Here is a 144,179-nt window from a genome sequence, read left to right on the forward strand (position 1 = left end):
GTTGAGGAGTATAAGGAGCAGTAACTTCATGCTCAATTCCATTATCATCACAGAACTTCTAGAACTCTGTGGAGTTATACTCACCTCCACCATCCGTTTTGAGAATCTTTATCTTCTGACCACTCTTCTTCTCAGCCTTCACCTTGAACTTCTAGAATTCTGTGAACACCTCAGTCTTAAACTTGATAAGTGTTACCCACATCATTCTTGTGAACTCATCCACAAAAGACATAAAATACCTATTTCCTCCAAGTGAAGGTTCTGTAAATGGTCCACACACATCAGAGTGTACTACTCCCAGAGCATGCTTTGCTCTTGGAGCAACTTCTGATACAAATGGCAATATCGGTTGCTTGCCTTTCATGCATACCTCATATGACTTCTCAGGCTTCACAATCTTTGGAATGCCATGTACAAGCTTCTTAGAACTTAGATGCCCCAGGCTTCTATAGTTCAAGTGCCCCAACCTCTTATGCCACAACTTACTATCTCCTTATGAGTCTTCAGCACTCAGACATTCTGTTTCAGTTGTTTCTACATTCACCTTGAATGTTTTGTTTCTTCCCTTTTCAGATTGCATAATCACCTTCTGCTTGGAATCATACAACTTCAAGAGGTTGTTCTTCATAACAATTGAGAAACCTTTCTCAATGAGCTGACCCACACTCATCAGATTGCTTCTGATTCCATGAACATACCAAACATCTTTGATCAGAACATTCTTCCCATTCTTCACTTTGAATTTGACATTTCCCATACCTTCTGCATAAAGATACTTGTCATCAACACATATGATCTTTGTCCTCCTTTCAGAGTCAAAGTCTATCAGCCATTGTTTGTTTCCAGTCAAGTGATTTTAACACCCAGTGTCCATATACCACCGCTCTGAAGAACATCTTTCGTCAGATTCTGAAGCCATCAATAGCACATGTTCATCATCTGAACCTCCTCTGACTATATTTGCTTCTTCTGATCTCCTTCCTTTGTTTGTCAAACAGTCTCTAACAAAATAGCCAAACTGTTTGCAACAGTAACATTGAACTTTCTTCTTATCCTTTCCCTTCTGATATCTTTTCTCATTAGAAGTTGAGGCTTCCTTCTAGAATCTATCACCACGTCTATACTGCTTCTGGTCCTTCTTGACAAAAGAAGCCTTCAGAGCTTGCTCAACTTCTCTCTCAGAAGTTCTCTCAGTCAGACGCAACTCTTGTGCTTCTAAACTGCTTTGAAACTCTTCTGTTCTCATGGTTTCCAGATCTTTAGAATGTTCAATAGATACAACAAAATAATCAAATTGAGGAGTAAGTGACCTCAAAATCTTCTCTATGATTACTTGTTCAGAAAGAGTTTCTCCACAAGCCTTCATCTCATTAGTGATCAAAATCACTCTAGAGATATACTCAGAGACTTTCTCATTGTTCTTCATGTTGAGATTCTCATATTGCTTTCTCAGGGATTGAAGCTCCACCTTCTTCACTGATACGTCACCACCGTAACACCTGACCGGTATATCCCACGTCTCTTTTGATGTCATAGAATCAGCAATCTTCTCAAACACATTCACATCCAATCACTGATGGATGAAGAACAACACCTTTTGGTCTCTCTTCCTTGTTTCTCTTTGCGCATCTTTTTGTTCTTCCGTTGCATCTGCTGCCAAGATCTAGAACATCTTGAGCACCAAATAATACACGCATTTGAATCATCCATCTATTCCAGTTTTTACCATCAAGAACTGGAAGTTTGGTATTCAAGTTGCTTCCACTCATCTTTAAACTTGTGCATAAAAATAGATTTCACTCACACGCACACAGTGTTTCCCAACCCGCAAACAACCAAGAGAAAATGTGATTCAACACAACTTTGTTTCCCAGAAACAAAATCAATCACACAGTCACTCAAACTCACATTCACTCGTGTTTCCCTGTGTTTGGAACCAGAGCTCTAGATACCAATTGTTGGTGCACAAAGAATAAAGATGATGACAAAAGAATAACGGCGCAAAAGATTAATGAGAAAGAATAAAGTTGTTGTTAATAAATGATAGCTATTACAAGGCTATTTATACAAAAGAAAATTCTTGCCACGTAGGCCCTAATAGACTAAACTTAGTGAACAAGTTTAAGGTACAAACAGTACATAACTATAAAATACTAAAGTACCCTTACTACTAAACAACTAAGCTAATGGGACCCAGAAGATAACATCTTATGGTCAACAACATCTTCTGAGTAATCATCAGAAGATCAGCCCACATCAGAACTTCTGATGCTCATCTTATGATCAGAACTTTTGATGCTCATCTTCTGAATATTAAATTACTCTTCAATATGCCATGACTAAAATGAAAAGATCTTGCACCATAATCCAAAGGCGGATTTATTGAAAGATTTCGATAGTTGATAAATAAACTTGTATTCTTTAAGGGGTGTAGTTTATTGTCTTTCAAGAAGGTTTAAAGAAACACAAAAAAATTGAGGTTTGAATTGAATTTCAAGATTTAACGCTTTTTCGAACACCCAAGAACAAATAGCACAATAACAACAAAAATATAAAGAACACAAGATATTATTTTAATTCACTATTAATTAGGCTACCTTCAGTCCACCCTACCCAGATGATTTCCCCTTATCAACAAGGGCTTAATCCACTAATCAAATATCCTTTAATTACAACTTCAATGGCACACCAATCAAAAACTTCTCAAGAATCCTGACTAAACCTTTAGTCCCTTAAGAAAATTTAACCTACGTTGTTAAGTTACAAAGTTTTGTGTTTATAAAGTGCTTCTTAAAAAGCTTATACTCACAATTTCAATACAACAAGGTTTACAAAGAATGAAAGTTATGAATATTTCAAAATAATTACAACTTTATTCTCGACTTAGTATTTTTCTCTTGTTTCGACTAATTTCTTTTTTCCATGGCTTCAAACACTCCTTTATATAGATTAAAATAGATTCGTTGAAGGGTGAAGTTAGAATTTCATAATCCACAACTTGTATGAAGATGTTAAGTAGTACAATAGTAGAGTGGCGGCAGAAGCATAGTGGAAGGCGAGGAAGGGACGTATTGAAAAAGTTGGTACTGAAAAACAATCCTTTGTCCAATCTCCCGAGATAGTGGAAATTATGTTGATTTTTACTATTTTAATATTTTCACACTATCTCCCATCGTAGTAATCTTCTTGAATAAGAGGCTTCTGATAGAATATGGTGAAGTTTGATCAGAGTCTTATCTTTCTTCACATCTAACTACTTGAATCAGAGGCTTCTGATAGAATATGATGAAGCTTGACTAGAGTAAGTCTTCAGTGCTTTGAAAAACATCGAGTATTCAAATTCTTGAGATATTAGAGTCAATATAGATAAAGTTCTTTCAATTATTGGATTGATATTTGTAGAAGAAAATAGTTCTCTGTAAACACTTCTTTGTATTCTTCAATGGTTCATAGTGCGTTTGATTACCCAGAGTCTAGAGTTTCTTGTTGAGAGTCCAAAACTTCCCTTGTCCAGAGTCTACAACTTGCAAGCTCATAGCCCAGATTCTATGAATAAAATCTGCACACTTACACAAATCGTTAGAGTCCAAAATTATTCTCCATACAAGTGTACTTGTTATCATCTAGACTCCAAGGATTAGTTGACGAACTAAATTTCTTCCAACAATCTCCTCATTTTTTATGATGATAATACCATGTATTTTGATAAAAAAAACTTTAATAAACGCACAATAGTTAAAAACGCCAGAGATAAGATTGTAAGCCCCCCTGAGTATAAAATTTATTAAAATTTTCAACTTCAACAGAGTGGGGTTTGCAAGCTCTCCTGAGAATATTATCGAAAATTTTCATGACTAATTCAGAGTTAGGTTTACAAGCTCCCCCTGAGAGTAAGACTTAGAAAATTTTGATAGCCCAGAAAATCTTAATGATGATAAAAGTTTTTAGTTTAATCAAAATGAAAGTGACACACAGTAGTTTAAAACATCAAAGTTAGGTTTGCAAGCTCCCTCTGAGTTTAAACATATTAAAAATTTCAATTTCTTTAGACTGAGGTTTATAAACTCCCTTTGAGAACAAGAAAATCTTAATCAAAATAATAGTGCCATCAATCAAAATCTTCACACGGAATCTTTTTAAATCTCTTCAGAGCAATTATGGATATAACAATTAGATTCAAATTTGCATGTATGTAAAAGTTCCCACAAGATATGTCATACGTTTATGTTCTATTTAGGAATAGAACATCAAAATCATTACTCCTTTCTCTCCTTTTGTCATCAATAAAAAAGAATGTATATTAACCACATGAATTAAATGAAAAAGGATAGAATGATGGATCAAAATTTCCCACTCTTTCTTTGCCGATTCGCCATCGCCAACTTTTTCAAAGTTGTCACCATCCACACATTGATGGATCAAAAATAGCGTTTTGTAATCTTTCTTTTTTTCTTCCTTGTACACAGACTTTTGTGCACCCGCTGAACCTTTGACAAGGGGATTCACCCCATTCTTATCACTTCAAGAACTTTTTAGTAGCCAAACAATACCTTTATTTGCTTGCACCATTTGTCGTAATTCTTCGTATCAAAGGTTGGTAGGTTTGTAAGGACTCTATCAATGGAGATAGTGTTCATGTTGCATAGTGGATGCTTATAGATCAGAACTTGACTCTTGATGTCAAATGAGGGAGATGATTGAGGGTGTGAATGATAATTTGCATTAACTAAAGATCATGATGCCTCAAAGGCATTTATACAAGTGTTACAAAATGATTGAGACCTAAAACACATCCTTAAAATACAAGAAAAAACCAAAACTTGGGGCTGTAACCGGTTAACACAAATTGTTAATCGGTTACTGCAGACAAAACACCAAAATACACAAACAATTATAACCAGTTAACATGTTTCGTTATTCTGTTAACGCAACTCCAAAAACATTTTTTCCTTTTACGGAAGTGCTTTTCTGTCGAATGTAACCGGTTACGGCACATGAATTATTGATTTTCACTCAACAAAAAGTCACATAAATTGCAAGGGAGACTTTTGCTATAAAAAATTGCAATGAGCGTTTTTTCGAAAGATCTTTGTCTCTCGGATATTTATGCATTGCGATGAATTTTTGTGTGTTATAAAGGGTAGACTGTTGTAATATATTCATTCAGCCATATAGAAATACGAAGTTACAAAAATAGATAAATATAAACAGTTTTATCTAAATAACAACGATTAAAAAGAAACTGAGCTAGTAGTACACAATTTATAATACAGAAGTAGTCATTATGTTTGATAGTTGAATGGAACAGCTAGGGTTCTTGAAGCACAAGATCCCACTGCAAGATATGCATCACCATTGGGACAGGTTATTGAAAGCTTATAGTAATAATGCAGCTGTGATCATCTATTACTGCTTATGTTTTATTTTTCACAATCTCAATTTGAGAGAATACCAGAGACTTGGTTCACTATTGTGGTTGTGGCTGCCTTAGCCGGAGACTGATTTGTTCATCATGTATATCATATCCATAGCTGATAGTCATACTATTCTGTGAAGCATTGGATATTGTATATTCCATGCGTCTTGTTCCAATAACCTGGTAGCAAGTAGCAACCAATTCTTAAACTATCATCAATGACATATTCTTAAATTATTCAACATTGTAGTCTTTCTTGATATATGTTGTTTACCTTCTCTAGTTCTGCGTTTTCTTCACCAATTCGGTTTATCTTCTTAAGAAGTTCTTCATTTTCTTTACTACTAAGGCTTCCCTACAATGACATCAATGGAAATCGGTAAATGTTTCGTGGAAAACCTTTGAATCATCGAAAGGAACAAGTTAAGCATATTTCTTGAAACCTTTTTGTGTAATTCATTGATCTCATCACTAAATATTTGACCCTGCAGGTAAATAAATGACTGTTACGTTATTATATTATAATACTAAAAATCAGGATCACCAGAAGACTTTGATCAACTATCTTATATATCATTCATTTAGTTCATTACGAGGACGTCAGATTAAACACTCACACTTGAATTTCAAAAAACTAATACCTTTCTGGTGCGAATGCTTTTCAAACTCATCTCCAATTGACTTTCTAGATGCTGCAGCTCAGTAAATTCCAAACCAGATAGTTCTTGGCCCATCAATTGCCTGCATTTACCAAAAAGAGAGTGTGGAATTCTTTCTTTAATGCAAAAACAATTTTCTGAAGAAAATAACTAACAGGTGTTTAATATTTTACCTTTGGCTATCATTCAAGTGCTGCAATTGTTGCCTCAAGCTTGCTACTTCTCTTTGCCAAAACTAGTTAGTAGTAGGACAATTATGAGATGTATATTTACAAATATTTAAACAACAGTCAAATCAGTGATAAGCAATAAATGCGGAATGATAAAATACAAAGATTGATAATAGAGTTCGGTCAAATCTGTCTAAGTCTTTGGACTGCCGCAGACTGCCGCAGACCGTCCTTTTTAAAAGGAAAATTTTCGCAAAGTGATTGTAATCAACCACACAACCCCCTCACTGTCCACAGCCCAAATACACTTAAGAATTTATCTCTAACACTTGAAATCTCTCAAAGTTGGAATAAATGAATCTCTTCATCCATCATCTCCTATTTATATACCTACTATTTGCATGTTATTAAAATTTCTTCATGGCCAAGTTTTCATGGTGACCAAGTTTACTTGGGTAACTATGTTTTTTTTTCTTGGGGACTAAGTTTGTTTTACTGCAGTCTTTCACTTGAAGAATTATTTCAATAGATCTTCACACCTCAATCACACGTCTGCCTTCATCTAGTCTGTTACTATAGCAAGACAATTGGAGTTGAGCACAACCTCAGGTTTAAGATGGTTACTACTTTTGTCATCATATCTATTGCATTCCTACATCCTTCAATTTTCTATAATATTAGTACAAAGAGATAGAAGACTTTATTGATTCTCAATGAACTTTTCTTAGAAGAAACACTGTCTATTGGAGGGAAGAAGCTTCCCAAGGACGTTCCTCGAGTTTCCTTTGACAATGTCTCTTTTTATTCTGAAGAGAGTGTAGCCAAGTGAAAGTTTGTTTTTCATAGAAGGTTGGGCCTGAGAGAAAACTCCCTGCTGATGCACAATAGTGCAATGAAATTAGAGCTCCTTAGGGATGCTCAATTTGTGAAGACATGAATTGTCAAGGACATTACTTTGCGTTTTCTCCTGTTGTTATTAATGATTATCTTGGTCGTGAAAGACTGATTACTATCATCCGCCTTCCTTATTTGAAGACCAATGTTATATAGATGATTGGGAATGTGCACGAGGACTGACCTTCAAAAGGACTGCTGGTAGTTGCAAATATGAGTGTGAAGTATGCTATCTTGTACAAAATTAGATTGGTCAATTGGGCTCCATCATCTCCTGAATCGGGTATCACTCCTAGTCTTTTTGGTCTTTTGTATCAAATAGGTACTCGTGTAGTTTTTGATTTTGGAGAATATATCTTCGAATAGTTTCATTAGAAGAAATTTTTGAACTACCTAATCGATTAAATCATAAGGATAATCGATTAGATGAAGCAAAATTGATTATGATAGTGTCTTAATGATTGATAATAGATCTCTATTCAATAATTCCAAAACGGGCACAGATAGTCGATTATTTGTAGTACCTAACCGATTAGACTTAGGACCTAATCTATTAGTTTAGTTAATTGACCCATGGATCGTTTTCTTTTTGAGTAGTTTCTTCTCCTATATAAACGAGGCACATCTCCTCTTCATTTCACTCTGATATTTGAGATTTATCTAATTCTTTGCAATTTCTCTCTCTCTCTCTCTCTCAATATTTTCTTTTTCACCAAAGTTGCATTAATGCCTTGTGAGTGAAAAATGTTCTTAAGTAAAATGTTGTATTGGTGTCGTTCAAGAGTGCGATACTCTTGAACAATAAAATTTGTATTAATGCCTTGAGATTAATCAGTCATAAAATTTGTATTAATCTCTCTCAATATTTTCTTTTTCACCAAAGTTGTATTAATGCCTTGAGATTAATCAGTCATAAAATTTCTTTTTGGTTCTAGAACTTAGTCTGAAAAAGTTCTATTTTGTTATTGAGATCAGCCCTTAAAATCTCTAATTGGTTCGTTAGCTAAGCCTGTGAAAAAGTTTTCTTTTGGTTAGGGATAAACCATTGAAAAATATCACGATTCACTTAAATCAAAGGTTCGTGGGCATAATCTCTGTTGTGAAAAACGATGTCAAGAATAAAATATAATAGGGAATTAGGGAAGATAAGAAGAACACAAGAATTGATTATAACTGCTATTCTTTTACTTTCTCTTAGAAAATAAGATTATAAGTTTACAAGAATAACATATAACCTCTGTCACCCTAAATTATGATTTGCTGTGTTCAATGATGAGAGACTAGTATGCTATTTATAATAAAACCTAACATACTAACTAACGTGCTTTTCCACAAGGCCCATTACACAAGCCAACTTAATAAACAAGCTAACTTAACAAATTATGATTTAAACACTAAACCTAATTTAACATGCTAACAACCTTAGCATCTTCGACACAAGCATGTGAACCAGCTTGGACTTCATGCTTAGTCCTGTCAAACCAAGAAGCTACCCTTCGACCATACTAGCTTGTAATCATGTGTAATAGCCTTTATAGAGTGAGGATAAGGAAAAAAACAAAGTAAGATAATTTATCCTAGAATTTTAGTTTATCGTATTTTTATTATCTGTATAATTGTTGTACTTCAAGTCTATATTGGATTAAGGTTTCAATCAAATATTTTCATTTCTTTCTTATTCATGTTCTACTTTCTTTAATCGTTATTACAATTACCGTGTATGTTATATATGATTTTAATGATCTCATTCTAATTACAATGTTTGAGTAGACCGTTAGGGGTTTAGGATCATGAGGATTGTCTCATGATAAACATCGTGTAAATTCCTAAAAATATGTTACAAGAATGTAGTAAAGTTTGGTTTTGGAGTTTATGTTTTTCATGAATAATTCTTTGCGGAAGCAAAGGCGGGTGAGATGTCATCTACACGCTAAAAGGGCGTGGCATGACATTTGAAACTAGAAAGACCAAACTTTTGATACCATCGTATGCTTGCAGCGTTTCACAACCCTCTTGTGCTTGGAGTCACTTGTCCTACAAGTGACATCAGAGTCTAACTCCTGTTAAAGACTTATCATCCTAGGAGGAAAAATGACTTCAAACTATTCACTTAACAAACTCATATCCTTTAATGAAGAAGGGTATAGTTTATGGGAAGATAAAATGAAACTTTTCTTAGAAGGGGTGGATCGTGGAAGGCCGTGAAAGAAGGTCCATTTGTTTCTACACATGATGTCAATAGTGTTGTAGCAAACAAACCTAAAAAGGATTGGACCAAGGATGATAAATAAAATGTGCAGTGCGATTTGAAAGCAATGACTGTCATCACTATCACTCTCGGTCTTTATAAATTTTTGTGAATTTCTCACTGCCAGAGTGCAAAAGATATGTAGAACGTCCTCCAAATTACCCATAAAGGAATTAATGAGGTAAATAGGGCAATGTTGGGAGCACTAAACCCATTAGTATGAACTTTTTAGGATGAAACCCAAAAAGAATATAAGTCAGATGCAAACACGGTTTACACACATCGTGAACTTGAGAACTCTGAGAAACATATTTTTAAATGAGTAATTTGTTGTGAAAATTCTTAGATGCTTAAAGCGTAGCTGAAAACCTAAAGTCATAGTGATTTTCAAATTTAGATATGTAGCAACTATAGTCACACGCACCCTTTTTGGAAAATTGTCGGAACACGAGATGAAACTTAAAAGATATGCCATAGATGAGGAAGAAGAAAAGAAAAGCAATAGCCTAGCACTAAAAGTCGAGGAATCCAACTCCGACGGTGACATATCTTTGATAGTAAATAACTTCAAAAGATTTCTTAGGAATGAGAAAGATGAGGAAAAAGTCACCGTGATTTTCAAATTTAGATATGTAGCAAGTATGGTCACACACACTTTTTTGGAAAATTGCAGGAACACGAGATAAAACTTAAAAGATATGCCATAGATGAGGAAGAAGAAAAGAAAATCAATAGCCTAGCACTCAAAGCTGAGGAATCCAACTCCGACAGTGACATATCTCTGATAGTAAATAACTTCAAAATATTTCTAAGAAATGAGAAGCAACAAAAGATGAATAAGAAAAAGATGAGGTAAAAGTCCCATTTGTCCCCACATGCTACCTTTGTGGAAAAATATGGCACAAATGCCATGTTGTTCTTTAGCTAAAAATGCAAATTAGAAGAAATATAAGAAACCCCATAAAAAGGTCAAATACTCTTACATCACATGAGAAAATAACAAGATTAAATCTCCACATGAAGAAGAAGAAGCCAACATCTGTCTCATGACAAATTATCAAAATGATGAGGTAACCTCTTTTTTTTTCTTCTTATCTTGAGCTTTTTTCGCATTTGTAAGAAGCTAACAAAATAAACAAGCAAACTGAAATGTATTGTCTCTATATCCAAGGATCATGTTTCTTCTCTTGAATCTAAAAATAAAATCCTTGAGAAAGAAATAAAAATTCTTAGAGAAAGACAAAAGGATCTAGTTCCAAAATCTTCCACTTGAAACGAAAAGACTGAACCTGACAAGTGCAACGAATGTGATACTTTGAAAAATAAAATTTGCAATCTTAAAAAGACACTGGTCAAGTTCACCAAAGGAAGAGATAACTTAAATCTTCTCTTGGGAAATCAAAGAGATTCCTATAACAAAGTCGGTCTCGGCTAGGAACCGGAAAAAATAATAGTAAGAACTTTATCAATATTTGTGTTGCCAAATTCACCCCTCACTACAAAACCTTAAAATATAACTATTGTAAGAAAGAAGGACATATTTCCATGTTATGTTTTATCAATAAAATTCATGAAAGCAAGGAAGGACATACTTCTTCATATGTTTATAGAAAACATTGTGAGCCCACAATAAAAAGTTCACCTGCTTCATTAAATGCTTATATCTCTAGTATAAAGACTAAAGTAAACAAATAATCTAGAACCCAATATGATATGGGTACCTAAAGTTAAGACCTAAGTTTTATTGCATGAGTGGTTTACAGTATCAGACGCTAAATGATACCTTGATAGTAGTTGTTCAAAACAAATGATTAGTGACAAAACCTTATTCTCACCATTCCTTCCTATGAAAGAAGTTTTTGTATCTTATGGAGATAGTAATAAGGGAAATTTTTGGGTTTTGGAACAATTGGTAAGTCCCCCAGTCCAACAAATGGTGAAGTTATCTTAGTTAAAGGGCTAAAGAATGATTTACATAGTATAAGTCAATTATGTGATAAAAGTAACTATGTAATTTTGATTCTTCTTATTGTTGGGTTATGAAATCTAAATTAAATGAAACTTTGTTTACGAGTTCAAGAAGTAGAACTACATATACAATGAATTTAAATAAAATTCATTCAAATGATGCATGTCTCCTAAGTAACGAGGATGGATCTTGGCTATGGCATACGAGGATAGCTCACATCCATGTAGATCAATCAAACAAGATCTTCTGCAAGGATCTCGTAGACAATATGCCAGACTCACATTTCAAAAATAACAGATTATGCGACGCGTGCTAAAAAGGAAAGCAAGTAAATGTCTCTTTTAAAGCAAATAATATTGTTTCTGTAGATTCTATACAACTGCGTAACATGGATCTTTTTGTCTATCTAAAGTTACAATTCTTGGTGGAAATGTCCATGCCCTTGTAATTATGGACGATTATTCTCGCTACATATGGATATTATTCTTATCCTAAAAAAGAGATGCTTCAGCTGCCTTTCGAAAACTAGTCAAGGTTATCCATAATGAAAAAGGAATGCGTATTGCATCCATTAGAAGTGACCAATGGTGGAGAATTCCAAAATGAGAAATTCAAAAAAATTCAGTAACGAGAATGGTATTCAGCACACCTTCTCCATTCCACAAACTCCCCCAACAAAATGGAATAATGGAGGGGAAAATAGATCTCGAGAAAAGCATGCAAGGATGATGCTCAATGAGACCAACCTTCCTAAATATTTTTGAGCCGATGCAGTAAACACTACTTATTATGTCATGAATCATATCTTAATAAGAACAATTCTAAAGCGGACGCCCTATGAACTTTATAAAGGAAGAAAGCCAAATATCTCTCACTTACATGTTTTTGGATCCAAATGCTTTATCCTTAACAATGGGAATTATAACCACAAAAAATTTAATGCAAAAGTTGATGAAGGCATATTCTTAGGATATTCCACTTTGAGTAAATATTTTAGAGTATTTAACAAAAATACTATTACAACAAAAGAATTAGTTCACATTACCTTTGGTGAGTCTAACCCTAAACCATAAGAACTTGAAATGATTGATTGTGAATGTAATTTAGAAAAGACAAAACTAGAGGAAAATAATCAAGAAACATATCAAGGTCAAAGCCAAAATCAAGTCATATATGAAGAATGTGTTCATGTTCCAAACATAGATACTCCTTCAGATCTTAATATCTTCCAAAAGAATGGGGGATAACAAAAGACCATCCAATTCAAAATTTCATTGGAGATATCTCTAAGAGAGCCACCACTCCCTCTATAAGATATGTAACTTTGTGGTCTTTGTTTCATAAATTAAACAAAAAGGAATCGACGAAGCTATCCTTGATGGACATTGGTCTATTGCCATGCAAGAAGAGTTAAATCAATTTGAACAAAACAATGTTTGGGAACTCGTTCCCGAAACTTCAATATAATGATTGGTACCTGATGGGTCTTTCGCAACAAGCTAGACAAAGATAGAAATAGTTTAAAAAATAAATCTAGACTCGTTGTGAAAGGTTACAATCAATATGAAGGAATAAACTTTGATGAAACATATGTTCCTATGGCTGGATTAGAGGCTATAAGGATGTTATTAGCTTTTTCATGCATCATGAATTTCAAATTAATTCAATGGATTTAAAAGCGATTTTCTAAATGGTTACATCCAAGAGGAGGTATACGTTGATCAACCTTCTGACTTTATTAACTCAACCTTTCCTAATCATGTTTTTAAGCTCAAGAAAGCCTTGTATGGTCTGAAACAAGCTCCTAAAGCATGGTAGAAATGTCTAAGAAAATTATTGCTTGAAAAAAAATTCCAAAGAGGACAAGTTGATACTTTTTATCAAGAAAATCAAACCTGGAATTTTCTTAGTTCAAATATCTGTCGATGATATCTTATTTGATGCTGCTAACGAATCCTTATGCAAGGAATTTGCTGAAATGATTCAGAATGAAATCGAAATGTCAATGATGAGGGAGTTTTGATAATTCCCAGGACTTCAAATCCATCCAACTATGGAATGAGCTTTCATCAATCAATCTAAATATTGCAAAGAACTACTTAAGAGGTTTGACATGGAGAAGTCAAAAGTAATAACAACTCTAGTGTCAACATCAACACCCTCAGCAAGGACGAAAATGGGAAACTTGTTGAAGAAAGAAAATACCGAGTCATGATAGGCTCTTTTCTCTATCTCACCGTAGATCATCCTAATATCATGTATGTTGTATGTCTTTGTTCTTTCTTTCAAGCATCCCCGAAAGATTCACATATGAGTGCAGTAAAACGTATCAAAAGACATCTTAGTGGTAATCTACAAATGGGTCTATAGTACCCCAAGGGAGTAGATTCTGACTTAGTTCGGTACACCAATTAAGATTTTATTGGGTGCATATTGGATAGGAAAAGTATCAGGGGTACATGTCACTTACTTTGGAACTCGTTTGTCTCTTGGCAAAGTGAGAAACAAACAAGTGTCATGTTATCCACATCAGAGGTAGAATATGTTGCTGCATATAGATATTACTCTCAGATTACCTGGATGAAACATCAACTCAGTGATTACAATGTTTATCTTGGAGTTGTCCTGATAAGATGCAACAACACTAGCGCCATAAACCTCACTAAAATCCCGATTCTTCACTCTCTAACTAAACGTGTTGAAGTTAGAGACCACTTTATTAGGGATCATGTTAAAAAGGGGGAATGCATACTTGATTTTGTGGCCTCATCTAATTAAATTGCAGATAATTTTACAAAAAATTCTTCCTAAAGAAGGCTTCTTTTTCATAAGAATTGAACTAGGATCCCTAAAAAAACCATGCATGGGTTAGTATACTTATGTGCCTTTCTCCTTCCTATTCCTCCATTTGTCTATATGATGATTCATAATTTATGTGTTAAGTTTATTTTTTTCATTTTTACTTATGACTAAGGGAGAATTATACTTTCAACTCATGTGAGGGGGAGTTTAACCACTTTAAATTTATCTACTTATATTTTCTTTTACCACAACATCCCTGAGAGATGAATTGTCATTATAAAAAAAAGGGAGAATTTTGATCTATATATGCTTATAGGCATGAAGTTGATGATCCTTCTGACAATCTTCGTAAGTGTTTTGATGATGACAACATTAATGATTTCCGATGTTGGTGGTAATAACTTTTTAACTATCTCATGATGGTGATTAACTTGAAGACATGTCAAACCTCATCAAGTAAAAGAGTCAAAGTTCTAATGAAGTGCTTATATGATCATTGGATATGGAAAAGGAAATTTAAAGCCTCAGAGTTGTGAAATAGTGGAAGTGTGAAAGCTCGCTTGGTTGTGTCTATCTGAGTGACTAGATTCTTGTGAAAGTAAAAGAGTAACTCCTAAGATACTATGAAAACTCGTGCATACACTTAAAAGATCTTTTGAAATATATTTTTACCTATCAAAACACCTAAAAATGCTTTTAAGCCATAGTCAGGTGATTGGAAGACTGACAACTTCATTATAAGAATTTTTTTAACTAATCGATTAGGAGACTCTATATCTAAACTTTCCAAAATGGGCACAAACAACCAATTGTTTCTAGTACCTTATCCTATATAAAGGAGACATCTCTCCTCTTTATTTCACACATGAATTTGACATTTCGCTAATTCTTTGTAATTTATCTCTCTCTTTTCTATATCTCTCTCTCTAAATATTTTATTTTTCACCAAATTTGTCTTAGTTCCTTGTGAGTGAAAACTGTTTGTAAGGAAAAAATTATACCAGCGTCGTGCCATTATTGTTACTTTAAAGAGTGCAACACTCTTGAAAAATTGAGTTTGGTTCTTAAGATTAACTTTTCATAAAATCTTTGTTTGGTTTTTGAACTTAGGCTAGAAAAGTTATGCTTGGTTATTGAGATCAACATGTAAAATATATAATCGGTTCATTAGCTTAGCTCGTAGAAAATATTTATTTTGGTTAGGGGTAAGCCATTGTAAAATATCTTGATTCGCTTGTATCAAAGGTTTATGGGAATCACATAAAGAAGCTCAATATTATAGACAAATCACAAGAAGATCTCTTAGAACCGGTAGTAGACAAACATTCGGCTGAACTTGGATAAATAAATGGAGTCATTTCTCTAACCCTTTTATTTTATTTTATTTCATTATCTTATTAAGGAACCTGAAGATACTCATAGTACTCCTTCAATGGATGTCACCACTAAGAGCCCCCTTCTATAGTCACTATTAACATTATTCCACTTAATAGTATTCCTCCTAATATTGTTCAAGGTAAGCCCTTTGAATATGTTATCTTTAGTGATATTACTATTGCTAGTACTGAGAATTATACTATAATTGAGGAAAGAGAAGTTAGAGATGATACGTTAGATTAATCTAACAATTCTGATCAAACTATTGATACTTTTAATGACTGTGATCTTCCTCCTAACGACAATGTAATTGATAATCACTTGAATGTTATGATTCCCACCATAAAACTAGTCCTAGTGATCCCATGCATGATGCCCCCACTGAATTGATCCTAAAGAAGTTTGTGAAAATGTTGATAAATCTATCAATAAAGATGTCAATGAAGATAGAGGTCACAATGATGATAAAGATCACATGGAAGGTGTAAATGTTTAAGTTAGTCAAGCAGCTAGTGAAGATATTAGTAATGATGTTAACAACAATGAAGAAGCCAGAGAAGATGTTAGTAATGATTTAAATAACATTGAAGAATCTAGTTAAGATGTAGGTAAAGGTTTAAATGGAAATGAATAGGAAAGTCAAGAAGTCGTTGTAGATGACCTAAATAGTGTCAGTAAAGATGTCAATGACAATGAAAATGTCATTGAGGAAGTTGATGAGATTTTTAGTAAATATGTGAATAATAATGCTATTGAGATTGTGATTGATTACATTGCTCATGAAACCCTTGCTGCAATAAAATCCCTCGGGAAACCAAGAAGGTAACAAAAGATGAAGTTCTTTTGGCTTCTTTAGCTAACCCAAAAAATAAGAAGAAGGCCTTTGCTGCTAAGAAAAAGGTTGTAATTGAGAAGAAGAGAAAGAAAGCTAAGAAAAAGGAAGACTATTGTTAATAAGAAAAATGCCGTGGTTGAAAAGAAGAAGAAGAGTAATGATAAAAAAGAATAAAATTATTGAGAAGAAGAAAAAAGGTATTTAAAAGAGGTCTTGGTAGAACAAAGTTATGAAGAGAAATGAGATTGTTCCTAGCATTATGGAGAATGATGTTTAAGATCATGACAATGATATAATGTTTGACATTGAATATGAAGAAAACTAGGTTGGTTAGACTGCTAAGCAAGCTAAACTGTCTATTGAAGAGAATAAGCTTCCCTAGAACATTCTTTCACTTTCCCTTGATAATGTCTTCTTTTATTGTGAAAAGAGTGTAGCCAAGTGGAAGTTTATTTTTCATAGAAGGTTGACCCCTAAGAGGGAACTCTGTGTTAATGCATAAAAGTGCAATGAAAATATGGAGCTTCTTAAGGGTTCTCATTTGTTGAAGATTGTGGTGAATGTTGATCCTTATTATATTAAATTAGTGAAAGAGTTTGTTGTCAATCTTCCTAGTGGATTTAATGATGCTGAAAGTTGTGAATACAGGAAAGCCGGTGTTGGAGGACACTACTTTGCATTTTCTTATACTATTATGAATGTTTATATTGGCCACAAAAAGACTGATTAATTCTAATTACCTTCCTTCTTTGAAGACCATTGCTAAAGAGACCATGGAAATTTACATGAGGAGTGGCCTTCAAAAGGATTGTTGGTAGATGCAAATCTCAGTACAAAGCATGCCATCTTATACGAAAAAAAGATAGGTCTAGGCTCCATAATCTCATGGATCAAGAATCACTCCAAGCATTATCGGTCTTTTGTACCACATAGGTACTCGTGTAGTTTTTGATTTCGGACAATATGTGTTTGAATAATTTGTTAAACATGTTGAGTCCTATGTTGTCAAAATTCCAATTGGTTTCCTTCAATTTATGTGGTATATTGAGTTCTCAAAATAATGATGTTGTCTCAAGTGAGTACAAGTTTGGTGCTACCACTAGTGTGTTAAACTTGAATTACAATTTATTTGTTGGGAAACATAACATTGACATTACCATTCCTACTATTGTTGCTATTGATGAAACTGATTTGGGAATTGATAAAGATATGTTGGAAGTGGGTCTTTTCTCTAGATTTGTGTGAAGTCATATTCTCAAGGCATTAATTCATGAAGCAAAGAATTTGCAAGAGATTATTTCTATGCCTTTTAAAATGAAAAAAGTGTTTATGAAGGAATCATCAAGATGTTAATTCCTTAGTCTGTTGGAGGAGCTTCGTCGACCCATCTTTCTATTCTTGATTTGAGTGATATTGCACATGTAGATCAGACCGGAGCTTTGTCTAGTTGGAGAGAGGAAGATATTGATGATAATAAGGATGGAACTGCATATAAGGACTTTGCTACTTCATTTTTTTTATTTTCCTTGATATTTTGTTAGTTTTTTAGGATTTATTGGTTATGGTTAGGTTTGTTTGTTTGTTTGTTTGTTCTATTGTCTCTAGATTCTCTTTCCTTTGGATCTTTTGAAAAAAATAGGGGAGAAATGACACATTTCTATTTTGTTCTAGTGTATGTTGGATGTTTTTGTTGCTTGGATGAATTTTGTTATTAGTTAGATTAAATCTTCTGTGTTCTATGTGCTCTGCTCTAGAATATGTGCTTCAATCTTTGCATTGTTACTTTGCCTAAAAATAATCAAAGTGGAAGTTTTTTTATTACAGTTGGTTGACATATTTTTGTAGATAACTTGCCTATCAAGATGTCTTGACTTATGGGGAGACACCATGTCTATAGTTTTCACTGCCGCGCGTAACTTAGAAAATGATGTGATCATTTCAGCATTTATTAGAAAATTTAATTTTTATTCAATCAAAAGTGTTTTCAGCAAGATGTCTTGACTTTTGAAGGAAGATTTTATGTGTGCCATGATTGAGTTTCTTTGAGTACTTATTTTTTGTTTACTGTGTAATACTCTATTCTAGAGAGTTTTTCATATTTTAGGGAGAGATAATATTTGGTCTGTAATTGTGATTTTTGTTACAACATAAATAATTAGCTTTTTCAAACACTTGTAGAAGTGTTTGATTGAAAGTAAAGGGACCTTAGATTCATGAGGAGTCTGAGTTGAAATTCACAAATAATATTCACTGCTACAAAAGACATCTTTCGTAACAATCACTTACCACAATCACATAACCAATCGGGATAATATATGTTCATTAGGCGTCTTTTATTTTTAATTTTTAAATTACATATAACCACGACCACATCGCTGTGATACATTAAGAGTAACATGCTTCAAAACCCAACACCCGCAAGTTTTGTGTTTTTCGTTAATAAAAGGGTGTGTTCCCTTTATTTCTAATTTTAAATAAAAATTAAAAACTTGTCACCACGGTCCAAATTAGCAATTGTGGTGAAATATCAGGACATATCACCACAATAGATTTTAACAACCAGGGCCGGCGATAAGCAGGTGCAACAGGATCAGTTGCACAGGGCCCCCATATTTTAATGGGCCTAATAATTTTAAAAGAAGTGTAGCCTTACTAATTTGCATTATATATATAATAAATGATTCAATTAAACTACGCATGTCGTTAACTTTTTGACCGGATAGAACAAGGAAAGTCATAAAGTGAAATCAATTATTTCATTTTTAAATTAATTATTATGACAATGAATGAAGTATAGTCTGGGTAGAAAAGAAAACATTTTTTTGTATAAGTATCTATAAATTCTTGCTTTCAATATATTGCTACATAATTTTTAAAAAGATGAAAGAAGACTATCAAATAAACCTATTATTTTAAAAAATAAAGATTTATTTGTTAGTTTATAAATAAATAAATTATATAAAATCTAAAAATTGCAATTAACGGTGATTTTGTTAGGCTTTAATAATAGTATTAAAACTATAAATTTTCAATCAATAATAATAATATATTAACATGAGTCAAGAAATAATACTATAAAATTAAAAAATTATAACCCTGTTAAAAATAAAAATTTATTAAATTTTATTTAGTTGAATGTTAAATTCTTTTTTTAAATAATGTTATGAAAAAATAATACATTAAAAAAAAGAGATAATAATAATAATAAAATCTAATTTGAATTAATATATAATTATATTTTGATATATAATTTTAATTATTATAATTATATATATTTTTAATTAAATTTTTTTATATTAGAACAGGGCCTTTAAATTCATTGGACCGGCCCTGTTAATAACCGTTGTGAAATATTTTACCTATATAAGCTAACTTAGTTCACTTTAGAACAGACTGCGTTGTAAGTGTGAAACCCTAACTTCTCTTGCTTTATCCCAACCTCTCAAAACTCTATCCTAATTTTACAAAACTCCATTATTTCTTTTCAAATCTTTTCAAATAAAGGTAAATATGTAAATTATTTCTTTTCAAAACTCCATTATTTTATTGTTGTAAGAATAGGTGTGTAAACTTTTGAAGTTAATATTGATGTCTGTTTTTTTATTAAGTATGTTTGATACATTTGTTGTGTTTTTATTAAGGTTGATATTAGAGTTTGACCTAACCCACTCTTACAAAACCGGTTGGTAAGGTGAGGAGTGTCATTCTATTTAAACTATTTCAATGTTCTATCTCCAACGAATGTGGGACTTTAAGATCTTCCTAATGGTGGGCGGCCCATGGTTCGATCAATAGGCTTTGATACCTTATTAGAGTTTGACCTAACTCATTTTAACAAAACCGGTTGGTAAGGTGAGGAGTGTCACTCTATTTAAACTCTTTCAATGCTCTATCTCCAACCAATGTGGGACTTTAGGATCTTCCTAATAGTTGAGTTATGATTTTGTAAATAAATGATGTTGTTTGTTGATGAATGATTTTGTTTTGTTCATAAGTTTATGATTTAGTTTATATATTTTTGTTGTTGCAGTATGTTGATTTTTTGTTAGGTATGTTGATAAATATTGTTGTTGATGTATGTTTGATAAATGTATTGTGTTTATTTTAAGGTTAGTTTATGATTTTGTAGATAAATGATGTTGTTTGCTGATAAATGATTTTGTTTACTTCATAAATTTATGATTTTGTTTATATTTTTTTTGTTGAAGTATGTTTTTTTTATAGGCTATGAAATTCTCATTAACACAGAGTATAAGGGACACTCACCCAATTTACAAAAAGTATTCAACACCGAACCTCATAAAAAATCTAGAGGGTGTTGGTTCCAAAAGAAAAAATACCAAGGTACAATAGATTTGTGGTCCATCATGTTCCACTGCCAAGATATCAACTTAACCTTGTCAACGATGTCGGCGACACTAATCGGTTCAGCTTTGAATATAATTGCATTCCTTTTGCACCAAATTGCACCAAATTTTGTTGAAGTATGTTGATGTTTTAGTTAGTTATGTTGATAAATGTTGTTGTTGAGGTATGTTTGATAATTGTGTTGTGTTTATGTTAAGGTTAGTTTATGATTTTGTAGATAAATAATATTGTTTGTTAATAAATGATTTTGTTTTGTTCATAAGTTTATAATTTTGTATACATATTTTTTGTTGAAGTATGTTGATATTTTTGTTAGGTATGTTGATAAATGTTGTTGTTGAGGTAAGTTTGATATTTTTAAATTACAGTTATAACTTTTCAACCGTTGTGAAATGTTAAAAAAAATTGAAATTCTGGAAGTGAGTATCTAACCCTTGACCTCCACATTTTACTATGGTTGTTTTTTTAAAAATCATAATGATATGTAACACGTTATTGGGTTTTTACTACGGTTTCCATCCCGTGGTGGTAAAGCTAGCACATACTACCACACCTTACGTTACCACGGTTGATCAACCGTACTGGCATCCCATTACGAACCTTGGTAAAAGGGCCTTTCTGTAGTAGTGATCAGGAAAAAGGCACTAAATTAGGAGAGTTTAGATGAGACTGTCGTGTACTATTGACTACTTAAATTAGTAAATTTTCTTTTCTTTGAGATACAACCCTCCAAACGTAGGTTGCGTTGCCCCGAATAACATTACTAATTGAAGAGAATTTGACCATGTTTTTTTATGATAACATGTGTGGTTTCTTGTTGTTTGAAAGTAAATTCAAATCAGAAATTAATATGATGTTCTAGGTCTAGTTTCTCTCTCTTTTTGAAATAGTTGTTCCTTGAAGATAAACAACAAATTGACTTTAGGATAATAGTTTTGTTCCCTCATCCTTAACCTCTTATTCATTGATGGACTCTTGAACTTACTTTTGAAGTGACCGTCTTTTAGAAGTTCTAACACATTATAATTTTTGTTAGGTTATCAATTCTTTAGGGACTGAACATGATGAAGTATTTTTTATTAGGGCCTTTATTTATGAGCAACACATCTTGTGAGAGACACATATATTCATAAAAAAATTAAAATGACAGGTATGTGAATTCTCTTAATTTTAAAGTGCTCAATCTCCACTTTTAATCAATATGGGACTTTCCCACACTTGTTTTTCAACACTTTCAATTTACACTTATTTTTCACAATAATCCCCTTCAAATTTGAGTTTAACCATAATACTCCCTCTAAAGAGAAAGTTCTTTCATACTTGTACCGTCATTGATACTTTTTCAACAGGATATGCCTCCTATCCAACAACATGTGCGGAGGACTTTCGATACAAGTGAGTCGATTTTTCACTCGAACCAATGACATGTGATACCATTGTTAGGTCATCTATTCTTTGGGGATTCAACATGGAGAGAGAGTGATAGATAGATAGATAGATAGATAGATAGATAGATAGATAGATAGAGAGAGAGAGAGAGAGAGTGATAGATAGATAGATAGATAGATAGAGAGAGATAGAGAGAGAGAGAGAGAGAGAGAGAGAGAGAGAGAGAGAGAGAGAGAGAGAGAGAGAGAGAGAATCTCCACAAAAATCTTAGTTATAGGAGTCACCTTTCTTATAAATCATTTATCTTTGACTTTTTTGTTTTTGTTTTTTAGCACGATAAGCAATTGATCTTTTACATAGGGTTCAAAAATTTATGCATAATAATGTTGTATCTTCTGGGTCAATGGACGTAGATTTTTAAAAATTTGGTTTTGTTATCCAAGAAGGTATATTTACGAAACTTGTTGTCCATTTATCTTTTATTTTTAAATAAATTTATTGTATTTTAAATATAATTTAATTAAAAAAAATGTCTACCCTATTCATATAAAATGCAGCACTCACATAATTGTGCACCAAAGAGTAGTATATAAGGTTTTTTAAACGAAAAGTATAATCGAAATAAATATAAAAAAGTTAACCGCAAGAGATATAACAAACCCATTACAAATTATTAAAACCAAATATAACATAATGCAAACATTATAGCTTATCACTAGACAATATAGAGGATTCATATAGTATTCATAATAAAGATAAAGTTCACCTTTTCCTCATAGTTTGTATTACCTTAACGTTCAAAGTAGTATCTATTGCCCGATGGTGATCCTTAGTTAACTTATTATAACAATCGATAATTGATTCCATGCTACAAAAAATTCTGATGTTAGTACTTAGTACTATGATTATTCTGAATCTAAATTAACACCAATAGTGTAAGCAAATGTCTTCTATCCAATGGTTATTTCCTCAAGTTCTATAAAAGTAAATTCTTCTTAACACAATAAAAGTTGAAACATGATTGGATCTGGTGTACCTGGAGCTTGCAAAATGATAAAGCTTATGAGTAGCGGAGAACAAAATCAATCCAACTTGTGCATCACAAAGAATGGATAATTCTTGAGCTTTTTTCTTCAGCCCTTTTCTTCGTTTTGAGAAAGTCACTTGCCTGTTAGTCAAATTCTCAATCTTTCTGATCACAATCTTTCCTCTCCCCATCTTTATTCAATTAGGAGAGGGGATGCTGAAACTAAAAAGGGTGTGTACTAGGGTGGAAAAAGATGGTGTGTGGGAAAGTGGTTTTTGTAGAAGTCCAAGGCTGTTTATGTTGTGCTGATCGAGGAGTTTAAGGTTTTGGTGTGTGGGCCAATGGGCGTTGAGCAAGTACAGAAATCACAAAAAAGAATACATACAGTACATATGCTGTTTGTAGGAAAATGACAGCATGTCATATATATGATGGCGTGTCGATGAACGTATGGTATAATGGGACTGTAGAAACCCTAGGGGTGTTCGCGGGCCGGTTTGGTTCGGTTTTGAGAGAATCCGATATCCAAACCGATTAAAATTACATGGATTGGTTTGGATTGGATTTATAGATTTTTGCGATAAAGCCCAAACCGAACCGAACCAAAAAACAACGGGTTGGTTTGGATTGGATTGATCGGGTAGATAAATAATACAAAAATATTTGAAAAAAATAATTTATTTATGAAAATTAATTTTTCATGATAATATAAATAAATAGAAATAAATAGTATCAATAGTGTTCAATTATAAATATTAAACTAGCACTTTTTCCCTAATAGATTAAAAACATCTAACAAGAACAATATCTAACATAAAGACTTTTGAATCTATAATTAGTTACTTCAGTTAATATGATAATGAATGTGTTTCATAACTCTATGCTCAATTACCACAATACACTAATAATTTTCTAATAACTAATTAAAATAACATAACTTATCCACATACAACATTTCACTTTTTTCTTGTTGAAGTTGAATGTTTAGTAGTAATTTTTATGGTAATTAGTTATGATTGGTTTGGGTTGGATTTGCGGGTAGAAAATTGAAAATCCGATGCCCGAACCAATTGCCATTGGATTTCATTGGTTTGGTTCGGTTCTTGCCCGAACTGAAAAAATGTCCAACCCAAACACTATGGTTTGGTTTGGATTGCGGTTTGGTTCGGATTTATCCGAACCAATGAACACCCCTAAGAAACCCTACTTGATTAGGAATCAAGTCAAATAAATTATTAATCCTAACATTTCTTTTAGAATCTCCTCAACCATAGTACATGTATGTTTTTTTTTTTTTTAAAATTAAGTATATAGACAGAAATTTAAAAATTACTATAAGTTAAGCTTGGACAAAATACAACCACCCCACTTATTAGATATCAGCTTTGACAGGGTTTGGAGAATCTATCTTGCCACCCTTAAGTTTTATATATATATATATATATATATATATATATATATATATATATATATATATATATATATATATATATATATATATATATATATATATATATATATATATATATATATATATATATATATATATATATATATATATATATATATATATATATATATATATATATATATATCACCTTCTATTTTACATTATTCCTAAAATATTTTTGATATTATTTATTTAGAATTTTTATCTTTTTTGAAAAAAAATTATTATTGTCAAAATTATGAAAAAAAGAATATCTTTTTGGTTTCTCTTTTTGGCCGATACCAGATATTCTTTATTTTTTATAAAATTTTAGTATCTATTTACCAGAAATTTTAAAATTTTTGGTGCGATTTACTAGAGATTTTAAAATTTTCAGTAATTTTACATAATTCATTACCCCGTCCCAGAAATTTCATAAACTTCCCGTAGAAAATCATTATCAGAAATTCCAAATTTCCAATGTGTGCCGAAAATTTCTTTAAAACTTGAAATTTTCGGTATGGCAGATGAAGTTTTTCATATAGCGGATATTTCAAATTTCCGGTATTAACTTTAATTGCTGCTACATACCGAAAATTTTAAATATCCGATACCAGAAATTTTAAATTTCCAGTATGTAGCATCAGACACAATAAATTGGTAAATCCAACAAATTTTTGGTATTTATATGAAATTTACGGTACGGTACCGAAAATTTCAAAAAATCCGGTATTTTGCAGGGATAATTTGGTAAAAACACCCTACTTGGAAGGGTGGTATGTATAAAATGGGGGTAGCAAGATAAATTCTCAAAGATTTGGATTGCTTGGATTTATAGTTTAGATACGGACTTTGACAAAAGGTTTGGATTGGTTCGAGTTATGGATGAGACAAGAGTGAACAAATAAAAAATTTGAAATTGTCCTTCTATATTTTAGAAACATATCTCCAGAAGCATCTAAAATACACACAATGCTTCATAAAGTAGGTCATCCACCCCATTTTTGTTAAAATATAATCAGGAGATGCATCTCTGTAAAATTTTAAGGGTGGTTCCGTAGATGCATCTCCGAAATAACCCCTAAATGTATTTGGCAGATTTTCCCTAGGCAACAAGTGTCCTTAATAGATATTTTTTATTCAATGATGATTATATTAATAATATATTAACACCATGCTAATTATACTAATGCAATTCAAGGATGTTTGATATAAATTCAAACAATAATACAAATCTAAATGTCACCACAATACAACTGTTACCAAAATACAAATAAAAATAAACTACTAGGTATTTTGAACCCCTCTGTTTCTCCTATGTCATTGCTTGTACCCTAAGGCATTCACTGCCTCAAGTAAGATGGTTTATAAGGCGGCCATACCAGGACTTCCTTCTGAAATGCTCCTCTCTCAATGTCATCTCTTATAACCTACACAATACACTGACAATCCGACAACAAGTCCGGTGTGTGGTAATCTCTAGCTTGCTCGTCTTCCAATATCTCCTGATGAGCAAGTCTAGGAGCCGTAATCCCGCAACATATATATGGTGTCATGTAAGAATGTGACACTCAATAGAACCATTGGATATAGCCCGGTGCATAAGCCCATGGGTTACTTGATGGCACACTGTGTGCCTCATTTGGTACCAGATGACTATCGAAATAATCTAGTATGACATTAAGATCTCTACGACAAACTGTCAGAGGAGAAGATACGTAGGGATGTCTTAGAATTATTTGCTGATACCCGAACTATCACATGATCTACTCACGCATATGTGGATACATCAGGTGTGACTCACAAGCCAACCATCAAAAGTAGAAGGTTATGTCGTCCAAGAGATACATTTGATGGTGGCATTCATATGGGTAAAAAACATATGTAATATGCTACAATGCGGTGAATAAACACCATATACGACTTTATCGCATGATTCCTTATGTACAGGAAAAAGGCGCAAGCATGGGGCCAATCCTCATTGTACTCCTTCTCATGTTCCCACTCAGATATGCGAGGAAAGTGAGAGATAATCCATGTTTGAAAATGGTTCAGATAAAATATTCGTAATAAGTGTAACACAATCATTGTAAAAATATTAGTAACGGTAAAGGATGCAAATAAAATATCGTAAACAATGTGCAACTTCCAATAATTTATTTTGTCTTTTAAAGACATGCTTCACCTAGTTTGGAGTACATATAAATCAAATACGCGTCCCCTAGTTGTACTCGTGGATCTGCTCTAAATCGGTGAAGTATGTCACTTAGACTACATCGACGTAAGTTGCATTTTTATCCACAAAATATTCTTATGCCAACCAAGTTTAGGAAGTATGACCTTAATGTACATGTTGTCTGTGGATTCGAACTTGTTCATGACCATCTTCGACCTCCATTACCACAACCAAGTTGGATTTGTACAGGTCAGCCAAGCATGAAAATCGGGCATGAGCGTCTCTCATGGCATCAAGCTCCTATTGGGCCTCACTTGGGCCAGCTTCCAATAAGTTTACCATCAAATCAAATGCCTTAAATTTTCCGATCTAGGAATAACTTAGTAATCTTCTCCTAATCAGAAGATGTAGAAGGCATGAGACATCATCAAGGGTGATGGACATATCACCGTGAGGGATATGGAAATAGCTACAATCCATTGACCAAATTTCTCACAGAACCCATAAGACTTTAGCACTTTGATCAAGAAATTCCAACTCATTGTATCAAAAGCGTTTGAGATATCTACCTTGATTGCAAGGTTTCCAGCATGACATCTATCATTGTATCAAAAGCTTTTGAGATATCTACCTTGATTCCCGTTACTTATTCCACTAAATAAAGTTTCTTACTAGGAATCAGTCGATTACTGTACTCTTTTGGACCTAAGCCATAGACGGGTAGGCCGACCGTATAAATCCAAATTCTAATTTACCGTAAATGTCACATGGAGTCAATTAAACCGGGTGATAGGGGATTTAGAAATCTGCAATGGATTTCTCTAGATCTTGCAATTGTGTTTGAAAAACAGGTTCACCGTGTGCTAATGAAAAATCTGCATCAACTTCTTTGTACCTGATATAACTCATGGCACGAAAGAAATGTTGAAAAAACTCTAGTAAATTATTCTCATAGTTAACATACCTTCCCAAAAAGGAGTGCAAGCCTTCACGACGAGAGGTCGTCTTAAATCCAGCAAAGAAATTGCCTCTTATGTGATCTGCAGCCCACATATTGCATTTTGCATACATGTCTAAAACCCATGTGTTTTCTTGCAAACTGAACTCTGCCATCAACTTTTTCTTCCTTGTAGCCTTGTCTATAATACAAAAATGTTTGTTGTGTTGCTTCACCATTTTTATTCTTCAATATCTTGCTCTTTCTTGCTGCAAAGCCACGTAAACCTGCATACCAATTGTAAAACATAAATGCCACCTCCATATTTAGAAAATGATATTTCATCACATCTTTAATGCTCATATTTTTTAAATTGATTTTCCAAATGTCTTCCACGCCGTTAACAGCAAAATCAATATTGAAATCAACTCCGGATAATTCATCTTCTAAATCCTCCTAAATTTTGATGCTCACACTTTTATAAGACAAATCATTATTCTCCACTTCCTAAAAATTTATCAAATAGAAAATAATTTATCTTCTAGAGTTACAAAACATTGCAAATCATCAAGGAGAAAACAATATTCGTATTAATTATTTATTTATTAATTATTTATTTATTTATTAATTATTTATTTATTAATTATTTATTAATTTTTTATGAAATTTATATTTTATAATTTATAAATATAATATGTATTTGAATCAATATTTAATTATATCTATTTTTTGGATGTTTTTATAAGAAGAGTAAAGTAATTAAAAATATATATTAGATTTTTATTTAAATTGACAAAAACTTGTTTATCATTTTTAGTTCACCATGGTACACAATTTTATCCACAATGTTAACTTTCACCTTTAATTTATGTAGATATTGTTGAATTTGTTTTGATCAGTAGATTGTCCGTGTTTTAGAGTTTACTTCTTAGGATTTATCATGTTTTAGATTCTAAAATTTAAAAGGTTAAAATATATTATACGTTATAGATTTTAAAATCTGAAAGATATTTTAAGATTTTAAAAAAACTTCTGAAAAATTAAAAGAGGAACAAAAGAAAAACTAAAAATTATGCCGACCATTTATTTTCATCATGATGATTTAGATAATAGAGTTTTGTTGACAAATTTACAAGAAGACACAAAGACAGATTTCAAGAATGAAGGCCATCCATCCAATGATCTTAAAATCACATATATTAAAATTATTGAGTGCATAAATTTCAACGAAATCATCTTATTTTAACAGGACAAAAATAAGCTAACCATTTGTGAATGGATTATTTAGCTCAACTGACATTTATCACTATGGACCAAAATCATTGGAGTCATCGCTCATTCTTCCATACTGCAAGGATGGCAGACAAGAAAAAGATTATTAATGATAAATACTTAAATCCTAGTACCTAAGTCTTACTTACATATGATGATGATGATGATGATGATAATGTTCCACACAATTTTTTGAATAGGCTATCTTATTTTACAGTCACAAATGGTTTTTTTGCATATTAGTCTTCACACTCAAACTTTTGTTTTCTGTTATGCAATAGGAACCATTTGCACTTTCCAAATAATCTATCTTGCAAACTCACTATCATTTGATTACCCCTACTTTAAGAATGGTGATGTCAATTGGGAAGGAGATGCTTCTCCTTATAAAGGAACTATTCAAATCACTTCCAACACGCTTGATCAAAACAACAATTATAGTGTCGGTCGAGTCACGAGTTTTAAAGAGATGCATCTCTGGGATTTGAAATCTGGAAACCTTTCTGACTTCACCACCAATTTTTCCTTTGTTGTTTTTTCTAACACGCAGAATTATGGAGATGGAATGGTATTCTTCATGGCGGATCCAAATCTTCCACTTTTGAAGAATATCAAACAAGGTGGTGGTCTTGGCCTTGTGGATGGAGACCAAGTACTAGAATCTACTCAACATTCATTTGTGGCAGTGGAGTTCGACACTTTCAATAATCCGTCGTGGGACCCTGCAGGTGAAGGCACTCATGTTGGTTTGAATTTCAACTCTATGAGGTCTAATATTACTAAACCATGGTTGGCAAATATTCTTAAATGGAAAGTTTACAATTGCAGCATTGAGTACAATTCCAACACTTTTAATTTGAGTGTTTCATTCACCATGTATGATGATGATGATGATGAACCAGTTGAAGGGTACATATCACACAAGGTTGATTTGAGAGATTTATTACCAGAGAGGGTTATTGTTGGCTTCTCTGCTGCAACAGGGAGATTGTACGAGGTGCATACTCTTCGATCATGGTCATTTCATTCAAGTCTATTAAGTGATGAGACCAGATATCAGATAATGGCCCCAATTCCCAGTCCTATGATTTCTGAAAGAGATAACAAGATAGGATTGAAGGTAGGGCTTGGAATTGGTACCGGATTGGCTGTGAGTTTATCAGGGCTAGTTTGTACTCTATTATGGAAGAGGTGTAGAGGAAGAAAAAAAGAGTTTGGTTTTGATCTTGACATGGATGACGAATTCCAAAAGGGCTCTGGACCCAAGAGGTTTTCCTACAATAAACTAGTGAGTGCAACAAATAAATTTTCAGAGTCAGATAAGGTGGGGCAAGGTGGTTTTGGTGGTGTATACAAAGGTTACTTGAAAGGAATGAACTCCTACGTTGCTATCAAGAGGATATCAAGAGAGTCTAGACAGGGAATACTAGAATATGCGACTGAAGTGAAGGTCATAAGTCAACTGAGACACAGGAATCTAGTACAACTTCTAGGTTGGTGCCACAAGAAGAATGATTTTCTTCTTATATATGAGTTCATGTCAAATGGAAGCTTAGATTCTCATCTGTATGGTAAGAAAAGCTTCCTGACATGGACGGCGAGGTATAACATTGCATTGGGCTTGGCTTCAGCATTGCTTTATTTACAGGAAGAATGGGAGCAGTGTGTGCTTCACAGGGACATTAAATCAAGCAACATTATGTTGGATTCATGTTTCAATACTAAGCTTGGTGATTTTGGTTTAGCTAGGCTTGTGGATCATGAGAAAGGGTCACAAACCACACTTATTGCTGGGACAAGGGGTTATATTGCCCCTGAATATTTCACATCAGGAAAAGCTACTAAGGAATCTGATATCTACAGCTTTGGGATAGTGTTATTGGAAATCGTCACCGGAAGGAAAGCTATTGAAAGAGAAGAAAAGGAAGGTCAAATAAGTGTTGTTGAGTGGGTTTGGGAGCTTTATGGATTTGGAAAGTTCCTTGAAGCAGCTGACCCTAGGTTAGGTAGGGCATTTGATGAGCAGCAATTGGAACGTTTGGTGATAGTTGGCCTTTGGTGTGCTCATCCAGATTACGTATTTAGGCCTTCTATAAAACAAGTGATTCAGGTGCTCAAGTTTGAGTCTTCTCTGCCAATTCTCCCAGAAAAAATGCCTGTGCCAACCTATCTTCCTCCAACAATAAAAGCGCTTTTTTCTTCATTTTCGTCCACCTATTGGACAAATAGTTAGAAATAGACAAAGTGTAACAGTCATTGGAGCAAAAAATGTAACTACTATTTGCAACATATATGTTCAATTGCTTTTTTCTTGAGCAAATATGCATACAAATGACAAATGTATCTATTACCCAAAATCATGTTATATACCATTCTTATTTTTTTCTTTTAAAAACGATGATGACACTGCATAACAATATCAGCTTGCTCTAAATATTACACAAGCTCAGTTCTGTCTAAGAAAAAAACATCGTCAAAAGACATTCATACAAAATTCAAATGATGTACCGTCAATGTGAGATGACTAAATAATATTCCTCGGAGTGGTAGAACTTCTATATTATACATGGGATGCATGTGTGGATTTTGATAGAGATGATGTGAAAGGTTTTAAAAAACGCTCGCCATCGCGTTGCGGTCGTGTAAAGACTTTCGCAATTTCAGTCACTACAGGTGTTGTGATAATGATTGCGGTCACAGTGTGAATGAACCACTATTTGTTCTTTAATATAAAACGGCGATAACGGTATCGGCACCTACCAATACCGTTTTGTCGCGGCAGTTTTTGCGGTCGCGGACCATTTTTTAAAACCCTTATGAAGTTTGGTAACTTGTGCCTGAGTGCAACATTACAAAATGACATTGGATGTTTAAGGACTTTGTTTGACATTCTTAACCTTGGCCAAATGACAAAACTTGTTTATCTATTTGTAAAATGCTACATCCTGCATGAACCAATATTTTATATTTTGGTTGTGCATATCTTTTATTTTCTGAATGTTTCTGTTATCCAACTCAACATAGTTTGTTCCTACTCATTACAATATTACAACTTAAAATGTTGTACGTTAACTCTTATGAGCATTATTGTGATCCCTCATGCATAGTATCCGTCAACAACAGTTGTGGATGTACACTAGACATATACTATGTAACAATTAAAATACATAATCTACGTAGGAAAGAAAGTTAGATAAATGACAAAGCAAGAACAGTAAATAAATACGTACTACATGAAAGTGTTAGGCTTCAAACATGAAACTAAACAACTCTGACATAGCTAACTTAGACAAATGGTTCCTATATTCTGTTATGCAAGAGGGACAATTTTGCTTTTTCTGATAGTTCCTCTTGCACGCACTCACTTTGTGTCTTTTGATTATCCTATGTTTAGTCACGATTGTAAAGAGCCGCCAGAGCTTGATGGAGATGCCAATATTGAAGATTCTAACAATCTTATTCGGCTAACTGGATACCCTGATGACCCAGATAAGGCTTCTGGCGTCGGTCGAGTCACAATTCCCAAACTTATCAAACTTTATGACACAAGTGCAAATCAAGTATATGATTTTACTACCAAGTTTTCCTTTACTATATTTTCAAATCACAGTATTTATGGAGATGGTTTGGCATTCTTCCTTGCAAGTTCATATCTTCCAAAAGCAAATCATGTAGGTAATGGAGGGGGCTTTGGTCTTGTACCTACAAGCAAAGTTTCTTTAAACTCAACTGAGTATTCATTTGTGTCAGTGGAGTTCGACACGTACCAAAATTATTGGGACCCAGGGGTCAACCATGTGGGGGTGAATATCAATTCTGTGGTGTCCGATACATATATTAAATGGTCTGCAGATGTTTCAGAAAGGATAGTTTATAATTGTAGCATTGAATACAGTTCCAAAAATAATAATCTGAACGTGTCTATCACTGGATACAGATTGAATGAAGAGCGAGAGCTACAAACCTTTTCACACATCATTGATCTAAAAGAGCACTTACCAGAGTATGTTATTGTTGGCATATCAGCTTCAACAGGAACTGTAGATGAGGAGCATATGCTGCTGTCGTGGTCTTTTAGTACAAGCCAACCAGATTATGATTCTTATGAAGATGATCCTGAGAAAAAAATAAACTTAACCAAGGCTAAATTCTTGGAGGGATTGGGAGTAGGTTTTGGGTGTTTGAGTTTAATAGCAATGTTAATCATTTTATTGTGGAAGAAGAATAATGGAAAAGGAGAAGACCTTACTTCAGAAACCAAGTCTGATCTGGATATGGATGATGAATTCCAAACAGGTGCTGGACCTAAGAAGATGAGTTATTATGAGTTGATGAATGCAACAAACAACTTTGAAGAGACACAAAAACTTGGCCAAGGTGGTTTTGGTGGTGTTTACAAGGGTTATTTTAAAGATTCAAACTCATTTGCAGCTATAAAGAGGATATCAGCAGATTCAAGACAGGGTATAAAGCAATACTCAGCAGAAGTGAAGATCATCAGTCAATTGAGGCATAGAAATTTGGTGAAACTCAATGGTTGGTGCCACAAGAAGAACGAACTTATCCTAATATACGAATACATGCCTAATGGTAGTTTAGATTTTCATCTTTTTCGAGGAGGAAGCATTTTGTCGTGGAAGTTGAGGTATAACATAGCTCTTGGGTTGGCCTCAGCATTGCTTTATTTACAGGAAGAATGGGAAAAATGTGTGATTCATAGGGACATAAAATCAAGCAACATAATGTTGGACTCCAACTTCAACACTAAGCTTGGGGATTTCGGTCTAGCTAGACTTATGGATCATGAAAAAGGGTCAGAAACCACAGTTGTGGCTGGAACCAGGGGTTACCTAGCACCTGAATACTTGGACACAGGCAAAGCTAGAAAGGAATCTGACATATTCAGTTTTGGGGTTGTTTTATTGGAAATAGCCTGTGGAAAAAAAGCCATACACCACCAAGAACTAGAGGGCGAAGTTTCATTAGTTGAATGGGTTTGGGAGCTATATGGATTGAGAAATCTAACTGTAGCAGTAGATCCAAAGCTATGTGGGGTTTATGATGTGAAGCAATTAGAATGTTTGCTAGTAGTTGGACTTTGGTGTGCTAATCCAGATAACACATCAAGACCATCTATAAAGAAAGTGATTAAGGTACTAAACTTTGAAGCTCCATTACCTATTCTTCCACAAAATATGCCATTCCTAGCTTCTCTGTCTCCCACAACAAATGATCAATTTTTCTCAGTCCCTTCTTTCTTTAGATCTACAGGCTAGTTTGGGATCTTATGGTTTAAGTGAGCTGAATGTTATTACAATGTAGCTTATGAATAATCAACTAATAACAACTATTTTGAAAATTTTCAATCTGCTAATCGAAGTTTTGAATCACAATATTCTGAGCTATATAGTTAACTGGGAAATTGATACTGTATTTCATATTTACATTAAACAAAAGTTTATTCACATAAAATTCCGGAAAATACAAAACACATTACATGATTTCATTCTTTTTCTTTCATACAATCAGTACAGAAACACAAAAAGAAAACACATACTAAGCATTAGAATAAAGCAAAGAACGCCATTTTAACACAGATATTGTTGTGCGTTTAACCAGAGATATCAATGGTCTTGACATGAGGTTTCTTCACTTCTTCTTTAGAACTGGTTATAGTGAGAACACCATTCTCCATATTTGCGTCTTGAGGTTTCTTCACTTCTTCTTTAGGTACGGTTATAGTGAGAACACCATTCATCATATTTGCTTTGACATTGAGGTTTCTTCACTTCTTTAGAAACGGTTATAGTGAAAACACTATTCACCATATTTGCTTTGACTTGAGGTTTCTTTACTTCTCTTTAGGAACGTTAATAGTGAGAACACCATTCACCATATTTGCTTTGACTTGAGGTTTCTTAACTTCTTCTTTAAGAACGTTTATAGAGAGAACACCATTCACCATATTTGCTTTGACTTGAGGTTTTTTCACTTCTTCTTTAGGAACGGTAAAGGTGAGAACACCATTCACCATATTTGCTTCGACTTGAGGTTTCTTCGCTTCTTCTTCAGGAACGGTTATAGTGAGAACACCATTCACCATGAATATAGTGAGAACACCATTCACCATATTTGACTGGACTTGAGGTTTCTTCACCTCTTCTTTAGGAACGGTTATAGTGAGAACACCATTCACCATATTTGCTTCGATTTGAGGTTTCTTCACTTCTTCTTTAGGAACGGTTATATTGAGAACACCATTCACCATATTTGCTTCGACTTCAGGTTTCTTCACTTCTTCTTTAGGAACAAATATAGTGAGAACACCATTCACCATACTTGATTGGAGTTGAGGTTTCTTCACTTCTTCTTTAGGAACGGTTATATTGACAACACCATTCTCCATTTTAGCATTCTCTGGTAATCTAAACCTTCTCATGAATTTCCCACTGCTACGCTCCACCCAATGCCATTGATCATTCTTATCTTCTTCCTCAACTCTTCTCTCTCCACTTATTTGAAGAACGCTATGATCTTCAATTTCAACCTCCACTTCCTCCTTCGTCAGTCCTGGAAGATCCGCCTTGAACACGTGTGCATCTGGAGTCTCCTTCCAGTCCACATGAGTTCTCACGAATGCTGAATTTTCAAGAAACGAATTGGAAAGTGGAATGATTATAGTTATGAATGTTGTGATTTGCAATTCTTTGATGCTTTATGAGGTATTTAAACAAATAACAGTAGCAATTGACTGTTTGCTAAAAAACATTTGTCAAGATTTCTAATAACAAATTTTTGCATCCTTCACCCAAAAAATATCCCATTTTCTACCAAGCAATCAAAAGCCAGATTAAGCATTGACCTTCAAATAAATCAATAATCAGGAATCAAACATTTACCACCTAATAAATCACTAATCACTAATTAGGGATCCAAATCAAATAGCTGCTATACATATAATCAGAGATAGCGTATCAAAGGGGAAACAACGAATTCACAAACAAAAACACAAAGGAATGCGAAAAAAAGCGAAGTAACTGACTGGTTTTGGGTCCGGCTTGTTGCTTTGAAGTCGCCATGAAAAGGATCTTCTTGTCTTCTCCGATTGAAATTGAATTTGGTTTCAGCTTCTTCCACCACTTATGGTGTGTTTATTTCAAGTTATGAATTACATTTCTTTATCAAATAGTAGTCTAGAAATTGAGATATCATTGCAGAATTCAAACTCGTAACTCTGCATTTAATTTGTTTTTTAAAATTTTATTAAAAAAACAGAATTTTATTCTAAAACATTCATTAATTTTTTTTTATTTCTAAATTAAAATCCAAATCCTTCATGCAAAACACTCTTGTCCTGTAAATTAGCCTGTTTTTTATTTTGATTTTTGATTTTTTTTTTGTCTGAGTTCTATATTTCATTTTCTCGTTAAAGTTATTCCATAATGTTAAATTTCTATTGAAAAAAGATAATGTAGCAAAGAGAGTGCTGACGTGCAAATTATTTTATTATTTTATTATTTTGATCATTTTATGTATAGAGGTGCTATGTGCAATTTGATATCATGTTACTGTTTTATGATTTTGTTTCTGTCAATGAAATTTGCTTAGTATCTAACACACAAAAAAAAAAGAGTTTTAAATACATTAAAGAGAAAGATAAATTAAGATAAAACTAATTTTATTAATACAAAAGCTACATAGAATGAGAAACATCAGAAGTAGTTGAGTTTGTGTTTGAACTAAAATTTATTACATTCTTGCTCTGTCCTTCATCTGAACCATTTATGCTGAATGAGTTCAAAGGCCCCTCAAGATATGTTGGCACAGGCATACTTGATGCAAGAATAGGCACTGAAACTTCAAAATTAAGCACTTGAATAGCTTGTCTTATTGAAGGCCTATTATTAGGATCAGGGTGAGCACACCAAAGACCAACAATCATCAAGCACTTAATTTGTTCCTCATCAAAATCTCCACTTAGTCTTTCATCCACTGCTTCAAGAATACTCCCTCTTCCATATAGCCCCCAAACCCACTCCACAATATTTATTTCATTTTCTTGAGTCTTATTTTCTATAGGTTTTCTTCCACAAGCTATCTCTAAAGCAACAATTCCAAAACTATACACATCTGTTTCCTTACTAGCCCTTCCGATGGTAGCACATTCAGGAGCTATGTATCCCATTGTCCCTGCTAAGGCTGTTGTTTGTGCACCTTTTCCATGATCCACAAACCTTGCTAAACCAAAATCTCCAAGTTTTGTATTAAATTCTGAATCAAGCATTATGTTGCTTGCTTTTATGTCTCTATGTATAACACATTGTTCCCATTCTTCATGCAGATATAGCAATGCAGAAGCCAAGCCTCTAGCTATTGTATATCTAACAGCCCATTTCAAAAAGCTTTCTTTTTTGAATAGATGAATGTCTAAACTACCATTTGGCATGTACTCATATACAAGCAACAATTTCTTCCTTCGGTGACACCAACCAATCAGTTGCACTAGATTTCGATGCCTTAATTTGCTAATAATGTTTACTTCTGATGCAAACTCCTTTATCCCTTGATGAGAATCTTCTGACACCCTCTTAATAGCAACATAAGATTTTGTATCTTTAAGAAAACCTCTATAAACACCTCCAAATCCTCCTTGTCCTAGCTTGTGCTCATCTTTGAAATTATTAGCTGCATGTGCTAGTTCTGCATATGTAAACTTCCTGGGTCCTGTCCCTATTCCAAAATCCTCACCCATGTACTCTTCAAATTCACCATCTTCCTCTTCTTTTCCTTTCTTCCACTTCTTCCAAAAGAGAAAACCCAACACCCCAAACAAAACAAATCCACCAATTCCCGACCCGGCTGCTAGTCCTGTCTTGGCCTTGTTCTTCTTACTGACAGGTGTGTTAAAGGATGGAGACCTTGTAATTGGGTCTTGTGAGTTAGTTTTGTTGTTATCTTGTTGTGCTTTCAAAGTTGAGCTAAAATCCCATGAAGATATACTATGTATAGCAGTTGCATTTCCTGTGGCAGCTGAAAAACCAACAGTAACAAATTCTGGCAGGTAAAGCCTGAGATCAACTATGGTAGATAAATGCTGATTCACAGTGGTAGAAGTTACATTATTAAAACCAGTGAATATAATACTTTAGATTTAGCGAACTAGCATTGTAACTGATCCAAGCCTCATTGAGTTTACCTTGTTTGATATCAGCCAACCATGTCACATTAGCAACAGATCTCATAGAGTTGATGTCGATTCCAGCATGTTCAAGAGGCGGATCCCAGCGGTTCCTATAGATATCAAACTCCACAGCAACAAACGGATTTTCAGTCGAGTTCAATGGTTGGTTATCAAGTGTTAAACCCATAGAACCTCCCTTTGTTGCATTAGGCTTCTTTGAACCAGAAGGTTCAAGGAAGAATGCAATCCCATCTCCATATTTTTTTCTATTCTGTGAATTTATAGTAAAGGTAAAATGGGATGTGAAATCTGTGAGATTGTTTGTGGTTTTGTTCCAAAGGTGGATAGGTTGGTAATATGTGGCTCTACCAATGCTTCCATTCATGAGCTTTCCTTGTTGGTTTATTGTAAGTTGGATAGCTGATGAAGCAGGATTTGCTGATCCCTCATAGATTATGGTTTTGTCATTGGGATCAAAACTAGTGAAGTTAAAGGTCAAAGAGTGTGCATAAGGAATAATGAAGTTCAAGAGTAAGAATATAGATAACAAGACATGCATTGTTTTTGGTGCTGCAAAAGCCATTATTAGGAACTATGGTTTAGATGAAACTGCAAGAGTGGGACTACTTTATGAACTTCCTATAGGCAGCCATTGTTTACTAACTATTTGTCCTATCTTTTTCTTTTCCAATTATTGAGTACTATAATTTATTGCCACTTGTGAGCATAAGACCAAAATTTTGTAGAATAAAAAGATAGCAATGAGTCTCATAGTATATTGCTAAACGACTTAGATGATACAACGTGCAAAGTTGTAAACCAGATTATTGAGCCCAAGTGGTTATTCCAATTGATTGAGAGTATTTGAGGAGATTGATAAGTAAAGATTATTATTATTAGTACTTTTGGAGTTATATTGTTATATTTAATAAATCTAGGTTCCTTAAATTGCTTGGAATATATTCAAATATTGTGTTCTACAATAAAATAAGGAGACAATTGACTTTGACACGCAAGACTTAGTGATGGCTTCTGCATCACTTTCTTCTTTCCTCCTTAGCTTGTACAAAGAAAGAACACACATGTTACAAAAAATTAAAAGTAAAAGTTCAAGACAGTACTATCTTTTTTCCCTCTAGTTAAACAAAAAAGCTAGGCTTACACTAAAGTTAACATATACACCGTATTAATATACCCCACATATACTAATTTTATTTTTTTATTAATTTATCTAGCTTTGATTTTCGTGCCACCAGCAATTTGCTTTCTTGTATTCTACGGTGTGGATACGGTGTAGGCAAAAGTGAGTGTATAAATAGCAAGACTCGGTGTTTAATGACATTTGATGGATGATTAACAAATACAAATTGTGATTAATAATAAATAGCATGTGTATTTGAACATGTAAAAATTACATATATTTGAATATATTTTGAATGGTTATACTCTATTCTTCTCTTTTTATAAACTTCGTCATATACTTCACATATGTGAAGAAATTTTAATATTATAATTAATGTAAGTATTTAAGTGTTACTAAATTACAATGTGTTAACTCATGACAAGCTCAACAAACAAAAATTACCAACTCAAGAGCACTTAGATAAGAAGATAAAGTTCTCTTCTATCTTAATCAAATGTTTTGAATTTGAATACATATTAGTAGGGACGACCCAAACATTTTAAGTTATGGGGGCATTTAGTGATGGCCCAAAAGATTTATATAGTGGGAGCGATTCACATATATGAATTTTAATCTTTGTAGCAAGAGATTAGTAGTCATGAACAATAGTGTAATACTTTACATGTGCATTCAAAAAAATTACACTATTTGTAAAGATATTTTAAGAACTACTCAAAGAACATTTGAAAGAGATGACATAGATCTATTCCAGCTTAACAAGAGGGTCTGAATTCAAATTCAGTACTGAGCATGCAACGGTGTTAAATTTTTTAAGGATTTTTTTTTATCTATTATGGTCCTACAAAAATTGAGTCTCTATAATTACGCGCAGATATCCGATTTATACCAAAAAATATTTTAAGACATATAAATATTTACACAGTGAATAATCTCTTTAATATTAATAAAATATAAACTATACCAGCAATACATTTTATACCATAAAAATTAAAGTTTAAATTATGTATAAATTATTAAACACAATAGTTAGGTTCATTGCATTAGTAACACGACTAATGTTGTTTCAAAGAGAATATATTGGTATACTGAATCATTACTGTTGTGATTGATATGCCATTCTTGTCTAAATATTACTCCCTCCGTTCTTTTTTAAGTGTCGTTTTAGAAGATTTTTTTTTTGTTCCTATTTAAGTGTCGTTTTATAATTTAATGTTATAATTTGTCAATTATACCCTTATTTTCTCAATAACTCTACCTCACATTTTTTTAATTAGTTATTGGAAAAAGAGAGTGTATGAATGAATTTATGTGGAAAGAGAAAAATAAATAAGGGTATGATAGGAAAAACAACTCTAATAATCCACTATCTTGGTTGAAGAGTTTTTTGCTAAAATGACACTTAAAAAGAAACGGAGGGAGTAGTATGAAAGTGCATTACGCTTAACATATTACACACACTATGACAAGTTATGCCTATGAATTAAAATTTTAGTGGCGGCATCAACCCACACACTAGTAAAGGTAGGTCTGTCCCTGCATATTAGTAATATTAACTTGGATTATGTTTATCATTATTAATTTGGGTCATGTTTTGGAAAAACAGAGATAAATGTATTTTAAGTTAGAGATTTTGAAATAAGATGTTGTTAACCTTTACTTCAATTCAATGGCTAACTGGAGTTATGATGGAAATTTTGACCTTTGATGACCTCTTGAATCTTTCCTGATGTCAGTGTGTTGTCCTCTCCCCCGTTTAAGTCGATCATTTAGGAGAAGGATTGAATCGGAGGGTCGTTGGATGATAAGTTAGGCAAAATCCAAAACATTTGCTGCTTGAATTATCATAAGTTATAGCAATTACATATATGGAGGAATGAAAGTGTTATTGCATTTTTCCTTTATTCTCTGAGGCATGATAAGCCTTTACAAATTGCTATTGATAAGGAATGAAATAAAATATCTATGCAAGATAAAAGGGCTGGTGACACCAACAAGGAATGCAGAAAGTTCTTTGACATGGGTAAGAGGTGGAAGACCACCTGAAGATGATCAAAATTATGTGTTTCCATCTAAGAATGTGTGTTTCCATATGTGTTTATTACATATGTACAATGCGTGTGTTTCCATTTGTTTACATTTACTCTATTTTTTTAGTCAATTTTAGGCTAAAAGGGGGAGAAAAGTGTGGGTGTATTTTATTTGTCCTGATGTTATGACACATGTATTGACATGTTGATAGGATTGTGGTACTGCTAAGTGGAGAGTAGTTATTGTTGTTGCTTTCTGTATGCAACTATTTACGAGGAGCATAATATTCTGTCATGCTTGTTGGTGTTGCTGCTGCTTCTGATTATGCGGAAAAACCTGATGTGAGGCTTAATTATCTTCTGTTGCATGTGTCTATAACGTGTGAATTTGGGTACTTCATATTTGGTGATTTTATTTTCCCCTTTGAGGGAGAAATGGATTTGTATGACACAGAGAATAATGGACCTATCTGATTGTACAAGCTCTTGGAGCTGTGTTGATGTGATGTCGAACCACATGTCAGAACATATGACTTCTGGAGAGCTTTGAAGAAAGGGTCTCTTTGTAACAGTTCTGTACCGCTAATATATTATTATATTTGCAGTTTGTACAAAGTTTACATGTTCTCATGTAGCTTGTATATGGTTTTATTCCTCTCTCCAAATTTATTTTTCTTTGGTTGTTTTAGCCAAAATTTATCACAGAGGAAGATTGTTAGATTTATGGTTTTATGGTTGGCATAAATTTTGCTAAAACATGGTTTTTATATGATGTTGAGCAGGATGTTGTGCCATCTTGAACAACTGCCATGACATGTTCTGCTGTCATGTGTTTAGACAGATGTTTTGCCATATGTTTTTTTTTCAATTTACTTTCTGCACAATCTTTTGTCTTTAGCAGTATTTTATATCAGTAGATGATGTCATAACATCTGTCCAAACATTGCAAGTTCCAGAATTTCATGCATAATAATAGTAAAATCATGTAAAAAAATGTACATATTTGTTGTTTTATTTGCTAAGTGAGTAACTAGGCTAGTCGATGCAGCAAAAAGTTTCTCCTTATAGGGTGACAACAATGTTTGGTTAACACAATCAACAAAAGAAGGGATATCAACGCCTACTAACTCAAAATATTGCAAGTGCCGCTCATACTCAAACATCCTATTTGAATACATGATCTTATTCCATAGTTCTATCACATTTTCTTGTCTATTAACCTCGATAAACTCCTTGCACTTTGCACCAACATCTTTCGCAACTTGGGAAACACATAATATGTGGATTAGGATGGTGAAATACCTTCAATAGCATTCATAAGGGCAAGTTCTTGAGTAGCCACCACGACCTAGAGAAATAACTTCGTGGATGTGAACAACTCCTTCTGCTTTTCTAGTGTTCATGTGAATTTTTCCTCCCTTTCATGTTCCAAGTAAGCTAACCTAATAGAGAATGTCAACTTAATTGACATAACACCAACAATCTCAAGTAGTGGTAACTTATACCTATTGGTTTTACGCGAGCTGTCAAAGATCAAAACTAGTTGAAACATATTCAAAAGCTTCATTGAATCAGGATATGTCCATAATATATTACCCAAAACATCCGAGTCCTCCCTATTTCTAGTCTAAACAAATAATTCTCATAATGAATTAGGTTTATAAAATGTTGTATTTTTGTCAATGGACCTATAATAGTCGAACGATATGTAGATCTTGCTTAATACAATTGCTTTGCACTTGTCAGATTCTCAACATTCATATCTTTCAATGCACTCATTGTGTACCTCGACGCCATGTTGTGATTTGTCCTTTCGTTCACAAATTGTTTTTATTTGGGCTTTAGATAGCCTAGTATGTTCTAAATTCTCAAATACATGTTTCTTGTGAATACCACATCTAACCTTTATGTTTCAACCACAACCACTTTGCACAGATATCAACCAAAATGGACACTTAACTCTTTTACTACAAGTAACTTCCAACTTTCATTTTTTTTTTAATTTTCTCCTTTCTCACAACCAAGAACAAAATATAGTTGGAAATCATGATTTAGAAAAAATTAGTAAAGTTTTAATTTAAATATGTAAATCATGAGAATGACATGATTAACATTTTAAAATTACGGGGAGGTGTTATATATACTTTTAGGGTGCCTATGTAGTACAGGTTTCGTTTTAGCCCAAATTCAAAGGATGTGGGATTCAAAGCCCAAGCCAAAATTAGAGCGATCAATTTCATACTAGGATCTCTAGAACTTTCTACTTACCCCCAATTAGAAACCTAGAGCATTCTTCTGCCATTGCTGGCGCGAAAACTGCCAAACGGTTTCGAATTTTCCAGCGAACACTCGATTGATCCTATAACTTGTTTAAATACCATATCACCTATCAGCATGCAAAGCATCAAAGAATTGCAAATCACAAAATTCATAACTATAATAATAATTCATCAACCTGGTTAAAGAGAGGATGTCGCTGATTTCGATTTTCTTTGGTGGCAGAAGGAGCAACGTTTTCGATCCATTTTCCCTTGATGTATGGGATCCATTCAAAGATTTTCCACTTTCCAATTCCTTTCCTGAAAATTCATCATTCGTGAGCACACGTGTGGACTGGAAGGAGACTCCAGAAGGGCACGTGTTCAAGGTGGATCTTCCTGGACTGAAGAAGGAAGAAGTGAAGGTTGAGATTGAAGACGATAAAGTTCTTCAGATAAGCGGAGAGAGAAACGTTGAGAAAGAAGATAAGAACGATCAATGGCATCGAGTGGAGCGTAGCAGTGGGAAATTCATGAGAAGGTTTTGATTACCAGAGAATGCTAAAATGGATCAAGTGAAAGCGAACATGGAGAATGATGTTCTCGCTGTAACAGTCCCTAAACAAGAAGTGAAAAAACCTGAAGTCAAGACCATTTAAGTCGATCATTTAGGAGAAGGATTGAGTCGGAGGTTCGTTGGACAATGGGTTAGGCAAAATCCAAAACATTTGCTTCCCAAGTTGTCAGGAGTTATAGCAATTATAAATATGGAGGAATGCAAGTGTTACTGCATCTTTCCTCTATTCTCTGAGACATGATAAGTCTATACAAATTGCTATTGATAAGGGATGTAATAAAATATCTATGCAAGATACGAATGGTGACAGCAACAAGGAGTGCAGAAGGATCTTTATTAGGGGTAAGAGCTGGAAGACCACCTAAAGATGATTAAGATTGTGTGTTTCCATCTAAGAATTTGTGCTTCCATATGTGTTTATTACTTAGGTGCAATGTATGTGCTTCCATTTGTTTACATTTATTCTATTTTTTGTCAATTTTTGGCTAAAAAGAGGGAGTAAAGTGTTAGTATTTTTTTTTTGTTGATGTTATCACATATGTCTTGACATGTTGATTAACATATTGATAGGAGTGTGTTAGTGCTAAGGGTAAAGTAGTTATTATGGTTTCTTATTGTATGCAACTATTTAGGAGGAGCATGATAGTTTGTCATGCTTGTTGGTGCTGTCTTGATGTTGCTACTGTTGATGTGGAAAATCCTGATCCAAGGCTTACTTATCTTCTGCTGCATGTGCCTCTGACGTGTGAACTTGGGTAGTTTATATTTGGTGATTTGGTTTTCCCCTTTGAGAGGGAGAAATGGATATGTATGACAAGGGGAATAATGGACATGTCTAATTGTACAAGCTCTTGGAGCTGTGTTGATATGATGTCATACCACATGTTTGAACACCTGACTTCTAGAGAGATTTGATGAAGGGGTCTCTCTGTAACTGTTGTGTATCTCTGATATATTCTTATGTTTGTAGTTTGTACAAAGTTTACATGTTCTCATGTAGCTTGTGTGTGGTTTTATTCCTCTATCCAGATTTATTGTGCTTTGGTTGTTTTAGCCAAAATTTGCCAAATAGGAAGATTGTTAGATCCATGGTGTTATTATTGGCATAAATTTTTCTAAAACGTGGTTCTTATATGATGTTGAGCAAGATGCTGTAACATCTTGACCAACTATCATGACATGCTCTGTTGCCATGTGTTTTGACAGATATTCTGCTAGATGTTGTGACATGTTATACCAGAACATCTTGACAACACTGATGGTTTATTTCCTTGAAGATTTGATTGAAAGATATAAGATTCTGGAAGATTCTAGTGCTCATACAGGCGCAACCAATCAATGATTTTTTTAGGGACATTGCAGATTTTATTTGGTTTCATAAAAAGGATCTTAGAGACTTTTTAGGAAACTTTGATTTAATTTGATTTGATTTGTTCCTATTTTTGTGTGAAGATTTTGCAGCTTAATGAAAATGAGAAGATTGGACTTTATTCGAGAGTCCAATCACATAGTACAAGAGTTTATAAATAAGGACTTGCTAAACCTAAAATAGCAAGCATTCACAACAACAAATAATGGGTGCAAAATAAGAATTTAGGATTTTGGGAGTATTTTAAGGTTTTTGTGTTTTCTTTGTATGTCACTCATGTATCTTATGATACATTGAGGTCGACTAGTTGTTCTCATTCTTGAAGCTTTTAAGAAAAAGAGTTGTGTATTGTTCTTAGTTGAAGCTGTTAAGCAAGACTAAGTATTGTTTATTAGAAGTGTAATCTTCTATGTTGTTCTGATACAATCACTGGGATTGTGAATGGTTTTTTATCACCGAGGTGATTTGTTCTGATACAATCCCTATTTCTAGTCTAAACAAATAATTCTCATTATGAACTAGGTTTATCAAATGTTGTATTTTTGTCAATAGACCTATAATAGTCAAACTATATGTAGATCTTGCTTAATAAAATTGCACCGCACTTGTCAGATTCTCAATATTCCTATCTTTCAATGTACTCATTATGTACCTCGACGCCATGTTGTACTTGTCTCATCACTCACAAATTGTTTTTATTTGGGTTTTAGACAACCAAGTATGTTATGACCGTCTAAATCCTCAAGTACACTTTTGTTGTGAATACTGTCATACCCCAAATTTTGCCCATACTATTTCTCATGTGCAAGTTCAAAACAATACACAAAGTTCCAAGGCACACTCTCCTATACAAGGCTCTGAAACTAGGGTTTGGTCCACCTAAAAGAAAATCAGTGAATCAATGGCGCCAAGGCATCTCATATGGCTCAATGTATCCCACATTACCTCTATTACAAGTATCAAGGCCTATCTCAAAGCTCTGGTCACTCAAAAGTTTAGAAGATCAACAGTCGACATCTAAAAGTCAAACTGTGGTCAAAGTAAAGTCAAAATTCCTGATTTTTTGTCAAGATCCTCATATTAAATTATCTTTCACCATTTGATCAAGAATTGATCATGGTTAATCAAGGAAAGATCCAAAATCAACAAATCAAAGGTTTCTAAATTAGGGTTTTGTATAGGAAAAGTCAACTAAACTTTGACCAGCCATAACTCTCACATGGAACATCAGAAATTTTCCATCCAAAGCTCATTTTTAAGGAAATTTGATTCTCTACAAATTTGTGTCTCACATGCCAAGTCTAAAAATGCTTCATTTGAGAGATATGGACCAAAACATTATAGGTCCTTTTCAAAAGTCGACAAAAAGACACTTTTTTCAAAAGGTCATAAAATGAGAATGGAAAAGAATTTTGATATGGGACCAAAGACACTGGTTAGAGGACTCTCTAAGGTTTCTAAAATGTCCCAGAACACTTCCATACCTCAAAAATTGAGGGAGATAGACCTTGTCAAAGTTAGGCTATTTTGGAGGGAAAATGTGAAGAAACTCAAATTTTTTTGCAAGTGAGCCTAGGATATTTTGATCCAAACTTGATCCACAAGTTATCCAAAGCCCAAAGTCTCTTTTCCCACAAAAAAAATGTGATTTATTTGATTTATTTTGATTTTTATTCCAATTAAAATCATATGAATTAAGAGAAAATCAAATATCCTATAAAAGATATGATTTGGAGATGATTTAATCATCAAATATCTCCCATATCCAATATAATTTCGTGCACCTAGAAATTGGGAGGAAATTGAATCAATTTGACCTTATTTGGAAAATCTCATAACCATATTTTCAATAAAATCTTCTCCATTGCAAATCAAAGATTTACAAAGATTCAACCCAATTTTATTAACCTAAAATAATCTCCTATAAGTACTGAACGAATTCAGATAGCAAGGGTTACAAATTGGCTGCAGAAGAGAACCCTACTCAAGCTCCAAAGGTCATCAAAATCCCAAACTCGAATTTTGCATTAGAGGAAAATTCAAGGCATTTTACCGATCCAAACACATTCCTGGATTCTTATTGAGTGAATCCCAATCGTTTTCGAGCATTGAGGCGTCTAGAACAAAGCACTGTAAGTCACTCTTTGTCCGATTCTAAATTCTTTCGATTGCATAATTGCAAGCATTCATATCACAATATAATTGCATATTCGTGTTTGTTTTGATGTTTGTATCGATTCTGGATCATTAATTGCGTCTTCATTCTTGTTTGAGCCATATGCCATTGTAGAGGTTTAGGATTTTGTTTTAGGGTTTCTTTGTACAGGGATGTTTATGCAAAATTGAGGCCAGGTTGAGACTCACGAGACCTGGGCGAGTTTAATGGTATATTCGCGAAATATTTTCGTGTGTGTTTTGATGTATTCGTAAGCCTATACCTCTAGCGACGATGGTTGTCTGTAGGTAAAGACTATTTGCAGATTTTAGACGACGGCGAGAGGAAGAAGATGCATACGTGTCACTCCCCCGTTGGACCAAGCTGCGCGCGCGTTTGGTTTGAATCCGGACAGATCCAGTGTGTTAAGACGCATGTGTTCTCATGAACCCTCACGCTACTAACCATCTGATCCTCACCAAAAGCAGATCTAGCGTGCCTGACCCTGCAGGTCCATCATAGACCATACGCGCCAACCACACAGGATTAGAAGTTAAGTATTTTTCAAATTTTTTTATATTTTATTACATAGCCTTTTAATTTTTGTTTTAATAATATATGTATATTATTTTCCTTCAAACAAATTTGTTATATATATATAAACTATATAAAATTTTTATAAAAGAACTTTTTTATATAAATGTTATTCTTAAAAAATAGATTTAAATTGGTTTAATTATTTACATATTATTTCAAAATTTCATATTTATTTTATTTTGATTCCAAAAAATTTCAAAAAAAATAAAATATTTTTACATTCGATTTAATTTTCTTTTCCTGATCAGGGTTTGCAAAGATCATACCATACACTGGATGTTTTATTTATGCTTTTCAGGGTTATCTTTCAAGTACATTCCGATTACGCACCCGATCAAGACTCAAAGCTAAGTATTTAATTTAGCTTAAAGTCTATTTTATCTCCTTTTGATTTTAGGGTTTGCCCTTATATTTCCTGAACTGTGCATACACTCACTCCTTTTCCATGCCTTGCCTTTTTGTCTTTTCAGGGTTAGTCTCAAAGCATTCTGCGACTACCAACCATCTCAGATCAAATGCCAAAAGCTAAGTGCCTTTGTTATTGTGTTTTCTCGACCTTCTTATTTTAGGGTTAAAGATGCTTGCATCTGAATAAATAATACACTCACCCTCTTCTGTTATTTCTTTTCTTTCCAATTTTCAGGGTTCGTTGATTGCCAAAGCTACGAGTTTGGTAACCCTAAACCCTAACCTTGATGTTTTTCTTTGTTTATTATTACTTATGTCAAACCCTATTAAGGGATCCGCTGGTTACAATTTCCCTCCCCATATTTGTTATATTATTTAAATGTGTGGTTAGTAATCCTAGGGAGTGTAACCTTTGAATTGAACATAGAATCACTAATTTTACAAGATAATATACTTGAATATAATCACATGATTGGTGCACACACACTTTTGGGTAACCTCTCTGTTGCCTTGTTGCCTGTTCCTGTTGCCTTGTATTTTTTGCAGAATAGCCAGTCCCTCGAATACGAGGATACCTCAGTCATGTTGCCTCGATTAAAGGTCATGGTCCCTAATGATGCTGCCTTCGATACACAAACATGACCTCGACCCTCTGTTGAATGCAGTATAGGGCAAGCAACAAACAAGATTTGATTTGGAAATATTGATCCGGGATTTATCGTCCTCAGAGATGGAGAGATGCCATTCAACAGTTTCTATGGTTTCGAACTTTGGATTGAATGAAAAAAAAAGTAAACAAAGATATAGACAAGAAAAGAATAAACACATTCTTAGAAGAGAAATAACTTATCAGGAATGTAAATATATTCACTCTTCACAAACATACACTTACCAACCCATTATACTCAACCTACAATACTCATCTATGTCATCACGTATCTCTCACATAAGTGTCCATCTCTGGAGCACAAACGAGATCATCTCACAACTAAGGTTATCTCTAACGCGAAGTCGCGAGAACATCCGTATTCTCGCGTCGGCGATCTCTCGCGCGCCACTCAAACACGAAAGCATTAAGTACAGATACCCACAATGAATGTTAGCTCTAAATCTATCTCTAGAGTTCAGAACCAACAGATTATCATCCTAGATAAGGATTCAAGAAGTTTATCTCTAAAGCACCCCAAATCCCCAGCATAGAGCAAAAATCCAGGATAACATCAACACAGATTCGTAAAGCAAGTTAAATATAACATTATAATCGGTAAATATACATAAGATTCAAGTAAATATACAAACAAAACCCAACCAAAGAGAAATACACAAAGAAGAAGAGAAATGAACCGAAAATCTCCCGGTTTGTCAGCTCCGTTCGACGCTCAATCCACCCCCGATCATCCAAATGCAACCTCCAAAGTTGTTTTCTAAGCTAATTTACCCTAAGAATGAAGGTTTGATGATTTGGGAACAATTACCCCAAAACATAACCTAAAAATGTGATTTTTACCCCTATTTAACGAGCTGATATCTGTCATGGTCGCTCAGCGGAGGTACTCCCGCTTAGCGGCTGACAGCAAAAGTGAAATCTTGTTTTCGCCATAAGTTGAGAACCGTAACTCCGAATTGCGTCCGGTTCGAAGCGTTGGAAAACTTATTCAATGCTCTATCCAATAATTAATGAATGGAAACTAAAATGATGATTTTGGTCATCCTTATTTTGAGTCTATGGAAGTCCGCTTGACGGTGGCTAAGCGGGCTTTCACCAAAATTGCGAAATCGAAGCCGTGCCTTTGACACTTTATTCCTCAAGGCTCCAATAAGCATGAATACCTATAAAAACAAAGGAAAAACTATCAAATGGTATAAAAGTATATGAAAATATAACTATTCACAAAGTATACGTATTTATACACAAAACGGGAATTTATTCAAACGGTATTAACAAAAGTATCGATAAGTGCCACCATTTACATACACAAAATATCGATATTTTGGCACTTATCAAACTCTCCCCAACTTGAAACTTTGTTTGTCCTCAAACAATGTCAAATAAATCAAAGAATCAAAAGTAATAAACCAAAGAATTGTGAATCAACAAGTTTTGAAAACCAAAAACAAATGTATGGCTCAGAACAAAAACTTATAAACAAAGTAAATACTTACCACTATCCTACAACGACAACATGTAAATGAAACTAATCCTAAGTACAAAAATCATGCAAAACATTCTAAAACAATACAAGCTATCTCATGAATCACACCTAGCAAAAATTTCATCAATGGATGAAGAACACACAAAGGTGAAGGACTTTGAACACTCATCCAACAATCTTACCAACAAAAGATTAAATTATGCATTCATCCAAAAATCACATTGAAGATACAAAAGCAAGAATCACAAGGACTTTTAAAGGTTATAATGTGGCTTGGTTAACAAATAAGGGATATGTCCTAAGGATAATCGAAACAAAACTTGCCTAAACCTAAGGGAGTGATCAATCCACCAAAGATTCAAACAACAAAGTCTCGATTAAACTTCTTCCTTAACCACAAGTTTTTCAAACTAATCACAATACTTATTAGCACAATTATTCGTTTCTCTTTTCTTTTTCTTTTTCAAAACTTTTTCACTTTTTCTTTCTTTTTATTTTCTTTTCTTTTCACATTTTTTTTCTTTTTTTTTCTTTTCAACCTCATAGCAACAACCAAATAAGTACATAATCATTTTTCTCCCCAACTTGAATTCATCCGCGTCATCATGTTAATACTCCATACTTTCTAAGGCAAAGTAAGAATTCATACCAAAAGTCATGGTTGAGGGTTCAAGAAAACAAAGAATCAATCATCCATGAAAAAATGACAACTAAACACTCAAAGATAAGCATTTAGCAAAAACAACATGGACATTGAAAAAAAGGCTCAGAAGGGTTAACAAATGATCACACACTCACAAGGTGAATTGACTATTTGGTTTTGGTAGTTGTGCTCAAAATGAAACAAAATGCCTTGATCCTTTTCATGCTTTCATAAAATCAACATAAACAAAAGATTAAGCATAATAAAATCTAGTTAAAACAAAGATTGTGGCCTCCAGCATATGTAAACAATGGAAAGCTTCCTCACATTTATGGTTTGGGAACTAAAGTGATTCAATCAACAAGCAAGTAATGCAAAAGAATGAATGGTATGGTAATTGTACAAATGAAAAGTTTCCTAAACATGCTATGCTATAGAAAGCGATAAATGAGTACCTTGAATGATACAACTTCAAAAATAATATCCTACCATACATCCGCAGGTTGAAACACTCAAGCTTTGGAAAATCACCTCAAAAATCTTCGAATCACCGAACAAAATTTGAGTACAAACAACCAATAAAAGAGTTAGAAAAATAAAACTAGTATCTACTATTAATTAGCCTTGGTGAAAGTGGGAAAAATGAGTGAACCAAGTGGAATGGGAACCCCACTGGTACAGAGCAGAAAAACAAAATTCTGCTATGCTCGCTTAGCGAGCTCTGCTCCGCTTAGCGAACACAAAAAAACCAGAAAAATCAGAACAGAATCTGTTGTTCCAATCACTCACCACTTCACCTAAATAACTCATAAACAGAAATATAAACAATATTTGCAACCATTGGGGTGCCTCCCAACAAGCGCTTGTTTTACGTCGTTAGCTCGACGCCTTTATTGTTTCGGTGTTTGGAAAGTAGCTTCCTCCCGTCATGCCATGGCGACGTCTCACCGCACAAGCCTAAAGAAAGTGTCCTAACCAAAACACTCAACAAACATTACGGGTACAAATATATACAACAATTATACAAACATAAAAGAAAACACACATATACAAATATGTACAAGAGCAAACACATATATACAAACATGAAACACATATAACTATTAACATACATAAAGAGAAAGTTGGTGAATGTTGGATGCACAAGTTGAAAAGTGAAGAATTGTAAGGAAATAGCTAATCCGAGATCAACATACAACATTCACCAATAAAAGTATAATTATATGTAACATATACAAGTAAACTTATATGGTGAACATGAACAAGTAAACATGTACAAGTAAATATATATACAAGTGAAACTGTACAATATATACGATATATACAAAGCTCAAGACCACGGAAACTATTGCGATGCAATTCAAACAACCATCCCCGGCAACGGCGCCATTTTGTTGAATGCAGTATAGGGCAAGCAACAAACAAGATTTGATTTGGAAATATTGATCCGGGATTTATCGTCCTCAGAGATGGAGAGATGCCATTCAACAGTTTCTATGGTTTCGAACTTTGGATTGAATGAAAAAAAAAGTAAACAAAGATATAGACAAGAAAAGAATAAACACATTCTTAGAAGAGAAATAACTTATCAGGAATGTAAATATATTCACTCTTCACAAACATACACTTACCAACCCATTATACTCAACCTACAATACTCATCTATGTCATCACGTATCTCTCACATAAGTGTCCATCTCTGGAGCACAAACGAGATCATCTCACAACTAAGGTTATCTCTAACGCGAAGTCGCGAGAACATCCGTATTCTCGCGTCGGCGATCTCTCGCGCGCCACTCAAACACGAAAGCATTAAGTACAGATACCCACAATGAATGTTAGCTCTAAATCTATCTCTAGAGTTCAGAACCAACAGATTATCATCCTAGATAAGGATTCAAGAAGTTTATCTCTAAAGCACCCCAAATCCCCAGCATAGAGCAAAAATCCAGGATAACATCAACACAGATTCGTAAAGCAAGTTAAATATAACATTATAATCGGTAAATATACATAAGATTCAAGTAAATATACAAACAAAACCCAACCAAAGAGAAATACACAAAGAAGAAGAGAAATGAACCGAAAATCTCCCGGTTTGTCAGCTCCGTTCGACGCTCAATCCACCCCCGATCATCCAAATGCAACCTCCAAAGTTGTTTTCTAAGCTAATTTACCCTAAGAATGAAGGTTTGATGATTTGGGAACAATTACCCCAAAACATAACCTAAAAATGTGATTTTTACCCCTATTTAACGAGCTGATATCTGTCATGGTCGCTCAGCGGAGGTACTCCCGCTTAGCGGCTGACAGCAAAAGTGAAATCTTGTTTTCGCCATAAGTTGAGAACCGTAACTCCGAATTGCGTCCGGTTCGAAGCGTTGGAAAACTTATTCAATGCTCTATCCAATAATTAATGAATGGAAACTAAAATGATGATTTTGGTCATCCTTATTTTGAGTCTATGGAAGTCCGCTTGACGGTGGCTAAGCGGGCTTTCACCAAAATTGCGAAATCGAAGCCGTGCCTTTGACACTTTATTCCTCAAGGCTCCAATAAGCATGAATACCTATAAAAACAAAGGAAAAACTATCAAATGGTATAAAAGTATATGAAAATATAACTATTCACAAAGTATACGTATTTATACACAAAACGGGAATTTATTCAAACGGTATTAACAAAAGTATCGATAAGTGCCACCATTTACATACACAAAATATCGACATTTTGGCACTTATCACCCTCGGAAGTTGCCTACGAAAAAGGCTGAGGTATCTTCTGGTTGCCTACGAAAGGCTATTCTGATCCTTCCCCTTAGACTACCTGCCTCTCTATGGCATGGGTCAGTCTTTGGGCGAATGATAACTCGATGACCATTCAACCTCCAAACGAAAGGCTTCCTGCCCTCTTATGGCAAGGATAGACCCTTTCATTCTGAAAGGCTAAAAAGAGACCTATCATCTAAGTTCAAGGTAATTGCCCCTAATTGCTTTGCCCTGCTCTAATTTTCTATATTCTTCCTCAAAATTCTTCAAGAACTGGCTACGCTCATTTACGAGCTAAAGTCCACTTTTCCTCTTTCATCTATATTTTCTAAAAACGAGCCAGCAAAGCAATTAAGAGCCCATGGAAAACCATGGATGCAAAGGGTGCCTTACACCTTCCCTTTGCATAAATTACCCCGGACTCAGATTTCTTTAAAAGGTTTTTTTCTGTTTCTTTTAGCTTTTCTGATTTAGTTTGGATAAAATAAAAGTCGGTGGCGACTCATCCTTACCACAACATTTTCGATTATAAAAAGTCAGTTCACCGTATTACAAATATCAATCTAACCTTTATGTTTCAACCACAACCACTTTGCACAGATATCAACCAAAATGAACACTCAACTCTTCTACTACAAGTAACTTCCAATTTTCATTTATTTTTGTAATTTCTCCCTTCTCACAACCAAGAACAAAAGATAGTTGGAAATCATAATTTAAAAAAAAAATTAGAAATTTTTTAATTTAAATATGTAAATCATGAGAATGACATGATTAACATTTTAAAATTGTAGAGAGGTGTTAGATATACTTTTAGGGTGCCTATGTAGCACAGGTTTCGTTTTAGCCCAAATTCAAAGGACGTGGGCTTCAAAGCCCAAGCCAAAATTAGAGCGATCAATTTCATACTAGGGTCACTAGAACTTTCTACTTAGCCCCAATTAGAAACCTAGAACATTCGTTTGCCATTGCTGGCGCGAAAACTGTAAACGGTTTCGAAATTTCTAGCAAAGACTCGATTGATCTTGCAATTTGTTTAAATACCACGTCACCTATCGGCATGCGAAGCATCAAAGAATTGCAAATCACAAAATTCATAAGTACAAGTGAATCTTTTTTTATCTCTCATCAATTAATGACATAGGAAAGATAAAAAAAGATTCACTTGTAATCTCCACCATTTATTTTAAAATCCAATGGTTCAGATTCATTCTCACATTCTCATATAAAAAAACCATTCTCATATGATATGCCCTCTATATATATATATATATATATATATATATATATATATATATATATATATATATATATATATATATATATATATATATATATATATATATATATTATTAATATTATTATTATTAGTTATTAATGTAGAATTAATTTAAGAAAAAATAGAATTAGGATTGATGTTAGAGTAGCTATTAAGATGACATGTATCTAAATAAAGTTAATATAATAAACTACAATAAAAAAATAACAATGTAATAGTTTTACTAATATGTTTTTCCACAATAAATTATAAAATTAAAAACGTTTTAATAAAAACATCTGTACAATAATAAATTATGAATAGAATTTTTTATTGTAATAATAATAATAAATCATAAAAATAAATTTATTAATTTATAAAAATATTCAAGTAGATAATTGAAATTTTAATAAAAAAATATTTTAACATATTGGCATATGTGATTTTTCTATATAAATTATAAATTTGAAATTTTTTAATAAATGAGTTTGTATTATAATAAATTATGCATTGAATTTAAAAAAAAAATTAACGCATATTTGATTTTTCTATATAAATTACAAAATTCAAAATTTTTTGAATAAATGAATTTGCATTATGATAAATTATGAATTGATTTTTTTTTTTAAAATTTAACGATGAAATTTTATATAATAATTTTAAAAAGTTTTTAAAAAGTGTTAATTGGATAATATATTATTATTGTTATTGTTATTGTTATTGTTATTATTATTATTATTATTATTATTATATTTTATTATTATTTATTATGTATGTAATTATTATTATTAATTGAATTTTTTAAAATATTTAACGATGAAATTTTATATAATTTTTTTAAAAAGTCTTTTTATAAGAGTTAGCTGTATAATATATTATTATTACTATTATTATTATTATGTTTTATTATTTGTATTAACTAAATATTTCATTATTGTTTATTATGTATGTTATTATTATTATTAATGGTGAGTCAATAGTATATTAATATAATAATTATTTTTATGTTTATTAATATTTTTATTATATTTATTTTTATTATTATTATTATTTATTTTTATTGTAGGGACAAAATAGTAAATTGTAAAATTAGGGTTTTACCAAGAATTATTATCATGATGACACGTGTCTAGGGTTGCCATCATGACAACCTTGGATTTATATATATTAAGATTAAGATAATAATTCATCAACCTGGTTAAAGAGAGGATGTCGCTGATTCCGAGTTTCTTTGGTGGCAGAAGGAGCAACGTTCTCGATCCATTTTCCCTTGATGTTTGGGATCCATTCAAAGATTTTCCAATCTCCAATTCACTTTCCAATTCCTTTGCTGATAATTCAGCATTTGTGAGCACACGTGTGGACTGGAAGGAGACTCCAGTAGCGCACGTGTTCAAGGCGGATCTTCCTGGACTGAAGAAGGAAGAAGTGAAGGTGGAGATTAAAGATGATAAAGTTCTTCAGATAAGCGGAGAGAGAAACGTTGAGAAAAAAGATAAGAACGATCAATGGCATCGCGTGGAGCGTAGCAGTGGGAAATTCATGAGAAGGTTTAGATTACCAGAGAATGGGAAATTCATGAGAAGGTTTAGATTACCAGAGAATGCTAAAATGGATCAAGTGAAAGCGAACATGGAGAATGGAGTTCTCACTGTAACAGTCCCTAAACAAGAAGTGAAGATACCTGAAGTCAAGACCATTGATATCTCTGGCTAAGTCAAATTCGAGTTCTGTGTTAGAATGGCGTTCTTTGCTTTATTCTAACGCTTACTATGTGTTTTTTTTGTGTGTGTTGCTGTACTGTGTGCATGGAAGAAAAAGAATGAAATCCTGTTATATGTTTTGTAGTTTCCAGAATTTTATGTGAATAAACTTTTGTTTAAACGAAATATGAAATACAGTATTAATTTCTCAGTTATTCCTATAGCTGAGAACATTGTGATTCAAAACTTCTGAATTTTGATTAGTATATTGAAAGTTTTCAAACTAGTTATTTTTAGTTGAATATTCATAAACCACATTGTAATACCATTCAACTCCCCTAAGCCGGAAAATCCCAAACTGAATAGGAATAATCAACTATAATTATTACATTCTGTTTACATTCTAATCTGTACAGAGAAGCTATGCATGGCATATTTTTGTGGGAGAGTAGGTAATGGAGCTTCAAAGTTTAGCACTTTAATCACTTTATTTATAGATGATGGTCTTGACGTGTTATTTGGATTAGCACACCAAAGTCCAACCTACTAGCAAACATTCTAATTGCTTCACCTCATAAAATCCATACAGTTCCTTTGCCCGTGTCCATATATTCAAGAGCTAGGTAGACCTGTTGCTTGGTTTTATGTCTATGATTCACACATTTTTCCCATTCTTCATGTAAATAAAGAATTGCTGAGGTGAGCCCAAAGAGCTATATTATATCTCAACTTCCACGACAAAGTGCTTCCTCCTCAAAAAAAGATGAAAATTTAAAATACCATTAGGCATGTATTCGTGTATTAGGATAAGTTCATTTTCTTCCTTGGAGAATCACTCCAGATGGTAATAACGATTTTCTTGCTTCAACAATTCAATCAACACATTAAATCACTAATGGGTTCTTCTCACAAACTCACACTCTCTAAGCTGAGCAATATTCATACAAAAGATGAAGTTTTGAAGTTTGAGGAAAGTGAACACTAGATAGTATGTTAACTTCTTTTGGAGGGCAGGAGGGACCATCCACTCCGTGTGCTCTTCACTTGATGTTGCTCTTGGCCCTTTTAGTACGGGCCTTGCAAACTGGAGTGTCAAGAGTTAAGACATAAAAAATTTCAATAAAATTCACCATTAAAATACAATTCACACCTCATTCCTAACAAATTGGAAATGTATGCACTGAATCACACTTTATTCACAAGTTTTTTTAGACATGTTAAATTCGAACTCACATTAAATTATTTAGAATAGATCCAACCATAGAATTGTTTGCATGCTGAGCTTTAATAATCAAAGTTTAAAGTTTCATGATCCAAAAGTTCTATTGAACTAGTACAAGTCCTCCTTGCATATAAACATGCTCATTATTTTACCTTTTATTTTCAACGGTTTCACCTTAACATCATTCAAATTTTCAAATGACTTATTCTAACTCTCCAAGTATAATGGCTCCATTCCAATTGCCAAAGTTTGAAAAGATCCAAATAAATTCCTATATATTAAAGGCTTTGACCTGGTGTCCATTAAATTATAGAATAATTCTTTACATGATGTGTGGCAATAAACTAGCTTAAAATATACAATGAGACACATTCTTTTGTTTTCATTCTACAAAACTTGGTCTTTCTTTCCAAGTGGCATAAAGTCAGCATTTGGTAAAGAAAAAGAAAGTAAGAATAATTAGTAAACAATGGTAGCCTATAAAAAGCTCATAAAGTAGTTTAACATTTTGCAATTTCATATAAACTAATCCTGCAAATTTCACCTATTTGCAGTACCAAAAGCTATGTATATCCAAATACTGTTATCTATTTTCTTACTCTTCAACTTGATTATTCCAAATGCATCCTCTTTGTCCTTTAATTTCACTCGTTTTGATCCTGATGACAAGACCATAATCTATAACGGATCAGCAACTCCAGCATCATCAAGTATTCAACTTACAATAAACCAACGACGCAAGCAATTGAATAGAAGTATTGGTAGAGCCACATATTTCCAACCAATTTTTCTATGGAACAAAACCACAAACAATCTCACTGATTTCACTTCTCATTTCACTTTTACCATAGATTCACAGAATAGGCCAGATTATGGTGATGGAATTGCATTCTTTCTTGTCCCTTATGGTTCAGAGATGCCTAATGCAACACAAGGAGGAACTATGGGCCTAACACTTGATAACCAACCATTGAACTCAACTGATAATCCATTTGTTGCTGTGGAGTTTGATATCTTTACCAATGACTGGGATCCACATCCAGCACATGAGCATGCCGGAATCGACATCAACTCGATGAAATCTGTTGTTAATGCAACATGGATGGCTGATATAAAGAATGGTAGACTTTATGAGGCTTGGATCAATTACAATGCTTGTTCACTAAATCTAAGTATTATATTCACTGGTTTCAGTAATATAACATCTTCCACCATTGTGAACCAATCTTTATCTGCCATAGTTGATCTCAGACTTTATCTGCCAGAATTTGTTACTATTGGCTTCTCAGCTGCCACAGGAAGTTCATATGCTATTCATAGTATATCTTCATGGGATTTTAGCTCAACTTTGGAAGTAGGACATGTGAGATAATTTCCAAAATAATAATATATTGAATGATTGTATTATTTGAATTAATAATATAAATATTATATTCAGATTTTCATATCTCAATTGGATGGTCCATTCCATACTGATTATTATTGGTGTAATATGTCATGTCATTGGTTACCTTGTATCTAGGAACAATTGCAACTTATAAACAAATCATGGCTAATCTTACTCAGAATGTTGTTACTTTTCATACGTTGCAATTAAAACAGTGCCATGCCCTTTCATAGAAATGCTTCTGTTTCAAAATAGACGTGAACCTCAAATTATTTATTCATATTAAATCATTAATTAACACGTTCTAGGCACACGATGGAAAATACAATACAAACCAGTCTCAAATTATTTATTCATATTAAATCATCTTTTTCTTCTCTAATGCATGAAAGCAAGTAAAAGAAAATTCTTATATAAATACTATCAAAGATACGCTTAGAGAGATTATTCAATTCTCTTTAAGGATTCTAAAGTATTCTGCAGGAAATTCGCCAGTTAATCCATTATTTTGCATCCAAAATATATAGATTGGTGGATATTAGAAGACTAGGTTTATTGGGCTTTATGGTACTCTATTTGTATTGGGCCTTGCTGCTTAGATAGCCTCTGGCCCATTATGCTTTCTATATACTTGTACACTGTACCTTGGCTTTGGTTAATGAGTATACGAGGGAAACTTGCATATTCAAAGTTTCTCCCTGAACATTACATCTTCATCTTCTCCCCTTTGCATTTACACCCTGTAATATGGTATCAGTAGAAAAATACCCTTTCTTCATCTTCCGCACCCAAACTCTCTTTCATATTCTTTATTGAATCTTTCACCTTTCTTTTCCCCAATCCCCTCGCCATGTCTTCGGATTCTGAATCGGAGCATTCCGAAGTTCACAAATCACCAAAGTCAAAACCTACAGATCCAACATTGAATCCACGCAGTCCTTACTACCTTCATCCTGGAGAGAATCCGGGCGCTACAATCGTCTCTCCTCCTCTTGATGATAACAATTATCATAATTGGAGCAAGTCCATGCGTCGTGCCCTTACATCCAAGAACAAACTCTCCTTCATTAATGGAGGAATCAAGAAACCTTCCATAACCGATGAAAACTACGAACTCTGGGAACGAGCCAATAGTATGGTGTTATCTTGGATCAATAGAACCTTATCTCCTCACATCGCTCAAAGCACGATATGTTTCGATTCCGCAGTTGATCTATGGGAGGATCTTCGTGAACGCTTCACACGAGGTAACCATTTTCGGTTCTCTGATCTTCTTCGTGAAATACATTCTATACAACAGGGTGACCGCACATTATCTGCTTATTTCACTGCTTTGAAAATTCTGTGGGATGAATTAGAAGACCTCAGACCCACACCTTCTTGCATCTGCATCAATCCCTGCACCTGTGATCTTGCTAAGGCAGTTCGCAATTACAAGCACATGGAATACGTTACGTGTTTCCTAAAAGGTCTTAATGATAATTACCATAACATTAGAACCCAGATTCTTTTACTTGACCCTCTACCAAATATTAGCAGAACATACTCTCTAATTGCCCAACAACAGATTATACCTTCACCTTTACCTTCTCCTACGGTCCTTGCCACAACTGGCTCCAATGCCAAACCAAAACCCAAAGGAACCTCTAAACCAGCCATGGTATGCACCAACTGTCACAAAACGAATCATACAATCGACAATTGTTATTTCAAACATGGCTTCCCACCAGGTTATAGAAACAACAACCCCAAAAACACTTCAGAAACCAAGACACACCCACCCAGCAACAAAGACATTGGCATATCTAGAGAAGAATACAAACACTTAGTTCAACTTCTACAACAATCTCGCAAAGATACATCACAAACACTTCCTGACAAACCTGCCCCTGCTACAGCTCTTATTTCAGGTATTGTACAAAAAGGGAGTATTCTTCATCAACCCTCTATATGGATTTTAGATTCTGGTGCTTCACACCATGTTTGCCCATTTATTCATTGTTTTTCTAATATTTATGCCATAGAACCTATTTCCATACATCTGCCTAATGGTTCTTGCTTATATGCTAGTTTTTGTGGAACTGTTATGTTTGATAATGACTTTCAATTAGATGAAGTGTTCTTTATTCCTGTTTTTAAATTCAGCCTTATATCTATATCAAAGTTATGTAGTACTTCCAGATTCAACATCTCCTTCTTACACAACTCTTGTAAAATCCAGGATGTGTGTACCAAGAAGATGATTGGCCCTGTGACACAAATGCATAATCTCTACATTTTGCACAAGACACCTATTGCACATACTTCCACCAATGCTGCTAGTTTACATGGCTCCTATCATTCTGTTAACACCAGCCACACCAATATCAATGATAACTTGTGGCATTTTAGATTAGGACATCCCTCTATTGAGGTTCTTCAAACTATGTCTCAAACATTTCATGATATTACATTTCATAAGAATCTTGCTTGTAATGCTTGCCATTTGGCTAAACAATGCAAATTATCTTTTCCCGTAAGCAATTCTGTATCATTTAAATGTTTTGATTTGATCCATATGGACATATGGGGACCTATTTCCACCCCATCCTTAGATGGTTTTCAATACTTCCTCACCATTGTTGATGACTTTTCAAGATATACTTGGACTATTCTTATGCATTCTAAATCTGAAACACGTATGCACATTAAAAATTTTGTAGCTTATTGTACCAATCAGTTTAAGTGCAACATCAAAACTATTAGGACAGACAATGGCACAGAATTTCTTATGACTTCATACTATGCTTCTTTAGGTATTCTCCATCAAAAGAGTTGTGTTGAGACACCACAACAAAACTCTATTGTTGAGAGAAAACATCGACACCTCTTGAATGTCACTAGAGCCCTCCTTTTCCATAGTAAACTACCCAAATGTTTTTGGTCATATTCCCTTTGCCATGCTACATATCTCATTAATAGACTTACTACCCCTGTTTTACAGAATAGAACTCCATACAGCATGCTATTCAACACAGATCCACAATTCTCCAACCTTAGAACTTTTGGCTGTTTATGTTATGCCTCCACTTTATTAAGACATAGAGACAAGTTAGACCCTAGAGCTACCAAATGCATTTTTTTAGGCTTTAGCTTAGGCATCAAAGGTTACCTTTTGTTTGATCTCAATACTAGACAGGTCTTCACTTCCAGAAACTGTGTGTTTTATGAAAACACCTTCCCTTATACACCCTATGCCTCAAATCATTCTTCCACTCCTGATCAGGACAATTCCAACAATAGTTTCCTATTTGACTTAGATTACCACCATCCTAATTCTACACCCAACCAACAACCTCCTATCCTTAATAACTCTCCTAAAAACACACCTACTCTTAATCAATCTGCAGACCCTAATCATAACACTACTGGCAATACTCCCAACACCCCTAATAATGTTGACAGTCCCATTAGTGAACATCAAAATACCCATCACAATGATACTCATGATTCATATAATGATAATCATTCTGACCATACCATTATGCATGATTCTGCCTATCCTAACAATAACAACAATTCTACTATTGAATCCACCTCTACTACTATAAGAAAATCTGCTAGAACTAGGACTGCCCCTGCCCATCTCAAAGATTTTATTTGTAACACATCTTGCCTCTATGATATTTCAAATTATGTATCATACAATTCCATTTCACCTGCATATTTCAATTTCATTTCATCTATATCTGTTACTGCTGACCCTACTTCTTATAAGCAAGCCAGCATACACCCTCATTGGAATAAAGCTATGAATGATGAAATTCAAGCTTTAATCAGTAACAAAACATGGCAATACATGCCACTACCCCCAGGTAAGAAATCCATAGGATGTAAATGGGTGTACAAAACAAAATTCAATTCAGATGGCACATTAGAAAGACACAAAGCAAGGTTAGTGGCTCAAGGCTTCAAACAAGTACAAGGTATTGATTTCTTTGACACTTACTCCCCTGTCATCAAACTCACCACTGTAAGACTGATTCTTGCTCTTGCTTCTATCTTCAATATGCATTTATTTCAATTAGATGTTCATAACGCCTTTTTACATGGAGAGTTGACTGAGGAAGTGTATATGTCCCTTCCTAAAGGCATAACACCTACTTATCCTAACCAAGTATGCCGCCTGTTGAAATCCATTTATGGCTTAAAACAGTCAAGTCGACTTTGGTTTGAAAAATTGTCAAAGGTTCTCTTGAATAATAACTTTCAACAATGTTCCTCTGACCATTCTTTATTCATTCAGCAGTCTGCCTCTTCTCTTACCTTTGTTCTCATTTATGTTGACGACCTTTTAATTGCAGGAACCAATATTGATGTCATCAACAATACAAAACAACTACTTCATCAACACTTTCACTTAAAGGACCTGGGCACTCTGAGATACTTCCTAGGACTGGAAATCGCTCGCAACAAATCGGGTATTCACATCAATCAACGAAAGTATACTCTCGACTTGTTATCACAAACAGGGCTCCTTGGATGCAAACCGGCTTCTACACCAATGGCACGTGACACAAGACTCACGACCACTGAAGGCATACTACTCACAGACCCGACCAAATATCGAAGACTAATTGGACAGCTAATATATCTTCTGAATACACGCTGTCATACCCCAAAATTTGCCCATGCTATTTGAAACACAAAGTTCCAAAACACAGTCTCCTACACAGAAGCTCCAAACTAGGGTTTGACTAATTCTAGAGAAAATCAGTGAATCAGTGGATCAGGGTGGTTCAACAAGGTCCCTAGTATCCCAAAGTATCTCCATATAGAATTTCAAGTCAAACAGAACAAGTTTGGTCCTTCAAATCATAATTAGGTCAACAGTCGATCCACAAGGGCAAAACAGTCATTTCAAGTCAAAATACAGTCAAAGTTCAAGATATGTGGTCAACAACATCCTCATAACCCTAAAATCATCATTTGATCAAAGGTTGATCATGATGATGCAAGGAAGGATCAGAAAAGTCAAAAGTCAAAAGTTACTATTTTTGGCATGAACTGAAAAAGTCAACCAAACTTTGAAAATTCACCAAAAATTCATACTTCATCAGAAAAATTCCCACCAAAGCTCATTTTGAAGGGAATTCACTCCTCTATCCAATGGTACAAGAATCAAAACTCATAGGTCAATGGTTTAAGAATTATGGCCTCATACATTACAAGTCCTTTTCAAAAGTCAACAAAAAGACACTTTTTTCAAAAGCTCATAAAATGAGAATGAAAAAAGATTTTTATATGGGACCAAAGACATTGGTTAGAGGACTCTCCAAGGTTTCCAAAATGTCCTAGAACACCCCCATACCTCAAAAATTGAGGGAGATACACCTTGTCAAAGTTAGGCAATTTTTGAAAGAAAAATGTGAAGAAACTTGAATATTTTAGCAAATGGGCCCAAGTGTTTTTAATCCAATCTTGATCCTCAAGTATCCTAGAGCCCAAAATCTCAAAGCCACGAAAATATATTGAATATTTGATTTTAATTGAATTTTTTATTCATTTAAATCTTATATTTAATCAATATTTGAAGAAAATTGAAAAGATTGAATTCCTTTTTAATTCCAATCATATTCAATCATTATTCAAATGATATATTTGATTCAATTTCATGGAAACAAGATTGGCAAAGATTGGATTAACATTGGCCTATTTTAGAAATTTATTTCAATCAAATTTTTCCAAATTACAAATAAAAGATTCAACAAGATTTGTTCTGATTTTGTTAACCTAATTCATTCTCCCATATATAAGCAAGGATGGCAGACCTAAAGGGGACAGAATTCTGCAGCTAGAGAACCCTAACCCGAGCCAAAAAGATCAAGAAAAACTCAAACTGCAATTCTTGGTTACAAAGGAATTTGAGGCTTCTAATTGATCCCAATCCATTCTCTGAACATTACTAAACGATTCCCAATCGTTTTCGAGTCACGAAACCACACGAATCGGGCACTGTAAGTCGTTCTTAACCGAGTTCTAAACTGATTCGATTCTCTATGTCCATGCATCCATATTCAAATTCAATTGTATATATGTGTTCCTTGTGATGTGTTAATCGTTTCTGGAAGTGTAATTACGTTTTCATGCTTGTTTGAACCGAACGCCATAATTAGGGTTTCGGAGTTTTGTTTTGGGGTTTTTCGATATAAGTATTTGTTGATTAAATTAAGGCCACAGTGAAGTTCGTGAGAATCATACGAATTCAATGGCACTCTCGCGAAATATTTCTTTGCCCTCTAGGTACTGTTCGCTATTTTGCAGGTATAATAGATAACGCTATTTTATAGCGCATGTGCCAAAAGCGGTGTAAAAAAGAATTTGCAGGTTTCAGTTGAAGAAGATGACGCCGTGTCATCATGTGATTGGCTGGATTCAAAATCCTTCGCGCGCGAAACTTGTGGCCAACGGAGGGATCCAGTGCGTGCCAGTCCACGCTCACATGACACGTCCACGCACTTTCGTCCATCAGATCTTCGCCCACTTCAATCCAACGCATCTGGGAGTGCGAGTGCATCATACTCCCTCAGCGACGTGCCACACTGAATCAAAGCTAAGAATTTCCAATTTTTTTTATATTTAATTATACAATCCTTTTTTTTTATCATTTATATATATATATATATATTTATGCCTTTTATTTGTTTTTTTCTTTTTACTTATAAAAATTATATTTGTCTTTATTTTCTAAACCAAATTTTTTTAATAATATTTATTTTCTTTAAAATTTATTTTATTTTCTTAATATCATATATTTATTTATTTTAATTGGGTATTATATTTATATATTTCAATAATCCATATATATTTTATCTTAATTCCAAAAAAATGCATAAAAAATGTTTTGGCCTGATTTTATTCTTCTTGTTCGATTTAATTAATTAGGTTGTAAACCAATAATTAATTTAATTGGTTTTGGTTATTTTACGAACCTTGATTAATTTTCGCCCTAATCAGGGTTTACGAGGAACATTTCAATACACTGATTTTGTTTTCTTTTTGTGTATGATCAGGATTAGCAATATGATTTGCCTCGAGTGCGCACCTTCAACAAACCTCCGAAGTTAAGTACTCTGTTTAATTTAATTTAATTTTCTATTTTTATGATTATATTTTTAGGGTTTTCCTGCTGTTCACCTCCTTTTTTTTTTTTGCCTTGACTTTTCAGGGTTGCCCCCCGAAGTTTCCTCCAACTATCAACCATATCAGATCAAATCAAGCTAAGTACTTTTATTTATTTTATTTTAAATACATTATATCCTTATTTTTAGGGTTAACAGTGTTCGCCTTCGAACCGATAAATGCACTCACCTTATTTTGTTTGCCTTTTCAGGGTTTGTCAAATTGCCAAAGCCACGAGTTTGGTAACCCTAAAATTTTACCCCTTTTATTTTTCTTTTATTATTACTTGTATCAAACCCTGATAAGGGATCCACTGGTTACGATTTCCCGCCCCCGTTACTGCTTTATATTACTATGTACTGCGTGGTTAGTAAAATAGGGAGTGCAACTCGTTAATTGAATTAGAATGACTAATTAAAAGATAAATATTTGAACATAATCACATGATTGGTGCACACACGCACGCTTTTGGGTAACCCTCTCTGTTGCCTTGTTGCCTGTTGCCTTTGTTGCCTTGTGTTTTTTGCAGAATAGCCAGTCTCTCGAATACGAGGATACCTCAGCCATGTTGCCTCGATAAAAAGGTCATGAGACCCTAAAATGATGCTGCCTTCGATACAATAACATGACCTCGACCCTACGAAAAAGGCTGAGGTATCTTCTGGTTGCCTACGAAAGGCTATTCTGATCCTTCCCCTTAGACTACCTGCCTCTCTATGGCATGGGTCAGTCTTTGGGCGAACGATAACTCGATGACCCTTCAAACTCCAAACGAAAGGCTTCCTGCCCTCTTATGGCAAGGATAGACCCTTTCATTCTGAAAGGCTAAAAAGAGACCTATCATCTAAGTTTAAGGTAATTGCTCCTAATTGCCTTGCAATGCTCACCTCTAATATTTCTTCTCACAATTCTTCCAAAAAACTGGCTACGCTCATTTACGAGCTAAAGTCCATTTTCTTCCTTCATCTACTTTTTTCTGAAAAACGAGCAAGCAAAGCAATTAAGAGCCCATGGAAAACCATGGATGCAAAGGGTGCCTTACACCTTCCCTTTGCATAAATTACCCCCCGAACTTAGATTTCTTTTAAAAGGTTTTTTTTCTGTTTCTTTTTGCCTTTCTGATTTAGTTTGGATAAAATAAAAGTCGGTGGCGACTCATGCTTAACCGCGACTGTCATACCCCAAAATTTGCCCATGCTATTCAAAACACAAAACTCCAAAACACAGTCTCCTACACAGAAGCACCAAACTAGGGTTTGACTAGTTCTAGGGAAAAGCAGTGGATCAGTGGACCAAGGTGATTCAACAAGGTTCCTAACATCCCAAAGCATCTCTATAGAAAATTTCAAGACCAACAGAACAAGTTTGGTCCTTGCAATCATGATTAGGTCAACAGTCGATCCACAAGGGCAAAACAGTCATTTCAAGTCAAAATATGGTCAAAGTTCAAGATATGTGGTCAACAACATCCCCATAACCCTAAAATCATCATTTGATCAAGGGTTGATCATGATGATGCAAGAAAAGATCAGAAAAGTCAAAAGTCAAAAGTTACTATTTTTGGCATGAACTGAAAAAGTCAACCAAACTTTGAAAATTCACCAAAAATTCATACTTCATCAAAAAAATTCCCACCAAAGCTCATTTTGAAGGGAATTCAATCCTCTATCCAATGGTACAAGAATCAAAGCTCATAGGTTAATGGTTTAAAAATTATGGCTTCATACATTACAGGTCCTTTTCAAAAGTCAACAAAAAGACATTACTTTCAAAAGGCCATAAAATGAGAATGGAAAAAGATTTTGATATGGGACCAAAAGCATTGGTTAGAGGACTCCCTAAGGTTTCCAAAAAGTTCACAAGCTTGAAAAAATATGGAGATGTGAAGAAATGGCATGGTATACAAGTTCATCTATTTTCAAGGGTGTATAAGAGAGAAAAAGACCAAAAATTCAAAAGGCTTCTAAATGGGCTTGCACTCTTTTGGTTCCACCATTACTATAGGCCCACCCACGTGCCAAAAAACTAAGTCTCTCCATTTTTAAAAATTTTATTAATTATTCTATGATTTTACATCATAATTTAATTACATAAAATAACAAATAAATGAAAGATATGATATTGCTTTGATTCCAAGCCAAATATCACTCAAATATCCCCATTAAATCATAACAAATTCGTGCAAGATGGAAAGGGAAAGATTGAAACAAATTTGGCCATAATTAGAAGCTTTTACAAATCAAAGTTCAATCAAATTTTCCAAACAAGCAATCAAAGATTCAAAAGGATTTGTTCTTATTTTGTTAACCTAAACTATTCTACTATATAAACATGATCATTCCAGACCTCTAGGGTAACAAGTTTGCAGCCACAAAACCATCAAACCCGAGTTCAAAAAGTGCAAACAAATTCAAGATTCAATTCTGCGTTCAAGGCTAATTCAAGGGTTCCTATTGATTCAAACACGTTCCTAAGACATCTCAGAGTGCGTCTCAATCATTCCCAGGCTTTAAAACATCAAGAACAAGGCGCTGTAAGTCACTTTCGACCGATTCCTATTCTGGTTCGAATCCACTCATTCATGCATTATTAATCAAATTTATATGCATATCCATGTTTGCCATATTGCTATTGACGTTTCTGGAGCTTTAATTATGTTTTGGCGTTGATATGAGGGATGTATCATATTAGGGTTCATGCTGTTAGGATTGGGGCTTTCTAAATAACGTAAAATTAGGCCCTAAGATAGGTACCGTCGGATTCGCGTGGACGAGACGAACTCAATGGCACTATCGCGCCAAGTTTCTGTATTCGTTTGCATGTATTCGCTGTTTCCCAGGTACGAAAGGTTGGTGTTTTTACAGCGCTTTTGAGAAAAGCGTTGTTAAAGATGATGTCCCGAGGTTGAAGATGAAGCGTGTCATCCTCCCATTGGTTGGCCTCGCGCGCGCGGAATTTCAAACTCTTTCAGGATCCGGTGCGTTATGAAACACGTGCTAAGGTGTGACCTCCTGATCCTGGCCTTCCATCACATCACTCCCATGATCCAACGCACCCAGGCTTGCAGGTGTATCGTGGACTTCACACGCGCGTCACACCAGATCATAAGCTAAGAATTTTTGAAATTTTTTTAATTTTAATTATACAGCCCTTTATTTTGTGTATTTTTGATATATATATATTTTGTTTTTTTCTTTCTTTATTTTAAACTTATATAAAAAACTAATAATAAATAGTTTTATAAAAAATATTTATAATATTTATTATTTATTTATTTTTTAAGTATTAATATTTATATTATTATTTAAGTATAATACTTATTCTATAAAATTCTTATTAATTCATTAAAATTCACAAAAAATTCCAAAAAAAATATATTTGGCATCCGATTTTATTTTTCAACTCGATTTAATTAATTAGGTCATTAGACCAATAATTAATTAAACTATTTTCCTTTGTTCGACTTCGTACCCTAAATAGGGTTTATGAAGAATAAGCCGTACACTGATTTATTTTATTTTATTTTCTTATTGACAGGGTTAGCAACATGATTCGCCCCGAGCGCGTGCCTTCAACAAACCTCAAAAGTTAAGTAATTTATGCAATTTAGATTATTTTTATCGGTTTATTTTTAGGGTTTTCCTTGCGTTCACTTCCCTCTCGTTCTGCCTTGCCTTTTCAGGTTTACCTCCGAGGGTTCCTCCGATTATCAACCATATCAGATCAAATCGAACCAAAGCTAAGTATTCCCTATTTTTTTTTTCTTATTATATTATTAATTCATTTTAAATGTCATTTATTTAAATCAATCCTGATTAACCTTGAATTAGCCATACACTCACCCAATTTTGTTATTTGTTTGCCTTTTCAGGGTTTGTCGAATGCCAAAGCCATGTGTTGGGTAACACTAATTTTTTCCTATATATGTTTTATTTTTATTATTACTTGTATCAAACCCTGATAAGGGATCCACTGGTTACAATTTCCCTCTCCCATATTATTGTTGCTTATATTATCTGCGTGGTTAGTAAAATAGGGAGTGACAACCATTAAATTGAATTAGCCTCACTAATCATAAGATAAATAACTGAATCAAATCACGTGATTGGTGCACACACGCACACTTTTGGGTAACCCTCTCTGTTGCCTTGTTGCCTTGTTGCCTGTTGCCTTGTTGCCTTGTGTTTTTGCAGAATAGCCAGTCCCTCGAATACGAGGATACCTCAGCCATGTTGCCTCGATAAAAGGTCATGAGACCCTAAAAATGATGCTGCCTTCGATACACTAACATGACCTCGACCCTACGAAAAAGGCTGAGGTATCTTCTGGCTGCCTACGGAAAAAAATGGCTATTCTGATCCTTACCTTAGACTACCTGCCCTTCTATGGCATGGGACAGTCTTATGGCAAAGGATACTTCGATGACCCTTCAACCTCCAAACGAAAGGCTTCCTGCCCTCTTATGGCAAGTATAGACCCTTTCATTCTGAAAGGCAAAAAAGAGACATATCATCTAAGTTTAAGGTAATTGCCCCTAATTGCCTTGCAATGCTCACCTCTAATATTTCTTCTCACAATTCTTCCAAAAAACTGGCTACGCTCATTTACGAGCTAAAGTCCATTTTTCTTCCTACATCTACTTTTTCTGAAAACGAGCAAGCAAAGCAATTAAGAGCCCATGGAAAACCATGGATGCAAAGGGTGCCTTACACCTTCCCTTTGCATAAATTACCCCCCGAACTTAGATTCTTTTAAAAGATTTTTTTTCTGTTTCTTTTTGCCTTTCTGATTTGGTTTGGATAAAATAAAAGTCGGTGGCGACTCTTGCTTACCGCGACATTTCGATTATAAAAAGTCAGTTCACCGTATTACAGAACTGGCGACTCTGCTGGGGATTTTTTTTTTTTAGAGGGGTTACCTTAAAAGTTTAGGATTCACCTTAAATGTTTTCTATTGTTTGCTTTGTTTGTTTTATTTTTCAGGGGCGTTTTGGGAATTAACTGAAGGACGAATCCTATTCCCGGATTCAAGAACACATAAGATTAGGAGTGACATAGTCATAAGGGCCTCTTTCACATATGTGGGAGATGAGTCAGTATGAAGTTCACGCTTGAGTTAGGACTCCATAGCATATGCACACCTTTCTCAAATGAGGGAGGTCTATGTATGTGTCTGTGGGTGCGCCGGAGCTCAAGGACCTTTAGTTACCCTTAACCCATCTTGGCCTTTAGGAACGTAGTGGGGGGACTACCCTTGACAAATGTTAAGGACTAGTCGCTACCCGATACTACAATTCAGATAGGTTCTTTCTCAAAGTATCATTGCATGGTGCAAATGCATCATGTCCGAGGGTGCTTTAGAAGGGCTTACAATTCTGGATAACTTGTAGAACCTGTTGCTGAAATCTCCTTATCCATAGAAACACCTTTGGGAAGGACACCTGATCTAAACTCCATGCAAGCCTTAAGCCAAAAATTGTGTGATTTGTGTGAACTTATTTGTGTTTGCTGCATCCATGCATCATGCATACATATCATGGCTAACTCATCTCAAGGAGAAAAAGGTCTTTTAACCATAATTTGTTTTGTAGGTTATCTGAATAATGGGTATCCTAATCAGAAAACCTTTCTTCCTCAATTTCAAGAAAGTACCCACTGCATTAAGACTCTTATGTGATGACATCACTGGTTCTCTTATCCTTTCTGAATCTCTCAACAAACTGATGAGTTTAATGCGAACCAAAGTGGATGAAGCTCTCCTCAACTCCATGATGCAATTTTATGATCCTCTTCTCCATTGCTTCACTTATAGAGACTTTCAACTGGTACCTACATTGGAAGAATTCTCTCATATTATGGATATGCCCATACCTGATCAAATTCCTTACACTGGTGAGGAAGGAGGTCCTAAGTTGGAAGACATTGCTGCTGCTCTACACTTACCAAGATCAGAAATTAATAAAGCATGGATCAACAGAAGAGATTATTCTGGAATACCTGTGGATTTCTTGATAGAGAAAGCCAAGACCTTCGCTAAAGCCTTGAGCATGGATGCCTTGGAAAGTGTTTTGACCTTGTTGATCTATGGACAAGTTCTTTTTCACCGCTGCGACAAAGTTGTTGATAGGGCTGCTATCAAAATCTTCCTTAGCAAGAATCCTGTTCCTACTCTACTTGGTGATTTATTGCATTCCATCAATGCTAGAGTGACAAAGAGACGAGGTTGTGTTCTAGGTTGTATCCCTCTCTTACATAGGTGGTTTATTTCTCACCTACCCCGATCCTCGATAAAGAATGAAGAAGGTTTGACTTGGATTCAAAGGATTATGGAGCTCTCGTACGACGACATCATTTGGTATCCAAAGAAATTCGAGGGAGTTCAGTTATATGACCACTGTGGAGAGTTTCCTAATGTGCCTCTTCTTGGCATCCATGGAGGAATTACCTATAATCCTATACTTGCTCGACACCAGTTCGGTTTTGCTTTGAAAGATAAGCCCCGTTCCATATATCTTAGTGCGGAAAGTTTTGACTATGACTCAGATACAACTGGAAAGAAGAATCGTTTCATTAAAGCTTGGTATGAAGTAAAAAAGGTGGGTGCAAGAGAGTTGGGAATAAGGGTCGATACTCCTTCATATCTTTACTTTAAATGGATTTATGACCGAGTCGTCGAGTTTGGCATACCACATCCATCTGACACACCCATTGTTCCAAGGATCACTCCTCCCGAAGTCCACGTAGAAGTGGAACCTTACATACCCGCTCCAAATGAGGACCTTGCTGCCACCATTGCTCATCTAAGACAAGAAAAAAATGATCTTGAGAAGCGTCTGCAAGAGGTCGAAGCAGAAAAAGCAGTATTAGTGGCTAATGCTAAAGAACGAGATAGTATGCTCGACTATTTCTCTCGCAAATGGAAGATTGAAGATTTTATCTCTCCTGAACAAATACAATCATGGGAGTTAGAGATTGATAGGCTCATTCAAGAGAAGAACGAGATGGTCAAAGCCCATAAAGAGGAAATTAGAGGACTGAAGAGAAAGCGTCGACTTGAAGATTGATTTCTTTTCCTTTTTTTGTTATGTTTCTTTGATGTAACTCCAAAAATAATAAATAAATACATTGGTTTTTTATTAATTAATCTATTTTGCTTCGATCTTCTTTTCTTTTAAATGTGTTAAAAAGCCTTTAACTCCTTGAGAACATTGCATGCGCATAATCATATCATTCATAAACATTGCATAACAGGTTTCACAAAATCAAAAGCCTCATCTTTGTGCTGTTTATTTCAGTAAGAAAGATGAATCTCGAACAATCTGTCAAAGATCTCCAAGCACAGAATGCTGAATTTCAAGCTATGATCCTAGGCTTAGCCAATGGGCAAAACGAGTTGAAAACTCTTCTGACTAAGAAGGACGAGAAGCCTAAGAAACCCAAAGGGGTGATCAATCTGGGAAGAAGGTTCAAAGGTCGTCCCAGAAAGGCTGAAGATGCTGAAATTCCTAAGAATGAGGAAGATGAAGAGGGAGATGATATCAGTATCAAGAACAATCAGGGAAGCCAGGTAGGTGCTGATGATGAAGAAGAAGAAGAAGAGTATCCTCAAGACGAGGATTATACTGATGAGAAGTATAGGCTACTGGAAGAGCGTCTGAGGAGTGTGGAAATTCAGAAAATACCTGGGCTGGACTTTGAAGAATTAGGGCTCGTACCTGGGGTCGTTATTCCTCCAAAGTTCAAAACTCCCGTTTTTGCTAAGTATGACGGAATCTCTTGTCCTAAGATGCATTTGAGGTCTTACGTGAGGAAGATTCAGCCTCACACTGCTGATAAGAGGCTCTGGATCCATTTCTTTCAAGAGAGTTTATCTGGAACTCAACTGGAGTGGTATTATAAGCTAGAGGGTGCTAGCATCCGTACATGGGAAGATTTGATTGTGGCTTTCTACAAGCAATATCAATATAATTCTGATCTTGCGCCAACTCGCATGCAACTTCAAAGCATGTCCATGGGTCCTAAAGAAAGTTTCAAGGAGTATGCTCAAAAATGGAGGGATTTAGCTGGAAGAGTCCAACCCGCTTTGAATGATAGAGAGTTGGTAGACATGTTCATGGGCACGCTGACTGGGCCATTCTATAGTCATCTCTTGGGTAGTTCTTCTTCTGGGTTCACTGATCTCATCCTAACTGGAGAACGTGTGGAAAATGGTATTCGAAGTGGGAAGATTCAAGTGGGTTCCGCCTCTGGTACTACGAGGAAACCATATCAAGGAAGAAATGAGTCCAATGCTATTCATAGTCAAAAGAGCCGTGGTAAGGAAGATCAGAACCAATCTGTTGGTGCCGTCCTTATCTCTGCGCCTATATCTCAACAAGTTCCTAGACAAGACTACCAACGCAAGACTGATAGACCAAGGAGGCAATTCACTAAGATCAGCATGCCTCTATCTCAAGTTCTGCAACATCTGCTGAAAGCCAACCTGATCACTGTGAGAGACCCTCCCAAGAATGTTATTACCACATCTCCAAGTTATGACCCCAAGGCCAAGTGTGTGTATCATTCCAATAGTCCTGGGCATGCCACCGACAATTGTTGGGCACTGAGAAATAAGGTTCAAGACATGTTAGAAGCTGGTGAAATTGAATTCGACGCTCCTGAGACCCCTAATGTCATCACTGCTCCAATGCCAAAGCATGACCATACTGTTAATGCCATCATGGACACAATCCATGTCTATGATGTGAGGGACCTGTCAACACCTCTTCCTGATATCAAGAGAGAATTGTTGCGAGCTGGTTTATTTCCAGGTTGCGACCCCGACTGTTATTACTGTGCATTCTTACCTAATGGCTGCGAGAATCTGAAAAGAGGTATCCAAGGCTGGATGGATCGAGGCACTATCAGATTCGAGAAAAATCCTACTGTGGAAGAACTGTGCGAGGGTTTCTCTCAAGGTTTGAAACTCGAGGACGTATCCGTGATTTCCAAAGCACCACTAAAGATCCCTACCAAGGCTCCTTTCAAGATTTCTGCTGAACCCCATGTAGCTCCGATTGTCATCACTCAACCTGGTCCAATACCATATTCCTCTGACAAGGCTGTCCCTTGGAATTATGGTGCTGAGGTTTTTATACAAGGAGTTAAGCAAGAGCTTGAGTCCGTCGAAGCTTCTGAAAATGACAAATCTGGTGTAGGAAACATTGTTGGGACTAGTAAAGTAACTAGAAGTGGAAGGGTGTTCTCTCCAGAGATCTCTCCAAATGTCACTCCACCTGCCGCCACTGGCATCCCAAATGCTGACACTCATGGTAAAGGACCACTGCCGGAACCTGAGACTGTCACTAAAGATGCACCGCCCGAAGAAACAAATGAATTCCTGAAGTACATCCGCAAAAGTGATTATGACATTGTGGAACAAATGGGGCATACTCCTTCCAAGATCTCTATGCTGTCACTCTTGAGCTGTTCAAAGACCCATGCCAAGGCTATGATGAAATTTCTAGAGGCTGCCCATGTGCCACAAGAGATCTCTGTCACTCAATTCGAGAATTGTATGACAAACTTGACAACTGATAATTACCTTGGATTCTCTGATGCTGATCTGAGTCCCAGTGGGAAGAATCATAATAAGGCACTACATATCTCCATTGAATGTGGTGGTACTACTCTGGCTCATGTACTAGTTGATGATGGTTCGTCTTTGAATGTATTACCCAAAGTAGTGCTGGACAGACTTAAGGTCAGTGGAATTGAGCTGAAATCCAGCAATGTGATAGTCAAAGCTTATGATGGCTCTATGAGTACTGTGTATGGCGAAGTTGAGCTCCCTATTAGAGTAGGCGCCCAAACTTTTAATACTGTGTTCTATGTAATGGATATCCGTCCCGCCTATTCCTGTCTACTTGGGCGCCCTTGGATACATAAAGCAAGTGCCGTGACTTCAACTCTACATCAAAAGCTGAGATACCCAATGGAAGGCAAGATTGTCACTGTGCATGGTGAGGATGAATATTTGGTAAGCTTCGTAGATGAGACCAAATATCTTGAATTCACTGGAGAGATATTTGAGTCACCCCGCATTGCATATGAATGGAAGATGGAGCCAGTTCCAGAAACCAAATATGTCTATACTCCTCCTAAAATTCCTGGTGACGTCCCTACAATGGCTTCCCTGAAAGACGCTAGGGCTGTGGTAGAAGAAGGTGGTTGCACTATCTGGGGGCAATTGCCTGATATTCCGTACAAATCCGACAAATGGGGTTTAGGCTACCCTGCTAAGGATCAGAAAGGAGCACCTCCTCCTCACTCAGAAGACCTGAAACACCACTTCATCAGCAAGGGAGTCAATGCCATTGAAGAAGACGGAGACGATCACAACTTAGACAAGTGGATCTTTCCTACATCAGATAAAGGGCTGGACAACTGGAAGACCAAGGACATTGTTTCTATCTCCTATAATCAGGAGTAATTGCCATTCTTAGTTTATTTCCTGTTTTTCTTTTATTTCCAATTTTAATTCTTGTATTTCAATAAAGACAATAAAACTCTAAAGCCATGTGTCCCGCCCGAGGCACACTGGTCCATTTGTTAGGGCTTGTCATTTCATAAGCATATTTTCATTCAATAAAGCATTGGACGTTTCGTATTCAAATTGTGTGTTTACCTTTATCTTTCTGTTATTTATTTTCATAGCTATGCGTTCTCACACACACTCACATAATGCACTGCAGATCCACATTCACTCTGGATCCTGTTGATAACAATTCTGCTATTGCTAAATATGACTTTGAAAATCCGATCTATCAAGCTGAGGATGAAGGTGAGGATGGTTGTGAAGTGCCTAGAGAGCTTGCCCGTTTACTAGAGCAAGAAGAAAAGACTATACAGCCGCACGAAGAGCCAATCGAAGTTGTGAACATAGGCACCGATAAAGAAAAGAAAGAAATCAAGATAGGGGCTGAATTAGAGAACACTGTTAAACAAAGGATAATTCAGATGTTACGAGACAATGTTGAGATCTTCGCCTGGTCATACGAAGATATGCCTGGGCTCGATACTGATATTGTGGTTCATCGATTACCTATCAAAGAAAATAGTCCTCCAGTTAAACAGAAGTTACGAAGAAGCAGACCCGACATGGCTCAGAAAATCAAAGAAGAGGTCGAGAAACAATTCAATGCTGGGTTCTTGAAAGTGGTGAATTATCCTCCATGGATCGCTAATATAGTGCCCGTACCAAAGAAAGATGGGAAAGTCAGAATGTGTGTGGACTATAGAGATTTGAATCGAGCAAGTCCTAAAGATGATTTCCCACTACCGCATATTGACATCCTGGTTGATAGTACTGCACAATGCAAGGTTTTTTCCTTTATGGATGGTTTCTCAGGTTACAATCAGATTAAGATGGCACCCGAAGACATGGAAAAGACGACTTTCACCACACCTTGGGGCACTTTCTGTTACAAAGTCATGCCATTTGGGTTGAAGAATGCTGGGGCAACTTACCAGCGTGCGATGGTAGCCTTATTCCATGACATGATCCACAAAGAAATAGAGGTCTATGTTGATGATATGATTGCAAAATCCAATACTGAGGAAGAACATCTGGTCCATTTACAGAAATTGTTTGATAGATTAAAAAAATACAAGTTGAGATTGAATCCAAACAAGTGCACCTTTGGCGTAAGGTCTGGCAAGCTGTTGGGTTTTGTTGTTAGTAGCAAGGGTATCGAAGTGGATCCTGCTAAAGTGAAAGCCATACAAGAAATTCCCGCTCCACGAAACGAGAAAGAAGTCAGAGGATTCCTGGGTCGACTGAATTACATTGCTAGATTCATTTCCCACCTGACCGCTACTTGTGAGCCAATCTTCAAGTTACTGAAGAAAGATCAAGTAGTGAAATGGAATGACCAATGTCAAGAGGCCTTTGACAAAATAAAGAAGTACCTGCAAGAACCTCCGATTATGATACCACCTGCAGAAGGAAGACCTCTAATTATGTACCTAACAGTGTTGGAGAACTCAATGGGGTGTGTACTGGGGCAACATGACGAGTCTGGTCGAAAAGAGCATGCAATATACTACCTTAGAAAAAAGTTTACCGACTGTGAAACAAGATACTCACTGCTCGAGAAAACTTGCTGTGCTTTGGCTTGGGCTGCTCGCCGACTGAGACAGTATATGTTGAACCATACCACATTGTTGATTTCCCGAATGGATCCCATCAAGTACGTATTCGAGAAACCTGCTCTCTCTGGACGAATAGCAAGATGGCAAATGATATTAACAGAGTATGACATCCAATACACAACACAGAAGGCAATCAAGGGTAGTGTGGTAGCAGATCATTTGGCACAACAAGCGGTAGATGACTACCAATCGATGAACTTTGAATTCCCAGATGAAGATGTGATGCTTGTTACCGATTATGAGCAGCCTGGTCCGGATGAAGGACCTGAACCAGGATCCCGATGGACTATGGTTTTCGATGGAGCTTCAAATGCACTGGGTAATGGCATTGGCGCTATAATAGTCTCTCCTGCTGGTGGACACACCCCATTCACCGCAAGGTTATGTTTCGACTGCACCAACAATATGGCTGAGTACGAAGCATGTATCTTGGGGCTCAGAGCGGCTATCGATTTAAGGATCAAATTCTTGGAAGTATATGGGGATTCAGCCTTAGTAATCAGTCAAATCAAAGGGGAATGGGATACAAAACATCCTAACCTCATACCCTATAAAGAATTTGTACTATTCTTAATTCCATACTTTGAAGAGATTACTTTTGAACATATTCCCCGAGAAGAAAATCAACTGGCAGACGCGTTAGCAACTATGTCATCCATGTTCAAAGTCAGATGGGATAATGAGGCTCCCATAGTTATCATTGAAAGGCACGACGAACCCGCATATTGTTATGAGATAGTTGACGACGAGACTGAAGAGAAACCATGGTTTTATGAAGTAAAAAGGTACCTCGAGACCCAAGAATACCCTGAAGGGGCATCCATCAATGACAAAAAGTTCCTAAGGAGATTCGCATCCAAGTTTTTTCTGAGCAATGGGACTCTATACAAGCGCAACCATGATTCAACCCTGCTTCGTTGTGTGGACAAGAAGGAAGCCGAAAAGATCATGGAAGATATGCACGATGGTACTTTTGGGACCCACTCTAGTGGACATACTATGGCCAAGAAAATTCTAAGAGCAGGTTACTATTGGTCTACGATGGAAACAGACTGTCACCACCATTCAAGAACTTGTCACAAGTGCCAGATATACGCCGACAAAATACACGTACCTCCTGTCCCTCTGAATGTACTAACTGCTCCATGGCCTTTTGCAATGTGGGGCATTGATATGATTGGAGAGATTAAGCCTACCGCTTCCAATGGACACCGTTTCATTCTAGTAGCCATTGACTATTTCACTAAATGGGTGGAAGCTGCTTCATTTGCCTCAGTAACCAAGAATGTGGTGGCTCGATTCATTAAGCACAACCTCATCTGTCGGTATGGCGTCCCCGAAAGAATCATCACCGATAATGGTACCAATCTGAACAATAGGATGATCACTGAGCTCTGTACCCAATTCGATATCAAACATCACAATTCTTCGCCTTATAGACCAAAGATGAATGGCGCTGTGGAGGCCGCCAACAAAAACATTAAGAAGATTGTGCAAAAAATGACTGTAACGTACAAGGATTGGCATGAAATGTTACCATTTGCTCTCCATGGTTACCGTACCTCTGCACGCACATCGACTGGGGCAACCCCGTTCTCACTAGTGTATGGTATGGAAGCTGTGCTACCAATTGAGGTTCAGATACCATCATTAAGGATCATGAAAGAAGCAGAGCTAGATGAAGATGAATGGATCCAGACTCGACTAGATCAGATAAACCTGATTGATGAAAAGAGGCTTGCGGCTGTTTGTCATGGACAACTTTATCAGAAACGTATGATCAAAGCATTTAATAAAAGAGTCAAGCAACAAGTTTATCAAATTGGTGACTTGGTCATAAAAAGAATAATTCTACCACAAGGTGATCCTAGGGGCAAGTGGACTCCCACCTATGAAGGACCATTCGTTATCAAGAAGATCTTCTCCGGAGGAGCGATGATACTCACTACTATGGATGGAGAGGACTTCCCACAACCCGTGAACGCAGACATAGTCAAAAAATACTACGCATAAAACATGACCCGCTAGGTCGACGTGCCTAGGCAAAAGTAAGGGCATCCCGGCAAACCAAAAAGGTTTGGGCAAAAATTAGGGATATATAGAAAAAAAATATGTACACCCGTCAGGTTGAAAACCCGAAAGGGCGACTTGGGCAAAAAAGGGTATCCTGCTAGACTGAAAACCTGAAAAGGCGGTCTAGGCAAAAGTTAAGGATCAAGCGTACGACTATGTCTCGTTCCCATCATTCATCAAATACGTCTACAACAACAAGTTCAAAGGACTCCGATCAACTCAATCACCTTTCTCCAACAAGCATGGGATGAGATGCTCGAAGACATAATAGCAATAGCAGAGTGGGAACTCAATAGGATTATTCACTATGCCAAAATTGATATTTTGTATCACCTAATTTAATAGCACTTTTAAATAAAGTGCTATTAAAAAAGAAACAAACACATCTATAATAGCACTTTAATCTCGGGCGCTATTATAAGATATTGTGAACCTGATTTTGATAGCACTTCGTAAAAAAACGCTATTATTAAACTTCACTAAGATAGCACTTTATTAAAAGCGCTATTAATATTCTTCACTATGTTAGCACTTTTTTAAAAACGCTATTAATATTGTTCACTATGTTAGCACTTTTTAAAAAACGCTATTAATTTTTTTTCACTAATCTTCACTAACATTGCGCTTTATTAAAAATGCTATTATTAGACTACCGTATGTTAGCGTTTGCAGAAAGCGCTATTTAATTATAAAATATATAATACAAAATAAAATTTATTATAAAAATAAAATTCTTTTTGGGGGATAATTTTGGTTTTCGTGGACAAACTTTTCACGAACACATAACCCTCTTCTTCCTCTGATTCATCGATAATCCTCTTCTTCCTCCGATTCAACGATTCAGTCAATTTTCTTCTACCTCAGTCCTCTTCTTCCTCCGATTGATGCACTGTTCGCCTCCGATTTCCACTCGAATAGAAAGAACGAAGAAAACTCAATCTCCGTCGGACTCAGCCTTCCTCAGCTCACCACCGTCATCTTTCTGTTCATTTGTATTTTGTAATATTTCTTCTCTCAGACTATTGCTTTATGTTGTAAATTGTAAAATTAGGGTTTTCATTGATTGTGTATGAATTTGACTATGATTTCACAGAAGCAAAAGTCGGCATTGAGGGTTTATAAGAATAAGAAATACTTGCCTTTGGATTTGCGTCCTAAGAAGATAAGAGCTATTAGAAGACGTCTCACCAATAATCAGGTACTTTTTTTAGCTTTCTGCGGTGTTTCTGTTTTTATTTTGTCTAGTAAGTGTTTCTTTCTATCAAGAGAATCTGCCAATGAAATTATGCTGAGTGGAAGGGTGGTTCGTACTGTGCGGGGTGTGCTGGATATTGTTGTTGGGAGTGGGTTGGAGAAATGCGATGGTGAATGCAGGGTAATGGTTTGAAGGAGGATGTGAGCAGTTTGTTTTTCTTTCGGTTTACGGCGGCGGAAGCGTTCAGAAGGTGGAGCGAATGTTGGGTATATGTGAGGTTGGCTGAGTGAGTGTTTTGGTTGTTTCACGCAGGTGGGATGTAAGACGGAGGGACAAGTGGAAATTGATTTATGGCACAAAGTAATGTGAGGAAAATGGAAACAGTTGAATGAGAATGGAGGGAACGACGTACAAGGCGGAGAAAATGTTGGTCATTGTGAGTGGAACGTGAGTATGCTGTTTGTGTGAGATTGTAGGTAGAGATTTTGTGAAGGGTGGAGTTTGGTTCAATTGAGAGAAAATAGAAATGGAAAGGAAATGGATAGGTGGCGTCGTGGTTGTTGGAACTGGTGGGTTAGCTTCGTGAATGGGGTTTTGGATGATGGTGTGGCAGAAGTGAGGCTGACAGAGTTTGAAAGTGCAGTAGCATGAGCGAATGGTTGGTGATTGTGAGCTGAAGGGTGTTGGTACTGGTTGCATATAAATATAGCTCATGGGGTTTTAAGAGTCTAAGGTGTCCTCACATCCTGCATAAAACAAAAAGCATGGCTTACCTGTGGGGATGCACCAAATGGAATGTGTTGGGAGCCAACAGTGAAGTACAATTCTTTCCCAAGCTATATAACATAGAAAGAACTGAATTAGACACTGAATGAAAACTACTTTTTTGAAATAGTTTTGTAATTGATTTCATTTTGTTCACTTTGATTTTTGCTTTATTTAAATGTTTTTGAACTTTTGTTTTAGCATTTGGATTTGATTGGATTGGATTGAATCGTATTGAACTTCAAATGATTTCCTCATTGGAAATCATTTTTTGCACCTGTATTATACTATGTGATTCACCTGCAATTTGGTCCTCTCATATGGGTACAATTGAAAATTGATTTGCATTAGAAGTTTTTGAATTCGTTCGGTTAAGAACCGTTTTCTAGTTTTATAGATGATTTGATTTTTCTTCATTTTGTAACTTTAATTTTTGCTCTACTTTCGTCTCTTTGTACTTGAATTGTTTTAGCATTCGAATGTCATTGAATTGAACTTCAAATGATTGGAAATTGTTTATTGTTCGTATTATTCTATGTGATTCACCTTCAACCCGGTCTTCTTAGGTTGTTACAATTGAAAAATATACTGCCGACATTTTTGCATTCGTTTGGTTCAGAATGATGTTTAAATTTTGTAACTGATTGGATTTTTTTTCATTTTGTTAGCTTTATTTTTTGCTCTGCTTTGGTCTCTTTGTAATTGTTTTATCATTCGAATGTCATTGAATTGAACTTCAAATGACGAAAATTGTTGTTTGTATTTGTATTACATGATGTAATTCACTTTTAAGTTGACACTACTAGGATGATAACAGTTGAAAATTCACATGCTTTGAATATTTTGGCATTCATTGTTTGGATCAGAATTATGCTCTGAGGACTTTGTTGAATTCAATTTTTGCTATACTTTAATATCTTCATCTTCAATTGTTTTACCAATCGTATTTCACTGAATCATATTTAGCTTTAAATGTCACAAATCGTTGTTTGTAGTTGTGTTACTTGATGCAATTCATCTGCAATTTGGTCTTAGTTGATGGTTACAATTGAAAATTGCAATAGTCCCGTTCGGATTCTTGTCATGTAACTGTTTTGGTTCTCTTCATTTTGTCAACTTCAATATTTTGGTTTTTTTAATTTTTTTAATCTGGTTTGGATTAGCATTAGTCTCTAGCTGAATCACACTAAAAACAATTTGTATTCATATTATTCAATGCAATTCGTCTGTAACATAGGGTATACTTTAACTGTTAGCATCAAAATTTGGTTTGCTCTGAATATTTTGGATCATAGTTGTTCAGTTTGTGCTTTGTCATTGCTTCAGTTCATGTTCATGTCATCTCTGTTTTTTGCTATATATATTTAAACATGAAAAGCTTTGACTATCCTTTTTGACTAAACCATGTTGAGCTTTGATTTAAAAAAATGACTAATTTGTGTTCTTAATATTCTGATTCAAAACACTGTATTGCGGATTGATTCTCTATTTCTCTGCTAATACAAATGTAAAGACTCTTAATTTTTTATTAACTGCTTTTGTAATGTAATGCTAATTAGACCAAATGCAAAGAATGATAAAAATGAAGGAATGATTATCTTATTAGAAGTTGAGTAATTTTTCTTTTCTTTAATCTAATTGCATATGTTGAGACTGAATTCATTGATGGTCGGTCTTATGGAGACATATCCTTCACTGCAGTACTTGGATGGCTATCCTAGTGTATGAGTGCATATATATAATAAATGTGATTATGAATGTATGAGTTTTCCTGAAGACTTTACTTTTAAATTTTTTATTCTCCTTGAATGTAGGTGGAGGTTGTGTTTCGTGGAATTGAAAAATCAAAGCTTGAATGCATTATTCATTTGTAGTTGGAATACCATTTGCTACCTCTTTCCTAAATCATAAGTAAAGGTAATGAATGTTCCAATGATACAATAAAAGACCAATTATTTAGAAATAGATAAAAAGTGTAAATGAGACCCTTTTAATCATACTCATATTTCTATAATAATTCTATGGCCACATACGTTGATTATGTCTTTCTACTTTGTAGATACATGTAGGACAATGTATAGCTTAATATGGAGATGCATATTGCTTTAAAGTCTTGAAGGAACAGCATTGTTGTTGTTTGATTGTTCTATACCTCCACCTCTAGAGATGGCCGGAAGAAGAGGATTGACAGGGACTATTCTCTTTTTGTTTTGGGATTTAGATTAAAGTACTCTTAGATGGAATGCATGCATCTACAAAAAAAAATTTAAGTACACTAAATACCCTCTATATGTTATGATATTTGTAAACAAGAAGATTTGGTTTAAAATGTTATTTGGTATTGATGGATCATAATATATATGTAATGAGTAACTTAAAGTGTTATTTAGTATTGAACTAAATGTAGCTTTTTGATATTTGCACATCAATAGAATGATATTATGTATAGCAAAAAAAGAAGAAGAAGTGTACCATATATTAGCGCTTTCTTTGAAAGTGCTATCAAACATGAGTCATTTATTAGCACTTTCTTTGAAAGTGCTATCAAACATGAGTCATATATTAGCGCTTTCTTTAAAAGTGCTATCAAACATGAATCATATATTAGCGCTTTGTTTGAAAACGCTATCAAACATGTGCCCTTTAATAGCACTTAATTTGAAAGTGCTGTCAAAATCAAATCAAAACACACACAAAATGCATTCTTCAATAGCGCTTTAGAAAAAATGCTATTATAAACAGGTACTTTAATAGCGTTTTTAAAGTGCTATTAAACAAAAACCGTTTACAATAGCGGCGCGGTTAATAGCACTTTTAAGCGCTATCAAAAACAAAAAAAAGTGCTATTAAATAGCTTATTTGGCGTAGTGATTTTTACATAGCTATGTTTTTCTTCTGTTTTACCTTTTTCAAAAACACACAATATGTTTCATCTCGCCTATTTATGGCTTTTCTCAATACAATTTATTTCTTTCTTTCAAAGTTCTTTTTCTTTACGAATACGCAAACGTCCAATAATGATTTTGAATGAGCATATGCATATGAACATGATTATCATCCATTTTTTCTCTTTCCAATAGAAACAGTTAGTAATCTATTAGTAGGAAAGGCAAAAAGACAATGTCCGAGGTAATCAAAAGTCCTCCCACACGTCAAGTAACATAGCTCCCCACAGAGCAATCACTAAGAAGATGTCTTCCAACAATAAAGGCATGGCTCCCCAACAAGGTTTATCCCTATTTTTTCTGTACCCCCAGTCAGGGTACATCAAGTACTAACCATCCCCAAGCGAAATCATAAATCCCCAACTAAGCATCTTCAAGACCAAACCAGATGTCCAGACTACAATGAAACAGAGATTTATTTTCTCAATCAAGGCAACATAAATCATATCCATATATCATAAACATATTCATACATCGCATACATTACTACATAAAAATTCATACATAACATGCAAAGTAACTCATTTGTTTTGAGAAGCTCATTACATAACCCATGCATCATGATATTGCATAGGTTTAACTCTACTTTTTGCAGAATACAGGTACAGGCTCCAACTTTCCAAGATCTAAATCAGTCACCACAAACGGTACTGACACGATCATTTCCAAGATCTAAATCATTTACTACGAACGGTAAATGACACGATCATTTCCAAGATCTAAATCGATCACCACAAACGGTACTGACACGATCATTTCCAAGATCTAAATCATTTACTACGAATGGTAAATGACACGATCATTTCCAAGATCTAAATCATTTACTACGAACGGTAAATGACACGATCATTTCCAAGATCTAAATCGGGCACCACAAACGGTACTGACACGATCATTTCCAAGATCTAAATCATTTACTACGAACGGTAAATGACACGATCATTTCCAAGATCTAAATCGGTCACCACAAACGGTACTGACACGATCATTTCCAAGATCTAAATCATTTACTACGAACGGTAAATGACACGATCATTTCCAAGATCTAATTCAGCTACTACGAACGGTGCTGACACGATCAAGCTATCGGAGGTCTAATTCTATCATCACGAACGGTGAAGACACGACCGAAGACTTTCCAAGATCTAATTCAGTCACTACGAACGGTACTGACACGATCAAATCTCAAAGATCTAACTCCATCATCACGAACGGTGTGGACACGATCAACTGCCTCTACAGTCTAATTCAGTTACTACGAACGGTGCTGACACGACAAAAGAATCTAACTCTATCATCACGAACGATGTAGACATGATTATTTCTCCAAAGATCTAATTCATTTACCACGAACGGTAATGACACGATCAACACGCAAACAACGTTTCCCAAACTCCAACTACTGGATGGCATCTTTAAAGCCCATCTCCGATAAAAGTCCCTACTTCAACTAGGGCAAATTTCTTGGTATTCTTATGTTCAATCATCTTCTACCTTCAGATACCGACTGGCATACAGACCACTCTACATCTTCAGGTCTAAGACAATTGAACAGGGGCAGCTGTCATACCCCAAAATTTGCCCATGCTATTCAAAACACAAAACTCCAAAACACAGTCTCCTACACAGAAGCACCAAACTAGGGTTTGACTAGTTCTAGGGAAAAGCAGTGGATCAGTGGACCAAGGTGATTCAACAAGGTTCCTAACATCCCAAAGCATCTCTATAGAAAATTTCAAGACCAACAGAACAAGTTTGGTCCTTGCAATCATGATTAGGTCAACAGTCGATCCACAAGGGCAAAACAGTCATTTCAAGTCAAAATATGGTCAAAGTTCAAGATATGTGGTCAACAACATCCCCATAACCCTAAAATCATCATTTGATCAAGGGTTGATCATGATGATGCAAGAAAAGATCAGAAAAGTCAAAAGTCAAAAGTTACTATTTTTGGCATGAACTGAAAAAGTCAACCAAACTTTGAAAATTCACCAAAAATTCATACTTCATCAAAAAAATTCCCACCAAAGCTCATTTTGAAGGGAATTCAATCCTCTATCCAATGGTACAAGAATCAAAGCTCATAGGTTAATGGTTTAAAAATTATGGCTTCATACATTACAGGTCCTTTTCAAAAGTCAACAAAAAGACATTACTTTCAAAAGGCCATAAAATGAGAATGGAAAAAGATTTTGATATGGGACCAAAAGCATTGGTTAGAGGACTCCCTAAGGTTTCCAAAAAGTTCACAAGCTTGAAAAAATATGGAGATGTGAAGAAATGGCATGGTATACAAGTTCATCTATTTTCAAGGGTGTATAAGAGAGAAAAAGACCAAAAATTCAAAAGGCTTCTAAATGGGCTTGCACTCTTTTGGTTCCACCATTACTATAGGCCCACCCACGTGCCAAAAAACTAAGTCTCTCCATTTTTAAAAATTTTATTAATTATTCTATGATTTTACATCATAATTTAATTACATAAAATAACAAATAAATGAAAGATATGATATTGCTTTGATTCCAAGCCAAATATCACTCAAATATCCCCATTAAATCATAACAAATTCGTGCAAGATGGAAAGGGAAAGATTGAAACAAATTTGGCCATAATTAGAAGCTTTTACAAATCAAAGTTCAATCAAATTTTCCAAACAAGCAATCAAAGATTCAAAAGGATTTGTTCTTATTTTGTTAACCTAAACTATTCTACTATATAAACATGATCATTCCAGACCTCTAGGGTAACAAGTTTGCAGCCACAAAACCATCAAACCCGAGTTCAAAAAGTGCAAACAAATTCAAGATTCAATTCTGCGTTCAAGGCTAATTCAAGGGTTCCTATTGATTCAAACACGTTCCTAAGACATCTCAGAGTGCGTCTCAATCATTCCCAGGCTTTAAAACATCAAGAACAAGGCGCTGTAAGTCACTTTCGACCGATTCCTATTCTGGTTCGAATCCACTCATTCATGCATTATTAATCAAATTTATATGCATATCCATGTTTGCCATATTGCTATTGACGTTTCTGGAGCTTTAATTATGTTTTGGCGTTGATATGAGGGATGTATCATATTAGGGTTCATGCTGTTAGGATTGGGGCTTTCTAAATAACGTAAAATTAGGCCCTAAGATAGGTACCGTCGGATTCGCGTGGACGAGACGAACTCAATGGCACTATCGCGCCAAGTTTCTGTATTCGTTTGCATGTATTCGCTGTTTCCCAGGTACGAAAGGTTGGTGTTTTTACAGCGCTTTTGAGAAAAGCGTTGTTAAAGATGATGTCCCGAGGTTGAAGATGAAGCGTGTCATCCTCCCATTGGTTGGCCTCGCGCGCGCGGAATTTCAAACTCTTTCAGGATCCGGTGCGTTATGAAACACGTGCTAAGGTGTGACCTCCTGATCCTGGCCTTCCATCACATCACTCCCATGATCCAACGCACCCAGGCTTGCAGGTGTATCGTGGACTTCACACGCGCGTCACACCAGATCATAAGCTAAGAATTTTTGAAATTTTTTTAATTTTAATTATACAGCCCTTTATTTTGTGTATTTTTGATATATATATATTTTGTTTTTTTCTTTCTTTATTTTAAACTTATATAAAAAACTAATAATAAATAGTTTTATAAAAAATATTTATAATATTTATTATTTATTTATTTTTTAAGTATTAATATTTATATTATTATTTAAGTATAATACTTATTCTATAAAATTCTTATTAATTCATTAAAATTCACAAAAAATTCCAAAAAAAATATATTTGGCATCCGATTTTATTTTTCAACTCGATTTAATTAATTAGGTCATTAGACCAATAATTAATTAAACTATTTTCCTTTGTTCGACTTCGTACCCTAAATAGGGTTTATGAAGAATAAGCCGTACACTGATTTATTTTATTTTATTTTCTTATTGACAGGGTTAGCAACATGATTCGCCCCGAGCGCGTGCCTTCAACAAACCTCAAAAGTTAAGTAATTTATGCAATTTAGATTATTTTTATCGGTTTATTTTTAGGGTTTTCCTTGCGTTCACTTCCCTCTCGTTCTGCCTTGCCTTTTCAGGTTTACCTCCGAGGGTTCCTCCGATTATCAACCATATCAGATCAAATCGAACCAAAGCTAAGTATTCCCTATTTTTTTTTTCTTATTATATTATTAATTCATTTTAAATGTCATTTATTTAAATCAATCCTGATTAACCTTGAATTAGCCATACACTCACCCAATTTTGTTATTTGTTTGCCTTTTCAGGGTTTGTCGAATGCCAAAGCCATGTGTTGGGTAACACTAATTTTTTCCTATATATGTTTTATTTTTATTATTACTTGTATCAAACCCTGATAAGGGATCCACTGGTTACAATTTCCCTCTCCCATATTATTGTTGCTTATATTATCTGCGTGGTTAGTAAAATAGGGAGTGACAACCATTAAATTGAATTAGCCTCACTAATCATAAGATAAATAACTGAATCAAATCACGTGATTGGTGCACACACGCACACTTTTGGGTAACCCTCTCTGTTGCCTTGTTGCCTTGTTGCCTGTTGCCTTGTTGCCTTGTGTTTTTGCAGAATAGCCAGTCCCTCGAATACGAGGATACCTCAGCCATGTTGCCTCGATAAAAGGTCATGAGACCCTAAAAATGATGCTGCCTTCGATACACTAACATGACCTCGACCCTACGAAAAAGGCTGAGGTATCTTCTGGCTGCCTACGGAAAAAAATGGCTATTCTGATCCTTACCTTAGACTACCTGCCCTTCTATGGCATGGGACAGTCTTATGGCAAAGGATACTTCGATGACCCTTCAACCTCCAAACGAAAGGCTTCCTGCCCTCTTATGGCAAGTATAGACCCTTTCATTCTGAAAGGCAAAAAAGAGACACATCATCTAAGTTTAAGGTAATTGCCCCTAATTGCCTTGCAATGCTCACCTCTAATATTTCTTCTCACAATTCTTCCAAAAAACTGGCTACGCTCATTTACGAGCTAAAGTCCATTTTTCTTCCTACATCTACTTTTTCTGAAAACGAGCAAGCAAAGCAATTAAGAGCCCATGGAAAACCATGGATGCAAAGGGTGCCTTACACCTTCCCTTTGCATAAATTACCCCCCGAACTTAGATTCTTTTAAAAGGTTTTTTTTCTGTTTCTTTTTGCCTTTCTGATTTGGTTTGGATAAAATAAAAGTCGGTGGCGACTCTTGCTTACCGCGACATTTCGATTATAAAAAGTCAGTTCACCGTATTACAGCGACATTTCAATTATTAAAAAGTCAGTTCACCGTATTACAGAACTGGCGACTCTGCTGGGGATATTTCGATAAAAGAGGGGTTACCTTAAAAGTTTAGGATTCATTTAATTGTTTTCTATTGTTTGCTTTGTTTGATTTAATTTTGCAGGGTTGTTTTGGGTATTCTGTTGTGTGAAAGATCCTAACCCGGATCTGAGTACCTTAGGTATGTGGCATGAGATCAGGGAGACTGTACGACATGTATCGTTATGGTTGAACTGGTGGCCACCGTTAGTGTGACACTTTGGTCTGTCCTGATGGCCCTTGAATCTGATCGAGGAGACATTTGGCTACCGCGTGGTGTCATGAGCACTAATTCGCCCCTAGAACCTTAGTCGAACTTGACTTTGGCTTATAAGAAGTAGCGAGATGGCTGGCTTTGGATTCCTGACTAGAGCCGGTTGATACTCGATGCTACACTCATTGAGATCAGACTCAAGGGATGTTTTTGGCTGGCCGATTGTGCGCTATGTTGAGACAAATGCCCACGAGAAAGATCAAGGATATGAGCACCATAGAACCTGGTTACTGTTAAGACAGGTTGAACCCACTAAACGAAAGGAGGGAGGGTACATACCTTTGAACATCATGCAAGCCTACCCTTAAGGCAATTGTGTGACTTGTTTGTGTTTGTTAACTACTTGGCATCATAACATCATAACATCATAACATCATGACATATCACATCTACTAACAAATTTCAAGGACCAAGAAATTTATATTTGCACTGTTTTGTAGGACATGGCTTTTCCTACCAGAGATTATGTACGACTCAACTTTGTAGGGATACCTTCTGAGCTTAAGGAGCTCGCCTTGGAAGTCCCTGGGGACTCTAAGTTTGCTGATAGACATGGTTATCTTCTTCGACTGGTTACCTCTCAATTTGAAGAGGATATGATGAGAGTCTTATGCCAATTCTTTGATCCTGAACATCACTGCTTCACTTTTCCGGATTATCAGTTGGTGCCTACCTTGGAGGAGTTCTCAAACTTACTTGGGGTACCTATAGCCAAGCATTTGCCCTTTACCGGATTGGAAAGCTCTCCGAAACTCGAGACTATTGCCGCCGCACTTCACCTAAGGAGATCAGACATCGCCTCCAACTGGGACACTAAGAATGGGGTAGAGGGTCTCTCGGCCAAATTCGTATTTGGAAAAGCTCGACAATTTTTGAAGGCCATGAGTTACCATGCTTTTGAAGATGTTTTGGCTTTATTGATATATAGTTTGGTTTTGTTTCCTAATCCTGATCAATTCATTGATGTGCACGCAATCAAGATTTTTCTGACTCACAACCCCGTGCCTACGCTACTTGGAGATATTCTACATTCCCTTCACTCTCGTGTCATGAAGAAACGAGGGACTCTCATGTGTTGCACACCCTTGTTGGCTAGGTGGTTTATTTCGCACCTTCCACGTTCAGTAGTCAGAAACGATCAAAAGATGCAATGGTCTCGAAGAATCATGTCACTCTCTCACTCAGATATCCGTTGGCATGTCATGTCTCAAGAATACGTCACTGTCATCGATCATTGTGGGAAATTCCCTAATGTGCCTCTCCTTGGCATTAGAGGAGGAATCACCTACAATCCTTCACTAGCTCTACGACAATTTGGGTATGCTCGAAGGGATGGTCCTCATCACTTGCTCATTGAAGGGGTTGTTTTCAACTATGAAGAAGATGTTCGTAATCAACGCCAAGAGTTCATACGCGCTTGGAACAAGGTGTATAGAGTGGATAGTAAAAGTTGGGGGCAAAAGAACTCTCTTCCCTCAGAACCTTATCTTATGTGGGTGCGCACTCGCGCTCAACGTTTCGTCATGCCATATCCTTATGTTAGACCTGTGATTGTTGAGCCTGAATGTGAAGAAAAGGTTCCTTTAGTTGTTCTCCATCCAGATATGCCTACTGATCTAGAAGAACTACAGAAATCATGGGTTCAATTGAAAGAAGAAAGGGATACTTTTGAGACTCAATTCCGCGCCAAGGAGAAACAAGTGTTAGAACTTACAAGGCTACTTCAAGCAGAACAGAACGTCAACAACTTCATCGGATCAAAGAGAAAGCGTCCATGGGAAGCTTGAAGAAATTCTAGTTTATTGTTATTATTATTCCTAGTAGTTTACATATTTTTGTAAGCCAAAGTGGCAAAGAACCATAACTAAAGAACAATTTAATTACTATTATTATTATTAACAAAGCTTGTTTCTTTCCTTCTTGTTTAAAGTAAATTTAAATTTCGAGGTCCTTGAAAACATTGCATATGCATAATCATATCATTCATAAACATTGCATAACAGGTTTCACAAAATCAAAAGCCTCATCTTTGTGCTGTTTATTTCAGTAAGAAAGATGAATCTCGAACAATCTGTCAAAGATCTCCAAGCACAGAATGCTGAATTTCAAGCTATGATCATGAGCTTAGCCAATGGGCAAAACGAACTGAAAACTCTTCTGACTAAGAAGGACGAGAAGCCTAAGAAACCCAAAGGAGTGATCAATCTGGGAAGAAGGTTCAAAGGTCGTCCCAGAAAGGCTGAAGATGCTGAAATTCCTAAGAACGGGGAAGATGAAGAGAGAGATGATATCAGTATCAAGAACAATCAGGGAAGCCAGGTAGGTGCTGATGAGGAAGAAGAGGAAGAAGAGTATCCTCAAGACGAGGATTACACTGATGAAAAGTATAGGCTACTGGAAGAGCGCCTGAGGAGTGTGGAAATTCAGAAGATACCTGGGCTGGACTTTGAAGAATTAGGACTCGTACCTGGGGTCGTTATTCCTCCAAAGTTCAAAACTCCCGTTTTTGCTAAGTATGACGGAATCTCTTGTCCTAAGATGCACCTGAGGTCCTACGTGAGGAAGATTCAGCCTCACACTGCTGACAAGAGGCTCTGGATTCATTTCTTTCAAGAGAGTTTATCTGGAACTCAACTCGAGTGGTATTATAAGCTGGAGGGTGCTAGCGTCCGTACATGGGAAGATTTGATTGTGGCTTTCTACAAGCAATATCAATATAATTCTGATCTTGCGCCAACTCGCATGCAACTTCAAAGCATGTCCATGGGCCCTAAAGAAAGTTTCAAGGAGTATGCTCAAAAATGGAGGGATTTAGCTGGAAGAGTCCAACCTGCTTTGAATGATAGAGAGTTGGTAGACATGTTCATGGGCACGCTGACTGGGCCATTCTATAGTCATCTCTTGGGTAGTTCTTCTTCTGGGTTCACTGATCTCATCCTAACTGGAGAACGTGTGGAAAATGGTATTCGAAGTGGGAAGATTCAAGTGGGTTCTGCCTCTGGTACTACGAGGAAACCATATCAAGGAAGAAATGAGTCCAATGCTATTCATAGTCAAAAGAGCCGTGGTAAGGAAGATCAGAATCAATCTGTTGGTGCCGTCCTTATCTCTGCGCCTATATCTCAACAAGTCCCTAGACAAGACTACCAACGCAAGACTGATAGACCAAGGAGGCAATTCACCAAGATCAGCATGCCTCTATCTCAAGTTCTGCAACATCTGCTGAAAGCCAACCTAATCACTGTGAGAGACCCTCCCAAGAATGTTATTACCACATCTCCAAGTTATGACCCCAAGGCCAAATGTGTGTATCATTCCAATAGTCCTGGGCATGCTACCGACAACTGTTGGGCACTGAGAAATAAGGTTCAAGACATGTTAGAAGCTGGTGAAATTGAGTTCGACGCTCCTGAGACCCCTAATGTCATCACTGCTCCAATGCCAAAGCATGACCATACTGTTAATGCCATCATGGACACAATCCATGTTTATGATGTAAGGGACCTGTCAACACCTCTTCCTGATATCAAGAGAGAATTGTTGCGAGCTGGTTTATTTCCAGGTTGCGACCCCGACTGTTATTACTGTGCATTCTTACCTAATGGCTGCGCGAATCTGAAAAGAGGCATCCAAGGCTGGATGGATCGAGGCACTATCAGATTCGAGAAAAATCCTACTGTGGAAGAACTGTGCGAGGGTTTCTCTCAAGGTTTGAAACTCGAGGACGTATCCGTGATTTCCAAAGCACCACTAAAGATCCCTACCAAGGCTCCTTTCAAGATTTCTGCTGAACCCCATGTAGCTCCGATTGTCATCACTCAACCTGGTCCAATACCATATTCCTCTGACAAGGCTGTCCCTTGGAATTATGGTGCTGAGGTTTTTATACAAGGAGTTAAGCAAGAGCTTGAGTCTGTCGAAGCTTCTGAAAATGACAAACCTGGTGTGGGAAACATTGTTGGGACTAGTAAGGTAACGAGAAGTGGAAGGGTGTTCTCTCCAGAGATCTCTCCAAATGTCACTCCACCTGCCGCCACTGGCATCCCAAATGCTGACACTCATGGTAAAGGACCACTGCCTGAACCTGAGACTGTCACCAGAGATGCACCGCCCGAAGAAACAAATGAATTCCTGAAGTACATCCGCAAAAGTGATTATGACATTGTGGAACAGATGGGGCATACTCCTTCCAAGATCTCTATGCTGTCACTCTTGAGCTGTTCAAAGACCCATGCCAAGGCTATGATGAAATTTCTAGAAGCTGCCCATGTGCCACAAGAGATCTCTGTCACTCAATTCGAGAATTGTATGACAAACTTGACAACTGATAATTACCTTGGATTCTCTGATGCTGATCTGAGTCCCAGTGGGAAGGATCATAATAAGGCACTACATATCTCCATTGAATGTGGTGGTACTACTCTGGCTCATGTACTAGTTGATGATGGTTCGTCTCTGAATGTATTACCCAAAGTAGTGCTAGACAGACTTAAGGTCAGTGGAATTGAGCTGAAATCCAGCAATGTGATAGTCAAAGCTTATGATGGCTCTATGAGTACTGTGTATGGTGAAGTTGAGCTCCCTATCAGAGTAGGCGCCCAAACTTTTAATACTGTGTTCTATGTAATGGATATCCGTCCCGCCTATTCCTGTCTACTTGGGCGCCCTTGGATACATAAAGCAAGTGCCGTGACTTCAACTCTACATCAAAAGCTGAGATACCCAATGGAAGGCAAGATTGTCACTGTGCATGGTGAGGATGAATATTTGGTAAGCTTCGTAGATGAGACCAAATATCTTGAATTCACTGGAGAGATATTTGAGTCACCCCGCATTGCATATGAATGGAAGATGGAGCCAGTTCCAGAAACCAAATATGTCTACACTCCTCCTAAAATTCCTGGTGACGTCCCTACAATGGCTTCTCTGAAAGACGCTAGGGCTGTGGTAGAAGAAGGTGGTTGCACTATCTGGGGGCAATTACCTGATATTCCGTACAAATCCGACAAATGGGGTTTAGGCTGCACTGCTAAGGATCAGAAAGGAGCACCTCCTCCTCACTCAGAAGACCTGAAACACCACTTCATCAGCAAGGGAGTCAATGCCATTGAAGAAGACGAAGACAATCACAACTTAGACAAGTGGATCTTTCCTACATCAGATAAAGGGTTGGACAACTGGAAGACCGAGGACATTGTTTCTATCTCCTACAGTCAGGAGTAATTGCCATTCTTAGTTTATTTCCTGTTTTTCCTTTATTTTCCAATTTTAATTCTTGTATTTCAATAAAGACAATAAAACTCTAAAGCCATGTGTCCCGCCCGAGGCACACTGGTCCATTTGTTAGGGCTTGTCATTTCATAAGCATATTTTCATTCAATAAAGCATTGGACGTTTCGTATTCAAATTGTGTGTTTACCTTTATCTTTTTGTTATTTATTTTCATAGCTATGCGTTCTCACACACACTCACATAATGCACTGCAGATCCACATTCACTCTGGATCCTGTTGATAACGATTCTGCTATTGCTAAATATGACTTTGAAAATCCGATCTATCAAGCTGAGGATGAAGGTGAGGATGGTTGTGAAGTGCCTAGAGAGCTTGCCCGTTTACTAGAGCAAGAAGAAAAGACCATACAGCCGCACGAAGAGCCAATAGAAGTTGTGAACATAGGCACCGATGGAGAAAAGAAAGAAATCAAGATAGGGGCTGAATTAGAGGATACTGTTAAGCAAAGATTAATTCAGATGTTACGAGACAATGTTGAGATCTTCACCTGGTCATACGAAGACATGCCTGGGCTCGATACTGATATTGTAGTCCATCGACTACCTATCAAAGAAAATAGTCCTCCAGTTAAACAGAAGTTACGAAGAAGCAGACCCGACATGGCTCAGAAAATCAAAGAAGAGGTCGAGAAACAATTCAATGCTGGGTTCTTGAAAGTGGTGAATTATCCTCCATGGATCGCTAATATAGTGCCCGTACCAAAGAAAGATGGGAAAGTCAGAATGTGTGTGGACTATAGAGATTTGAATCGAGCAAGTCCTAAAGATGATTTCCCACTACCGCATATTGACATCCTGGTTGATAGTACTGCACAATGCAAGGTTTTTTCCTTTATGGATGGTTTCTCAGGTTACAATCAGATCAAGATGGCACCCGAAGACATGGAAAAGACGACTTTCACCACACCTTGGGGCACTTTCTGTTACAAAGTCATGCCATTTGGGTTGAAGAATGCTGGGGCAACTTACCAACGTGCAATGGTAGCCTTATTCCATGACATGATCCACAAAGAAATAGAGGTCTATGTTGATGATATGATTGCAAAATCCAATACTGAAGAAGAACATCTGGTCCATTTACAGAAGTTGTTTGATAGATTGAAAAAATACAAGTTGAGATTGAATCCAAACAAGTGCACCTTTGGCGTAAGGTCTGGCAAGCTGTTGGGTTTCGTTGTTAGTAGCAAGGGTATCGAAGTTGATCCTGCTAAAGTGAAAGCCATACAAGAAATGCCCGCTCCACGAAACGAGAAAGAAGTCAGAGGATTCCTGGGTCGACTGAATTACATTGCTAGATTTATTTCCCACCTGACAGCTACTTGTGAGCCAATCTTCAAGTTACTGAAGAAAGATCAAGTAGTGAAGTGGAATGACCAATGTCAAGAGGCCTTTGACAAAATAAAGAAGTATCTGCAAGAACCCCCGATCATGATACCACCTGCAGAAGGAAGACCTCTAATTATGTACTTAACAGTGTTGGAGAACTCAATGGGGTGCGTACTGGGGCAACATGACGAGTCTGGTCGAAAAGAGCATGCAATATATTACCTTAGCAAAAAGTTTACCGACTGTGAAACAAGATACTCACTGCTCGAGAAAACTTGCTGTGCTTTGGCTTGGGCTGCTCGCCGACTGAGACAGTATATGTTGAACCATACCACGTTGTTGATTTCCCGAATGGATCCCATCAAGTATGTGTTCGAGAAACCTGCTCTCTCTGGACGAATAGCAAGATGGCAAATGATACTAACAGAATATGACATCCAATACACTACACAGAAGGCAATCAAGGGTAGTGTGGTAGCAGATCATTTGGCACAACAAGCGGTAGATGACTACCAATCGATGAACTTTGAATTCCCAGATGAAGATGTGATGCTTGTTACCGATTATGAGCAGCCTGGTCCGGATGAAGGACCTGAACCAGGATCCCGATGGACTATGGTTTTCGATGGAGCTTCAAATGCACTGGGTAATGGCATTGGCGCTATAATAGTCTCTCCTGCTGGTGGACACACCCCATTCACCGCGAGATTATGTTTCGACTGCACCAACAATATGGCTGAGTACGAAGCATGTATCTTGGGGCTCAGAGCGGCTATCGATTTAAGAATCAAATTCTTGGAAGTATATGGGGATTCAGCCTTAGTAATCAGTCAAATCAAAGGGGAATGGGATACAAAACATCCTAACCTCATACCCTATAAAGAATTTGTACTATTCTTAATTCCATATTTTGAAGAGATTACTTTCGAACATATCCCCCGAGAAGAAAATCAGCTAGCTGATGCCCTAGCTACTATGTCATCTATGTTCAAAGTCAATTGGGATAATGAGGCTCCTATGGTTATCATTGAAAGGCACGACGAACCCGCATATTGTTATGAGATAGTTGACGACGAGGCTGAAGAGAAGCCATGGTTTTATGAAGTAAAAAGGTACCTCGAGACCCAGGAATACCCTGAAGGGGCATCCATCGATGACAAAAAGTTCCTAAGGAGGTTTGCATCCAAGTTTTTTCTGAGCAATGGGACTCTATACAAGCGCAACCATGATTCAACCCTGCTTCGTTGTGTGGACAAGAAGGAAGCTGAAAAGATCATGGAAGATATGCACGATGGTACTTTTGGGACCCACTCTAGTGGACATACTATGGCCAAGAAGATTCTAAGAGCAGGTTACTATTGGTCTACGATGGAAACAGACTGCCACCACCATTTAAGAACTTGTCACAAGTGCCAGATATACGCCGACAAAGTACACGTGCCTCCCGTCCCTCTGAATGTATTAACTGCTCCGTGGCCTTTTGCGATGTGGGGCGTTGATATGATTGGAGAGATTAAGCCTACCGCTTCCAATGGACACCGTTTCATTCTGGTAGCCATTGACTATTTCACTAAATGGGTGGAAGCTGCTTCATTTGCCTCCGTAACCAAGAATGTGGTGGCTCGATTCATTAAGCACAACCTCATCTGTCGGTATGGCGTCCCCGAAAGAATTATCACCGATAATGGTACCAATCTGAACAACAAGATGATCACTGAGCTCTGTACACAATTCAATATCAAACATCAAAATTCTTCGCCTTATAGACCAAAGATGAATGGCGCTGTGGAGGCCGCCAACAAAAACATTAAGAAGATTGTGCAAAAGATGACTGTAACGTACAAGGATTGGCATGAAATGTTACCGTTTGCTCTCCATGGTTACCGTACCTCTGCACGCACATCGACTGGGGCAACCCCGTTCTCACTAGCGTATGGGATGGAAGCTGTGCTACCAATTGAGGTTCAGATACCATCATTAAGGATCATGAAAGAAGCAGAGCTAGATGAAGATGAATGGATCCAGACTCGACTAGATCAGATAAACCTGATTGATGAAAAGAGACTTGCGGCTGTTTGTCATGGACAACTTTATCAGAAACGTATGATCAAGGCATTTAACAAAAGAGTCAAGCAACAAGTTTATCAAGTTGGTGACCTGGTCATAAAGAGAATAATTCTACCACAAGGTGATCCTAGGGGCAAGTGGACTCCCACCTACGAAGGGCCATTCGTTATCAAGAAAATCTTCTCTGGAGGAGCGATGATACTCACTACTATGGATGGAGAAGACTTCCCACAACCCGTGAACACAGACATAGTCAAAAAATACTACGCATAAACATGACCCGCTAGGTCGACGTACCTAGGCAAAAGTAAGGGCATCCCGGCAAACCAAAAAGGTTTGGGCAAAAATTAGGGATATATATAAAAAAAAAAATATATATGTACACCCGTCAGGTTGAAAACCCGAAAGGGCGACTTGGGCAAAAAAGGGTATCCTGCTAGACTGAAAACCTAAAAAGGCGGTCTAGGCAAAAGTTAAGGATCAAGCGTACGACTATGTCTCGTTCCCATCATTCATCAAATGCGTCTACAACAACAAGTTCAAAGGGCTCCGATCAACTCAATCACCTTCCTCCAACAAGCATGGGATGAGATGCTCGAAGACATAATAGCAATAGCAGAGTGGGAACTCAATAGGATTATTTTTACATAGCTATGTTTTTCTTCTGTTTTTTTTTTACCTTTTCAAAAACACACAATATGTTTCACTTTGCCTATTTATGGCTTTTCTCAATACAAGTTATTTCTTTATTTCAAAATGTTCTTTTTCTTTACGAATACGCAAACGTCCAATAATGATTTTGAATGAGCATATGCATATGAACATGATTTTTATCCATTTTTTCTCTTTCCAATAGAAATAGGTAGCAATCTATTAGTAGGAAAGGCAAAAAGACAATGTCCGAGGTAATCAAAAATCCTCCCGCATGTCGAGTAGCATAGATCCCCACAGAGCAATCACTAAGGAGACGTCTGCCAACAATAAAGGCATGGCTCCCCAACAAGGTTCATCCTTATCTTCTCTGTGTCCCCAGTCAGGGCACATCAAGCTACTAACCATCCCCAAGCGAAATCATAAACCCCCAACTAAGCATCTTCAAGACCAAACCAGATGTCCAGACTACAATAAAACAGAGATTTATCTTTCTCAATCAAGGCAACATAAATCATATTCACATATCATAAATATATTCATACATCGCATACATTACCACATAAAAATTCATACATAACATGCAAAGCGTCTCATTTATTTTGAGAAGCTCATTACATAACCCATGCATCATGACATTGCATAGGTTTAACTCTATTTCTTGCAGAATACAGGTACATGCTCCAACTTTCCAAGATCTAAATCGGTCACCACAAACGGTACTGACACGATCATTTCCAAGATCTAATTCATTTACTACGAACAGTAAATGACACGATCATTTCCAAGACCTAATTCAGCTATCACGAACGGTGCTGACACGGTCAAGCTATCAGAGGTCTAATTCTATCATCACGAACGGTGAAGACGCGACCGAAGACTTTCCAAGATCTAAATCAGTCACCACAAACGGTACTGACACGATCATTTCCAAGGTCTAATTCATTTATCAAGAACGGTAAATGACACGATCATTTCCAAGATCTAAATCGGTCACCACAAACGGTACTGACACGATCATTTCCAAGATCTAATTCATTTACTACGAACAGTAAATGACACGATCATTTCCAAGATCTAATTCAGCTACCACGAACGGTGCTGACACGATCAAGCTATCGGAGGTCTAATTCTATCATCACGAACGGTGAAGACACGACCGAAGAATTTCCAAGATCTAACTCAGATACTACGAACGGTACTGACACGATCAAATCTCAGAGATCTAACTCCATCATCACGAACGGTGTGGACACGATCAACTGCTTCTACAGTCTAATTCAGTTACTACGAACGGTGCTGACACGACAAGAGAATCTAATTCTATCATCACGAACGATGTAGACACGATTATTTCTCCAAAGATCTAATTCATGTACTACGAACGGTAATGACACGATCAACAACATCTTCTCAAATTTCAACTACCGGATGGCATCTTTAAAGCCCGTCTCCGACAAAAGTCCCTACTTCAACTAGGGCAAATTTCTTGGTATTCTTATGTTCAATCATCTTCTACCTTCAGATACCGACTGGCATACAGACCACTCTACATCTTCAGGTCTAAGACAATTGAACAGGGGCAGCTGTCATACCCCAAAATTTGCCCATGCTATTTGAAACACAAAGTTCCAAAACACAGTCTCCTACACAGAAGCTCCAAACTAGGGTTTGACTAATTCTAGAGAAAATCAGTGAATCAGTGGATCAGGGTGGTTCAACAAGGTCCCTAGTATCCCAAAGTATCTCCATATAGAATTTCAAGTCAAACAGAACAAGTTTGGTCCTTCAAATCATAATTAGGTCAACAGTCGATCCACAAGGGCAAAACAGTCATTTCAAGTCAAAATACAGTCAAAGTTCAAGATATGTGGTCAACAACATCCTCATAACCCTAAAATCATCATTTGATCAAAGGTTGATCATGATGATGCAAGGAAGGATCAGAAAAGTCAAAAGTCAAAAGTTACTATTTTTGGCATGAACTGAAAAAGTCAACCAAACTTTGAAAATTCACCAAAAATTCATACTTCATCAGAAAAATTCCCACCAAAGCTCATTTTGAAGGGAATTCACTCCTCTATCCAATGGTACAAGAATCAAAACTCATAGGTCAATGGTTTAAGAATTATGGCCTCATACATTACAAGTCCTTTTCAAAAGTCAACAAAAAGACACTTTTTTCAAAAGCTCATAAAATGAGAATGAAAAAAGATTTTTATATGGAACCAAAGACATTGGTTAGAGGACTCTCCAAGGTTTCCAAAATGTCCTAGAACACCCCCATACCTCAAAAATTGAGGGAGATACACCTTGTCAAAGTTAGGCAATTTTTGAAAGAAAAATGTGAAGAAACTTGAATATTTTAGCAAATGGGCCCAAGTGTTTTTAATCCAATCTTGATCCTCAAGTATCCTAGAGCCCAAAATCTCAAAGCCACGAAAATATATTGAATATTTGATTTTAATTGAATTTTTTATTCATTTAAATCTTATATTTAATCAATATTTGAAGAAAATTGAAAAGATTGAATTCCTTTTTAATTCCAATCATATTCAATCATTATTCAAATGATATATTTGATTCAATTTCATGGAAACAAGATTGGCAAAGATTGGATTAACATTGGCCTATTTTAGAAATTTATTTCAATCAAATTTTTCCAAATTACAAATAAAAGATTCAACAAGATTTGTTCTGATTTTGTTAACCTAATTCATTCTCCCATATATAAGCAAGGATGGCAGACCTAAAGGGGACAGAATTCTGCAGCTAGAGAACCCTAACCCGAGCCAAAAAGATCAAGAAAAACTCAAACTGCAATTCTTGGTTACAAAGGAATTTGAGGCTTCTAATTGATCCCAATCCATTCTCTGAACATTACTAAACGATTCCCAATCGTTTTCGAGTCACGAAACCACACGAATCGGGCACTGTAAGTCGTTCTTAACCGAGTTCTAAACTGATTCGATTCTCTATGTCCATGCATCCATATTCAAATTCAATTGTATATATGTGTTCCTTGTGATGTGTTAATCGTTTCTGGAAGTGTAATTACGTTTTCATGCTTGTTTGAACCGAACGCCATAATTAGGGTTTCGGAGTTTTGTTTTGGGGTTTTTCGATATAAGTATTTGTTGATTAAATTAAGGCCACAGTGAAGTTCGTGAGAATCATACGAATTCAATGGCACTCTCGCGAAATATTTCTTTGCCCTCTAGGTACTGTTCGCTATTTTGCAGGTATAATAGATAACGCTATTTTATAGCGCATGTGCCAAAAGCGGTGTAAAAAAGAATTTGCAGGTTTCAGTTGAAGAAGATGACGCCGTGTCATCATGTGATTGGCTGGATTCAAAATCCTTCGCGCGCGAAACTTGTGGCCAACGGAGGGATCCAGTGCGTGCCAGTCCACGCTCACATGACACGTCCACGCACTTTCGTCCATCAGATCTTCGCCCACTTCAATCCAACGCATCTGGGAGTGCGAGTGCATCATACTCCCTCAGCGACGTGCCACACTGAATCAAAGCTAAGAATTTCCAATTTTTTTTATATTTAATTATACAATCCTTTTTTTTTATCATTTATATATATATATATTTATGCCTTTTATTTGTTTTTTTCTTTTTACTTATAAAAATTATATTTGTCTTTATTTTCTAAACCAAATTTTTTTAATAATATTTATTTTCTTTAAAATTTATTTTATTTTCTTAATATCATATATTTATTTATTTTAATTGGGTATTATATTTATATATTTCAATAATCCATATATATTTTATCTTAATTCCAAAAAAATGCATAAAAAATGTTTTGGCCTGATTTTATTCTTCTTGTTCGATTTAATTAATTAGATTGTAAACCAATAATTAATTTAATTGGTTTTGGTTATTTTACGAACCTTGATTAATTTTCGCCCTAATCAGGGTTTACGAGGAACATTCCAATACACTGATTTTGTTTTCTTTTTGTGTATGATCAGGATTAGCAATATGATTTGCCTCGAGTGCGCACCTTCAACAAACCTCCGAAGTTAAGTACTCTGTTTAATTTAATTTAATTTTCTATTTTTATGATTATATTTTTAGGGTTTTCCTGCTGTTCACCTCCTTTTTTTTTTTGCCTTGACTTTTCAGGGTTGCCCCCCGAAGTTTCCTCCAACTATCAACCATATCAGATCAAATCAAGCTAAGTACTTTTATTTATTTTATTTTAAATACATTATATCCTTATTTTTAGGGTTAACAGTGTTCGCCTTCGAACCGATAAATGCACTCACCTTATTTTGTTTGCCTTTTCAGGGTTTGTCAAATTGCCAAAGCCACGAGTTTGGTAACCCTAAAATTTTACCCCTTTTATTTTTCTTTTATTATTACTTGTATCAAACCCTGATAAGGGATCCACTGGTTACGATTTCCCGCCCCCGTTACTGCTTTATATTACTATGTACTGCGTGGTTAGTAAAATAGGGAGTGCAACTCGTTAATTGAATTAGAATGACTAATTAAAAGATAAATATTTGAACATAATCACATGATTGGTGCACACACGCACACTTTTGGGTAACCCTCTCTGTTGCCTTGTTGCCTGTTGCCTTTGTTGCCTTGTGTTTTTTGCAGAATAGCCAGTCTCTCGAATACGAGGATACCTCAGCCATGTTGCCTCGATAAAAAGGTCATGAGACCCTAAAATGATGCTGCCTTCGATACAATAACATGACCTCGACCCTACGAAAAAGGCTGAGGTATCTTCTGGTTGCCTACGAAAGGCTATTCTGATCCTTCCCCTTAGACTACCTGCCTCTCTATGGCATGGGTCAGTCTTTGGGCGAACGATAACTCGATGACCCTTCAAACTCCAAACGAAAGGCTTCCTGCCCTCTTATGGCAAGGATAGACCCTTTCATTCTGAAAGGCTAAAAAGAGACCTATCATCTAAGTTTAAGGTAATTGCTCCTAATTGCCTTGCAATGCTCACCTCTAATATTTCTTCTCACAATTCTTCCAAAAAACTGGCTACGCTCATTTACGAGCTAAAGTCCATTTTCTTCCTTCATCTACTTTTTTCTGAAAAACGAGCAAGCAAAGCAATTAAGAGCCCATGGAAAACCATGGATGCAAAGGGTGCCTTACACCTTCCCTTTGCATAAATTACCCCCCGAACTTAGATTTCTTTTAAAAGGTTTTTTTTCTGTTTCTTTTTGCCTTTCTGATTTAGTTTGGATAAAATAAAAGTCGGTGGCGACTCATGCTTAACCGCGACATTTCAATTATTAAAAAGTCAGTTCACCGTATTACACACGCCCTGATGTCTCCTACGCGGTTCAACAACTAAGCCAACACATGTCCAAGCCCACTGATTTGCACTACAACGCTGCTATCCGTGTCCTACGTTATCTCAAGTCATCTCCTGCACAAGGCCTTTTCTTTCCCAGCAATTCTTCCTTACAACTGAAGGCTTTCTCCGACTCAGATTGGGCAACTTGCCCGGAAACACGCAAATCTGTCACAGGTTACTGCATATATCTTGGAAACTCCCTTATATCCTGGAAATCAAAGAAACAAGCCACCATTTCACGTAGCTCCACTGAGGCTGAATACCGCTCTATGGCTACCACGGTTTGCGAACTACAATGGCTAACAAACATACTGCACGAACTACACATCACTTTCAAAAAACCGGCACTTCTTTACTGCGACAACGCTTCTGCAATTCACATAGCAAGCAACTCATCTTTCCATGAACGTACAAAACATATCGAGATCGATTGTCACCTTGTACGCGAAAAGCTACAACAGAAACTATTCCAATTACTACCTGTATCTTCCAACCAACAGCTTGCAGACTTATTCACCAAACCATTAGACTATTCTCAGTTCAAAACAAACATTTGTAAGCTTGGGTTACATTCCATATACCCTCAAGCTTATGGGGGGGTATTAGAAGACTAGGTTTATTGGGCTTTATGGTACTCTATTTGTATTGGGCCTTGCTGCTTAGATAGCCTCTGGCCCATTATGCTTTCTATATACTTGTACACTGTACCTTGGCTTTGGTTAATGAGTATACGAGGGAAACTTGCATATTCAAAGTTTCTCCCTGAACATTACATCTTCATCTTCTCCCCTTTGCATTTACACCCTGTAATAGTGGAGGAGAATTGTTCTTTAAGTTTAGTATGGAAACATATGCTTCGGAATTTTATCGAACAAATTTATTTTCCTATTCCGCGAAAGCTTTTATGTCTACCCCAAAAAGGTGTTTAAGCTATGCTATCTATTTTCATCTCAATTTATTCTTAGACCACCTCCAGCGGAGGTTTTACATCATGGTTCGCCAGCATGGCAGCAAATTTTTTGACAAAAGCATTGCTACCGTTGTTCAACGGATTAATAACATGCAACGTTATTTCATCAATTTTTTATATTAAAATATTAAAACTCTATTTGCTTCTTTTGTTTTCTCAACTTATTTTTTTTATTAACACAATTTTACCAACATAATTTTAAAACTCTATTTTTACCAACACAATTTTTTTATTAAAACTCTATTTTTTATTAACACAATATTAAAACATGCAACGTTACCAATACAATTTTTTCACTTTTATTTTCTCTCTCACAATTTCATTATTTTATTCATTAATTAATTTTTAGATTTTTTTCAAAAACTTATTTTTATTATTATTTTAAGTGATATAAAATTTAATATGAATAGAATATTAATATATAAAGTAAAGTTGTGAGACCCAATATGAGTTCTTCAAAGTTGTACAATTGGAGAGAAAAATTAGTTGAGTTGTTTTAAGCTGACGTGGCTTAATAGGTCCCACAAAAAACCCAAAAATGAGTTCACAGTTGGAGATGCTCTTAATTTTGCAGCAGCCCCAAGAACAAATATTCTAACAATCTTAAGGAACAATCTGTCTTTATTCAATAGCTGCTTCACTAAAAGAGATGACTTTTGACTTTGTGAAATTAGAGAAGTTCGATGGAGGGAATTTTATTCATTGGCAGAAAAAAAATCCTTCTCACAACATTGAAAGTGGTGCACGTCCTTAACATTCCAAAACCGAAAGAAAAAGAAGATGAAACAATTCCTGAAACTAGAGAGAAACAAAAGTGAAAAATGATGATTATATATGCATGAGACACGTCAAGTGTTAAACCCATAGAACACCCTTTTGTTGCATTAGGCTTCTTTGAACCAGATGGTTAAAGGAAAAATGCAATCCCATCTCCATATTTTTTCTATAATATAAATTTATATTAGAGCAAAAATGAGAAGGGAAATCCGTGATATTGGAAGCATTGGTAGAGCCACGAATTACCCTTCGTTCACAATTTTTTTTAGTTTTAGACAACCTAGTATGTTATGACCGTCTAAATTATCAACTACATGTTTGTTGTGAATACCGCATCTAACCTTTATGTTTCAAACAGAACCACTTTGCACATATATCAATCAAAATAGACACTCAACTCTTCTACTACAAGTAACTTCCAACTTTCATTTATTTTTGTAACTTTCAACCTTCCCACAACCAAGAACAAAAGATAGTTGGAAATTATGATTTAGAAAAAATTACAAAAGTTTTACTCTAAATATGTAAATCATGAGAATGACATGATTAACATTTTAAAATTATGGAGAGGTGTTAGATAGGGTGCCTATGTAGCACAGGTTTCGTTTTAGCCCAAATTCAAAGGACGTGGGCTTCAAAGCCCAAGCCAAAATCAGCGTGATCAATTTCGAGAAATCTATATGCCACCCTTCATGGCACATCCCATATTTTTTTATTCCAATTTTATTCTTGGTGAGAAACAAAGAATTTTCAAACGAAGTTTACAGTATAACCTGATAAATTTCCTGTACAATATACCAAAATTTTCAGTTATATTGAAATTTCAGGTGAAACATACTAGAAATTTCAGTTATAATGAAATTTCCAATATACCGTTAATTTCAAAATTTTCAGACATTATCGGAAATTTCATTATAACTAAAATATCTGGTATGTTTCAATATTAGATTTTTTCAACGGTTGAGATTTTTCTGAAACTTTTGGAAGATCCTGGTTGCACCGACACATATGTGTGGTCTAGAATGCACCACCATTTGTATAAATAGGGGTCTTAGGGTTATTGGATAACATACCTCAACAAAATGCCTCTTCCCAGTATTTGATTAAAGTATTTGTGTATTTCAATGGCCGCAGTCATGTTGTTCAAACTAAGATTCCAGATGACGTTGAATCCTTTGCCCCCTTGAAAGAAAAGTTGAACAATTTACTTTCTGATTCCGATAATAGAAGGGTGACAAAGATCGAGTTTCGGGTGGACTGGATAGATACAAATGGAAGGATGAAATACAACTTAATCAAGTTGAAAAATGATGAAGATTTGAAGGCCATGTGGATATCATTTCGCCGTAGGATAGCTAAAGGTCTGATCGAATTGGATGCGTAGATCCAAAGATCTGTGGACGATATAATGAAGTGTCTGAAACGTCTAGAGTCATCCGTTAGTGCCTATGTTTTCATGTTTCGGACTATTTATGTTTGTTGTTTGTCATTTGATGTTTGTTAACTATGTTTGTTTGTTATTGATGTTATTTTTTTATCTACTCGAAACATGTACTAGCAAAAAAGAATATGCAATAAAAAAGATGTCCGTACAAAATATACATATAATACAATCATAAAAAAAAAATCTACATAAGCCCTCCACGGGCAACATCAGCTAACCTAGCTAAAATACTATGAACCTCGCCATCAGCGTTCACCAAACCCATTATGCTATCTAAGTGAACGACGATGAATTGTAAGTGGATGTCCTAGTCACTTGCGAGAGGTGGAGGCGACGGTGGTGGTGGTTGATCGAAAGACTCCATGGTACCTGAAGGTCCTAGAACATCAGATAATGCGACATGTGGTATGACCCTAGGGTGTGACACACTAAGGAACCACTCTAGGTATCCATCCTTGCACTGCCCAGGCTGTTGAACCTCAACGGTTGTATTTGTGATCTTACGGGGGGAGCTGATGATGTGACTCTAAAACCATCGATCAGTGCCACCTTTTGTAGCCTCTGGGACCGAACGTGAGATTCCTTGTGTATAACCATACTGACGTAGACACCTCTCAGGCAATTGTCTAGCCACGTGGCTCTCCCATCTGACATACCCTAAATATAAGGAAGACACATCAAAAGGACGATGAGGGTGGTGAGTTGTATATGGTGTCCAGATGACATCATCCAACATTAGAGCATTCAGCCTCCGTCTGTACTCAATCAACCTTCCTGGAATGGCCTGTTTGGCCTTCAACCTCTTCGCACATGGGTCAGCAACCGCAACACGCTAGATCTTCCGCTCACAGATGTGAAGGAAGTGCTCTTGATCTAACACTGCACAAAAATATCATCAAGCTCAGATAAATTATAATAAAACACAAAAAACCAAGTAAAATATTATAATATACCTATAACAAGCTCAGGTAACCAGCAAGCTGTCTAGTGTCAGGACGAGATGCAGCATCAAGCACCGTGTACAGCATCGTCAATGCCGCCACTCCCCAAGTCCAACATGGGGTGTCAAGGGTACTGAATAGAAGGAGATAACGAACATCTACATAATCTCCATACTTGTTTGCAAAAAGAGTACATGCCACTAGATGTAGCATGTACGCCCTAGCGGCATCCTAGTACCTCCATGCAACCATAAGCTCCTGATAAGTCCTCCTCAACCAAGACATCCTAAGGTGAAAGCCCCGATTCTCACCAACTCACACTGGACCACCACCTCATCATTCTCAAAAGCGTCAATCACCTTGCGCACCGCCTTCGCATGGTCCTTATGAACTGGTGTGAAAAACGTACCAACAATCGAAAGGTGAAATAGGGCATCCACATCATCCAAGGTCATTGTCATCTCCTCAAATGGAAGATGGAAGGATGATGTCTTCGGGTGCCACCTCCCAACAAAAGCTGATAATAGTGAGGCGTCCATCATTGTTAAGGAGCATCCAGCAAAGTCCATCAGATGGAAGTCCTCAACTATCCTCCTCACCTGCTCAGGCATCGGTCTCTTAGGGATGTTCTTTAACTTCGACCTGTGAGAAGCGACCTTCAACATTGGTCGCTCTTGACAAAAAATTACAATTAAAACAAATTATTATAAATCAAATTGCATAATAAAAATTAAGCACTTAAGTAATGTTACATACCTCGCCCTACCATATCCTATAAGCGACATGGTCAGTGTATTCAGTCAACACGGACTTGTTAGAAGGTCCTCCGAGGAAAGCTCCATCAGTGTGTACTGATGACTCCGTAAATGCACCGGTAGTGGTGTTTGTATCCTACACCAGCCATTCTTGACCTATCTGATCATCAGCCACCTCAACCTCAGTCTTCAACTCCCCAACCAGAGCTATTGACTCCTCAACCGCACCGAATCCTCAACCCCAGCTACCTCAACCTCAGGCACCGACTCCCGAACCATTGCCACATGCTCCCCAACCTCTGGCACCGCCTCCTCAACTTCAACCACCTCAACCTGAACTACCTGCTCCTCCACAATAGTGGTTGCTCTATCAGTCTGGAGACGAGGTGCATAGAACCCCCTTACCTCCTGCTGCTCCGCATCCGCTTTTGGTTAGAACCGATTGAAGGAAGACGTCCAACACGTAACTCTGAGGTATGCACCTCATTAGCAGCTCTAGCAAGAGCATCGACTCTATCAGTGACCCGTCCCACAATAGAACCATCCTTGCTTGTGGTCCTCACTACAAAATTTTAAAAATATTAAGAAATTAGCATTTTTTTTAAAAATAGATATATCGAAAATTTTGAAATATTCGGTATGATTATGGGTACTGGAAATTTTAAAAATTGGGTATAAAAATTAGTAAATGAATATACCGAAATTTTTGAAATTTGTAAGATCAAATACCATAAATTTCTAAATTTTTGATAGAATATACCGAAAATTTCACAAAAGAGTACCGTAAAATTTACTTGATTTCCCCAAATTTTCGATATGCAAATGAAATTTCTGTATTCTTTAAAAATTTGAAAAAGCCAATTGTTCCCGTAAACTTCTAAAAGCGCAGTAATAAAAATTGGTTGGACATTATGGTCTTTTCATAGGTTTGGTTGGGAGCATGTATAATTTGAGAGTGGAATATAGATTTCTCATCCATTTCATACTAAGCTCTCTAGAACTTTCTACTTAGCCCCAATTAGAAACCTAGAACATTCTTCTGCTATTGCTGGCGCGAAAACTGCCAAACGGTTTCGAATTTTCTAGCAAACACTCGATTGATCCTGTAGTTTGTTTAAATACGACATCACCTATCGGCATGCAAAGCATCAAAAAATTGCAAATCACAAAATTCATCACTATAATAATTCATCAACCTGGTCAAAGAGAGGATGTCGCTGATTCCGAGTTTCTTTGGTGGCAGAAGGAGCAACGTTCTCGATCCATTTTCCCTTGATGTTTGGGATCCATTCAAAGATTTTCCAATCTCCAATTCACTTTCCAATTCCTTTGCTGATAATTCAGCATTTGTGAGCACACGTGTGGACTGGAAGGAGACTCCCGAAGCGCACGTGTTTAAGGCGGATCTTCCTGGACTGAAGAAGGAGGAAGTGAAGGTTGAGATTGAAGATAATAGCGTTCTTCAGATAAGCGGAGAGAGAAATGTTGAGAAAGAAGATAAGAACGATCAATGGCATCGCGTGGAGCGTAGCAGTGGGAAATTCATGAGAAGGTTTAGATTACCAGAGAATGCTAAAATGGATCAAATAAAAGCAAACATGGAGAATGGTGTTCTCACTGTAACAGTCCCTAAACAAGAAGTGAAGAAACCTGAAGTCAAGACCATCAATATCTCTGGCTAAATCAAAATCGAGTTCTGTGTTTGAATCCGTTCTTTGCTTTATTATAATGCTTACTATGTGTTTTTTTTTTGTGTGTTTCTGTACTGTTTGTATGAAAGAAAAAAAAAATGAAATCATGTAATATGTTTTGTAATTTCCAGAATTTTATGTGAATAAACTTTTGTTTAAAAAAATATGAAATACGAAAATTTCATGATCCAAAAATTCTATTGAACTAGTACAAGTCCTCCTTGCATATATACAAACTCATTATTTTACCTAACCTTATATTTTCAACGGTTTCACCTTAACATCTTTCAAATTTTCAAATGACTTAGTCTAACTCTCCAAGTATACTTGCTTCATTAGGTATCCGACAAAAGTTTGAAAAGATCCAAATAAATTCATATATAAAATGTTTTGACCTGGTGTACATCAAAATATACGACAATTCGTTACATCATGTGTGACAATAAACTAGCTTCAAATATACAATGAGACACATTCCTTTGTCTTCATTCTACAAAACTTGGTCTTTCCTTACAAGTGGCATAAAGTCGGCATTTGGTAAAGAAAAAGAAAGAAAGAATAATTAGTAAACAATGGTAGCCTATAGAAAGCTCATAAAGTAGCTTAACATTTTGCAGTTTCACCTATTTACAGCACCAAAAGCAATGAATATCCAAATACTGTCATCTATTTTCTTACTCTTAAACTTGATTATTCCAATTGCATCCTCTTTGTCCTTTAATTTCACTCGTTTTGATCCTAATAACAAGACCATAATCTATAATGGATCAGCAATTCCAGCAACATCGACTATTCAACTTACAACAAACCAACAAGACAAGCAAATGAATAGAAGTATTGGTAGAGCCACATATTTCCAACCAATTTTCCTATGGAACAAAACCACAAAGAATCTCACAGATTTCACATCTCATTTCACTTTTACCATAGATTCACAGAAAAGGCTATATTATGGTGATGGAATTGCATTTTTTCTTGTCCCTTATGGTTCTGAGATGCCTAATGCAACACAAGGAGGTGCTATGGGTTTAACACTTGATAACCAACCACTGAACTCAACTGACTATCCATTTGTTGCTGTGGAGTTTGATATCTTTACCAATGACTGGGATCCACATCCAGCACATGAGCATGCCGGAATCGACATCAACTCGGTGAAATCTGTTGCTAATGCAACATGGCTGGCTGATATAAAAAAGGGTAGACTTAATGAGGCTTGGATCAATTACAATGCTAGTTCAAGAAATCTAAGTATTATATTCACTGGTTTCAATAATTTAACATCTTCTACTTCTGTGAACCAATCTTTATCTGCCATAGTTGATCTCAGACTTTATCTGCCAGAATTTGTTACTATTGGTTTCTCAGCTGCCACAGGAACTTCATATGCTATTCATAGTATATCTTCATGGGATTTTAGCTCAACTTTGGAAGCAGATCAAGATAACAATAAAACAATCACTGCTCCTGGTTCTAAGAAGGAAAAGGCCAAGACAGGCCTAGTAGTCGGATTGGGAATTGGTGGATTTGTTTTCATCTGCGTGTTCATTCTTATTTCGGTTTACTTGTGGAAGAAGTGGAAGAAAATAAAAGAGGAAGATGGTGAATTTGAAGAGTACATGGGTGAGGATTTCGGAAGAGGGACGGGACCCAAGAAGTATACATATGCAGCACTAGCACATGCAGCTAATAATTTCAAAGATGAGCACAAGCTAGGAGAAGGAGGATTTGGAGGTGTTTATAGAGGTTTTCTTAAAGATGCAAAATCTCATGTTGCTATTAAGAGAGTGTCGGAAGATTCTCATCAAGGGATAAAGGAGTTTGCATCAGAAGTAACCATTATTAGCAAATTAAGGCATCGGAATCTAGTGCAATTGATTGGTTGGTGTCATGAAAGGAAGAAGTTATTGCTTGTATATGAGTACATGCCGAATGGTAGTTTAGACATTCATCTTTTTAAAAAACAAAGCTTTTTGAAATGGGCTGTTAGATATACAATAGCTAAAGGCTTGGCTTCTGCATTGTTATATTTGCATGAAGAATGGGAACAATGTGTTGTACATAGAGACATAAAAGCAAGCAACATAATGCTTGATTCAGAGTTTAATGCAAAACTTGGAGATTTTGGTTTAGCAAGGTTTGTGGATCATGGAAAAGGCGCACAAACAACAGCTTTAGCAGGGACTATGGGATACATGGCCCCTGAATGTGCTACCACTGGAAGGGCTAGTAAAGAAACAGACGTGTATAGTTTCGGAATTGTTGCTTTAGAGATAGCTTGTGGAAGAAAACCAGTAAATATTAAGGCTCAAGAAAATGAAGTACATATTGTGGAGTGGGTTTGGGGGCTATATGGAAGAGGGAGAATTCTTGAAGCAGTGGATGAAAGACTAAGTGGAGATTTTGATGAGGAACAAATAAAGTGCTTGATGATTGTTGGTCTTTTGTGTGCTCACCCTGATCCTAATAATAGGCCTTCAATGAGACAAGCTATTCAAGTGCTTAATTTTGAAGCTCCAATGCCTCATCTTCCATCAAGTATGCCAGTGCCAACATATGCCGAAGGCCCTTTTAATTCATTCACATCTCCATTTAGCATAAGTGGTTCAGAGGAAGGTCAAAGCAAGAATATAATAAGTTATAGTTCAAACACAAACTCAACTACTACTACTTCTGATGTTTCTCCTTCTGTGTCTCTTCTGTATTCTAGATGAAATTAATTTTATTTTAATCCATCTTTCTATCTTTTAAATGTATTTTCATGTAACCTTCCTTATTAATCTCATTTTTCTATGTTAGATTTTTTTCATTTGTTTATTCAAATTGACTTCAACTATCTGGTTAACTGTTATACCTAGCATAGCAAGTTCCAATTCTTTTCTACAACATTGATTAAAAAAATAGTATATTGATAAAAAAAATTCTTTAAACCTTTATAGTTTTACTTTTTGACCATCTTATTTTAGAAAATGAATTTTTGGAAAACTTAGGTCATTTTTACACTTATATGGATGGATTCATTGAAACAGAAGACTCATAAACAAATTGACCAAGACTATTTCAAAGGTAAACTCATTGACTCAATCAACCACCAATCACAATCAATAAACCTTTATTACTAATTAATTACTAATACCTACATACAACCACTTCATGCCATACCATTTTGTATTATTATTAGTATTTCCCATCCAACATCACATTTACATTTCCAACTATGGCATCATCTTACTATTATTATCAGAAAACTCCTCTTCTTGCTTTCTTTTTCGTAACGTTATCACTCTTGCTAGTTGTAAAATCTCATGCAGCTCCATTATCATTCAACTATGACAACCTTAGTAGTGACAAAACAATTGCCTTCAATTTCTCAGGTGATGTCTCTCAAGACAACCAATCTCTCCAACTCACAAAGTACGAGAAAGACAGTCTAGGTAGAGTCACATACTCAAAACTGTTTCATCTTTGGGACACAAACACAGGTGAAGTCACAGATTTCACAACTCGTTTCTCCTTTACTATTAACACCCCCAACAAAACTCATCATGGAGATGGAATCACCTTCTACTTAGCACACCCGAATTTTCCACTGCCTGTTCCAAGAGACGGAAGTGGTATTGGCCTCGTGAGCCGAGAACAGTTGAGTAATCCAAATTACACAAAAGAAAATCCATTTGTGGCTGTGGAATTTGATACTTTTGTTAATGATTGGGATCCTAAATATGATCATGTCGGAATTGATGTTAATTCTATCGCCACTTCTTACACGACGCAATGGTTCACTAGTATGGACGAAAGAGGATATGATGCTGAAGTGAGTTACAATTCGAGTTCAAACAACATTACTGTCACCTTCACAGGCTATCAAGATAACAACATAATCCAACAGCACTTGTCAAGTGTTGTTAATCTGAAAGATAATCTACCTGATTGGGTTGAATTCGGATTCACTTCAGCAACAGGTTTCTGGTGGGAGTATCATACTCTTAACTCATGGTCTTTCAAGTCAAGTTCAGATTTTGAAGCTGACGAGAACGGAACAAACACGGGACTTGTTATAGGACTTGGTGTTATCGGTGGTGCTGCTGTTTTTATTTGTGTTATCGTGTTGGTTTGTTTTGTGAAACGGAAGCTGAGAAATACCAGAATGGAGGATGTTTTGCAGACGGATCTCGAAATGGATAATGATTTTGAAAGAAGCTCTCTACCTAGAAAGTTTACCTATGAAGAACTTGCTTCCGCAACAAACAACTTTGCAAAGGAATGCAAAATCGGAGAGGGTGGTTTCGGAGGAGTCTACAAGGGATTCATAAAAGACTTAAAAACTCATGTTGCAATTAAGAAAGTTTCTAAGGGATCAAATCAAGGAGTAAAGGAATATGCATCTGAAGTCAAAGTTATTAGCCAATTGAGGCAAAAGAATTTGGTTCAACTCTTTGGTTGGTGTCACAAGCAAAATGATCTTCTATTAGTTTACGAGTTCATGGAAAACGGAAGCTTAGATTCTTATCTTTTCAAAGGTAAAGGCTTGTTGACATGGCCCGTGCGATACAACATAGCTAGAGGCTTAGCCTCAGCGTTATCGTACCTACATGAAGAATGTGAAAAGTGTGTACTACATAGAGACATAAAATCAAGCAACATCATGTTGGATAGTAATTTCAACGCAAAGCTTGGAGATTTCGGTTTGGCGAGACTAATGAGCCATGAGACAGAATCAAAGACAACAGTTCTAGCAGGAACATATGGATATCTATCACCTGAGGCTGCAACCAGAGGTAGAGCTAGTAGAGAATCTGATGTATATAGTTTCGGAGTAGTTGCTTTGGAGATAGCTTGTGGTAGAAAAGCAATTGAGCCAAGTCTTGGTGAAGGACATGTTTACTTGGTGGATTGGGTTTGGGAGCTTTATGGTATAGGTGAAATTGTTAAAGCAGGTGATTCAAGATTGTATGGTGAGTTCAATGAGAAGGAGGTTGAGAGGTTGATGATTGTTGGACTTTGGTGTACTCATATAGATCATGTTCAGAGGCCTATGATTAGACAAGTTGTTCAGGTTCTTAATTTTGATGCTCCTTTGCCTACTCTTCCATTGCAGATGCATTCATCTTTCAATTCTGTGTCCTCTAAATTCAAGACTAGTGGTTTTGAAAATAACAAAAGTGGGATCTCTACTTCAAGCAATAGTACCTTCACAGGGTCATCACAATCAAGCACAGCATTTGAGGTTGTTTCTCCTTCTGCTGCTCTTCTAAATACATACAACACCATTTGATGTTTTGATTTTTTTTTTTTTTTCTTTTAAGAATTATGTTTTTGTTGAATTGAGATTGTTGATTAGTGTTACACATAATCTTTTGTATCTTTTATGTTAACTTGTCTAATGCAGTTTGTTCATGCAATTTTAAGTTAAAACACCTTGGCAATATGTTAAAATGTCTAATAACAGATGCTTGAAGTAAAATTATACATTAGGGGCACAATTAATTTAAGTCTTTAATAATGTATTGGTCCAAAGCTTTTTTTATTTTTCATATAACATCAAGTTTAGAAGCTAAGGTTTTTAACAAAACTAGAAAAATATATGTGCGATTTTATTTATATATAAAAGTAAATTTGAAATGAATTATGTATTTATAAAATAAATAATGATAATATAAATTCAGTTGTATTAAATAATTCTATAAAAAGAAGAAAAAAACCATTAAAATGGAGAAAAGAAAAAAATAAATTATATGTTTCAAATAAAAGTAATTGTTAATTAAAATAAAATTGATATTTTGCTGACAGTGATCCGGAGAAAAAAAGAGAAATTTAACATTTTAAAATAAGAATTTTGTGTTTCAAATAAAGACAATTATTAATTAAAATAAAATATGTATTTTGTTGATAGTGATCCATGAGAAAAAGAGAAATTTTGATATTTAAAAATAAGAATTTTATGTCTCTGGTAAATACATTTTTAATTAAAATAAAATAAATATTTTTAATAATAATAAATAAATAGAATTGATTAAATTTATCGTAAAAACAAAATTAAATGTTTACAGAGACAAATGTGAATTTGAATTTGTTATGTCATGTCTCAAATGGAATGAGATATTAGATATTTATGTTAGTTATTTTTTATGTATAAATTTTTAAAATAAAATATTTTAGAACATTCGATGGTATCTTCTTTAAATAGATAAATCCTTGAAATCACTATCTTTTGTGTGAATCCTATCTAATTAAATGTTGATTATCGTTCTTTGCCAAGAATATTAAAAAAAAAAAAGATTGACTCATTTGGGTTTTAGTAGATGAGAGTCAATATGGTTGCATTGCATTAGTTGGGACAAAGTAAAACATATACGTAAATCTTTATTTTCAAACACGTCATCCTTTCTTTTCTTTTTATGACCAAACACTCATTCTTATTTCTTGAACCTTTTAGAAAAATTACATTTTTTCCCATAACTTTCAACTTTTTCTTTAACAAATCAAAATTAACTTTTCTCAAAAAAATTCAATATAAAGAAGAATTACATGCATAATATTACGCCTAGTTCAAGAATTGGCCGCTTTCACTAACGAGTGAGCAATCATATTTGTTTGATGTTTAACAAATTTCACCTTCACCTCAAAGTTGGGAAAATTATATAATAGTAACTGAATATCTTTAATTATAGTATAAAACTCCAAAATTCTTACGGTAATAGAGTGAAAAGCTTGCACCACTCTAAGAGAATCACTTTCGAAGATAATTCGATCAATATTTAACAGAATAACACATTGGATAACTTTCTTGAGGGCTAAAACTTTCGCTTCAAGAACAAAAATGTTATTGGGATCTCATGTCACTCCAACGACAAGTCTCAACTTAGACTATGTATAATGGTTTACTAGTATATATTCATCACCATCTATTTCACTTTTTTCATTCCACGTCATCTTCTCTCTTCCACCTAATAATTTAACATTCATTCAACTTTTACTCATTATGATTTTGTTTAATAAAATTCAACACTATATCCCACCACTTTTATTTCACATTCTTGTTTTCTTTTATGTTTTTGATTTAGTGGTTATATATTAATAACAATTATCGATTGAAATTAAATTAAAATAATTAAGAATTAAATTAATTTTTTTAATTTTTTATTTGAATTTTATTTTTCTAATTTTATATTCTTAATTAACTTTTTTCCTTGCAAGTAATAAAGACGAGACATATGGAATTATGGATAGTCATTATTAAAACAAATAAAATTACAAAAAACTTAAAATGCAATACAATACACTAATCACACAACACACCTACAATGAAACACACATAACTTAATTAGTACAACAAACTCAACTCAACTCACAAACAATCTATTTAATCATGAAATATTCCGAATTTTGCACATATGTGTTTGAATAGATCTGCTTGCAATTCATGATGTACACTTGAATCATGCATCACAGATCTATCATGCACATGATTCGCAAATGTAGGTAGCACCTCCAAACATATAATGCAATGAAGTTAAATAATAGATCAGGCACAAAGTGACAAAATACAAACAATGACTTGACAACATTTAATTTCCAAACAAATAATGCAAGACACAAAGTGACAAAATACAAACAACGACTTGACAACACATAATTTTCTTATAGTAATAATGCAATAAAGCTAAATAATAGATAAGGCAGAAAGTGATAAAACACAAACAACGACTAGACAACACTTAATTTCCAAATAGATTGCGACCCAACTTTTCCAACAACTCTTTGCTCCGGTCATCGAGATGCTCCTTTGAACTTATCTTCATAAACATCTCCATCTTCTTTGCCTCAGTATTTTCTTTAACAATTGGTTAGCCTCATTTTGCCTCATGGTTATTTTGTCCAATCGTTCCAACTCTTTCTCCTTAAATTGTTTGAATTCATTCCACTCTTCATTGACAGATTATAAGGTTGTACTCTTGCTTTTTTTAACCTTTTCTTTTAGCTGCATCCCTCCCCATTGGGCGAGCACTAGGTCCTACATAGTTGGAATCACTTGCATCACTCTAGTGGGCTCTCTTAGATCCACTACTTCCAGATCCAATATTTCCTCCTACCTGACTACATAATATGGTATATCACAACCAGTGCATTTATTAAGTATTTTGTTCATGTAGTTGTAATGATTTATACACACATCTCCATCACGGGGAGGATCAAATGAGCAATGCTCATTACAGTAATCAACAATTTTACCCCAATATGAATCACTTTTTTGTTTTCTCCTAACAACTATATTTGTTCCATATTTAATCCACCCACCAATTAGAACCAAATTTTGATCAGTGGTCCATTTGGGGATTTTCCGACAAACAGGAGTTAAATCCTCTGCATTTGGAGTGGCTTCTTGACCACCGCTCATGGCACCAAGAGTCGTTTGTGTAGAAAATTCAAGAAATTCATCAAGTCCAACAATCAAAACATTTTCATTTCCCATTCGAGTAGAAGAATAATAAGGGGGTGCTTGAGATGAATATGACATCACTGATCCATAATATGGACGATAATTTGGGTTAGATGACAACATTATGAAATTTGGAGAAAATCCATAATTTGGTATATTTTGGGGATCTTGTTGGTTGGAAGATTGATTTTGAAATATGTAGTCGTTGGGATTTGGGTAGTTGAAAGGGTAATAATTAGTAGAATTTTGGATGTTAAAAGGGTTATTGTTGGGATCTATTTCACTAAAAAGATGTTTAGAGCTACAAACAAGAGTTTATTGAGGGCTAAATAGAAAAACTAGAGAGAAGAAAGTTAATTTTTTTGTGTCAAAATTAAATGAAACAAGTCTCTATTTATAGACCCAAAAAATGATGAATTTTGGTGAAAAAAATATTGCTATGAACTAATTGACCTCAAATAATTAGGAAGAAATAAAAATCTAAAAAATCACAACAACCAATAAGATTTTGCGAAGTGTTTTGTGTAGCCCTCACTCCCTCCTCATTCAACATGTTGAATCTTTTCAACACCAATTAATCGGCATTGGCTAATATGCATAAGGATTTTCCTTATGCACCATGCATAAGTCAATCTAAGCCATTGGATCATGTTTTTAATCTAATATTGAGTATTGAGTAATGAGTATTGAGTGGTGAGTATTGAGTTTTGAGTAGTGAGTGTTGAGTTTTGAGTAATAACAATTGATCTTTAGAATTTGATCTAATGATCCAAGGGTCCATAATAATCTATGCACGGTGCATAGATTTTCATCTATGCACGGTAACTGCACCCCAATTAATCTACCAAACTTTCAACACTCCATTCAACACCCCATTACAATCACAACAACCAATAAGATTTTGCCAAGTGTTTTGTGTAGCCCTCACTCCCTCCTCGTTCAACATGTTGAATCTTTTCAACACCAATTAATCTACCAAACTTTCAACACACCATTTCAACACCACTATTGTAAATGGTCTTACAGATAGTCTACAAACAACAATTTCTTATAAAGAAATTATATTTTAATGTATACGATGTTAATTCTGACAACAAATTAAATATTTAACACAATTAAGTGGTATATTACATTTAGGGATGTAAATAGATATTTATAGGGACGAACAACGTGATATCAGTATCCCTCCTATTGAATAAATATGATAATCTTATCCGTCTCATATCTGTGAGGGTATACTCTAAATAAATAATCCGTAAATTTTAAGGTATCCACGAATATTTACAGAAATATATGGATAGCATTTTTTTTAAAAAAAATTGAAAAAAATAAATATATTTTCAACCTCTTTTAAAGACAAAAAACTATTATCACATAACATTCATACAAATTTCTCTTATTTTAACAACAAAATTTTGTCATATTAATTTTCTTCATTTTCACCAAAACATAATATCCATACATTTCATTTTTAACAAAAAATGAATGATATTGTGATTGTGAATTATGGTGAAAGAGCTGACAACAGAGGAGTAGAAAGGAAGACATTGGTTGGGCATGGAAAGTGGTTGGTTGAAATGTGGAATTGTTAAAGTGATGTATGAAATAAAGAAGAAGCTTAAATATGAATAGGATATCAGCGGGCATGAGTATAATTAAACTTGTATCCATATCCATTACTAAACGGATATTTAAGTATCCTTTTATTTTATCCGCAAATATTTATTATGCTACTCGCCCCATACCCATGATGGATTTAATATTCGGATATTCGCGGGTACAATTTTTTTGTCATCCCTAACTATATTCAATATTATGGAGTGTGTCTTGAAATCGCAACTAAGTTTAATATTCAGGTTTTTCCTTATGAGAAGCTAAGCTAAGATTACAAGGTTAATCAACAATTGCAATTTAAAAAATTTGAGCGAATGAGGCGAAGCCTTGGGAAAATTAAATTTCCTTGTCAAACGTAGTGCGACTAACACATACGTGAGACAACTATTTCAAAATCTATGTCATATTTAAGTTGTTGTGTCTTCATTTTCCTTGCATAGAGGTGATTTCTAGAGAGACGGAGATAGAAATTCTTAGGGTTTCATATTCTAAGAGTTTGAGTGATTTTTAGTTTTAATCTAGTGGTTAGAAACACTTTCAAGGCGGATCTTCCAGGACTGAAGAAGGAGGAAGTGAAGGTTGAGATTGAAGATAATAGCGTTCTTCAGATAAGCGGAGAGAGAGACATTGAGAAGGAAGATAAGAACGATCAATGGCATCGAGTGGAGCGTAGCAGTGGAAAATTCATGAGAAGGTTTAGATTACCGGAGAATGCTAAAATGGATCAAATCAAAGCAAACATGGAGAATGGTGTTCTCACTGTGACCATTCCTAAAGAAGAGGTGGAGAAACCTGAAGTCAAGACTATTGAAATCTCTGGCTAAATCAAAATCGAGTTCTCTTACTCTATTTCTCGTTGTAGAATGTGTTATGTAATTTCAAAAAATTTATGTGAATAAACTCCCCTGTTTGTAGTAATTTTTAAATTTAATCTACTCAGATTGCAAAAATACACAACTTCTATTTCCAAATTGCTATGGTTAGTTGGATACAGTCAATAGTTTAGTTAACCAACGGTCAATAGCTTATGTATTGAAGATGACTCAAAACTACACCTAATCCAAATAACCACTGCCTATGGAAGAAGGGACATAGCTTATGTATTGAAGATGACTTTGTTGACAATTAAAAGGAAATGGTATATTTGGTAATGGCAAAGTGATTTATAGTAAATACAAACCCAAAGCATAAGCCATGGTATGGTTAGGCAGCTGATAAGGAAAGCTTTTGGAATTAAAGTCTTTGTTTTATAATTTAAATGGTAAGTTGGTAAGTCTTACTTCTATACATAAGTTGTTAATATTTGTAAATTAATAATTGATTTAGTCTAAGTTGTTAATATTAAAAAAAATGAATGAAAAAGAAAAGTTGAGGTATCATTTATAGCCAGTCCCTAATCGATTATGTGTGCTTTAATTGACTAGGAGTTGTAATACAAGCGATTAAAGACGGTTGTTTGGTGAAAATGATACGAGTTTTAAAATTTAATCAGTTAGATAAAGTTTTAAATTTTGTGTAACATCTCACATAATACTTATTTAGAATCATATTAAGTAAAGCGTTAAAAATATGATACTAATACATGAATATAATTGAGGTCAACGAATTAGGAAAATACTGTATAAATATGAAACAACTAGGTCCTTAAGTCTCAGTATCAAATTTTCTCATAACCTTACCAATCTTTTTTGAAAGTAAAGCAACATACTTAAATAGGTTATCATCAGTATCTTCTTGACTTCTTCTTACCCGTTCCTCGTCATTTTTAATGCCAACTTTGAAGATAACACCTTTGTTTCTTCTCTCAAATTCATCGTTGATAGCCATATTAAAGGTGAATAATGAGCTTATAAGTTTATCCACTTTGATATTATCTATGTCTTGAGCTTCTATAATTGATGTAACTTTCATGTCAGACCTTTTTAAAAGTGTCTGAGAATTTTTCTGGCCAGCTTCTCTTCAGAAATTTTTTCACCAAGAGCAAATGAGTTGTTAGCTATGACACATAGTCGAACATTGAAATTAGTAATTGTTTCATCTTCTTTCATCCTTAGGTATTCAAATTTGGTAGTGAGGAGTTGAAGTCTTTACATGCGTACTTTTGAAGTGACTTCATGAGCACTCTTAAGAGTCTGGCAAACATTGTTAGCATCATAACACGTATTAATGAGTCAAAAGATGTTTTTGTCTGCTTCGTTGAAAATGGAAATGAGAGCATGAAAATTTCCATGAGCTTCTTCATCTTTTTATTTAGACCAATCTTCTTCTAGCTTTAGTGATTGTGTGTCATCTTGTGTAGTAACCATTGGGAGTGAATCCTTTAATGTCTATTTTCCATGTTTTGATATTCATTAACCTGAGGAAAGCAACCATGTGGGGTTTCAAATAATTATAGTTTGCGCCATCTAGAATATGTGGTTGATTTATAGATAATCCTTCTTTAGCATTATCTATTTTGATCACATTGAATAGATTCTCTGAAGCTCAGCCAACCAGAACGAGTGATTGCTCTAATGCCAATTGAAATTTCGTTCTTTGAATGCCAAGATGTCACATACAATATTGTAATAATGTGTATGACAAGATTAATATGTAATCAATAAAATAATAACGATAAGTAAAATGATGCAAGGATCGTTAACCCAGTTTGGTGCAAAATCACCTACGCCGGAAGTGCGTTAACCCAAGAGAGAAAATTTATTCTTAAGAGTCAAAACTACAAATTGATCTTATTTGAACCCTCCTAGTTCAATGCCTCTTTTTCTTAGTACTACCAACGAATTCCAATTCAGGACTCTCCCTAAATATGAAACCATTCTTACTTTCGCTCAAACGCTGTCCTAAGTGTTCAGACAGTTACAATAGCTTATGAATGATTGCGCAAATTACAACTCAATAATACTTATTCCTTAACTTAAGAATATGACTTACGAATATAGTATAACTACACTAAAGTAAAACAAAACAAAAACAAAATACTTGAAACAACTAAACACATCTTGCTTGAGTCTCAACGTTTAAAACTTTTACAATGGAGAGCTCCTCCTTAAATAGCAATGGAGTCAATCTGTAAAGTCCATTAGGGTTTGTATCTTTTAAAATTTTGGTGAATGATCTTTTGGGAAATTTTCCATATTTCAAAAACCACATAAAATATTTCAACAAGATTAGACAAATATAGAAACAAATCTTCAATCTGGCACAAGATTCTCTTAATGAGAACTAGCTTCTGAGCGAGACACAATATCTCACAATCTGTGAAACATTATGCTTCACATGTTGCTTCATGATTTAAGCTCATAGAGACAAAATGAATCACACAATGTCATGACATCTTCCTCCACATGTTATTTATTACAATGACGCAAATTAGATGTAACAACAAGACTGATAATTATCAGATCCATAAGATAGCCCATAAAAAATTGCCATTCTAGAAAAGCCCAATGTAAATGTCTAGAAAGTCTTTATGGCAATATTCAATGATAGATATGTTTTTCCTTTAAAAAAAGGGACAACTTCTCTACCCATCACAAAAAATTGGACAGTGTACCTTCCACCAATCACATTGTATCATTTAGTTTTATTTTATTTAATTAATTATTAAATAATATACTTTTTGGTTGTATCCAAGACATTTTACATCGAATGTAACTTTACCCAACTTTTTGAGTTGGATAGATAAGAATTCACCTTTAAAAAAAATTAAAATAAAGTTTTTATTTTGACTAGGAATAACAAAATTTATTTACAAAGACTAAAAAAATCATTTAAAGTAAATTATTTATCATATGTTTAAGATTGTTTTCATAAAAGCAATACTTATATAACTACTACTTAAATATAGTTACTCTTTTTATTTTCCTTATTAACAGAAGCATGCACTATAGCACCAAAAAACAGAAGATTTGTCTCTGAAATGGTCTAATTTCGCCATAACCACCGATCCCACACCCTCTATTTGTCCGCATCCACCATCTCTCTGCACTCACCGTCACTGCTATGCACCATTACACTCGCATCATCATCGTTATTGTGTCTCGTGTTTCACACATTTTTCATTTCTTTTGAAACTACCCAATCATTCCTACATTGTGTTTTTCATTTTCACGCTAAGATCTGTTCTTCCTTCCCAATCCCGCCTCAGATGCAGACTCTCCCTTCTTTGTCTTGCATCAGAGGTTTTCTCCCCTCTTCCCTCTCATGAATCTCGCTCTCCCTTTAAATTTCTTCACCCAACTCGGATGTGGCTTCGTGCTTTTCACATGTCTCTCTCGCTTTCTCAATTTTCTCGGCATGGTTTTGATGCTAGGTTTCTGTTTCAAGATTCTTCACTTGGGTTGGCGTTTTAAGGGTACACTTCGTTTCCTATGTAATTTTGGAGGCATGCCCAGAATTCGTCTCTGTTTGGAGAACATGATATGGGAAGTTTCTAAGCCAAAGGTTCCGTCTTTGGATAATGGGTCTGACCCGAATACCAATTCTGTGATCAAGAAGAGCTCTAATGTTGCTGGAGAGAAAGTGAGAGATGGTTTGGAGAATGGGTCGGAAGGAAAAGACGAGAGTGAATGCGAGGTTGGGGATGTGGATGAGGTGTTTGATGTAAAGACTCTGAGAGAGTTGATAAAGCTTGAGCGCAAGAAAGCCAATGCTGCTTTTGCGGAGCTTGACCAGGAACGAACAGCTGCTTCTTCATCGGCGGATGAGGCAATGTCGATGATTCTCCGGCTTCAGAATGAGAAGAGCTCGGCTGAAATCGAAGCTAATCAGTTCCGCAGAATGGCTGAGCAGCGATTAGAGTATGATGATGAAGTGATTGAGTCTTTGCAATGGACTATCACACGGCATGAATCTCATAGGAGCGTGTTGGAAGAGCAGTTGAGGGTTTATAGAGAAGAGCTCTATCGATATCTTGAGGAGGATGAGATAGAACAACTTGAAGCCGGTGTTAATAGGGGTAAGAGTTTTGAGAATGAAGCGGCTGATTCTGGGATAGAACAGCATGAAACCAATGTTAGTAGGGGTAAGAGTTTTGAGAACGAAGCTGTTGATTCCGAGATAGAACAACTTGAAGCCGAAGTTAGTAGGGATAAGAATTTTGAGAACGAAGCTGTTCATTCTGGGATAGAACAACTTGATGCCCAAGTTAGTAGGGGTAAGAGTTTTGAGAATGAAGCTGTTGATTCCGGGAAAGAACAACTTGAAGCCGAAGTTAATAGAGATAAGAGTTTTGAGAACGAAACTGTTGATTCCGGGTTAGAACAACTTGAAGCTGAAGTTAATAGGGATAAGAGTTTTGGTAACAAATCTGTTGATTCTGGGATAGAACAACTTGAAGCACAAGTTAGTAGAGATAAGAGTTTTGAGAATGAAGTTGTTGATTCCGGGATAGAAAAACTTGAAGCCAATATTAGTAGGGGTAGGAGTTTTAAGAATGAAGCAGTTGATTCTGTAGTTAGCACTTCTGAAACCAGATCACAGACCTTGTAAGTTCCCAAGGTTGTGTTATATACAAAACAAATGCGTTTACTTCACTTTTCTTTTGAACTTTTTTTGTGTAGTGTAAATTATATTAATCCATAACTTTAGTATTGATAATCTTGAGCGTTAATGTATATATTGATCGATATTGATGTTTTTGCATGCTAATTAATTAGATTCCAGTTTCAGGTTTGTTAGTGTAGATTATATTATAACTTTGTTGAATGAATGCATCCAAACAAACAGATTTCCGGTAGGCATATTAAAGTAGTCTTAATTTCAGGTTTAATTTGTAAATTGTAATGGATTTCCTAGGAACAGATAAAATGTGTCAGTTAGTATAAAGCCTCAGTCATTTTATTGTTTAATTTGTTGGTATTTTTCTGCTACTTCTATCCTTCTTTTCTTTACTTTCGATCATATTGTTTGATCTAAGAGAAAGATCAATTTTGATTTTCCATAGAATTTAAATATGGTATTATTAGAGAACATTCGTTGTTTGCATCACAAGTCACCTTTCTGCGATGAACTGTATCATTTTCTTCCTCTTCCTACCCACACTTATCCTACGAAGTGTTACAGTAATATTTCCAAGATTGTTCAACTAAATGGTCTGAGTTATTTGTTATCCATAAGGATTAAATGAAAATTATGCATCTATATGGTTACAAATCTAAATCTGAACAATGTCTTCTCCCTGATCGTTTAACAAAAACTCAACAAAATGATTGTATATTGCTGGTTCTAATCCCTAAGTTGATGTCGTTCCTTTAACACACCTTGAACAGGTAAGTTTCCCCAAAACAATTCACTTGTTGTTGTTGAAATTATCGTATAGGTGACAGTGACACTTCACTCTTTAAATATGTATTTTCACCTGATAGAAGTCTAAGGAAAAAAATCAATAATGTCTCTTGCACATGAAGCAAGCTCAAGGTCCCTTGCATTACTGATCTTACCATGGATGATGGATCAATATGAATTGGTTGGTAATAGATAATAACCTTTGTAACAACAACACCCCAAATAAAATTATGTCCCACATTGATTCATGTGATTTCTATCAATTTAAAAAAATTATTTATCAATATTAATGTCGTGTTTGTGTATGTGCTTTTTAGGTTTGTGTTTGGGCTTTTTAAAATTGTTACTCATTCATAATATGCTTAACTCATAGAAAGTTTTGACGCAATCGGAAACTCGTAAGCTGAAAGTTTTTATGCAGTTGGAAACTCAAAAGGAATACCAAGTGCTAAAGCATTAAATTGACCATTTTTTAATTTTTTTAAAAATTTAATATATCAATATCAAAACTTAACATACATTCTTCAATTACAAAAAAGAATTTTGTGCTTTCTTTACGATCATACAAACTTTAAGTTTTGTCACTCCGATATAGTTTTTCTTTCAACCACACTCCATTGTCATCACACCGTCTCTTTTAAACATAGTTACGCTGTCCACCTCAGAATTTATTGTCGTTCAAATCAATATTGTTTGTTGTTGTCAATTATGACTTGTTTGACGTAGTTCAACTCGAATTTGTTTTTTTGTTATTTAATTAAGTATATTGTATGGTTTACTTTTTATATTCTATTTTATTTAATTAGGGTATTCTTAAGTTTTTGAACTTTATTTTAGTTATTATGTTCTATTATTTTAATTTTGTTTTGAATTAGTTTAACTTATTTCATTGTAATTTTTCAAGGGTTAATACTATTTTATCCCCCTGCCATATAGGCGAGATTCGGTTTACCCCCTCTAAAAAAAATACCTATTAGACAAACCTTGCAAAATAATGATTCCATCAAATTTGACCATAATCAATTTTTTTGACCAAGATTCTTAGAATCTTGCCTACATGGCATTTTTGGTAGTGCTGACTGTACAACACATAAGCAATATGGCGGAATTTATTTATTTTTAAAAAAAAAATATTATATTTTTTTTTAAAAATTTAATATTTTTTTTAAAAAAAATTATTTTTTTTTACGTTTTTAAAATATATTTGATAGTACATGCGAATTTAAAAATACCTGCGGATTCACCTACGAATTTGACAATACCCGCGGATTTACCTGCGAATTTGACAATACCTGCGGATTCACCTACGGATTTGACAATACCTGCGGATTTACCTACAAATTTGACAATACCTGGGGATTTACCTTTAAAAATACCTGCGGATTTACCTACAAATTTGACAATACCTGGGGATTTACCTTTAAAAATACCTGCGGATTTACCTGCGAATTTACATGCGGATTTACATGCGGATTTACCTACGAATTTACCTGCGAATTTATCTACGAATTTGACAATACCTGCGGATTTACCTGCGAATTTACATGCGGATTTACCTACGAATTTACCTGCGAATTTATCTACGAATTTGACAGTACCTGCGGATTTACCTATGGATTTGACAATACCTACGGATTTACATACGGATTTACTTGCGGATTTGCCTACGAATTTAAAATTACCTACAGATTTACCTTTAAAAATACATGCAGATTTACCTGCGAATTTGACAATACCTGCGGATTCACCTACGGATTTGACAATACCTACGGATTTACCTACAAATTTGACAATACCTGGGGATTTACCTTTAAAAACACCTGCGAATTTACGTGCGGATTTACCTACGGATTTGACAATACTTGCGGATTTAAAAATACCTGCGAATTTATATATAATAAAAATAAATTTTAAATAATAATTAAAAAAAATATTAAATTTGAAAAATTGGAAAAAAGTTAAATTGAGATTTTTTTTTAAAACGTAAAAAAAATATTAATTTTCTTTTAAAAAAAATCAACAAAAAAATTAAAAAAAATCAATAATTTTTTTTAAAAAAAAAAATAAATTCCACGTGGCAGTGCTGACTATGCCACATTGTTTATGTGTTGTACAGTCAACACTCCTAAAAATGTCATGTAGGCAAGATTCTAAGAATCTTGGCCAAATAAATTGATCAGGGTCAAATTTGATGGAATCTTTATTTTGCAAGGTTTGTCCAATAAGCTTTTTTTTAGAGAGGGGTAAACCGAATCTCGCCGATATGACGGGGGGTTAAAGTAGTATTAACCCATTTTTAATTTGTTCAAATTATTCTTAAATGAATGTTGAAACGAAGTGTACAACTATGTTTTGTTATTATATGTACTAGGGATAACAAAACGGGTCCAGCCCATTGGACATGCTTGTTTTGCCTGCACTTTATTGCGGGGAGGGCCAAAAATTTAGGCTCTCACTCTCTAATGTGTCTGCCCCGCCCCACCCCGTTTTCTTCGCGGGCATAATCATTTACATAAATTTTTGTGTTTTTAGGCTTAAAAGGTGCAGCGCCCACGCGCTTTCCCCGTCCCGCCCTCATTTTTATACGGGGTGGGCCTAGGCTTTAGGCCCACATTCTCAACTATGTCCGCCCCCGACCCGCACCCGTTTTTTTGGGCTTTTGCGAGGCGGGCATGCCCGTTTATCACCCCTAATATGTACTATCAATATTGTTGTATTAAGTTTGTAATGGATTTTTGAACTATTTATTTTATTAAAGTGTGAACATATGATTATTTATGACATATCTATGAATTTTAGTTTCATTTTATTAATATATTTAATAAATGGTTCAACTATATGTTTAACCGGTTGAACCAATTGAACCTTAAACCAGAAGTTTCACCGTTTTGATATTCAACCTGGATTTTAAAACATTAGTTTTCTGGTCTGAAAGAAACTCAAATGGCTTAAAAAGCCTATAGAACACCCCAGATGCAATAAGTTTTACTCAGGAGCTGATTCCCTTTCCGAAAAGGTATAATATGAGTCATTTTGACCTCAGATGCCAAACTTGAGCAAATTTTATCAAACGGTTCCGACACGCGACTTCTTCTTCGATGCGCGTAGGCAGCCCTCCTATATCAGTCTCCTTCACTTCTGAAGAACTAGACCCTAAGTTCTCTTCATGATAAAGAGTTTCATCTGGGTCCAGATTGTTGTAAGTACCAATTAGAAACCTCTCATTACGCATAAACGCTATTACATTTTCTCGCATATAAGGAAAATCATTCGGTAGCTCATATGCGGCCAATTCCTTGAAATCTTTTAGGATCTTTAGCCCTTGTTCTGAAATCGTTGTTTCCTCTTATACATTATTCTTCAACCATTTGATCACCATTTGACAGAAACATTCAATTTCTTTTACAACCTCATCAAGCTCCTTTTCACACGACCTCATCCCCAAGAAACTAGACTTTTTTCTCCTAGATTCTTATCAAAGTGCAGCGCAGGAGCCATAGCAATTTTATGTGTGTCCCATGTAAACATAACCACATTATCCTTTCCTCAGTAAGTGATAGCATTATCAAATTTCCAAGGCCTACCAAGTAAAATATGACAAACATCTATATCAATATTTCTATCTTTTACATCATTGATTTGCAAATGTTTCACCTTTTCATCCATGTCATGATTTCCACCTTTGCTTACAGGTTTATTAGAAGCTAGTAGCTTTGAATTTCCACTTAAAAGACATTGCTCTTCAGATTTCAAGGCAAATACAATTGTAAAAGGATATTCACTCACCTCAGTACAATAATCAAATTGAGCAGAAATGTCATTATCACGAAGTTGGTTTTTGCAATTGACTATGAGACTCTTATTCCATAAACGACCTTGTGCATCTCCTTCATATATACCAAATTCATCATCACTATTAACGACCTTATGCTCCTTTGGAAATTTTGGATCTCTCCTCTTTAATAAAAGTTGTTTCTAACTTCTTTGTTTTAGGAAGGTTATTCTCAGGTTTGCAAGGTGTAGAGCTTTTCTGCAAGTTGTGTACACCGGAATATTATACTTGAGAAAAGAAATCAATGAAAGGAGATGGCTTCTATAGTCTTGATGATTTTATTGTCCGTGTTTGATGCATTGTTTGATCCATTGTCGATGGTGGACATATAATAGAAATTGGGTTATCCGAAAGTTCTCCACCCCTAACCTGTTCTCCTCTCCTGTCTGTTCGTAGATTCCAGTTTTTGTTGGGGTTGCTCAGCTGATTTTCTAAATTCTCCATTTGTTCATTCAAAGTAGTTAAAGTAGCACTAAAGTCGTTGTAATTCCCTCAAGATTTACTTTGGCCGCCAGTTGATATGTCGTGGGTATCAAGCTACAGAAAAAAGAAAAAACTTACTCTAATGCCAACTGACGCCGTTGGAAACTCGAAAGGAATAGCAAGTGCTAAACCTAGAACAAAATACAAGGTTGCAATCGCAAAACCTGTCAAATAAGCTGGAATCCACAAAAAAAAACTTTGGATTTTATTATAATGAAAGATAATCCTTATGGTAACGTCAAAGATCTTTAAATACAGAAAACAGAGAACTCAAATGGCTTAAAAAATCTACAGACGAATAAATGTGTTGGAATCGTGGGCCAATTCTCTTTTTGAAAAGGTATAACATGAGTCATTCTAACATCAGACGCCAAACTTGCACAAATCCTGCCAAACTATTCCGACGCGCGACTTCTTCTTCAATACGAACGACCAACCCTCCTAGTCCTACATCAAGTTTACAGAAGCAATTAACCGCAAATAAACCGTTATTTCAATTATTTTTGTAAGACACAATTTTATGTATCAAATTTTAAATTTATTTTGACAAATAGATTTTTTTTATGAAAATGTAGAACGATAAAACACAAAATTATATTTTCTTCTAAATGTATGTATATGGCTCAATACTTAAAAAAAAAAACAAATCAACCGAAATAATCCAAACCACATTGATTTGGTTTGGTTTTATTTTTAAAAATCAGTCGAACCAAACTGAACCACGCATATTTTCTATAGTGGTTCGAATAATTTTTAGCGTCAAAACCGCACCGCGAAAACCCATAATGCGTTTCCATTCTTTTCATTAAGCAGTAATAAAAAAATAAGTATGTAATCGAAAATATATTATATAAGCAAGAGGTATGAAAGGCGTGGTCGTGATAATACGCGTGAGATTCTTTGGTTATATATATAGCTCACATATTATTTGTTATTTTTAAAAATAGAATTCAAATTAAATATTACATTTAAAGAATTGCTAAATTTAAGTTAGGGAAAAAGGGACATGCATTGACAGTGTAAAATATTTTTACACTGTCAAACAATCACATCCATGTATCCAATTAAAATATAATTTTAATTTTAAAAAACTAATATGACATGACAAGTGTAAGGATTTTGATTAGTTGTAGGTGTAAAATTAATTTACACGGTAAATGCACTACCTTTAAACTCTTTACGTTATTATATAATTTGAAAATAGAAATCAAATTAGATTACTATTTAAAATTTCAATGATACAAAATAACAAGTATCTTAGAAAATATTTCCCAAATGGACAATAGCGTACCACTATAAGCCAATTTGGCAGTTTAGTAAATTAAAATTTTAAAAATGAAAATGGAAAAAAAATGTTAGTTTCACGTAAATAATTTTGATAATTGTGTTTAATGAGTCAAATTAAATTTTTTTAACTATTTATATGACATAGCAGTATAAAATTAATTTATATTAAAAATGATTAGAATTAAATGGGATTAATTTGCCATACATAATTTTCTTTTTTGGCACTATCCATCAGTCACAAATCACTTTATAAAAGATTTGCTTAAAAGTGAAACATTTTCAATAATCCAACATGATAATTGAGTAGTCCATATTCATAAAATCAAATACACAAAATTATTCCCTTCCTTAATGCACTTTATAGAAAAAAATAATCGAATTAAATGTTTATTAAAAATAGTTAGAGATTAAAATGGATACAAAATATACCAAAATCTCAAAAATGCATTAACCTGTCAATTCATTTGTCCTTACATAAATACAGAAACACTTTTCAGATTATCATTACAGACTGAGTGTGTGCTGATTCACCTTCTTCTCTCTCGTTCCAAACTCTATCCTCCTTAATTTCTTCAAACACCAATCCCAGGATGTTGCAGCTTTCTATTCAACGCGGTAATTGTACAATTCATTACGCACTAATCGTTTCTTTGATCGATCATTGCTTCGAATTATGATTCTGATTAAGAAAGTTTTGATTTTTTTTTTTGTTATTTGTGTTTCAGCAAAGTTGAAGTTTCTCATGCCTGGGATCTCTGTTTTGGGAAATTCTCATTTTTCAACAGCGGCTCATTCATCTTCCAGTAACCGCAATGCTCCGGTAAGTTCAACAAGTTGGAAGGGTTTTTCTATCTTTTAGATTACTATTAGTTATTGAGGTGTTAGTTATACTATATGCTTTAGATCATTATTCTATTTTATGTTATCGAAATTTTCGGAGTGGAAATTGACAATTACATTATTCAATTATGCTAATTCAAGGTGCCTTTGTTGTTAGTGAGTTTTTGTTAATATTCTTTTGATTGTGTTCTATCAGAGGGTTCCGAATCTTATTGGGGGAAAGTTTCTTGACTCAAAAGCATCGAATTTCATCGATGTTATAAACCCGGTAGGTTTTAGTTTTCCTTATAGACTGAGTTTACAGAGTTTACAGTTGTGTGTATTTGTGTTTGTTTGTAGTTTTGAGAAATGTAGACTTCTAATGTTTCTGAAATTCGATCATAGGCAACACAAGAAGTTGTTTCACAAATTCCGTTGACTACGGATGAAGAGTTTAAAGCTGCTGTATCTGCTGCAAAGAAGGCATTTCCAGCATGGCGTAACACTCCGGTTACGACACGTCAACGTGTTATGTTGAAACTCCAGGAGCTCATACGCAGAGATATGGTGAGTATCTTTCAACATTCTAGAAGACATGGTGCATTCTTTTGGAATATTGACACCCCTTCTGCCTTTTTATTTGTTTTAGGATAAACTTGCTCTTAATGTGACCACTGAACAAGGAAAGACGCTCAAGGATGCACAAGGAGATGTATTTCGTGGCTTAGGTTGGTCTTTATCATAAGTTGCTTGTTAACATTTTGTAGCAACATCATAATTATTGCGTACTTTTAATTTATATCATTTAGAGGTGGTTGAACATGCTTGTGGAATGGGAACTCTACAAATGGGAGAGTATGTTTCAAATGTATCACACGGGGTCGACACATATAGCGTTAGAGAACCAATTGGTGTTTGTGCTGGAATTTGTCCTTTCAACTTTCCTGCCATGATTCCTCTTTGGGTAAGATGTCTTCTATCTTTTGGCTATTGGATTGATACATTGGCTTTCAGTAATTTGGTTCACCTTTATTTCTTATTTGCTTTCATCTCATCCATATCATCCACCATGTATGAAATAATGAAACAGAAAAACTCTACTTTATATTTTATAGAATTATCTAGAAACAGTTATCGCGAAGAATTTTATATCACCCATCTCCATATGATGGTTAATTCTGTTATAAAAAACTCGAAATGTCTGTCATTTGCAGATGTTTCCTGTGGCTGTTGCATGTGGCAATACCTTTGTTCTAAAACCATCAGAGAAAGACCCAGGTGATGTTCGCATTCTATCAATATCCTTGAATCATCTTCTCAATTTGGAGCATATAGTGTAATACTATAATGGAAAAACTGACTCTATCATTCTTTGTCATTCGGAGCAAGCTTAAGGCATTTCAAATTGTATTGTAAATGCCATGAGTTAGAAATTTAATTAAACTGTTGCCTCTAATATAATCTCTTCTAAAGAAAGTGTTAGGGATTTTGAAAATTGCAGATTTTGAAAATTACATGCAGGACACTGAGCAAATTCCAATAAATAGTATTATTGACATTCATTTTTTTTTCATAACTTTGTTTCTTGTAGCCTTTCCCAACTTCTAAATTTCACTGTTGTTGGGTGTTATATCTTTACTCCAAAGCACTTAGAGGATGACACATGGTAGTAATCTGAATTTTGTTGTTTTCTTCCAGGTGCTTCTATGATGCTTGCAGAATTGGCATTGGAGGCCGGTTTGCCCGAGGGTGTCTTAAATGTTGTTCATGGAACTCATGTATGTCATCATCCCTTTTTTAACTAAACTTTTGTTGCTCATGCGTTTCTTTTGATACTCATTACTCACTAATCAGATATGCTCATTTTGCATTTGATGAGCTCATCGTATTTCAAGTTTAGTCTGAAAGTTGCATAAAATATTGTACCAAAGAATAATTGATACTATCATAAAATTGATTTCATTCATAAAACAGTTGTTCCATGACTGACGAGTTATTACTTTATGATATGTTTAGAATGAAATAATTGCGCTTTATTTTTCTTATGGATTGATCTTCTTAATTATAATTGGTGACAGGATGTTGTGAATGCCATTTGTGATGATGATGATATTAAAGCCATATCATTTGTTGGTTCTAATGTTGTAAGTGTTCTAATCATTGCTTCATTTTTCACTTCATTGACTTTATTGTTTCTCCTATTGTGACATGTTGTCAGAAAATTGAGTGATTTTTTTTCCGTTCAGTTGTACATAGATAGAAAGATGAATAAAAGAGGGAAAGTAATTTAAAATCTAAGAATTTGCAAACTATTATCCCCCTTTAAATTTTATTTTCTGCAAACACCTATTTGACGTTCTTATTTGTATTAAAGGCCGGAATGCACATATATTCAAGAGCAGCAGCTAAAGGAAAACGTGTTCAGGTAGTAGATGCAATTTGTTTCTCCTCCTCTTTGTGAAATATTCGTTAATGTTCATGTAGTAATATCAAGTATGGTTTGCAGTCTAACATGGGAGCCAAAAATCATGCAATTGTTATGCCAGATGCAAATGTCGATGCCACTGTAAATGCTTTAGTTGCTGCTGGTTTTGGAGCTGCTGGACAGAGGTGCATGGCTCTCAGCACAGTTGTTTTTGTGGGAGGCGCCAAACAATGGTATCATACTCCATTCATTTTTGACTCATTTGTGTTTGCATTTTTTATAATGTGGAGAGTTTTTGCATTTTCTGTATAATCACTAATGATGAATATTTTATCGTAGTTCCACTTTCATAAAAAAACTAAAAAGACTGCCTTGAAAAAACAGTGTTCGATATATAAAAATTGGACTACATTGTGTAGAAAAAGCCGCGTACAGTGTTTAAAAATTGGACTACCTTGTATAGGTTCATTGACTTCAACTTTCTTATCTTTTGACCTTGGAAATTTGATTTTGATTATGAACTTAATTTATTTAAATAAATGCATCCTCCGCATTATTTATGCAGGGAAACAAAAATCATAGAGCGTGCGAAAGCTCTTAAAGTAAATGCTGGAACTGAACCTGATGCAGATCTTGGTCCGGTTATCAGCAAACAGGTTAGTTTATGATTCCTCATTTACTTTTTTCCATGGTGCATCTTGACTAAAGTTTGAATAAGAAATCTCAAATGTGTCATTCAAGGGTTACTCCTGTGGCTATTGAATTCAATATCGTTTCCACACCATTTGTTGTATATATTACTATATTTTAGCTATTGAATCCAAAACATTCTTACTGGCTTCACAGGCAAAGGATCGAGTGCACTCATTAGTTCAATCTGGAGTTGAGAGTGGGGCTAAGCTGCTGCTTGATGGAAGAAATATAGTGGTAACTGTTATACCCTTAACTTCCCTTTTCAATGGTCTTATTAAGAGTTTTATTGTATATAATTTGATTCACTGGGTAAAAAAGCTGAACTTCTCAACTGAAAATTACCAGCAACATAAATTGAAACTTTGAATGCATATATCTCTTCTTAACCAACTCGTAAATTTGCAAAGTTCTCCCGCTAAATAGCACATGAAGTAAAAATGCCCAAATGCATTCAAATAAATGGCTTGGCATAAATTTTAAGGATTGCTTATCGATTTTATGTGCATGACAAATAGGTCCCAGGATATGAATCTGGCAATTTTGTTGGCCCAACCATCTTATCAAATATCACTACCAACATGGAGTGCTACAAGGTATTTTCTTTCAATCTCCAATCTCAAGTTTTCTACTAAAAGAATTCCTTCAGAATAGAGAGTTGAGGTTTAGATGTACATTAAACTTAACTGTGTTTATCATGGCAAATGCAGGAGGAGATTTTTGGCCCGGTTCTTCTTTTTATGGAGGTGTGTCTCTTTATTTCTTCCTTAGAATTTCATTATTTTATTCAAAAATACCAAAAATAAATTTTTTGGTTAAATATTTTCTGATTACATTGTTTTTCTATTTTGTTTTAATCTTCAGGCTGATAGCTTGGAAGAGGCCATTAACATTATCAACAAAAACAAGTACTAACTCACCATGCCGCCATTGTCATTGCCTTTTGTTAAACTGCTATATATTTGTTTCTAATTACTCTAACCTTTCTAACAGGTATGGAAATGGTGCTTCTATATTTACTACTTCCGGTGTCGCTGCAAGGAAATTTCAGACCGAGATTGAGGCCGGGCAGGTAAAATATACTACTTGGAAACACGTCAACAAATAATAATGCTTGTAAATTTCAACCAATATATGCATTAGGAGGTGTTATTTGTTAACCAACCACATTGCATTTTAACATGAATCTTGGACCAGGTTGGAGTCAATGTTCCTATTCCAGTTCCTTTGCCATTTTTCTCGTTTACTGGCAACAAGGCCTCATTTGCTGGCGATCTCAATTTCTACGGTAGAGTGATTCATTCAAAAATCTGACTCTTATGCAATAATTTATCACTTCCATTATTTTAGAGTTACATTTTTCTTATTATATAGGCTATAGTGTTTGATTTGAACTTGATATTATGCTTTGTTGAATTGCAGGCAAGGCAGGGGTTAACTTTTTTACACAAATCAAAACAATAACTCAGCAGTGGAAGGATTCAGTAGGTGGTAGCAAGATTAACATGGCAATGCCAACCTCTCAAAAATCTTGATTACCATAGTCATGTGTATAATTTTCTTTTCTGTTTTGGAATCTTTGTCCTCTTCAATAAAATGCCAAGCTTTGTACTCGTTATTTATTTTCTTTTCTTTCTTCTCATGCTTTTGATTCCCGAATTTTCTTTTCCATTAACATTATATCCATCCAGCATAAAGTGTCCAATAAATTGCTTCAGGTTTACCTTGAAAGCTGACCCAAAAGATAAATATACTTGAAAACTCAATGGTTGAAAACCCATTTAAACTCTTTCTAATAGGATTCTTAGAATGGGTTCTTAACTTTCAAATTTGTTTTTAGCTTCCACAGAATGTGAAAAAAAGAAAGAAATGATTTGACATGAGTAAATTTATTCTTGTGAAATGATTTGACAGGAGTAAATTTATTCTTGTTTTTAGAAATAACATTTTCTAAACTTACTTTTCAAATATTACTATTATAAACCAGAACTCAACTTCTAGTCTTTTTCTCGAAAATAAAATAAAAAATTATGTCAGTTTTATGAAAATTAGTTTCACTAAAATCTCAAAATGAAAGTACTTCCATTTAAGAAAGCTCTGCAACAATGTCAAGGAGGCTTCATACCCAAATTCCCCTTTTCAGCTTAATTTCATGCAATGCCAATGCCCCTAAGGTTATTTAAACTATCAACTTTGCTTTGCATGTTAGCCAAATGCTTCTTCCCATTTAAGTGAGAGACAATATTGTTCTCACAATGAAGGACAGCATTACAGACTCTACACATTAATTTGGAATTATGTATGCCAACAGGCTCAGACATGCTCTTTTGTAGTTTCTCCACCTTATTATCCAACACTACCTTCAGCACTTTGTTAACAATACCATCTCCATTCTTGACCTTGGAATTTAACACATTGTTAACACTCTTCTGTTTCACATCCTCTTCTTTGTTAACAATACCATCTCCATTCTTGACCTTGGAACTTAAAATATTGTTAACATTCTTCTGTTTCACCTCCTCTTTGGGCTGATAGATTTTCAGCTTCTGCAGAGCAGTTTGCCTCTTTGCTTTCAAAGCTGCTTCATAACTAGCCATGTGTTTCTTCCCTTTGAGGTGCGAAAACAAGGTTGCCTCGCTCGATGTTGTTACCAAACATAAAGCACAAGTCCACTCTTTCTGCACTTCCTTCAGAGTAGAAGAACTCTGAGGAATCTCTCCACCAGCTCTGGCACTCTCAGCTGTTCCTTTGGTTTCTACTACGGCTGATGATGATGCTTTTTGACTTGCCACAGGATTAGCATAGGTTCTCTAGCAACAACAGCAACGGCCACAAAAATCATGAGCACATCGAGACAATTTATATATAGTAAAAATATACTTGTAAGCCTAAATATTTCACAATTGGCTTCCTTTGGAAGATTTCTTTTTGAGTGAATGAGACTAATTCTACAGTGCACAATTTTGTTTTCTGCAACTGAATCATTAAGTTCCACCCACCATATATCACTTGATCCAATTGTGGAACTTATATTGATCTAACTATAGAAACAAACTTGTGCATGGTACAACACTTAATTTACTTATGCACAATGGAACTAGCTTATGAATGAATCCTTACTTGCTTGGTTGCAGGAATTTCTTTTTTTCCTTTGATGTCTTTGTGTTCTGTTTGGAGTCTTTGATCGCTATTTGTCTGCACAAGAAACTCCTTCATTAAGTACTCTAAATGTCACCATGTGACTGAGACGTGTAGATTGACTCATACAAGAACTAGTAACAAGAATTATAATAATTTCACAATACTTAAATATCAAAATATGACCTTTACCATTTGTTTATTATCCGTAGCTAAGATTTCATTTTTCACTTCTGCGTCCTTTTGCTTCTGAAGAGTAGGTTGCTTCTTTGCTATTAAAGCTTCAGCTGCAGCCCTGTGTCTCCTTCCACTGAGGTGGGAATTCAAGGTTATCTCACTCGATGTTGTTACCAAACATAAAGCACAAGTCCACTCTTTCTGCATTTCCTTCTGTATAGAAGAACTCTGAGGAACCTCTCCACCAGCTCTGTCACTCTCCGCAGTTCCTTTGGTTATCCCTGTGGCTGGTGAGGCACAACTCCACACTTTCTGCATTTCCTTCTGTGTAGAAGAACTCTGAGGAACCTCTCCACCAGCTCTACCACTCTCTACAGTTCCTTTGGTTACTCCTGTGGCTGATGATGTACTTTGACTTGGCCCAACTTTAGGCATGACGGGAATATCCTGCAACATTCAAATATTAACATGAGACTAAATACTTCATGCAAGGTGGCCCAATATAATTGGAAGAATACACAGTTCACACACTTCACACAGTTCAAAGACTGTCATATGAATGATATACAACCACTATAGCAGTCATTTAAAAGGAGTTTGTGGCAATATATTAATTGTAGATAAAAATGAAGAAACGCCTCAAATAAAAGTACAATTAGTCTAAAACGCTGTAACATCAACAAACCAACAAAAATCATGGTCACATCCACACATTTATATGCACTTGTAAGACTAAACCTTTCACAAATGACATCTTAGAAAGCCTCCAGTATAAAAAATAACTGTGCTTGGGATATTTCTGTTAGGAGTGAATACGAGTGAAGTCTTACTTGCTTGGCATCAGGAGTTTCTCTTACTTGCTTGGTAGCAGGAGTTTCTCTTTTCTCAATAGCCTCCATATCTTTGAAGTCTAGGTGCTCAATTTGGAGCCTTTCTCCATTTGTCTGCACAAGGTCAAACCCCCTCATTAAGTTTTCTAAATGTCACCGCGAGATCGAGACAGGAAGAATTGACTTATACAAGAACACGTAACAAAAACTATAATAATATGTCACAACTAACTTAACATCAAAACTTTACCTTTAGCATTTCTTTATTATCAGTAGATATGATTTCATTTGTCACTTCTGCATCAAGCCTAGGTATTGTGTTCTACAATATGATGAAAAAAGAAGAAGAAGAATTAGCTAAAATTTTCAATTCTATGCAGATATAGAGACATATCACATACACATACACATACATGCTATTTACCTTGCTAGCAATGAGTTTCTCTAAGGCTTGAGTTCCATTTTCTTTCACATATCTCTCAGCATGCATTAAAAACTCATCTTTCTCCACAAAACACTTCCTCCAATAGTTACTAAACCTCCACACGACTATTTGTAATTTCATGGGGCGAATAACGTTATTATAAACATAAGAAGCTCGTCCAAAGTCCGGTATGGTGAGCAAGAATATGATCATTAGCTTAATGTACAGCCAGACCCTCAACCTGATATGAAACACGGGAACGAAGTAGTTAAAACTTCCATGAATTTGTTTACAAAAATCAAAAGGGAATTATTTGCCATTTATTTACATTGAGAGTAGAATTTACCATGGTAGAAGGTTGATAAAAGCATACTCAAAGAGATAAATAAATGAAAGAAGTATCCAATATGAGATCAAATTCTTAGTTTCTGCATAAGAATCAGTTTCGATTGCTTGTATGGAAGCACACCTATCCAAAAACCATAATCACAAAAAGATCAAAAAAATGTGAAACAGTAAACTAAACGTTTTGGGCACAAGAAAAACCTAGAATAATAACTTACAGAGGATACACCAGAGCAAGGAGAGGCCTAGAAAATATAAGGAAAAAACAAATGTAATGTTGATTAGCATAAATTGAAGCTAAAAATGCAAAAGTTCATGAGAAAAATGAGAAAGAAAAAGAAGGAATAATTTGCATACCATGCGAAATGATGAAGGAATTTGAAA

General features: G+C 35.3%; 13 protein-coding genes, 1 long non-coding RNA gene and 2 pseudogenes across 15 annotated transcripts in view; 12 read left to right on the forward strand and 4 right to left on the reverse strand.

Moving 5' to 3' along the window:
- Positions 1 to 6,042: 6,042 nt before the first annotated feature.
- Positions 6,043 to 23,472, reverse strand: LOC131631348 (MADS-box transcription factor 23-like). Its single transcript, XM_058902139.1, has 4 exons — positions 23,164 to 23,472; positions 22,917 to 22,995; positions 6,249 to 6,310; positions 6,043 to 6,157 (listed from the first exon to the last, which is right to left on the reverse strand). Exons 1-4 carry the CDS (start codon positions 23,343 to 23,345, stop codon positions 6,043 to 6,045), a joined length of 438 nt encoding a protein of 145 aa, XP_058758122.1. The 5' UTR covers positions 23,346 to 23,472.
- Positions 23,473 to 28,972: 5,500 nt separating this feature from the next.
- On the forward strand, positions 28,973 to 31,333 carry LOC131631370 (L-type lectin-domain containing receptor kinase IX.1-like). Its single transcript, XM_058902165.1, has one exon. The coding sequence runs from the start codon at positions 29,192 to 29,194 to the stop codon at positions 31,199 to 31,201; it is 2,010 nt and encodes a 669-aa protein (XP_058758148.1). The 5' UTR covers positions 28,973 to 29,191; the 3' UTR covers positions 31,202 to 31,333.
- Positions 31,334 to 32,261: 928 nt separating this feature from the next.
- On the forward strand, positions 32,262 to 34,244 carry LOC131631349 (L-type lectin-domain containing receptor kinase IX.1-like). Its single transcript, XM_058902140.1, has one exon. It carries the CDS (start codon positions 32,262 to 32,264, stop codon positions 34,242 to 34,244), a length of 1,983 nt encoding a protein of 660 aa, XP_058758123.1.
- A 196-nt stretch (positions 34,245 to 34,440) lies between these two features.
- On the reverse strand, positions 34,441 to 38,781 carry LOC131631373 (L-type lectin-domain containing receptor kinase IX.1-like; annotated as a pseudogene).
- A 4,932-nt stretch (positions 38,782 to 43,713) lies between these two features.
- Positions 43,714 to 44,237, forward strand: LOC131631372 (18.2 kDa class I heat shock protein-like; annotated as a pseudogene).
- Positions 44,238 to 56,690: 12,453 nt separating this feature from the next.
- Positions 56,691 to 57,320, forward strand: LOC131631371 (18.2 kDa class I heat shock protein-like). The gene has a single exon (XM_058902166.1). It carries the CDS (start codon positions 56,716 to 56,718, stop codon positions 57,220 to 57,222), a length of 507 nt encoding a protein of 168 aa, XP_058758149.1. The 5' UTR covers positions 56,691 to 56,715; the 3' UTR covers positions 57,223 to 57,320.
- Positions 57,321 to 58,792: 1,472 nt separating this feature from the next.
- LOC131631350 (anti-H(O) lectin 1-like) lies at positions 58,793 to 59,803 on the forward strand. Its single transcript, XM_058902141.1, has 2 exons — positions 58,793 to 58,880; positions 58,986 to 59,803. The coding sequence occupies exons 1-2, from the start codon at positions 58,793 to 58,795 to the stop codon at positions 59,801 to 59,803; spliced, it is 906 nt and encodes a 301-aa protein (XP_058758124.1).
- A 22,194-nt stretch (positions 59,804 to 81,997) lies between these two features.
- On the forward strand, positions 81,998 to 85,652 carry LOC131631376 (uncharacterized). Its single transcript, XR_009292669.1, has 4 exons — positions 81,998 to 82,242; positions 82,337 to 82,441; positions 85,018 to 85,120; positions 85,263 to 85,652. It is a non-coding gene; the product is annotated as an uncharacterized LOC131631376 (long non-coding RNA).
- Positions 85,653 to 112,322: 26,670 nt separating this feature from the next.
- LOC131631375 (18.2 kDa class I heat shock protein-like) lies at positions 112,323 to 113,155 on the forward strand. Its single transcript, XM_058902168.1, has one exon. It carries the CDS (start codon positions 112,527 to 112,529, stop codon positions 112,995 to 112,997), a length of 471 nt encoding a protein of 156 aa, XP_058758151.1. The 5' UTR covers positions 112,323 to 112,526; the 3' UTR covers positions 112,998 to 113,155.
- A 413-nt stretch (positions 113,156 to 113,568) lies between these two features.
- On the forward strand, positions 113,569 to 115,764 carry LOC131631374 (L-type lectin-domain containing receptor kinase IX.1-like). The gene has a single exon (XM_058902167.1). It carries the CDS (start codon positions 113,651 to 113,653, stop codon positions 115,718 to 115,720), a length of 2,070 nt encoding a protein of 689 aa, XP_058758150.1. The 5' UTR covers positions 113,569 to 113,650; the 3' UTR covers positions 115,721 to 115,764.
- Positions 115,765 to 116,188: 424 nt separating this feature from the next.
- On the forward strand, positions 116,189 to 118,470 carry LOC131631377 (L-type lectin-domain containing receptor kinase IX.1-like). Its single transcript, XM_058902170.1, has one exon. It carries the CDS (start codon positions 116,224 to 116,226, stop codon positions 118,279 to 118,281), a length of 2,058 nt encoding a protein of 685 aa, XP_058758153.1. The 5' UTR covers positions 116,189 to 116,223; the 3' UTR covers positions 118,282 to 118,470.
- A 1,822-nt stretch (positions 118,471 to 120,292) lies between these two features.
- LOC131631351 (uncharacterized) lies at positions 120,293 to 121,569 on the reverse strand. The gene is made up of 2 exons (XM_058902142.1): positions 121,100 to 121,569; positions 120,293 to 120,305 (listed from the first exon to the last, which is right to left on the reverse strand). The coding sequence occupies exons 1-2, from the start codon at positions 121,567 to 121,569 to the stop codon at positions 120,293 to 120,295; spliced, it is 483 nt and encodes a 160-aa protein (XP_058758125.1).
- Positions 121,570 to 122,927: 1,358 nt separating this feature from the next.
- Positions 122,928 to 123,884, forward strand: LOC131631352 (class I heat shock protein-like). The gene is made up of 2 exons (XM_058902143.1): positions 122,928 to 123,013; positions 123,572 to 123,884. Exons 1-2 carry the CDS (start codon positions 122,928 to 122,930, stop codon positions 123,882 to 123,884), a joined length of 399 nt encoding a protein of 132 aa, XP_058758126.1.
- Positions 123,885 to 126,938: 3,054 nt separating this feature from the next.
- Positions 126,939 to 128,797, forward strand: LOC131631344 (myosin-binding protein 3-like). The gene has a single exon (XM_058902135.1). The coding sequence runs from the start codon at positions 127,264 to 127,266 to the stop codon at positions 128,548 to 128,550; it is 1,287 nt and encodes a 428-aa protein (XP_058758118.1). The 5' UTR covers positions 126,939 to 127,263; the 3' UTR covers positions 128,551 to 128,797.
- A 6,602-nt stretch (positions 128,798 to 135,399) lies between these two features.
- Positions 135,400 to 140,495, forward strand: LOC131631379 (methylmalonate-semialdehyde dehydrogenase [acylating], mitochondrial-like). The gene is made up of 19 exons (XM_058902173.1): positions 135,400 to 135,562; positions 135,673 to 135,767; positions 135,984 to 136,055; positions 136,172 to 136,333; positions 136,416 to 136,494; positions 136,576 to 136,730; positions 136,981 to 137,044; positions 137,465 to 137,544; positions 137,845 to 137,910; positions 138,141 to 138,191; positions 138,273 to 138,424; positions 138,757 to 138,847; positions 139,038 to 139,118; positions 139,400 to 139,477; positions 139,592 to 139,627; positions 139,746 to 139,789; positions 139,875 to 139,953; positions 140,079 to 140,169; positions 140,304 to 140,495. Exons 1-19 carry the CDS (start codon positions 135,538 to 135,540, stop codon positions 140,414 to 140,416), a joined length of 1,614 nt encoding a protein of 537 aa, XP_058758156.1. The 5' UTR covers positions 135,400 to 135,537; the 3' UTR covers positions 140,417 to 140,495.
- Positions 140,496 to 140,872: 377 nt separating this feature from the next.
- Positions 140,873 to 144,179, reverse strand: part of LOC131631378 (uncharacterized) — a 3,536-nt gene continuing 229 nt past the window's right edge. The window contains exons 1-9 of one of the 2 annotated variants that reach the window (XM_058902171.1): positions 144,153 to 144,179; positions 144,014 to 144,040; positions 143,797 to 143,919; positions 143,451 to 143,691; positions 143,277 to 143,348; positions 143,027 to 143,140; positions 142,206 to 142,643; positions 142,002 to 142,076; positions 140,873 to 141,691 (exon numbers count right to left, since the gene is read on the reverse strand). The exon at positions 144,153 to 144,179 is cut by the window's right edge and continues 229 nt beyond it. In XM_058902171.1, the coding sequence (XP_058758154.1) occupies positions 141,032 to 141,691; positions 142,002 to 142,076; positions 142,206 to 142,643; positions 143,027 to 143,140; positions 143,277 to 143,348; positions 143,451 to 143,691; positions 143,797 to 143,919; positions 144,014 to 144,040; positions 144,153 to 144,179 (1,777 nt within the window). In that variant the 3' untranslated portion in view covers positions 140,873 to 141,031. The remainder of the gene's footprint in view (positions 141,692 to 142,001; positions 142,077 to 142,205; positions 142,644 to 143,026; positions 143,141 to 143,276; positions 143,349 to 143,450; positions 143,692 to 143,796; positions 143,920 to 144,013; positions 144,041 to 144,152) is intronic. The other variant, XM_058902172.1, reaches the window with a different exon arrangement.

Source organism: Vicia villosa, unplaced genomic scaffold (assembly GCF_029867415.1).
Source record: "Vicia villosa cultivar HV-30 ecotype Madison, WI unplaced genomic scaffold, Vvil1.0 ctg.000816F_1_1, whole genome shotgun sequence".
In the NCBI taxonomy this organism is placed as follows: domain Eukaryota; kingdom Viridiplantae; phylum Streptophyta; class Magnoliopsida; order Fabales; family Fabaceae; genus Vicia; species Vicia villosa.

Excerpts from the sequence above, each read along its gene's own strand:
- LOC131631348 (XM_058902139.1), bottom strand. The coding sequence starts at position 23,345 with ATGGGGAGAGGAAAGATTGTGATCAGAAAGATTGAGAATTTGACTAAC. Across the intron at positions 22,996-23,163 it reads TATCATTTTGCAAGCTCCAG|CATGGAATCAATTATCGATT; the intron begins GTACACCAGATC and ends AATTTTTTGTAG. Across the intron at positions 6,158-6,248 it reads CACTTGAATGATAGCCAAAG|GCAATTGATGGGCCAAGAAC; the intron begins GTAAAATATTAA and ends TGGTAAATGCAG.
- LOC131631370 (XM_058902165.1), top strand. The coding sequence starts at position 29,192 with ATGGTTTTTTTGCATATTAGTCTTCACACTCAAACTTTTGTTTTCTGT.
- LOC131631349 (XM_058902140.1), top strand. The coding sequence starts at position 32,262 with ATGGTTCCTATATTCTGTTATGCAAGAGGGACAATTTTGCTTTTTCTG.
- LOC131631371 (XM_058902166.1), top strand. The coding sequence starts at position 56,716 with ATGTCGCTGATTCCGAGTTTCTTTGGTGGCAGAAGGAGCAACGTTCTC.
- LOC131631350 (XM_058902141.1), top strand. The coding sequence starts at position 58,793 with ATGAGACACATTCTTTTGTTTTCATTCTACAAAACTTGGTCTTTCTTT. Across the intron at positions 58,881-58,985 it reads ATTTGGTAAAGAAAAAGAAA|TACCAAAAGCTATGTATATC; the intron begins GTAAGAATAATT and ends ACCTATTTGCAG.
- LOC131631375 (XM_058902168.1), top strand. The coding sequence starts at position 112,527 with ATGTCGCTGATTCCGAGTTTCTTTGGTGGCAGAAGGAGCAACGTTCTC.
- LOC131631374 (XM_058902167.1), top strand. The coding sequence starts at position 113,651 with ATGAATATCCAAATACTGTCATCTATTTTCTTACTCTTAAACTTGATT.
- LOC131631377 (XM_058902170.1), top strand. The coding sequence starts at position 116,224 with ATGGCATCATCTTACTATTATTATCAGAAAACTCCTCTTCTTGCTTTC.
- LOC131631351 (XM_058902142.1), bottom strand. The coding sequence starts at position 121,569 with ATGTTGTCATCTAACCCAAATTATCGTCCATATTATGGATCAGTGATG.
- LOC131631352 (XM_058902143.1), top strand. The coding sequence starts at position 122,928 with ATGAATGATATTGTGATTGTGAATTATGGTGAAAGAGCTGACAACAGA. Across the intron at positions 123,014-123,571 it reads TTGGTTGGGCATGGAAAGTG|TTTTAATCTAGTGGTTAGAA; the intron begins GTTGGTTGAAAT and ends AGTGATTTTTAG.
- LOC131631344 (XM_058902135.1), top strand. The coding sequence starts at position 127,264 with ATGAATCTCGCTCTCCCTTTAAATTTCTTCACCCAACTCGGATGTGGC.
- LOC131631379 (XM_058902173.1), top strand. The coding sequence starts at position 135,538 with ATGTTGCAGCTTTCTATTCAACGCG. Across the intron at positions 136,731-136,980 it reads CTGCCATGATTCCTCTTTGG|ATGTTTCCTGTGGCTGTTGC; the intron begins GTAAGATGTCTT and ends TGTCATTTGCAG. Across the intron at positions 138,848-139,037 it reads GTCCGGTTATCAGCAAACAG|GCAAAGGATCGAGTGCACTC; the intron begins GTTAGTTTATGA and ends CTGGCTTCACAG.